Source organism: Ranitomeya variabilis, chromosome 1 (assembly GCF_051348905.1).
Source record: "Ranitomeya variabilis isolate aRanVar5 chromosome 1, aRanVar5.hap1, whole genome shotgun sequence".
Lineage (NCBI taxonomy): Eukaryota > Metazoa > Chordata > Amphibia > Anura > Dendrobatidae > Ranitomeya > Ranitomeya variabilis.
Window position 1 is genome coordinate 880,025,436 of NC_135232.1, and position 144,179 is coordinate 880,169,614.

At 43.8% G+C, this 144,179-nt stretch overlaps 1 protein-coding gene across 1 annotated transcript; it reads right to left on the bottom strand.

Annotated features, from left to right (window-relative positions):
• Window positions 1-724: 724 nt before the first annotated feature.
• On the bottom strand, window positions 725-87,825 carry SLC39A8 (solute carrier family 39 member 8). Its single transcript, XM_077277981.1, has 8 exons — window positions 87,367-87,825; window positions 64,195-64,345; window positions 52,268-52,437; window positions 50,928-51,050; window positions 50,673-50,837; window positions 27,622-27,817; window positions 12,047-12,231; window positions 725-1,473 (listed from the first exon to the last, which is right to left on the bottom strand). Exons 1-8 carry the CDS (start codon window positions 87,598-87,600, stop codon window positions 1,324-1,326), a joined length of 1,374 nt encoding a protein of 457 aa, XP_077134096.1. The 5' UTR covers window positions 87,601-87,825; the 3' UTR covers window positions 725-1,323.
• Between the last annotated feature and the right edge of the window lie 56,354 nt (window positions 87,826-144,179).

The following is a 144,179-nucleotide window of genomic DNA, read 5'->3' on the forward strand; positions in this document are numbered from 1 at the left end:
AAAGGCTGCTTTCACACATCCGTTTTTTGTCGTTAGGCACAATCCGTCGAATGTTGAAAAAAAAGGATCCATCGCAGATTGTGAAAAACTGATGCGACGGATCTGTTTTTTCGACGGATCCGACTAGCTGATCCAGCTAATTGAATTCTAAAAAAATTGGAGCATGCTCAGTTAAAAAAAAATGGAATCCGTAGCCGGATTCCATCATTTGACGGATCCAGCACCATAGGGTTCCATTCTAGCAAATGACGGACGGCGACGGATCCGTCGCTGTCCGTTTTTTCAACTGACACAAAAAACATTACTATGTCCGTTTTCTCCGGCCGCTGGAAAAACAATTTTCGAAGGATTCTGCGAAAAACGGATGAAACGTGAGGCCATCCATTGCAATCCGTCACTAATACATGTCTATGAGAAAAAAATGGATCCGGCTGCAACTTTTGCAAGATCCGTTTTTTCAACATTCGACGGATTGTGCCTGATGGCAAAAAACTGATGTGTGAAAGCAGCCTTAATTATGATTGACAGACAGCTTCCCCTTCTTTTCAAAGCAATTGAAATAATTTGTGGTGAATTTATTTGCCGCATATCTGAATTTTGGGAAAAATTCACCAAAGCGGTAAACTACAAGTTGTATATTAGTCCATCATCTTTGCTCACAATATATTCATGTCATTCTAAGAAAAAAAGGTAAAATTAAAAACTACAGGTATTGATATATTTTCAACAATTTAATTAGTTTCCTAGCATATAAACATATATAAAAAATATTCTTTGATGTATTACCTACTTTTTCATTTTACACATTGAGATAGTGATATCCCATAGTTCCTCAATAGTCTTAGTGCAACCAGGAAAAAAAATACAAAAAGTCGGTAACAAAAGACAGAAATATAAGTATTGATCAAGATACAAAAACATATTTTTAAAGTAAAAAAATATTCTTTTGATGTGATTTGGACATGAGCTCATTCTTGATTGTTTCATTTTCCAAAATCACATGCCATGAAGGGGCATAAGCTGCCTGTACTGCATATGTGTCATATATTGTAACACCGTGGCTCACTATAACACTGTACAGGTAATGCCTGGTGCATTCAATAAATATACATATAAATATTCGCTTCTCTTAAAGTAGCAGCAGTTTGTTATTCACTCAAAGTTTTTTGGATTTTTTTCTTTGTGTTTTTGTAATCCAAGGGTGCATAAAAATTGATCATTCATTGTCACGTCTTGAGGTTTAAAGAAAGAGAAGTTAAAGCCCATTATAGCATCGTTGTATTAAATCTTCCTTAGAATTTTCAGCCATTACAGCGATCAACATTACGCCAGTTTGATTTCGCCTGCGTAAAGGGTTATCAATAGAATGATGGCAAATCCGGAGAGCAGACCTGCATTCTGAATGATAAAATAGATCATGTCCGTTTTCCGCCCTTTAATCTTGTCTTTGAACATATCATTCATTTCTGGAAACTATAAAACAAAAGAAATAGGTAAATTAAGTATATTTTTCTAAAAAACGACTAACCTTAATACACTGTTCAAAAAAATAAATGGAACGCTATAATCCCACATCCTAGATATCACTGAATTAAATATTCCAGTTGTAAATCTTTATTCATTACATAGTGGAATGTGTTGAGAACAATAAAGCCTAAAAATTATCAACGTAAATCACAAGTATTATCCCACCGAGGTCTGGAGTTGGAATGATGCTCAAAATCAAAGTGGAAATGTTACAGGCTGATCTAACTTCAGTGGAAGACAAGGAAATGATGCTCAGTAGTGTGTGTGGCCTCCACGTGCCTGTATGACCTCCCTACAATGTCGGGGCATGTTCTTGATAAGGCATCATATCAAGAGGGGACCCGCCCTGGAATGCCGAGCTGTATAAACGGTTAAAACACACCAATATTGAAGATAAGAGCTAAGTAACCCTTAACAATAACAATAACAAATTGTTGCTTCTGATGAACCTCATACAATTTGTGAGGGGAAAACGCGTCGGAGTGTTTAAGGGATATACTTATGGGTACATAATGTGAATGGAGGCTATAAGGGATATACCTATAGGTGTATAATGTGAATGATACCATTGTGTCCAAAGGATTTTTTCGGTATCTCAAAACAGCGGGTACACTAAGGGATTATGGACTAGACGTACTAGTGCACCAGGGTGATCTGGCTGTGCACTAGATTAGATATTTGAAAGTGTGCAACATCAAACTGTAGCAGTGCACCACAGTGATCTGGCGATGTGCTAGATCTGATATTTGAAAGTGGTAAACATCAAGCTGTTTTTGTGTCTGGTATACATGCGCTGTGAATGTTGTTATTAAGGGGATCCGGATTTACATTTATAATCCTGAGGAGTGTTTTGGGACATCTTTAAAGCACTACAGCACTTTAATGAAAAACTACTTTTTCCCTCAACCGTCTGATAGGGGACAGGATAGAGGCTAGCCGTCGAGGAGTGGGGGCGCCACTGTCGTATCATAATAGGGTGCCAACCCCCGCAGTTAGGCAAGGGCAGGATAGTTGCAGATAGAAGCCTGCCACTTTATCAATATTTCTAATAATTTGAACATTGATGATGGGTGATCTGCTATGATTGGCATTAATTCTCTATCCTGTCCTATCAGGGCCCAACAGGGGTAGGAGGGATAGCCGACGAGGAGCGGGGGCGCCAATTGCGCAGGAATATAGGGTGCCAACCTCCGCAGGCAGGTAGTGTGCAAGTAGTGGAGTACAGGGATAGGCACCACCCTGGTCTTTCCTATTGTATGTTGCTGTTATGGTGATGGTTTTTGTTAAAAAAAAAGGTATTTTATCCAACCAACACAGGGGACTTTTTTCTGTGAATATGTTCTTGATAAGGCAGCGGATGGTCTCCTGAGGGATCTCCTCCCAGACCTGGACCAAAGCATCCACCAACTCCTGGACAGTCTGTGGTGCAACGTGACATTGGTGGATGGTGCGAGATATGATGTCCCAGATGTATTCAATCAGATTCAGGTCTGGGGAACGGGCGGGCCAGTCCATAGCTTCAATGCCTTCATCTTGCAGGAACTGCTTACACACTCCAGCCACATGAGGTCTGGCATTGTCCACCATTAGGAGGAACCCAGGGCCAACCGCACCAGCAATTGGTCTCAAAAGGGATCTGAGGATCCCATCTCGGTACCTAATGGCAGTCAGGCTACCTCTGGCAAGCACATGGAGGGCTGTGGGTCCCTCCAAAGAAATGCCACCCCACACCATTACTGACCCACTGCCAAACCGGTCATGTTGAAGGATGTTGCAGGCAGCAGATCGCTCTCCACGGCGTCTTCAGACTCTGTCACATCTGTCCCAGGTGCTCAGTGTGAACATGCTTTCATCCACCCCTATGGGAGGTGGAGCCGCATATTCATCACTGTAATGAGCAGTACCACGTGACCACTCACACAGGACAAGCTGCCGGTGCTGAGAGGAGGCATCGCAGGAGCTGGGTAAGTATTTTAATGCAAGCGGGTGGGCGCACAGGGGGTGGAAGGCTGGAGGTGACCACGAACTTTATTTTAAACATAATAAAAATTAAAAAACCTTGATTTTTCATTCCTTCTCTCCAGCGAAAGCTGCTGGGGAGAAGGAATGAATGCCGGCATCAGCACCAAAAGCAGGGGACAGCGCTTAACTCTAGCGCTGTTTCTCCTGCGGCGGTACATGCACACAGAGGAGAGTGCACACTGTTCTCCGTGTGCACGTGTGCGGGACGCTTTGCGGACCCTGCTGCCGGAGAAACGTAGACATGTCTCCGTGTTTTGCACACGGACACACGGTCCGCGAAAAAATCACTGACATGTGCAGAGACACATTGATTTTAATGTGTCTACGTGTGTCACTGTCTCCGGTACGTGAGGAAACTGTCACCACATGTACCGGAGCCACTGACGTGTGCAACAGGCCTTATGGGGAATCAATTTATAACTATTCACAAATTTTTTTTATGCTTCACATAGGTTGTGTGTCATTAGCATAGTGCCAAAAGCACACGTACCAGGGTGCCAAATGCCAGAATGCTAAGCAAAGCACATTTCCTCTAAATTGATATTAAGAGTAATTTAAAACTCTGAGCCTCCTGACTTTCTTTAAGTGCACCTGTCCCAATTTGCTACGCCATTCCTAAGATCTAAAATGGTTTTCCAAGTATAATTGTTTTATTTCTTACTCCCAAAGCCTGCCAAGGTTAAAAATAAGAACCTGAACATTGCTCACCTAGCACTGCTGCAAGAGCTAACTCTCCGCTGCTGCTATGGTCTTTGTTGACAGGCTGCAGCGCTTCTGCCGAGGTAGACCGCATGAGACCAAAGGGGCAACAGCAGGTAGTTTGCGCTGCAGTGGCAATGGATAAGTAATAGTTTGTTTTTTCAACCTTGGACTTAGGTAGTACAAAAAAATTATTATTGGACAAGTTAAAAAAAAATAGCCACCACAGGCTGATGACATGCCGCAAGAACAGACACCAAAGTGGACACTTCAGGAAAATACTACCTACTTTTTTTGTGTTACAAGTAGTGTTGAGCGATACCGTCCGATACTTGAAAGTATCGGTATCGGAAAGTATCGGCCGATACCGGCAAAGTATCGGATCCAATCCGATACCGATACCCGATACCAATACAAGTCAATGGGACTCAAGTATCGGACGGTATTCCTGATGGTTCCCAGGGTCTGAAGGAGAGGAAACTCTCCTTCAGGCCCTGGGAACCATATAAATGTGTAAAAGAAAGAATTAAAATAAAAAATATCGCTATACTCACCTGTCCGACGCAGCCGGGACCTCAGCGAGGGAACCGGCAGCGTTGTTTGTTTAAAATTCGCGCTTTTACTTGGTTACGTGAATTCCCGGCTTGTGATTGGTCAGGGCGGCCATGTTGCCGGGACGCGGACCAATCACAGCAAGCCGTGACGAAATTACGTCACGGCTTGCTGTGATTGGTCCGCGTCCCGGCAACATGGCCGCCATTAACCAATCACAAGCCGTGACGTCACGGGAGGCTGGACTTGCGCACTTTTTAAAAAACGCGCGTGTCCAGCCTCCCGTGACGTCACGGCTTGTGATTGGTTAATGGCGTCCATGTTGCCGGGACGCGGACCAATCACAGCAAGCCGTGACGTAATTTCGTCACGGCTTACTGTGATTGGTCCGCGTCCCGGCAACATGGCGCCGTGACCAATCATAAGCCGGGACGTCACTGGAGGCTGGACACGCGCGTTTTTTAAAAAGTGCGCAAGTCCAGCCTCCCGTGACGTCACGGCTTGTGATTGGTTAATGGCGGCCATGTTGCCGGGACGCGGACCAATCACAGCAAGCCGTGACGTAATTTCGTCACGGCTTGCTGTGATTGGTCCGCGTCCCGGCAACATGGCCGCCCTGACCAATCACAAGCCGGGAATTCACGTAACCAAGTAAAAGCGCGAATTTTAAACAAACAACGCTGCCGGTTCCCTCGCTGAGGTCCCGGCTGCGTCGGACAGGTGAGTATAGCGATATTTTTTATTTTAATTCTTTCTTTTACACATTTTTACATTAATGTTGTTTCGATACCGATACCCGATATCACAAAAATATCGGATCTCGGTATCGGAAATTCCGATACAGCAAGTATCGGCCGATACCCGATACTTGCAGCATCGGAATGCTCAACACTAGTTACAAGCTGTAGATTTGATTGGTTTCATTTTGGGTATAGTTGACTTTTTGATTGCTTTGAATTGCATTTTATATGTGAGGTGCGTTGAATACAAAATGGCAATCCTGTCATAATGATTCTATTTATTTAACTACATTATGGGTTAATTTTATATTTCGATGACATATTTTTTAGTTCCCTTCAGCCTGTTTTCATTAACAGTCTCTTATGGAGGGTTGTTCACTACTTTTATATTAATGACGAGCTATCATTAGGATGGGTCATTAACATCAGATCGGTGGCGGTATAACATCTGGCAACTGCACTGATGAGTTGTTCCTGCTGCGGGCCAGATGTTATCAGTAGAGATGAGCGAACATTTCAATGTTTGGTTGGTTTCTATTCGCCGAACAGACCACCGTTCACTGAACAGTTCACCGAACGGTTAGATAAATATACCCAAAACCCATTAGATTCAATAGGAAGCAAAACAAAATGCAGAGACAACACCTTAAGAGGTGACAAAAAAAATTCCCAAGCAGCTAAAATCAGGGGCAGACACCATGGAAAGTGGCACCAATTGACCAGAGTAGATATTTGCAAATGGCACAGCAGCATTCAGCCATGGGCCATGGATGAGGTATCAAGGCCTGGCCCAGCATTTAGAACTTGGAATTGAAGTATCAATGAGGACCTGGTGGTTAAGAGAGCCATGTAAGCCTTCTTAGCTGGGAGAACTCACACCTCATGCAATGCCTCCAATTTTTTTTTTATTCCAGCCACATTCAGATGGCACAAACATCAGTTTCATAGACTACTATTGATAGAAAAATGTAAAAGTAGTAACACATGTAGTTGACGAAAAGTAACTGCAGGCCTGCCTGTCTGGGAGCTCTACTTCCACGAGCAACCCAGCAGATGGAGACCCAACTTTGAGTCTCCACATTTCAAAAAATAATTGTCACACAGCATTAAAGTGGTATCAATTTCCACAAAGTAGAAACAGAATAATAGGCCTCTGACACATCTTCTACCACAGGCAACACACCTGATGGAAACCCAACTTAGAATCCCCGCATTTCAAAAACATTTTTGTAACAGCAGAAGCAGTAGCAACAGAAGACACCACAAAGACGGCACAGACTGCAATAACACGGTCACGCTCGTGCCCAGACTGGTTGGCGTGGGGGTGTGGCCCCACTGTGCCACAGACCAGACTACCCTGGAAGGGGTATAACTAAGTAGCTTCCTTGATCTTCGCTGGAGCCTCTGATGGTGAGGTCTGGCTGGTGCAGCAGGAAGCTACCAGGTACCACTCCAGGGTAGTGTCTGGCTGTGGCTGCTGATCCCACCGGAGGAACGGAACATAGAAAGGCAGGCGGGCACGGCTGGCACTCTGGCAGACAGGTGGGCATGGCTGAGACACAGGCAGACGAGTACAACAGAGACACTTGCAGGAAGGCGGGTATGGCTGGCTCTCTGGTAGGCAGGCAGGTATGGCTGGCTCTCTGGTAGGACAGGTGGACAAGGCTGGTACACTTGAAGAACCGGTAGGGACTGGTCTGCAGGCAGGTATGTAAAACAGGTAAGAACCTGTTCAGACAGGAGGACTTATGAATAGGTAAAGAAAGACCGCATGAGCGGATGCAAAGCGGAAAAACAGGAGTTAGAGCCAAGCACAGAAATGCAGGAGGCGGAGCCAAGAGCAGGAGGTGAAGCCAAGTGCGGAAACGCAGGAGGCAGAGCCAAGAGCAGGAGGCAGAGCCAAGTGCAGAAATGCAGGAGGCAGAGCCATGAGCAGGAGGCAGAGTCAAGTGCAGAAACGCAGGAGGCGGAGCCAAGAGCAGGAGGCGGAGCCAAGTGCAGAGACGCAGGAGACAGAGCCAAGTGCAGAGACACAGGAGGCAGAACAGAGAAGAACCACAAGAAGCGGAGCAATGTAGAACCGCAAGGAGCAGAGCCACAGAGCAAAGCCACAGAGTGCAGAGCTGAGACCAGAGCAAAGTCAGAATGCAGAGCTGAGCAAAGCTAGATAGAGTGCAGAGCAGAAAGCAGAGCAAAGCCACAGAGTGCAGAGCAAGGAGCAAAGCAAGGTCACACAGAGCAGAGCCGAAAGCAGAGCCAAGCAAGACACAGAGTGCAGAGCAGAGCAAAGCTAGATAGAGTGCAGAGCAAAGCAAGACACAGTACGCACAGCAGAGAAAGCAAACCAAGACAGGGATATAAACAAACAAAGGAACAGGACAAGACTAAGACGGAGTCAGGAATGGGACAAGGCACAGAAACATGGACACAAGCCAGGGTACGACACCCCTCTGGGTGGCGGACATAGGCCAGGGTACAAAGCCCCACTGGGTGGCTACACAAGGACACAAGCCAGGGTACTAAGCCCCACTGGGTGGCAAACACAGGACAGAGACCAGGGTACAACGCCCCACTGGATGGCGGACACAAGAGTAACAGAGACAGGGCCAGGCACCTCAGCAGCTAAGAACTGATTGAGGGAGTAAGTTGCACAGGCCCCCACCAATGAGTGGGGATCTCTTAAATACAGGAAGCCTCATGGCAAGGTGCACACAGACTCAATAAGACACAGGAGTTGCTAGCGCCGCCCCCCTATGCACACAGACAGAGCATGCACAGAGCAAACAGCAGACATGAGGCACACAGCATGGAGCTGGCAGCAAAGAGAAGTCACAACAAGGCCCAGAGAAGTAAGTGAGTTTGAGTGTAATGCAGGTGGGGAATGGGAGGCCATGCAGTGATGCCAGCAGGGTTGTTACAAATGCAAGATCAAACCCCCCCTGATGGCATAGATATTGAGCTCCAGACACCATCCACTCCAGTCAATTACAAAGAGTCAGACTTGTACTCTGTTCTACAGGTGCAAGGGCTGGTCTAAATATGTGTTAAATGACTCACAGAAATTGCTTATTCCACTTAGACTGCTGCTGCTTTTGCTTCTGCTAATGTTTTGGCGATGATGTCTTGACGTTCCTGGGTTGGACATTTCAACCTGGGATGCACACTGTGTGCCTCAATGCTGTCTTGGTGAAAACCACTCTTAAGATTGTCTACAAGCGTATTTTGAAACTCCACCATAAGTGCATCCCTTTCCAGGGGGAAGCATCTGACTAAATTTACTGTGTATCTAACATAGTGGCAACCCAGTAGTCAGCACTGTTTCTAACCCTAAAAATACAGGCATCATGTTGAAGATAGTACAGCAAGAAGGTGCACTTGTGTCGAGCACTTCCATGAGGTCCAAGTCCATGCTGTGTTGGTGGCGGGGTAAAACTCAAGGTTGCTTCCTCCATTCCCTCCCGCCAACCACGGAAAACAGAGAGCGCATCATTATCCTCTTCATCTCCTGACTGTTGCGCATCTGTCATCTCATCCTCCTCAATTTGTTCATTGGCTCCTACATCTTCACTAATAGTTTGACTGGTACCATGAGTCCCCCTTGATTGCTGTAAGCCACCCTCCCACCAGTGCGACGACAGTCCGGAAATTTGAGATTTTGTTATCACTTCCGCATTCTGCTCTGCTTCCAACTCATCCTCTGGGACCATGACCTCCTCACGCAGACTATTCAAAGTGTGCTCCAGCATGTACATGACCGGAGTAGTGATGGTGATGATGGCATTGTCAGCGCTAACTATCTTAGTACCATTTCAAAACTGTGCAGAAGGGTGCAGCGGTCCTTCACCTGTGACCACTCTGCAAGTGTGATTTGCACCAGATCCAGACTGCGTTGGCCCAGGCTGTGCAAAAGGGCATACTGCACCAGGGCTCATTGCTGTTGCCAGAGCCTCTGCAACATGTGCAGAGAGGAATTACACCATGTCAGAACATCACTAATAAAATGGTTAACCGGTAGGCCTATAGATCTCTGTAGCGATACAAGTTGATGATCTGCAGGGTGCGATTGTTAGAAGTGAGTGCACAGTGACTGTGCTCTCTGCAGCAGCACATTCAGGCCAGGATAGTGGCAGGGAAATTGCTGTACCATCAGGTTGAGGACATGAGCCATGCAAGGCACGTGTGTGAGGTTGCCACAGCATAGGGCTGCCACCAGGTTTGCACCGTTATCGCACATGGCCTTCCCTGGGTCCAGGTTTAGTGGAGACAGCCATTGCTCTAACTCGACCTGGATACCTGTCCACAACTCTTGAGCTGTGTGACTGTGATCTCTAAGGCATATTAATTTAAACACTGCTTTATTGTGGTGAGCCATGGCTGCACAGTACGGAGGTGGGGGAGATTCTATCTGCACTGTTAGAATGCGTGTCTGATTAAGGGAGAGGTTGAGGGCACAGGTGGAGGCCCTAGAAGAGGTGGAGGAGGCAGTATCAGGGGACGAACTGTTAGATACAGAGGTTTGTCCAGCAAGACTTGGGGATTCACAGACTTGTGGAGCAGCCCCTTGACCACCTGCCCCCACAGCCACCAGAGTCACCCAGTGCCCTGTTGATGAGATGAAGAAACCGGAAAGAGGGTGTGACTCATGCCCTGCTGATGAAAACCTATATTTTTGTCCTGATGAAGAGGTCCAGCATGACCTCAAAACATGTTGACTCTATAAACCTGTACATGAAAGCTTTTAATATGCTCCATTTGATACATTGTCGACCCATCAGCAGCAGCGCATGAGTGACACCCTCTTCTCGGTTTCTTCATTCTGTTCAGTCCATCCAGCTACTGGTGTCCTTGCAGCAGCTGATTTATATTTGCCAGTTACACGTTGCTACCAGGTGAGTGGATCCACTTCCATTGACACTCCATTGTTATGGGATAACACCCTATTGCGCTTATTTCATTCTCAGTCTCTTATATTCAGTGAGCGAGATGTAATGCCCTGCCCATGTTTACTCGTCCAGGTGTCAGTGATGAAGTGCAACCTGGCAGACATAGATTTTTTCAGGGAACGGGTGATGTTATCGGCGTTGGGCGTTTTGGAAATTTTTGACGCAGGGGGAAACAAGGGTGATTTGAGTGCCACCTCTGAGGACTGTGCTGCGTGTGATGCTAAGGTGGAGGAAGAGGAGGAGAGGCCACTTTATGCATCACTTGCTTGCCATCCACTGGAGCACATGCTCTTTCTGAGCCTCATCTACAAGGCATACCGATGTGCGGTTGCCAAAGAAAGGGAGTCAAGTAGGCCGGGCAGTAACAGATGTTGTCAGTGGTCTTTGGATAGGACAAGACAGTGGTTGTTCAGTTGAACTTTCATTCACATTAACACCTAACCCACATACACATCAAACACCAAGCCTATTCCCCCTTATACCACGACCTCGCTTTTTCCCACTTTTGCTGTAAGTAGCCTTCCCCTCTTGTACCCTGCTGTTTCACAACCTTAGGCCCACAGCTGTTAGTCACCTGTCACTAAATGAACAATCACTATTTATTTTCCTATATAGTGTGCCTGAACAACAATGTTATGCCTAACAATTTTTAAGTGGATCTTCTGGCCTTCTGATTTGCCACTGAAACACAGTTTTAGCTCAAACAATTTGGAGTATCACAATCTACTTTGATGCTGGAAGATCGATTTCTGGACAAGTTCACTTGTTCACTCAGCAACAGCACTGGTGCCGGATCGACCTCTCTGCACTGTAACAAGGAGCAAATGGCGCCAGCAAAACAAGATGTCCGCTTTTTATATGTTCAGGGACATGTGGCTTCAGTAACCAATCACAGAAGACCTTGTAGTTGGTTTCTATGCCCTGATTGGTTGCTGAAATCAACACACATATAATTAAGAGAAGTAAAAAAAAAAGCGAACGCCGCTCCGTAATCTCTTCAGACGCTCCTTTAACCTCTTCGCACACCCTCTCCTCAAACACTTCCCCCTGTCACCCACGCTTATTATTCAGCACTACTATACTAGCCAAAGTCATACAAAAGCATTATTGGAAATGTGATGATTTACCAAATTGTGACTGACTTTTGCCAATTTTGAGTATAAATCCTCGTGAAAGCAAACAGGAATCCAAATGTGCTACGTTCGTGCTGAATTTGAGATTGGCGAGCGTTTTCCAAACACATTTGCTCATCTCTAGTTATCAGTTACGGAGCTGCACAGCTCCCTCAACTATATGGTGGCTGCGGCTAGGTACTGCACATCCGTCCCTATTGAGATAAATAGGATAGGATCTTCAGTATCCCACTGCTGCCAGTATACAGTTGACGGAGATGTGCTGTTCTGATCACATCCGGCAGCCACTGACACCTTAAACAACTGATTATGGGAGTGCTGGACGTCACACCCTCACCAATCTGATATCAATTACCTATCCCAGGGATAGGTTCTCAATTTTAAAATAATGGACAACCCCTTTAAACTTTTAAAACGCTTTACATCTTACCATATCTGCCAGTCCTATGTACAGAAACATTCCTCCAGCAATTCCAAATATAACATTAGGTTCAAAGTTGTTTCCTACTAGAATCCCAACTATCAATCCAAGATAACATGAACATGCTGAAGCAAAGTTGAAGAATAATGCCTGGGGAATACTCATTCCGGAACTTATCAAGATCGCAAAATCACCTGAAAATAAGAACATGTAACAGGTAAGATATAATACATACATATTATGTATTATGTATTGTTTATGTTTTTAGACTTTTTTTTACCTTTGCATGATGAGTATTCATGTGTGTAAACATTATTAATTAATTATTAACATTATTATTAATAGCTTCCTGGAAAATGCAGTAATTCGTATTAACTAAAAGTTTACATGCCATCCTGCTCTACTGTAAAAATCCCACCTTTAGGCCTCTTTCACACATCCGTGTCTCTGGTACGTGTGTTGACAGTTTTCACACGTAAGGGAGACACTGACACATGTTGACCCATTCAAAAGAATGGGCCTGTGCACATGTCAGTGTGTTTCCATGGACCGTGTGTCTGTGTGCCCCACATGTAGACATGTCTGTTTTTTCCCATCAGCATGGGCCGCAAAATGTCCCTCACATGTGCACACAGCAAGCACACATGGATGTCATCTGTTTGACACGCATCGGCGCTGGGGAAGAAGTGGTACAGTAAGCGCTGTTCACCGGCGTCGGGTGCTGAAGATGGCTCTCATTATTCTCCCCTGCTCTGCCGGCAATGATGATAGTTATATTCATGTCAGAACAATGACAGCAGGTGGGGGTTTTTGGGACTATTATTCCCATCAACCTACACCTGCTACCACTAATATCAGTGACAGCAGGAGCGGATGATGGGGGTATTCCTCACCTGCTGCCTGCGCTATCTAATATATAAAGCTGAATGTGTGTGTATGTATATATGTGTGTATGTCCGGGATTGGTATCTGCATTGTCGCAGCTACAGCCACATGCCACATGTCTGGACCCCGAGAGCGTCATAGGCTATGTTGTGAGGCGAAATTTTAACCCCGCGTATTCCAATTCACCAAACAATTTTGCCCCTATCTACATAATGGGGAAAAAGTGAAAGGAAAAGTGTTGGAGGCAAATTGACAGCTGCCAGATGTGAACAAGGGGGACTTAAAGAATGAGAGCGATGGTGCCAAAGAGTATATACCATGCAGTTGTTAAGGTGGGGCCCCGATATCGGATACTCACCACACATGGGGATATGAACACACACACAAAATGCGCCACACACTATCCCATGCTTGAACATATATACCACTGTCATGAATCCCCAATGGCTAGGGATAGCACAGGACAAGCAAAGTATAACAAATATCGGACGAGCTCTAGGGTGATGGAAACTGGGCTGACCGCTGCCCTACGCCTGACAAACGCAACTAGAGATAGCCAGGGAGCGTGCCTACGTTGGTTCTAGACGCCACGCACCAGCCTAAGAGCTAACTAGTTCTGCAGAGAAAACAAAGACCTCACTTGCCTCCAGAGGAATTAACCCCAAAAGGTATAGTTGCCCCCCACATGTATTGACGGTGAAATGAGAGGAAGGCACACACATAGAGATGATGTATATAGCTTTAGCAAATTGAGGCCCGCTGAAAACTAGAAAGCAGAGTGATACAAAAGGGGACTGAGCGGTCAGCAAAAAACCCTAATCGAAAAAACCATCCTGAGATTACAAGAACCCATGTGCCAACTCATGGCACATGGGGAGAACCTCAGTCCACTAGAGCAACCAGCTAGCATAGAGACATTCTAAGCAAGCTGGACCAAAAACCAAACAACTGAAAATCAGCACTTAGCTTATCCTGAAAGATCTGGGAGCAGGTAGGCAGGAACCAAACAGAGCACATCTGAACACATTGATAGCCGGCAAGGGAAATGACAGAAAGGCCAGGTAAAATAGGAAACACCCAGCTTCTGATGGACAGGTGGAAACCAAAGGCCGCAACCCACCAAAGTCACCCAGTACCAGCAGTAACCACCAGAGGGAGCCCACAAACAGAATCCACAACAGTACCCCCCCCTTGAGGAGGGGTCACCGAACCCTCACGAGAACCCCCAGGGCGATCAGGGTGAGCTCTATGGAAGGCGCGGACCAAATCAGTCGCATGAACATCGGAGGCGACCACCCAGGAATTATCCTCCTGACCATAACCCTTCCACTTAACCAAATACTGGAGTTTGCGTCTGGAAACACGAGAATCCAAGATCTTTTCAACAACATACTCCAATTCTCCCTCCACCAGCACCGGAGCAGGAGGCTCGACCGAAGGAACAACAGGCACCTCATACCTCCGCAACAACGACCGATGGAACACATTATGAATAGCGAACGATGCTGGGAGATCCAAACGGAAAGATACAGGGTTAAGAATCTCCGAGATCCTATAAGGACCGATGAACCGAGGCTTGAACTTAGGAGAAGAGACCTTCATAGGGACAAAACGAGAAGACAACCACACCAAGTCCCCAACAAGAAGTCGGGGACCCACGCGGCGACGGCGATTAGCAAACTGCTGAGTCTTCTCCTGAGATAACTTCAAATTGTCCACCACCTGATTCCAAATCTGATGTAGCCTGTCCACCACCACGTCCACTCCAGGACAATCCGAAGATTCCCCCTGACCAGAGGAAAAACGAGGATGAAACCCCGAATTACAAAAAAAAGGAGAGACCAACGTGGCAGAACTAGCCCGATTATTAAGAGCAAATTCGGCCAGTGGCAAAAAAGCAACCCAGTCATCCTGATCAGCAGAAACAAAACACCTCAAATAAGTTTCCAAGGTCTGATTAGTTCGCTCCGTCTGGCCATTCGTCTGAGGATGGAATGCAGACGAAAAAGACAACTCAATGCCCATCTTGGCACAAAACGTCCGCCAAAATCTAGACACAAACTGGGATCCCCTATCAGAAACGATATTCTCCGGAATCCCATGCAAACGAACCACGTTCTGAAAAAACAAAGGAACCAACTCAGAGGAGGAGGGCAACTTAGGTAAGGGCACCAAATGAACCATCTTAGAAAAGCGGTCACACACAACCCAGATAACGGACATTTTCTGTGAAACCGGGAGATCAGAAATAAAATCCATGGAAATGTGCGTCCAAGGCCTCTTCGGGATGGGCAATGATAACAACAACCCACTAGCCCGTGAACAGCAAGGCTTAGCTCGAGCACACACTTCACAAGACTGCACAAAGGCACGCACATCCCTAGACAAAGAAGGCCACCAAAAAGACCTGGCCACCAAGTCTCTTGTACCAAATATTCCAGGATGACCAGCCAACACAGAAGAATGGACCTCGGAGATGACTCTACTGGTCCAATCATCCGGAACAAACAGTCTTTCTGGTGGACATCGATCCGGTTTATCCACCTGAAACTCCTGCAATGCGCGTCGCAAGTCTGGGGATACGGCGGACAATATTACCCCATCCCTAAGAATACCAGCAGGCCCAGTGTCTCCAGGAGAGTCAGGCACAAAACTCCTGGAAAGAGCATCTGCCTTCACATTCTTTGAACCTGGCAGGTATGAAACCACGAAATTGAAACGAGAAAAAAATAACGACCAACGAGCCTGTCTAGGATTCAAACGCCTGGCAGACTCAAGGTAAATGAGATTCTTGTGATCAGTCAAGACCACCACGCGATGTTTAGCACCCTCAAGCCAATGACGCCACTCCTCAAATGCCCACTTCATGGCCAAAAGCTCCCGATTACCCACATCATAATTGCGCTCGGCGGGCGAGAATTTTCTAGAGAAGAAAGCACATGGCTTCATCACCGAGCCATTAGAACTTCTCTGTGACAAAACCGCCCCCGCTCCAATCTCGGAAGCATCAACCTCCACCTGAAAAGGAAGTGAAACATCTGGTTGACACAACACAGGAGCAGAAGAAAACCGGCGCTTAAGTTCCCGAAAGGCCTCCACGGCCGCAGGAGACCAATCAGCAACATCAGCACCCTTTTTAGTCAAATCAGTCAAAGGTTTAACAATACTGGAAAAATTAGCAATGAACCGACGATAAAAATTAGCAAACCCCAAGAACTTCTGAAGGCTCTTAACAGATGTAGGTTGTGTCCAGTCACAAATAGCCTGAACCTTAACGGGATCCATCTCAATAGTAGAAGGAGAAAAAATGTACCCCAAAAAAGAAATCTTCTGGACTCCGAAGAGACACTTTGAGCCCTTCACAAACAGAGAATTGGCCCGCAAAACCTGAAACACCTTCCTGACCTGTAGAACATGAGACTCCCAGTCATCAGAAAACACCAAAATATCATCCAAATACACAATCATAAACTTATCCAGATATTCACGGAAAATATTGTGCATAAAGGACTGAAAGACTGACGGAGCATTGGAGAGTCCAAAAGGCATTACCAAATACTCAAAATGGCCCTCAGGCGTATTAAATGCGGTTTTCCACTCATCACCCTGTTTTATCCGCACCAGATTATACGCACCACGAAGATCTATTTTAGTGAACCACCTAGCCCCCTTAATGCGAGCAAACAAATCAGTAAATAATGGCAATGGATACTGGTATTTGACTGTAATCTTATTCAGAAGGCGATAATCTATACAAGGCCTCAGGGAACCATCTTTTTTTGCCACGAAAAAAAAACCTGCTCCCAGAGGGGACGAAGATGGACGAATATGTCCCTTTTCCAAGGACTCCTTAACATAATTCCGCATAGCAGTATGCTCTGGCAGTGACAGATTAAATAAACGACCCTTAGGGAACTTACTGCCAGGAATCAATTCTATAGCACAGTCACACTCTCTATGCGGAGGAAGCGAATTGAGCTTAGGCTCCTCAAAAACATCTCTATAATCCGACAAAAACGCAGGGATCTCAGAAGGAGTAGATGAAGCGATAGAAATCGGAGGTGCATCATCATGAACCCCCTGACATCCCCAGCTTAGCACAGACATTGTTTTCCAGTCCAGGACAGGATTATGAGTTTGTAACCATGGCAGACCAAGCACCAGTACATCATGTAAATTATACAGTACAAGGAAGCGAATCACCTCCTGATGAACGGGAGTCATGCGCATGGTCACTTGTGTCCAATACTGCGGTTTATTCATAGCCAATGGTGTAGAATCAATTCCCTTCAGAGGAATAGGAACTTCCAGAGGCTCTAGACTAAAACCGCAGCGTTTAGCAAATGACCAATCCATAAGACTCAGGGAGGCGCCTGAATCCACATAGGCATCGACGGAAATGGAAGACAGTGAAAAAATCAGAGTCACAGACAAAATGAACTTAGACTGCAGAGTATCAATGGCAAAAGATTTATCAACCCTTTTTGTGCGTTTAGAGCATGCTGATATAACATGAGCTGAATCACCACAATAAAAACACAAACCATTTTTCCGCCTATAATTTTGCCGTTCACTTCTGGACTGAATTCTATCACATTGCATAGTCTCAGGTGCCTGTTCAGAAGACACCGCCAACTGGTGCACGGGTTTGCGCTCCCGTAAACGCCGATCAATCTGAATGGCCATAGCCATAGACTCATTCAGACCTGTAGGCGCAGGGAACCCCACCATAATATCCTTAATGGCCTCAGAAAGACCATTTCTGAAGTTTGCAGCCAGGGCGCACTCATTCCACTGAGTAAGCACCGACCATTTCCGAAATTTCTGACAATATATTTCCGCTTCATCATGCCCCTGAGAGAGGGCTAATAAAGCCTTTTCAGCCTGAATCTCTAGGTTAGGTTCCTCATAGAGCAATCCCAATGCCAGAAAAAACGCATCCACACTGAGCAATGCAGGATCCCCTGGTGCCAATGCAAATGCCCAATTCTGAGGGTCGCCCCGCAGGAACGATATAACAATCTTGACCTGTTGAGCAGGGTCTCCAGAGGAGCGAGATTTCAAAGAGAGAAACAATTTACAATTGTTCCTGAAATTCAGGAAGGTAGATCTATCTCCAGAAAAAAACTCTGGAATAGGAATTCTAGGTTCAGACATGGGAGTGTGAACAACGAAATCCTGTATGTTTTGAACCTTCGCCGCGAGATTACTCAGGCTGGAAGCCAAACTCTGGACATCCATGATAAACAGCTAAGATCAGAGCCATTCAAGGGTTAAGAGGAGGTAAGAAGCAGCTAGACAGCAATTAAGGGCTAGGCAGCAAAACTCTGAAGGAAAAAAAAAAAAAAATTTTCCTTGAACACTTCTTTTTCTCCTGCTTCAGCCCAAACAATTAACACTTTGTGGGCCGGCTATACTGTCATGAATCCCCAATGGCTAGGGATAGCACAGGACAAGCAAAGTATAACAAATATCGGACGAGCTCTAGGGTGATGGAAACTGGGCTGACCGCTGCCCTACGCCTGACAAACGCAACTAGAGATAGCCAGGGAGCGTGCCTACGTTGGTTCTAGACGCCACGCACCAGCCTAAGAGCTAACTAGTTCTGCAGAGAAAACAAAGACCTCACTTGCCTCCAGAGGAATTAACCCCAAAAGGTATAGTTGCCCCCCACATGTATTGACGGTGAAATGAGAGGAAGGCACACACATAGAGATGATGTATATAGCTTTAGCAAATTGAGGCCCGCTGAAAACTAGAAAGCAGAGTGATACAAAAGGGGACTGAGCGGTCAGCAAAAAACCCTAATCGAAAAAACCATCCTGAGATTACAAGAACCCATGTGCCAACTCATGGCACATGGGGAGAACCTCAGTCCACTAGAGCAACCAGCTAGCATAGAGACATTCTAAGCAAGCTGGACCAAAAACCAAACAACTGAAAATCAGCACTTAGCTTATCCTGAAAGATCTGGGAGCAGGTAGGCAGGAACCAAACAGAGCACATCTGAACACATTGATAGCCGGCAAGGGAAATGACAGAAAGGCCAGGTAAAATAGGAAACACCCAGCTTCTGATGGACAGGTGGAAACCAAAGGCCGCAACCCACCAAAGTCACCCAGTACCAGCAGTAACCACCAGAGGGAGCCCACAAACAGAATCCACAACATACCACCCTCAGCACACATTTCATCACCCATACACCGACCTCGCCACATAAAAGTCGAAACACAAAAGTCACCACTCAAAACTCACCACGCGCAAAATTCGCCACATGCAAAACTCGCCACATGCAAAACTAGGCTCACGCAAAACTCGCCACACATGCAAAACTCACCTCATGGAAAACTCGCCACACGCAAAACTTGCACACGCGGAAAAATTGCCTCATGCACAAAAGTTGCAACACATGCAAAAGTTGCCTCACACACAACTTGCACATACTCAAAACGCACCACACAAAACTCGCGATGCGCAAAACTCGCCATGCGCAAAACTTGTTGCACACAACTTGCTACACTAACCTGTCACATGCAACTCGACACACAAAAAGTTGCTACACGCATGTCGCCACACAAAACTCATCTCACAAAAGTCGCTACATGCATGTCGCCACATGCATGTCGCCACACGCAACTCAACACACACAACTTGACACATGAAACTCGCCCTAAAACACACACAAGTCTGGTATTATCCTTCAAAAAAAAATCTGATTAATAAGCAAACTACAAGAGCAACAAATGTACCATATAGGAAATACGGCAGCTGTCAGTCACATGACCTGTCTATTATGTCAGCTGATGCGAAAAGAAGAGCTGCATTACGGGCCAATGAAAAATGTGAATGGAAAGGTTGATGTCAGTCACATTACCTCTATGTAAGAGGATATAGAAACTGCCAGTTACAGACTATTTTTACCACAATAATGCCTCATAAGAAAAGGAATTCTATGGCATGAATGTCAGCTGATGCGAAAAGAAAAGCTGCATTACAGGCCAATGAAAAATGTGAAGACCGAGAAACAAGGCTGACACACATGAGAACAGCAGCTGCTTCCTCAAGAGCCAATGAACTTTCTGAGGAGAGGGAAGCGAGGCTTGCAGACATGAAAACAAGAGCTGCTTCCTCAAGAGCCAATTAACTTTCTGAGGAGATGGAAGTGAGGCTTGCAGACATGAAAACAAGAGCTGCTTCCTCAAGGGCCAATGAACTTTCTGAGGAGAGGGAAGCGAGGCTTGCAGACAAGAGAAAAAGAGCTGCTTCCTCAAGGGTCAATGAGTCATCTCAGCAGAGAGAAAGCTGACTTGCCACTAAGAGAATTGCTATTTCTTCCACCAGGGCACAGGAAATTGTTGGAGATTTGAAACATGCTGTCTTTTGTTACCAGTCAGACATAAACTATCAAGATAATCCTCAAGTTCAGATAGGAAAAATGGATGTGGTCTGCATATACTGCAGTGCCCTGAAATAGAAAGATGAACCGCCAGGTTAATGCTGTGCAAATGGCAAGATAAAACTTCCACCTCTCCTGTCACCACCAGAACCCCAAAGGCTCTGATGACAGGTACCAGCACAATATCAAAGCATTTCTTGGACAACATTAGGAAGTACAACTCCTGCTTCCAAATTATATCATTTGGTGCAACAAAATAAATGTTCACAACAGGATTTATGCCGACATTTAAAGTTCAAGGACAGGTTTACCACTCAATTGGCTCACTGCTTCCATTACAAGGAGAATAACCTCAATTTCTTCAACTTTTCTTCATGGGAAATGCAGAAGCAGAGGCTCAGCGGAGATACTCTTTAATTCCTAACACTCGCCTTGATATTGTCACTATTTTGCAGCAGTTCCTTCGCTCCAACAATCCATATGTTCAACTTTTCAAGTCTGCACTTGAATGCATGCCAAATGACGAAGAAACTCACAGGTTCTATGATGATCTGCAATATCCAATCATCTTTTGGCAGGGACAGGATGGCTATCACTTTGGAATACCTCAGACAGATCCTACAACAGGCAACCCTTCAGGAATACAAGTGTCTGCCATGGACTTCTATGCATATAGGATCATGACAAGATTTGCAGAGGAGAATCACATCTAGAAAAGCAAGCATCTCTTCCACCAATTTATTGTTGACATGTATGCAGAGATTGAGAGTGAATGTCTTTTATACAGTATATCCGACTAAATCAAAAGAAGCTCAGGGCAGGGGAATATATTCACCTTAGAGATGCTGTTGCAAATGATACTGATCCAAAAGAGTTGGGGAAAATGGTTATTCTTCCATCAACTGTCACTGGGAGCCCACAACACATGCATGAATACACACAGGATGCAATGACTTATGTCAGAAAGTATGGCCGTCCAGATCTTTTCATCATCTTTACTTGCAATCCTGCCTGGGAGGAAATTGGAGGGTACCTGATGCCGGGCCATAAAACAGTGAATCGCCATGAACTTATTGCTCGGGTTTTCAAACAGAAACTTTCAAAAATGACTAATCTCATCACAAAATCACATATTTATGGTGAGACGCAGTGCTGGATGTATTCAGTTGAATGGCAAAAAAGAGGCCTTCCTCACGCCCACATCTTGATCTGGCTGAAGCAAAAAATACAGCCTACCGAAATTGACAATATCATCAGTGCCGAATTGCCAGACCTTCAGATTGACCCATTGCTGTTTGACACCATTACAAAAAACAGGATCCATGGTCCATGTGGGAGGCTCAACAAAAATTCTCCCTGTATGATTGATGGCAGGTGTTCAAAGCATTACCCACAATCCCTGGTCCAAGAAACCCAAACAGGACAAGATGGATATCCAGTCTACCGAAGAAGAAAGCCAGGGGATGGTGGTTTCACAGCAAAGCTCAAAATGCATGTTGGATCATCACTCCAAGAGATAAAAATTGATAACAGGCCCACATAAATATCGAATCTTGCCACTCTGTGAAAATCAAGTTTATCTGCCAATATGTCCACAAAGGAAGTGATCAAGCAGTTTTTGAACTCCAGAAAAATGGACCTATTACACTGGTCAACAGCATTTTTGGTGCCAAAGATATTTCATCGAATTTAGGGTATTTTTGGGGTGCTGATTCTGAATATGTCATCAGTTTTGCCAGATTGGCTCAAGTTTTTGAGATTTTTGGTATCTTATTTATAGCACTTGTTGGTAAATGCGACGCATCATCTCATTAATTTCTTTGGATTAGTACTTGAACTGAGCAGTTCTCAATATAGTTTTGTGTTAATTAGTGTTCTAAAAGTTTGTTCATAGCTTGATTTTTGCACTAACTTTATGTTGTTGTCTGTTTTCCAGTGAAAAGCATGAACTCATCAAGAAGAAGTTGTCTTAACGATCCAGACTCATTCTGTTACATTTGTGGTGAATACACACTGCCAAAACATAGAAGAAACATAACAGACTTCGTAAAAAAAGTGTATTTTGCCTATTTTGGGGTTATGCTTGGGGACCAAGACAAGTTTTGGGCACCACACATAGTGTGCAAAGCATGTATCGAATTATTACGAAAATGGAGCAAAGGACAAAGAAAAAGCTTCAAATTTGGTGTTCCAATGGTGTGGAGAGAGCCAAAAAATCATCATGATGACTGTTATTTATGGTAAACACAGGTACAGGCACATCTTCACAATGAGGGACAGGCCTTCTTGCAGATTCCATGTTACTCCCATTTTCGTTTCTTATGCTTATTGAATCCTTGCACTTGCACTGCACAGAAATAACAAACTTTTAGAACACTAATTAACGCAAAACTATATTGAGAACTGCTCAGTTCAAGTACTAATCCAAAGAAATTAATGAGATGATGCGTCGCATTTACCAACAAGTGCTATAAATAAGATACCAAAAATCTCAAAAACTTGAGCCAATCTGGCAAAACTGATAGCATATTCAGAATCAGCACCCCAAAAATACCCCAAATTCATTAAAATATTTTGGACACCAGAAAAAAAATTTTTTTTTGTTGACCTGTGTTATTGATGAAGTGGAGGCATTCCAGATGGGCAGGTACATAAGCAGCAATTAAGCTGTTTGGAGAATACTAGGATTCTCCATTCATGAGCGCTACCCACCAGTTGTGCACTTGGAAAATGGACAGAGAATTTACTTTAACCCAGCAAACTTGCAGCAGCAGCTCCACACCACCTAAGACCACCCTATTGGCATTTATTGAGCTGTGTCAACAAGACCCTTTTGCAAAAACAATTCTCTACTGTGATCTACCAAAGTACTACACTTGGAATGCCTCCAGAAAAACACTGGAACGGAGGAAACGGGGGCTTGATATTGAAGGCTATCCAGGGGTGAAAGCAACTGATACTCTTGGTCGCGTCTACACTGTTCATCCATCAAATGCAGAGTGCTTCTACCTGCACATGTTACTTCATGTTGTCAAAGGCCCTACATCATTTTCTGACCTGAAGACCGTTTGAGGCCATGTGCGTGAAACATTCAGGGAAGCTTGCCAAAGAAAAGGACTTCTGGAAAATGATGGACACTGGGACATGACCCTCAGTGAAGCAGCAGCCACACAAACCCCAAAGCAACTAAGACACCTCTTTACTAATATTCTAACAACCTGTAGCATTTCAAATCCTCTTGAGATTTGGACAAAGTACAAAACTGATCTCAGTGAGGACATCCTCATGCAGATTAGAAGGGAAAATCCTCAGCAACTCATCAACTTCACTGAGGAAATGTTCAGTGAAACTTTAATGCTCCTTGAAGATCAGTGCATAGCAATGTCTGGAAAAGCCTTACAGTTGCTTGGTTTGCCTGCTCAGATAAGATATCCTGAAGGCATCCAAATGTGTAGGGAGATTTTCATAGAAACAAACTACAATATTGATGAACTGACAGCATTTGTGTCTCAGAACGAGCCAATATTGGTACCAGATCAAAGGGACGCCTATAACTACATTTTAAGTTTCAGTGAAACCAACAAAGGTGGGATTGTCTTCCTTGATGCTCCAGGTGGAACAGGAAAGACATTTGTAATCAACTTGCTCCTGGCAAAATTTCGACAACAAAAAAAGATTGCACTTGCAGTGGCATCTTCTGGAATTGCAGATACGCTTTTAAAATGTGGCAGGACGACACATTCGACATTCAAACTACCACTTAACCTGTCTCATAGTGACAGCCCCGTGTGTGATATTGCCAAGGGATCAGGACTGGCCAAATTGCTTAAAAAATGCAGTGCCATCATTTGGGATGAATGCACCATGTCACAAAAAAGGGCTCTGGAAGCAGTGGACAGACTTCTGCAAGACCTGCATAGCAACAAATATATCATGGGAGGAGTAGTTGTTGTTTTGGCAGGTGACTTCTGCCAAACACTAGCTGTTATTCCAAGATCAACCCCTCAACAAACTCAATGCCTGTCTCAAAGCATCGTACCTTTGGAGAAAAGTAAAGAAAATGTCACTGAACACAAACATGAGGGTCTACATGACAGGCGATGTTTCTGCTGGACCGTTTTCGAGCCAGCTGTTGACTATTGGAGATGGCAAGGCACCAGTAAACTCAACCACAGGACAGATCACCTTCCCAAGCAACTTTTGTTGCATTGTGACTTCCATTGAGGAGTTGAAAGCAAAGGTTTCACCAAACATTCAACTGCACTTCAAAAATTCTGGCTGGCTGTGTGAAAGGGCTATTCTAGCTCCCAAAAATGACAGCGTCAACAAGATCACTCTTCAAATTCTAAATCTCCTTCCAGGTGTGTACACAAGTCAGTGGATACAGTAATAGACCATGCTCAAGCATTATTTTATCTAACTGAGTTCCTCAATTCATTGGAGCCACAAGGACTTCCTCCTCACAACCTCTTTCTAAAACCTGGAGCACCTATTCTGCTATTGAGAAATTTGGATCCACCAAAGCTGAGTAATGGAACAAGACTCTTGATTAAGAACTTGTTTCCACATGTAATTGAGGCAACCATTTTGACAGGATGTGCCACAGGAGAAGATGTTTTCATTCCAACAATTCCTCTCATTCCATCTGATTTGCCTTTTGATTTTAAACGCCTCCAGTTTCCTGTTTGACTGGCATTTGCTATGTCCATCAACAAGGCTCAGGGACAGTCCCCTTGAAAGTAGTTGGAATTGATTTACAATCTCCATGCTTTTCTCATGGTCAACTTTATGTAGCCTGTTCAAGAGTTGGAACAGCCAAAATTCTGTTCGTCTTTGCACCTGAAGGAAAAACTAAGAATGTCGTTTATCAAAAGGCTCTCGAATAAGTAGTAGAAGATTACTTCACATTACTTGGCCAATTTAGTTAAAGACCAGGAAAAAACACCAGGACAAAACACCAGGACATGTGAAGAAATAAAACGGTACTAAAAGGGCAAAATATTATAAAATGCCTTTATTAGAGTGAATGGCAGATTAATATAAAGTGCAAGAGTGTTCGCACTAAGATAAAATCTAATCAATAAGAAAAACACCATGCACAATTCAAAGAGTCAAAGAAATAAAAAAAAGAGAAAACTGGGACCTCCTCAAAAAATCATGAAATAATAGCAGGAAAATATATGTAAAAGTAAATAAAGCATTAATTTTAGATTATAGATTGATTGGAAAAATATAAAATATGTAAAAATATAAATAGATCACAACAATAAATCCAATACATTGGTAATGTACCACAAATCAATCACCATATACAGATATAAGAAATTAAAAACAAATCCAAATATGAAATATAGAATTACATGTATGGTCTATCAACCAAATAGGAAAAATGTAATATTAAATACCCCTATTCAGGAGATTATAACAAACAAATACTGCCCACAGCAAACTGCATGTATGAAAACACAGCCCACAACCATGAGGGAGGTAGTGTAGGAGATTGAAGGAAATGATACCTGGTGGTGGTAGAATGGCGGCTCCCAATGCACGGTGTAGTGTGGAGCACACCCCGAGGCTCGTTTCGGCACTGCGTCCTTCATCAGGGTGCTTCATCACTGGCCTTTTCCCACGGTCCTGAGATCACCACCGTTCAGCCCGGCTGGGAATGCAGCCTCAGTGACACCACAGCGCTCACAGCATCTCATTCACCAGTGGTTCTCAGCCTGGACGGTCGCATCTTGGCACCATCCAGGATGAAAACGTATTATCCCCCAGACATGGATTACAGCGTGGGACAGAACGACTGACAGGTATGTTATATTTTTTTTTATTTTTGTATTATTACAGAAGATCGAGGGCTTCGGTGGAATTAGGTGTTAGGTGAGTATAACCGTGTTGGTAATTTTAAATGAAAAAGGAAAAGTTTGTTTTGTTTTATTTCTAATAAAAGACTTTATTCTGGCTGTGTCTTTATTTACCATATAACTGTAGGATTAATAATGGATAGGTGTCTTATAGACTCCTCTCCATTACTAAGCTGTGGGCTTGATGTCACCTGACAATACAAAGGTGACATCAACCCCACAAATATGAACCCCACTTGCCGCCGCTACAGGGCAAGTGGGAAGGGCCGGGCAAAGCACCAGAATTGGTGCATCTAATAGAAGCGCCTTTTCCGGGCAGCTGCGGGCTGATATTTTTAAGATGGGGGGCCTATATCAATGGCCCCTTACCAGCCTGAGAATGCCAGCCCCCAGGTGTGAGCTTTCGCAAGGCTGGTTGTCAAAAATGGGGATGATCCCACAATGTTTTTTATTATTATTTATTTAAATAATAATTAAAAAAAACAGCTTGGGGACCCCTCTATTCTTGATAATTAGCCTTGCTGAAGCTGAGAGCTGAGGGTTGCAGCCCCCAGCTGTGAGTTTTGCCTGGCTTTTTATGAAAAATAGGGGGAACCCACACAGGGTTTTTCATTCATTTATTTAGTTATAGCGCAGGCGGCAGGTGAGGAATACCCCCATCATCTGCTCCTGCTGTCACTGTTATTAGCGGCAGCAGGTGTAAGTTGATGGGAGTAATAGTCCCAAAAGCCCCCACCTGCTGTCATTGTTCTGACTTGAATATAACTCTCATCAATCGGCGCGAGCAGAGGAGAATGATGAGAGCCATTTTCAGCACCCTGCAACGGGGAAGAGTGCTTACTGTAGCTCTTCTTCCCCGGCGGCTGTCCGTGTGGTACTGATGCGGCTTAAGGGCGGCACACAGATGCCACATGTGTGCCGCAAGTATTACACACACGGGCACATGGACACGGATATCTCCGGCACCAGTTTTTCCGGTACTGGAAATAAACGGACGTGTGAAACCGGCCTTAAATGCAAGGACCAGTCACAGAGCTCTCGACCTAAACTTAACCGCATGGGAATATATGTATGGGACACAAATTCTGTCCTCCCCCATCGTTAAAATAATCGATGAACTACCAAGATAGCGTCCTTTAAAATCCACAAAAAATAATTGTAAAAAATAATTATAAAAAATATGAAAAAAATATATAAAATAATGTACTTGCATTGTCTCTTGTACTCCCTTTCATATTCAGGACTTAAACTGAATCAGCGAGTTATTCTGGCTTCGAATTAAGGAAAGCTATTCAATTAGAATTTTAAAATAATAATTAAAATATAGTTATTTTCTCCTTGCATTAACTTGCTAGCAATGTTTGCCGCAATGTGCGATAAGCCATAGAGATTTTATATTATTATTATTGTAATATTGACTATAACATTACACTTCTTACCAAATTCATGGGGAAACTCTTCACACAGAATTGCAATAGATGTGCTCAGCCCCTGCAATGTGGACAGGGTAAATGAAGCTCCAATAGCAAGCCCATCAATGAAGTTATGTAGGCCATCACTCAATGTGATCATCCATGCCAGTGTGCCTATATCCCTTAGTGGTGTCCATCTGCAACAGCGAGCCTCTTCTGAATCCTGTAACATATGGTAATGTGAAAGAGAAGGTAAGTGATAGCAGACATGTTTCATTCTGTAGCTTCTTTGTCAGAACAGTTAACCAGAAAGACCTCCAATATAAGCCACCCGTAACATTAAGGGTCACTCTGGGTAAATCCTAACACTATTTTCTCCATGTTGCTGGTGTGGAGTGGTGCAGGATACAGGTATTCCCTTGATATACCTTGTTGTATGAGTGAGATGATGTCATAAAATCCAGAGGTGTAGCTGGAGAATTGTTTAATTTGTAGAAGAAGGTACCAAGTCCTCGTTGCAATGGCTATCAGTCAACACCTAATATCTCATTCAGATGTCCGTTTTACAAATTCTATCCTACTATAGTCTAAAGGGCTTCTTACATGTCAAAATCACTGAGACATATCCGACATTGATCCAAGTGTCCAATCAAAATAACCAATGCAAGTTTGTGAGTTTTCTCCTGGGTTCGTGAACAAATTGGACAGCATTTGGCTGCTATCCGGGTACTGTCTATTTTTCAGGGACTTCTAGGTATGGGAAGGTAGATAATTTTTTTTTTCTCATCCGAGAAAACTGATGAAGATCTGACCAAACTCAAATGTTGAAGTTTCGCTGTTGAAAATCTGATGAAACTCTGAACAAAATTACTGATGAAACTCAGTCCATTTTACTTGGACATGAATAAAAATACAGACGTCTGAATGAGTCCTTATAGCTGCACTCCTGATACAATACCATTAACAGGAATGTAATATAAGACATCTAAGGTGTTTAACCACTGGAACTAAGAGCAGCTAAGAACCACTGGACCCACTCTAAGTTCTTTTTTTTCCAAGGACAGAAAGTTGTTGGAAATGCAATCCAATCTATTACCAGAAACAAAGTAGACCTCCCAAGGACAAAGATGTGAAAGGGCAATGAGTATATATAAAAATTTATGAAGAAATGTTTACAAGTAGAAAGTCAAGGAACTGCCATCTCAGAGCATGAGGACCTTTCACTGCTGGGAATTACCAGGTTTGTACTGCAATGTCTTTTGTAAGAGTTACTTTATTTGAGCGATTTAGCTGCACCAGCAGATTATGAAACTGTAATTAAGCCACTTTACTTACATATTTGGTAACACATGTGTAAAGCTGTCAAATTATAGGTGTTATAAAGAGAATTCTAACCCCAATAAGCATTTTCTCAGTTTAGCAAAGTCTACTGGAAATCTTTAATTATAATGGCTCCAGGAGGCTTATCTCTCGTATTACTTGTCTAAATGCCAACCCTATAAGAAACCCTAAGCAAAGAAATACAAAAATGCTGATCGTACTAATTCAGCCCATGTTGGTACCCACTGACTCATTAACAACAATTATGGATCTCACCAAAGGTGAATGTTAGCTAGCCAAGAGTGTTTATCAATGTAAAGCTGGAGACAACTCAGGCTGGAGTTGCCATTCACTTGAGGAGGAGTGGAGATTCAGTGTGAAAATTTGTGCTTACCAAGGTGAAGGTACGTCTTCTATGGGACTGCTGTGGTTTTGTCCACCAACAGTGTAAGAGAAATCATTAAACACCTTAGGTTTCTATATCATCCCCATGAATGATGTCAGCTGGCATTCCTCTTTTTTCCTTTTTAGCTGAACTTTAAAGGGAACCTGTCACCAATTTTGGCCGATATCAGATACGGCCATCACCTTTCAGGGCTTATTTACAGCATTCTATAATGCTGTATATAAGCCCCCAACCCAACCTGAAAGAGAAGAAAAATAACTTTTATTATACTCGCCTGCGGGGCGGTCCGGGCCAAGGGGTCGCGCTCTTCTTGGTCAGGCGCCTCCCATCCTCTTATGATCGCCGCCCTCCTGCTTGCTTCGTGTGGATGACGCGTCCCTGCATCGTCCACACAGTTGGCTCGACATCGCGCTCCTGTGCAGGTGTACTTATCTGTCCTGTGGAGGGCAGAGCAAAGTACTGCAGTGCGCAAGCTCTGGGAAAGGTCAGAGAGGCCAAGCGCCTGCGCACTGCAGTACTTTTCTCTGCCCTCAACAAGGCAGATAAGTACGCCTGTTCAGGAGCGTGGAGCTGAGGAGACTGTGTGGATGATGCAGGGATGCGTCATCCACATGAAGCAAGTGCAGCGCCCCAGAGTCCTGGTCGTTGCAGTACTGTGGCTCCGCCACTATGGGGAGCCATGGTGCGTCCGATGGCACTGAAGGAGTTCATCTGATCAGGTATCACAGACACCAATACATTTCACAGCCGGGCCTCCGGGGGGAGCTAAGGGTTCTATTCATTAGGCCACTCCCCACCATAGTGGGTAAACTGGGGGTCAGGCAGGAAGTTAGATGAGAAAGCTGACTGGATTGAACGAAGCAACACCTTGTGGCAGAAGGTGTTGTGGAGGAAGAGACAGTAGGGTCTCTGCCAGGGGTGGGATCCTGGCAGAGGCTTGGCATTGGAAAGAACGTAACGGGTCCGCGCCAGCTCCGGGAAGCGGCGGGATTCAAGAAAGGACTAGAAGCGAGATAGATTGTGCTGAGTGAGAAACGAGATCAAGCAATAGGAGAATTCCAGTAGGGGTCGTGCTGTAAGACCGAAGCAACACCCTACTGAGGCGCACTACCGGTGGCCGGAACGCCGAGGGAGTATTATAACATTCAGCTTCAAGCAATACTCTAAACAGCGGCAGGACAGTCAGTTTAAGGCGGGCTGTCTAACACATATCACCTATGAAGTCTTGGGAGGCAATTGCGGGAGAGGGGCGTCTCTAGGGTCCCGGAAGAACTCCAGGCCTACCCGACAAACGGGTGCCGTTCTAACCGTAACATCAGGGAGGGACGGACGATTAGAAGAACATCATTTAATCGAGTTGTGAGGGAACTTAAGAAACAGACACAACAGTTGTGGGGTACTTTCCGTAAGCACAGCAGGGGAGGACTACAACACATAGCGCTAAGAAGGAAGGCACCGATTTCCACCTGTGAAGTGAACTCTGGAGGTGTCATTGGACCGGCCGGACTTGCGCAGCCTGGTGAACCGTATTCCGGACTGAGGACCCAGAGATCTCCAGTAAAGAGGTAAAGAGACTGCAACCTGGTGTCCTCGTTATTTACCGCGACCTGCACCCCACAACTGCACCGTTACAACACCACTTATTGCACCGGACGTCCCCCACTGACAGACAGGGCCACGGACCGGGTCTAGCCACCGTGACAACCCCAGGACTGAGACCCAGAGGCCCGGCTCCGGGTACCCCTCGGCCCTGCGGCGGTGTGGGGGCGCTCCACAACTTGGCGTCACGAACAGGATCTACTTAAGCCTGAAGAATCAGGTCATGTGTGCCTTGGAACTGTGATTTATTGTGCTTGAACTGTACTTTATTGAGAGGACTGTGTGTTGTGCCATTTGCCGCCAAAATCCGCCGCCATTGCAGCGCTGAGGAGAGCGCGGGAAGAGAAGAGGGGCGTGAAGTGGGCGTAGGCAAGCTGGAGAGCGCGAACAGCAATGGCCGCCCAGTCTAAGTATTTCTGTGTCCTGAGGACGTGCCCGTCAACAGCCGAGGTATGCCTCCTGATCTTGGTCGGAGGGTGGAGACCATGGGGACGGGGCCGCCCACGGAAGAGACCGCGGGATGAAGACGCGGAAAAGGAGGCAAAGATGGCGGCACCAGGAGCACCACGCGGGGCTGACCCGGTCCGGCCTGAGGCTGCGCAACCTGAGATAGCCCCAGAAACGCCAGCGTTGCGGGATCTGACCCTCACAGAGTCACCGATGGGCCGACCCCCTTTGCCGCTGGCTGAAGAATGTGTGGCTGCAGCCGAGGCCCGACAGCTAGCTCGCCGGCTGAAGACCGATGCCCTCGTACTTACCCGGCTAGGCCAGCCCACAGAGATCAGGTTGTCTCCTGTTGCTTCTCACCTGGCCGCGGCTGAAGGTACGCTACCAGCGCCGGGCCTGAAGATCATGCCGGACGCCGAACATTTACGGCGTCTGATGGCAGCATGGCGGAGCCGGCCCCAGCCTACAGAACCGGTTGACCTAGTTAATGCTCCGGAGATCCCGCCATCACACTGGGGTGTGGTGGTGGCCTTTAATCCCCAGTGCGGAAGGGGAGTAATCCAAGAGATCGGGGAGCCGATACAGGTCCGCGTAGACCGGGAGGAGGTGGAGCCTTGCAGCGGGAGGATCGCTCGCGATCTGGAGCCAGGTGATGCCGTCACCTACACTCGTTGGAGGAGGGCTACGGGAGAGGCTGGCTGGATGGCGCGAGGCGTGCAGCGATGCATTGCCCTCCAGGCTGCTGCCGGGACACCAGAAGGAGATGATTCAGTGGGGAAAGCAGCAGAGCCCGGCCCCGCGGAACCCCGAGAAGCCCAGCCTTGCCGTGCCCCGGAGGGACGTGTGCGTCTGCCAGTAAGGAGGACCTCCCGGCGAGGGATATTATCACTGCTGGGACCGGAGCGGCGTCCTGGCTCACCCGTGCGATCTGTTGGCCTGGTGAGACCGGATAAGAGGCCACCTTCCGCTTCACCACAGTAAGATTCTACTGTACTTTCTTATTTGTAAAATAGTTACTGTTTTATTGCCTTTTATGATTGCTGCTAAACCCGTCCAGGGTTAACTCTTTATGGATCCCTTAGTTGACCCGGGATCCTTATTGTTTGTTTTTCCACAAGTTTGCACAAGTTTTACAAACTGAGAAATCATGAACAGTGCGTGATACAAACTTTCTTGTAAATAGTTTGCACCTTATTAAAGGCGCTTCCTACTGGTTTTATTTAAAAAATCTTTGCGAAGATACCGTTCTGGAACCTTTGCTGAACAAAGACTGGTAGGCTGAGAAGACGAGCTACCTCAGAAAGACTTGATCCTCTTTTAAAGGGGATGTCCAACAGCGTACTTACGAGAGATACTGTTTTAGAACAGTAATGCCATGGTAATGTTGGAATGAGAAAAGTTATATGTGTTTTACTGGTTAAATGTGAAGAAATACTGATGATGATGCTCTGGAAGAAATGTAACTGTTTTGCATATAGGAAAGTGATGTGCGTTCAACTTGTTTAAGATGTGAAACCTAGATAATGTTCTTTAAAAGGAAAGATGCAGAAAGCCCGTAGGGGTAGATTTAGAGTTCTGCTTAAGTGAAAGTAAGAAAGTAATAATGAAGGTGAGGATAGAAGGTAAACCCTGAGTCCCCATAGAAAGTTAGAAATGTGTTACTAAGGACAGAAAGTGGACCCGTAGGGGTTAGTGAGTGAGTCCTAATAGGAGCCAAGTAGAGCCGGCTCCATGTTCTCTAATTGAAAGGAATGTTATGTCTATACCATGTATAGTAGAGAAAGGCAGTAGGCCCTGGCTGAACGGGGCGGTCCTGTAAAAGAAAGGAGAGGCAGTAGGTCTGGTGCCATAGGGACAGGCGGTCCTGCAGGTTCGAAGTAGGAGAATGAAAAGTTAAAATACCTTATAATGTGATTATAGGAAGGTCTTTAGCGGATTAAGAGTGTATATCCTTAAAGGCAAAGTTAAATTATTGGTCAATAATGTTTGCACTTAGTAGAATACCCGGTTGGGTAAGAAAAGCTAATTATAGCATGTTGCTATGATATTTAATTATGTTTGTAACGTTAAAGTGTCCTCACCTCCCATAAAGGGAAGCCTGTTCAAGTATACTTATTGTTTTGCACTCAACAAAATTGTATGTCTTTTTGCTAACTTGTATTGTTGTTTTCTTCCCAGTCCCGGAGTACTGTGTTTAACCAGGGGGGAGTGCAGCGCCCCAGAGTCCTGGTCGTTGCAGTACTGTGGCTCCGCCACTATGGGGAGCCATGGTGCGTCCGATGGCACTGAAGGAGTTCATCTGATCAGGTATCACAGACACCAATACATTTCACAGCCGGGCCTCCGAGGGGAGCTAAGGGTTCTATTCATTAGGCCACTCCCCACCATAGTGGGTAAACTGGGGGTCAGGCAGGAAGTTAGATGAGAAAGCTGACTGGATTGAACGAAGCAACACCTTGTGGCAGAGGGTGTTGTGGAGGAAGAGACAGTAGGGTCTCTGCCAGGGGTGGGATCCTGGCAGAGGCTTGGCATTGGAAAGAACGTAACGGGTCCGCGCCAGCTCCGGGAAGCGGCGGGATTCAAGAAAGGACTAGAAGCGAGATAGATTGTGCTGAGTGAGAAACGAGATCAAGCAATAGGAGAATTCCAGTAGGGGTCGTGCTGTAAGACCGAAGCAACACCCTACTGAGGCGCACTACCGGTGGCCGGAACGCCGAGGGAGTATTATAACATTCAGCTTCAAGCAATACTCTAAACAGCGGCAGGACAGTCAGTTTAAGGCGGGCTGTCTAACACATATCACCTATGAAGTCTTGGGAGGCAATTGCGGGAGAGGGGCGTCTCTAGGGTCCCGGAAGAACTCCAGGCCTACCCGACAAACGGGTGTCGTTCTAACCGTAACATCAGGGAGGGACGGACGATTAGAAGAACATCATTTAATCGAGTTGTGAGGGAACTTAAGAAACAGACACAACAGTTGTGGGGTACTTTCCGTAAGCACAGCAGGGGAGGACTACAACACATAGCGCTAAGAAGGAAGGCACCGATTTCCACCTGTGAAGTGAACTCTGGAGGTGTCATTGGACCGGCCGGACTTGCGCAGCCTGGTGAACCGTATTCCGGACTGAGGACCCAGAGATCTCCAGTAAAGAGGTAAAGAGACTGCAACCTGGTGTCCTCGTTATTTACCGCGACCTGCACCCCACAACTGCACCGTTACAACACCACTTATTGCACCGGACGTCCCCCACTGACAGACAGGGCCACGGACCGGGTCTAGCCACCGTGACAACCCCAGGACTGAGACCCAGAGGCCCGGCTCCGGGTACCCCTCGGCCCTGCGGCAGTGTGGGGGCGCTCCACACAAGCATGATGGTGGTGATCGTAAGAATGCGGGAGGCCACGGACTAAGAAGAGTGACACCACTCAGACCGGACCGCCCGCAGGTGAGTATAATTAAAGTTATTTTTCTTCTCTTACAGGTTGGGTTGGGGGCTTATAAACAGCATTATAGAACACTGTATATCAGCCCTGAAAGGTGATGGCCGTAACTTATATTGGCCAAAACTTGTGACAGGATCACTTTAAAAAGAACCTGTCATGTAAAATAATGCTATAAACCTGCGATATGGGGTAAATCTGCAGGTTACTTGCATTCTGAAGCTGCCAGGCATCCACACTGAGAGCTCCGCTGCTGGGTAGAAATTAGCTTTATACTGTCTTGAAGGTTGCCCTGAAAAGTCCATGAGGAGAACCTGTAATACTTATATATTGATAGTTGTCTACCTTCAAGATTCACATATGAAGTGATAGATAATTTTCAAATCCTAACAAGAGGCACAATCATATAATAAAATAAATAATACACAATATAGACACATGTTTTAAGGCACATCCCTCAATTATTCATTCCTATTCCCACAGGTGTACTGTATAATATCCAGCCCCTAACCATGCAGTTTGCCATTACTAAATATTTGAACAATGGGTTATTCTACAGAGGTCACTGAATTTGAGTGTGCTACTATAATAGTATTCCACCATTGTAACAATCCAGTTTGTAAAATGTATTTCCTCTCAAACATTCCAAGAGTAATTTTGAGAAGTATTACTGAAAAGTGGATGCCTTTAAGAACCTCAGCAACAAGATGGTAGCTGCATATCACATAAATGTCGCCAATACTATGCTGACTCTAATTGGCATTGCTTCGCCTTGTGAAGAAAGCCAATATTTCTTAAGGAGACATAGCCCATGCAATGCTCCTCTAGAAACATAGAGCCTTCCAAAGAAGCTATTTGCATATCTGCTGACTCAATATCTTCAGACTTTCAAAATTTATCAGGCATTAATGAGGAGAACCTATCAGAAGGCTTTTGCTAAGTAAAGTACAGACATATTGGTACTGTGATACTGATTAAAACGACACCCGTGGTGAAGAAATCTGTTTAGTGGATTTTGTGTAATCAGGGTTTGAGGTTTTCGTATAATCTAGCTTCTTGCATTGGGGCAGGACTGTGGGTAGCTTCTTCGGTTCTGACCCTTCACTGCCCTGATGCCTTTATTATCTACTAGGTTTGAACTTTGCACTGGCACCGTGCTCGCTGTGGGCGACGCTTGTACACATTGATCTCATGGCAGCCTTTACAAAAATGGTGCTGCTGGCAGCACATGTGCAAATTGACCTCCAGGCGGTCATCAGTAAAATGTTGCTGGTGGCGGTGCATGCGCAAATTGACCTCTAGGCGGTCATCAGTAAAATGGTGCCAGTGACAGTGGAAGCGCTCAATGATGAGTAGAGATCTAAATCTACGCAAGCCTCATCACCAGCGTCATGTTCCTGAAGAATGTCAGGAGATCAATGTGCTAAAACACCGCCCATGACTAGGATGGCGACGGCACAAAGTTTAAACTAGGAAGGGGAAGGGAAGCTTAATATTTTAGCAGACCAACATATTTTGGACAATTGTACACTTCCAACTTTGTGGTAATAGTTTGGCAAGGGCCTTTTCTGTTCCAGCCTGACCAAGCGTCAGTGCATGAAGCAAGATTTATTAAGGCATGTTTTTGTGAGATTGGGGTGTAAGAACTTGAGTGTTCACACAGAGCCCTGACCTCAATCTCATCCAACACCTTTGGGATGAACTGGAACAGAAAATGTGAGCCAAGCTCTTTCATCATATCTGATCTCAAAAATGGCTTTAATGGACCAAAAAAATCCCACAGGCAGACTCCAATATCTTGTAGAAAGTCTTCCTAGAACAATAGAAGCTGTTATGAGGGAACCAACTCCATATACAGTAAATGTCTATGAATTTAGAATGGGAGGTCATAAAAGCTCACATACTGTAGGTGTCACAATACTTTCCTCCACATAGCGTATGTAAATGCTTTTTGTGATCATAAACTATTTCCAAGCAAGCCAGTAGCATGTAATTATAGGGAAGAATGCAAAAATGCAGACCTCACTTAATCATAATCACTGTAAATGATAACTTCAGAGCATGGAAAAACTAATTGTTGAAATTATGTTGTGCTGTTTCTAATACACCAGGATTATGCACAAACTAATCATAGCACACTGGTAATAAAGATAGAGCAGTCACAGTATGGAGCTAATACAGTCACTAATGTCACAGTAAAGAGCTAATTAATTTAATGAAGTTACAGAACAAGGATAAAGCACACAGTGATGTCAGAGCGCAGGACATATTCACACTGTGCCACAGTGCATGGATAATCTATAATTGAGCACAGGACTCACGTGGATATCACAGTAGTGGGATACTAATGCATGGTGTTCTCACAATACATGGATAATGCACAGTAATAAAGCACATAAATTTCCACAAATATGTCCTAGTTTGCTATGGAGCTCCATTGAAGCTTGTTACATCACTGTTGTGTACATTATTTCATTACTGCCATGTAATCATATGAATTATTCCATTACTGAGGCATCATTTTATGCATATAAATTCACATGACATTATTATTTATTTTGTTTTAATCCTTGTAATGGGGCGCAGTCAGTGCCTGGTAGCTCTAAAATGGCTACCATGGACAGCCTTCGTGCTAGCCACTCCGTTGTCCTGGATTCACCTTTTAACCCACATACAGGTATCTTAACTTACACATGGGTCCCAAGGTTAGGGCTCTGTAGCAGACTGCTGGCCGCTGATTTAGGCTGTCAGGAGTGGTCAGATCGCTTGGTCAGAACCAGGTTGGCAGACAGGGTACAAAATCAGAAGACAGAAGAATAGTCAATAAATGAGCAGAGATTACAGCGAAAACCCTATACACTAAACCAGGTCTCAAACTCGGCTGTGTATAGGGGCCGCATATAAAAAAAAGTGTGAATTTGGGGGGCTGCATTCTTTGAAGGACAAAGTGACATTTTTGGTGATACCATTTTTTTTTCTGTACACCTTTTGAACATTTTTGCCGTGTTTATTTTATTGTTTTAGGGCTTGGGTCGTTATGGATGTGGTGATAACAAATGTGCACTCGTATTGTAGTTATGTCCCCATATTGTAATTATCTGCCCATCCAGGTCCCCATATTGTTATTATGTCTCCATCCAGGTCTCCATATTGTGCATATGTCCCCATCCAGCTTCCAATATTGTAGTTATGTCCCCATCCAGGTTCTTATATTGTAGTCATGTCTCTACGTCCCCATATCCAGGTCCCCATATTGTAGTTATGTCCCCATATTGTAGTTATGTCCCCATCTAGGTCCCCATATTGTAGTCATGTCCCCATATCCAGGTCTCCATATTGTAGCTATGTCTACATCTACAGTAGGTTCCCATATTATGGTTTTGTCTCCATCCAGGTCCCCATATTTTAGTCATGTCCCCATATCCAGGTCCCCATAGTGTATTCATGTCCCCATATCCATATCCCCATACTGTAGTCATGTCCCCATATCCAAGTTCCCATATTGTAGTTATGTCCCCTTCCAGGTCCCCATATTGTAGATCTATCTCCATCCAGGTTCTCATATTGTAGTCATGTCCCAATAACCATGTCCCCATATCTTCATATTATAGATATGTTCTCATCCAGGTTCTCATATTGTACTTATGCCCCCATATTGTAATTATGTTCCCATCCAGGTCCCAATATTGTAGTCATGTTCCCATATCCACTTCCCCATATTGTTGTCATGTCCCCATATCCAGGCCCTCATATTGTTGTCATGTCCCCATATCCAGGCCCCCATATTGTATTTATGTCACCACCCAAGTCCCCATATTGTAGTTATGTCTACATCCAGGCCCCATATTGTATTTATGTCCCCATCCAGGTCCCTATATTGAAGTTATGTCCCCATCCAAGTACTCACATTGTAGTCATGTCCCCATCGAGGTCCACATATTGTAGTCATGTCCCCATATCAATGTCCCTATGTCCCCATACCCAGGTCCTCATATCATAGTTATGTCCCCATATTGTAATTATGTCCCTATTCAGGTCCCCATACTGTAGATACAGTGGCTGCGGAAAGTATTCAGAACCCTTTAATTTGTTCACTCTTTGTTTCATTGTAGCCATTTGGTAAATTCTAAAAAGTTCTTTTTTTTTCATTAATGTACACTGTGCACCCCATCTTGACAGAAACAAAAATTTTGTAATTTTTGCAAATTTACTAAAAAAAGAAAAAACTAAAATATCCCCAGGGATCACCAAGGGGTCTATAGTTACTGCGAGCCGCATGAAGCATTCTCAAGGGCCGCATGAGGCCCACAGGCCGCGTGTTTGAGACCACTACAAGGCACTACTACAAGGTACTTACTGACCTTGGATTATTGAATACGCCCTGGCGATTTTGTGCACACAGAGGCTGTGCACGTGCGATCGCCACCAGGTGTCTGCTGATTCTGACAGCTGACACCCAGCACTTTCCTTCCTAATGCTAGCGACCACAGCATTTAGAAGGCAGGCCTTCCGAAAGGCGACCATGTGACATTATGGAGGGGCCCAATCGTTGCCATGGTGACTCGATGTCGTCATGATGACATCCGGATCACCAGAGTCTAGCAGACTTGTTAGATCATGCTCAGTGGATGATCTAACAAAGTTTGTGTGAGAGCAGATTGTCAGTTCTAATGCATTGCAATGCTGATGCATTGAAATGCATTAAAATGGCAATCAGACTGCAGAAAGTGAAAGTGCCATAGAGGGACTAAATAAAAACGTAAAACAAAAGTAAAAAAAAAAATTAGCTGAAATATATTTTTTAAAACTTCACAAAATAATAAAGAATATATATATATATATATATATATATATATATATATATATATATATATATATATATATATATATATATATATATATATATATATATATATATATATATATATATATATATATATAGTACCTGTAAATAAATATTTTTATGAAAAAAGTACACATATCCAAATATCGACCGACCCGACCTATATTACTGTCCCACCATTTTACCCCTTCAGTGAACACCATAAAAAAAGAAATTAAAAAAAGGCAATAGGTTAAGCTTTTTCTTCATACCGTCGAGCAAAAAGTGGAATGAAACGCAGTCAAAAAGATAAATGTAAATAAAAATTGTATCTCTGAAAACATCATTTTGTCCCACAAAAAAAAAAGCCAAAACTCAGCTCTATCAGCTGAAATATAAAAAAAGGTAAAGCTCTCAGAGTAAAGCAATGCAAAAATAATTATTTTTTCAATAAAATAGTTGCGCAAAAGTGCCAAAACACAAAAAGGATATCAATGTGGTATCTCTGTAAGGCTAGGTTCACATCGCATTACTTCCACCCATTTAACGTGTCAATTAAACGGATGCGCTAACGCTGATGCCCAAATTCACTTTTTTCTATGATTGCGCTAATGCATGCGCTAACGTATGGTAGCATTGCGTCGACATGCGTTAGTAATAGAGGTCTTTGCACAGTGAACGCATCAGTTCGCTGGGCATTAGACCTAACGTACCCGAAACGTGGTAGACCGAGTTCGAGGGTGCGTCACAAAGTAGCGCATCATCGCTAATGCATGCTGATTTTGACATGCGTAAGGATGCGTTACGATAATGGATGGCAATAGGTGCGTTAACAGATCCATTACATTGCATTAGTGCTGCTTAGTAATGGGTCCATTAAACGGATGGCACATAACACGATGTAAACCTAGCCTAATCGTACTGACACGAAGAAAAAAGCTGCCCTATCAATTTTACTACAAGCAAAATGGCATAAAAAAATCTGAATTGTTGGTTTTTGTTCATTCAGCCTCCTAGTAATCAAAATAGAAAGTGATCAAAAAATGTCATACTGTATGTCCGAAAATGGCACCAATAAAAACAATCAACTCTTCCCGCAAAAAACATGCCCTAACATGACTCTGTCGGCAGAAATATGGAAAGATTGCAACTCTCAAAATATGGCGATGTAAATAACTAGTTTTTGCTTTAAAAAAATGTGTCTTTTAGTGTGTGACAGCAGCCAAACATAAAAAAAACCTATTGCACCGAACCAATGAATTAAGTCATCGAATGACTACCAAAAGAGAAACGGCGTAAAAAATTAATAAAACCAATTCTTCACGCAATTGATTTGTTCATTCTGCCTCCCAAAGATCGCAGTAAAGCTCGGTGCACATTTATCCTCTGCTCTATGCTGAACGCTTACACGGGTTTCTGTGTAAATCTTTACTCAGGTTAATCATCTGTTAATGGAAGTATAAAGGGGATTTTATGTTACTGATATAACACAAAGGCTCTGGAAAAGCTAAATGGCTCTTCAACCCCCGAAAGAAATCCAGCGCTCCCAAATCCAAATGTCCCCTTCATTCTGAGCCCCAGTATGCCTAAACCACAATTAATGTCCACGTGTTTGGCATTTCTGTAGTGATGAGAACATAATTTATGGGGGCGTGTCTCCAAAAACATGAGCTGGGCACAATGTACGGGCACTGCAACGTATTTGTCACTACAACATACTAGTCATTACAATGGCAGTTTGCAATTTTCACTCAGGAACATCCACTGCTGCTTGTTTCTGGAAAACATTCATGAAGTCAAAATCATCACTACACCTGTAGGTAAATTCCCAAAGGGGTATAATTTCCAAAATATGGTCACTTGAAGAGGGATTCTGGTTCTCCATCATTTATTGTAGGTGCTCTGCATATGGTATTCTCCAACTACACTACAAAATCTGCACTCCAAGAGGCAAATAGCGCTCCTTCCCTCCGAGTTTCGCCATATGGCTAACCATACATACATATACAGCCAGTATTTCTACATTCAGAAGAAATTATGGGCCAAATTTTGGTGCCAATTTTAGCCATTTCGCAGTGTGAAATGTAAAATCTTAGCCTAAAACAAAATTTTGGTGGTAAAAATGTAATCATTTTTTCTTCACTGCCCAATTGCATAAAATTCTGTGACCCGCCTTGTGTCAATATGATCACTGCCCCCTAGATGAATTCAATGAGAGGTGTAGTTTGTAAAATGTGGTCTCTTATGGGGGGATTCCACTGTTCTGGCACCTCAGGGGTTCTGCCAATGTGACATGGCAATCTCAAACCAGTGCAGCAAAATCTGAACTCCAATATGGAGCTTCTTCCCTTCTCAGCTTTGTAATGGGCCTACAAAGTCGTTTTCGACCACATATGACATATTGACATATTCGGGAGAAATTGCACAACAAATTTTGGGGTTCATTTTCTCCTGCTATCCTTGTGAAAATGAAAAATGTTTTGGCTAAAACAACATTTTTGTGGGAAAAATATTTTTTTTTCATTTTCACAGATTAACGTTGTAAAATTCTGTGAAGCACCTGTGGGTTCAATGTGTTCAACACACATCTAGATAAATTCATTGTGGGGTCTAGTTTCCAAAATGGGGTCACATGTGGTATCTCTTTTCCACTGTTTGGGCACATCAGGGGCTCTCCAAACGTGACATGACACCAGCAGACTTTCATCAAAGTCTGCGTTCCAAATCATCACTATTTCTTTTCTGAGCCTTGGAGTGCGCCCAAACAGTATTACCCCCCCCCCACATATGGAATTTCAGAGTACTCAGGAGAGATTGCACAGCAAGTTTTGAACACGATAAAACAAAGTAATAAAAAAAGGCAATAGTTTAAGCTTTTTCTTCATACCGTCGGGCAAAAAGTGGAATGAAACGCGGTCAAAAAGATAAATGTAAACAAAAATTGTATCTCTTAAAACATCATTTTGTCCCACAAAAAACAAGCCAAAAATCAGCTCTATCAGCTGAAATAAAAAAAAGTTATAGCTCTTGGAGTCAAGTAATGCAAAAATAAATATTTTTTAAATAAAATAGTTGCTCAAAAGTGCCAAAACACAAAAAAGATATCAATGGGGTATCTCTTTTCCACTGTATAGGCACATCAGGGGCTCTCCAAACGTAACATGACACCCGCAGACCATTTCATCAAAGTCCGCGTTCCAAATCATCACTATTTCTTTTCTGAGCCTTGGAGTGCGCCCAAACAGTATTACCCCCTCACATAAGGAATTTCGGTGTACTCAGGAGAAATTGCACAGCAAGTTTTGCGTTCCATTTTCTACTGTTACCCTTGTGAAAATAAAAATGTTGGGGCTAGAGGAACATTTTTATGGGAAAAATTAGATTTTATTATTTTTACGGATCTACTTTATAGAAGTCTGTGAAGCACCTTGGAGTTCAAGATGCATCTAGATAGGTTCCCTGAGGGGTCTAGGTTTCAAAATGTGGTCACTTGTGGGCAGTTTCCACTGTTTAGGTACTTCAGTGGCTCTCCAAATGCGACATGGCGTCCGCAAATTATTCCAGCAAATTTTACATTCAAAAAGTCAAATGGCGCTCCTTCCCTTCTGAGCCCTGCTGTGCGCTGAAACAGTATTTTTCCCCCACATCATTGTACTTAGGAGAAATCGCACAACAAATTGTATGGTGCAATTTCTCCTGCTACCCTTTTGAAAATGCTCAATTTGGGGCTGAAAAATATTTTTGTGGGAAAAATGTGATTTTATTTTCACGGCTTTATGTGATACACTTCCGTGAAGCAGCTTTGGGTTTAAGGTGTTCACCACACATCTATGTAAGTTCCCTGAGGAGTCTGGTTTCCAAAATGGTGTAGCTTATGGGCAGTTTCCACTGTTTAAGCACATCGAGGGCTCTCCAAATGCAACATAGCATCCACTAATTATTCCAGCAAATTTTACATTTAAAAACTCAAATGGCACTCCTTCCCTTCTGAGCCCTGCCCATGTGCCCAAACAGTAGTTTTCCCCCACATATGCAATGCTCAGAAAAAACTGCACAACAAATTTTGTGGTCCATTATTTTTGGTTACCCCTGCAAAAATAAAAAAATTTAGTCTAAAGTAAATTTTTTGTGAAAAAAAGTTAAATATTCCATTTTTTCCTGAAGGGTTAATAAACTTCTTGAATATGGTTTTGAACACCTTGAGGGGTGCAGTTTTTGGAATGTTGTCACGTTTGGTTATTTTCTGTCATATAGACCCCTCAAATACATTTCAATTGTGATGTGGTCCCTAGGGCTGGTTTCACACTTGCGTTTTGATCTGCAGCGTTTTTAAAAAAAACGCATGTGGTGAAAAAACGCATGTAAACGCGGCAAAACGCTGTGTTTTTTAGATGCATGCGTTTTTGCATGCAGAAAAAAAAACGCAGCGTTTTGCCGTGTTTACATGCGTTTTTTCCTGCGTTTGCGTTTTTTAAATGCATGCTGAGAAGTGTGTGACAGCTGCCAATCATCAAAATCAACTAGAAAACCCACTATAAACAGAAATAGCTAGGGTTAGGGTTAGGGTTAGGGTTAGGATCCCTAGTAACCCTAGGGATCCTAACCCTAACCCTAACCCTAAGGGTTAGGATCCTAACCCTAAGGGTTAGGGTTAGGATCCCTAGGGTTAGGGTTATGGTTAGGATCCCTAGTAACCCTAGGGATCCTAACCCTAACCCTAACCCTAGGGATCCTATCCCTAACCCTAACCCTAAGGGTTAGGATCCTAACCATAACCCTAAGGGTTAGGGTTAGGATCCCTAGGGTTATGGTTATGGTTAGGATCCCTAGTAACCCTAGGGATCCTAACCCTAACCCTAACCCTAGGGATCCTAACCCTAACCCTAACCCTAACTCTAACCCTAACCCTAACCCTAGGGATCCTAACCCTAACCCTAACCTGAACCCTAGGGATCCTAACCCTAACCCTAACCCTAAGGGTTAGGATCCTAACCCTAACCCTAAGGGTTAGGGTTAGGATCCCTAGGGTTAGGGTTAGGGTTAGGATCCCTAGGGTTACTAGGGATCCTAACCTTAGGGTTAGGGTTAGGGTTAGGGTTAGGATCCCTAGTAACCCTAGGGTTAGGGTTAGGGTTAGGGTTTTCTTGTTTTTTCTTGTGTTTAGGGCTAGAAATTACTACAGGTTGCATTTCTGCAACTAAACGCATGCGTCAAAAAATGCATGCGTTGCCGAAAACGCGTCAAAACGCATGCTAAAAAACGCATGCTAAAAAACGCATGCGTTTTTTAATGTTAAGTATAGGGAAAAAACGCATGCGTTTTTTAGCGCTAAAACGCTGCAGATCAAAATGCAAGTGTGAAACCAGCCTAAGAAAATGATTTTGTACATTTTGTTGGAAAAATGAGAACTTGTTGGTCAACTTTTAACCCTTATAATTTCCTAACAAAAACATGATGTTTCAAAAATTGTGCTGATGTAAAGTAGACATGTGGGGAATCTTAAGTAGATTAGGACACCGCGCTAACTAGATATAGAGACACATAATGGGTATGTGTAATAAAAAGAACGGGTGAACGTCTAGCAAGACGTGTAGCACAATAAGAGTGTAACAAACATTAATAAACAAATGACCAATTGCTAAAAAGAGCCAGCAAAATTGCTTACCCTTCTGTTTTTGGTGACGTCACCCAGACCACGCCCCCCTTTCTCACCGCTCTTTGCAGCGGCTTTTTTCCAGCCCACGTGTGCCGGTCAGCACGTGTGCCAACAGCGCTGGCTGTGCACCCACCAGGGAGGACGCTCCCCATACCATCAGGTGTTTTTGCCACCCCACCCTGCCGTTTTGGACTCTATATTTCCAGACACCCGGGACGCTGGTGATCCCGCTCCTACATCCCTTAGGACGGCGCCAGCATCTCTTGGGACAACGCCAGCACCTCCACAGCAGTCACATCATAACTAAGTAAGTGTGCGGCTTTTATAATATACATCTGCCACACACTTTTCTAATTACTTTTCCTCTATATTGCGGTCATAATAAGCAATTTTGCTGGCTCTTTTTAGCAATTGGTCATTTGTTTATTAACCCCTTCACCCCCAAGGGTGGTTTGCACGTTAATGACCAGGCCAATTTTTACAATTCTGACCACTGTCCCTTTATGAGGTTATAACTCTGGAACTCTTCAACGGATCATGGTGATTCTGACAATGTTTTCTCGTGACATATTGTACTTCATGATAGTGATAAAATTTATTCGATATAATTTGCGTTTATTTGTGAAAAAAACGAATATTTGGCGAAAATTTTGAAAATTTCGCAATTTTCCAACTTTGAATTTTTATGCTCTTAAATCACAGACATATGTCACGCAAAATACTTAATAAGTAACATTTCCCACATGTCTACTTTACATCAGCACAATTTTGGAACCAACATTTTTTTTTGTGACGGAGTTATAAGGGTTAAAAGTTGACCAGCAATTTCTCATTTTTACAACACCATTTTTTTTTAGGGACCATCTCATTTGAAGTCATTTTGAGGGGTCTATATGATAGAAAATACCCAAGTGTGACACCATTCTAAAAACTGCACCCCTCAAGGTACTCAAAACCACTTTCAAGAAGTTTATTAACCCTTCAGGTGTTTCACAGAAATTTTTGGAATGTTTAAATAAAAATGAACATTTAACTTTTTTTCACAAAAAAATTATTTCAGCTCCAATTTGTTTTATTTTACCAAGGGTAACAGGAGAAAATAGACCCCAAAATTTGTTGTACAATTTGTTCTGAGTACGCTGATACCCAATATGTGGGGGTAAACCACTGTTTGGGTGCATGGCAGAGCTCGGAAGGAAAGGAGCGCCATTTGACTTTTCAATGCAAAATTGACCGGAATTGAGATGGGACGCCATGTTGCATTTGGAGAGCCCCTGATGTGCCTAAACATTGAAACCCCCCACAAGTGACACCATTTTGGAAAGTAGACCCCCTAAGGATCTTATCTAGATGTGTGGTGAGCACTTTGACCTAACAAGTGCTTCACAGAAGTTTATAATGCAGAGCCGTAAAAATAAAAAATCATATTTTTTCACAAACATGATCTTTTCGCCCCCATTTTTTTATTTCCCCAAGGGTAAGAGAAGAAATTAGACCACAAAAGTTGTTGTGCAATTTGTCCTGAGTACGACGATACCCCATATGTGGGGGAAAACCACTGTTTGGGCGCATAGCAGAGCTCGGAAGGGAAGGAGCGCTATTTTACTTTTCAATGCAAAATTGACTGGAATTAAGATGGGATGCCATGTTGCGTTTGGAGAGCCCCTGATGTGCCTAAACATTAAAAAAACCCCACAAGTGACACCATTTTGGAAAGTAGACCCCCTAAGGAACTTAACTAGATGTGTTTTGAGAGCTTTGAACCCCAAAGTGTTTCACTACAGTTTATAACGCAGAGCCGTGAAAATAAAAATTCTTTTTTTGTTCACAAAAATGATTTTTTAGCCCCCAGTTTTGTATTTTCACAAGGGTATCAGGATAAATTGGACCTCAAACGTTGTTGTCCAATTTGTCCTGAGTACGCTGATACCCCATATGTGGGGGGGAACCACTGTTTGGGCGCATGACAGAGCTCGGAAGGGAAGGAGCGCCATTTGGAATGCAGACTTAAATGGATTGGTCTGCAGGCATCACGTTGCATTTGCAGAGCCCCTGATGTACCCAAACAGTACAAACCCCCCACAAGTGACCCCATATTGGAAACTAGACCCCCCAAGGAACTTATCTAGATGTGTTGTGAGAACTTTGAACCCCCAAGTGTTTCACTACAGTTTATAACGCAGAGCCGTGAAAATAAAATTTCTTTTTTTTTTTCACAGAAATGATTTTTTAGCCCCCAGTTTTGTATTTTCACAAGGGTATCAGGATAAATTGGACCCCAAAAGTTGTTGTCCAATTTGTCCTGAGTACGCTGATACCCCATATGTGGGGGGGAACCACTGTTTGGGCGCATGACAGAGCTCGGAAGGGAAGGAGCGCCATTTGGAATGCAGACTTAAATGGATTGGTCTGCAGGCGTCACGTTGCATTTGCAGAGCCCCTGATGTACCCAAACAGTACAAACCCCCCACAAGTGACCCCATATTGGAAACTAGACCCCCCCAAGGAACTTATCTAGATGTGTTGTGAGAACTTTGAACCCCCAAGTGTTTCACTACAGTTTACAACGCAGAGCCGTGAAAATAAAAAATCCTTTTTTTTCCCACAAAACTTATATTTTGCCCCCCAGTTTTGTATTTTCCCAAGGGTAGCAGGAGAAATTGGACCCCAAAAGATGATGTCCAATTTGTCCTGAGTACGCTGATACCCCATATGTTGGGGTAAACCCCTGTTTGGGCACACGGGAGAGCTCTGAAGGGAAGGAGCACTGTTTTCCTTTTTCAACGCAGAATTGGCTGGAATTCAGATCGGATGCCATGTCCCGTTTGGAGAGCCCCTGATGTGCCTAAACAGTGGAAACCCCCCAATTATAACTGAAACCCTAATCCAAACACACCCCTTACCCTAATCCCAACAGTAACCCTAACCTCTCCTCTAACCCAGACACACCAACCCTATTCCCAACCATAAATGTAATCCAAACCCTAACCCTATCTTTAGCCCCAACCCTAACTGTAGCCCCAAACCTAGCCCCAACCCTAGCCCTAACCCTAGCAATAACCCTAGCCCTATCACTAGCCCTAACACTAGCCCTAACCCTAGCCCCAACCCTAGCCCCAACCCTAGCCCCAACCCTAGCCCTAACCCTAGCCCTAACCCTAGCCCCAACCCTAACCCTAGCCCTAACCCTAGCCCTAACCCTTGCCCTAGCCCTAACCCTAGCCCTAACTCTAGTCCTAACTCTAGCCCTAACCCTAACCCTAATGGGAAAATGGAAATAAATACAATTTTTTATTTTTTATTTTTTCCCTAAGGGGGTGATGAAGGGGGGTTTGATTTACTTTTATAGCGGGTTTTTTAGCGGATTTTTATGATTGGCAGCCGTCACACACTGAAAGACGCTTTTCATTGCAAAAAATATTTTTTGCGTTACCACATTTTGAGAGCTGTAATTTTTCCATATTTGAGTCCACAGAGTCATGTGAGATCTTGTTTTTTGCGGGACGAGTTGACGTTTTTATTGGTTACATTTTCGGACACGTGACATTTTTTGATCGCTTTTTATTCCGATTTTTGTGAGGTAGAGTGATCAAAAACCAGCTATTCATGAATTTCTTTTGGGGGAGGCGTTTATACCGTTCCGCGTTTGGTAAAATTGATAAAGCAGTTTTATTCGTCGGGTCAGTACGATTACAACGATATCTCATTTATATCATTTTTTTATGTTTTGGCACTTTTATACGATCAAAACTATTTTATAGAAAAAATAATTATTTTGGTATCACTTTATTCTCAGGACTATAACTTTTTTATTTTTTTGCTGATGATGCTGTATGGCGGCTCATTTTTTGCGGGACAAGATGACGTTTTCAGCGGTACCATGGTTATTTATATCAGTCTTTTTGATCGCGTGTTATTCCACTTTTTGTTCGGCGGCATGATAATAAAGCGTTGTTTTTTGCCTCGTTTTTTTTTTTTTTTTTCTTACGGTGTTTACTGAAGGGGTTAACTAGTGGGGCAGTTTTATAGGTTGGGTCGTTACGGACGCCGCGATACTAAATATGTGTACTTTTATTGTTTTTTTATTTTATTTAGCTAAAGAAATGTATTTATGGGAATAATATTTTTTTTTTCTTTATTTAGGATTTTTTTTTATTTTTTTTTTACACACATGTGGGGAATTTTTTTTTAACTTTTTTACTTTGTCCCAGGGGGGGACATCACAGATCATTGATCTGACAGAGTGCACAGCACTCTGTCAGATCGACGATCTGCTGTGCAGGGCTGCAGGCTTACCAAGTGTCTGCTCTGAGCAGGCACTCGGTAAGCCACCTCCCTCCCTGCAGGACCCGGATGCCGCGGCCATCTTGGATCCGAGACCTGCGGCGAGGAGGGAGGTAGGAGACCCTCAGAGCAACGCGATCACATCGCGTTGCTCCGGGGGTCTCAGGGAAGCCCGCAGGGAGCCCCCTCCCTGCGCGATGCTTCCCTATACCGCCGGTACACCGCGATCATGTTTGATCGCGGTGTGCCGGGGGTTAATGTGCCGGGGGTGGTCCGTGACCGCTCCTGGCACATAGTGCCGGATGTCAGCTGCGATAGTCAGCTGACACCCGGCCGCGATCGGCCGCGCTCCCCCCGTGAGCGCGGCCGATCGGCTATGACGTACTATCCCGTCGAGGGTCAGATAGGCCCAGGTCACCTCGACGGGATAGTACGTCTAAGGTCACAGAGGGGTTAATATTTGTTACACTCTTATTGTGCTACACGTCTTGCTAGACGTTCACCCACTCTTTTTATGACACATACCCATTATGTGTTTCTATATCTAGTTAGCGCGGTGTCCTAATCTACTTACACTTCCTCTTTTTGCCATATGACAGAGTCAGCACAGTAGCTGTCTAGGCACCTGCGGCTTTCTAGTATATCCCCCTGGGAGCGCCGGTGTGTTTCTATTCCTTTATGTGGGGAATCTTATTTTTTAAGTATTTTGTGTTAGATAACTCTATGATTTAAGGACATAAAAATTAAAAGTTTTAAAATTGCAAAATTTTCTAAATTTTTGCCAAATTTCTGTTCTTTTTTTCATAAGTAAACACAAGTCATATTGAAGAAATTATACCACTATCATGAAGTGCAATATGTCACGAAAAACAGTTTCAGGATCAGTGGGATCCGTTGAAGCGTTCCAGAGTTATTACCTCATAAAATAGCACTGATGAGAATTGCAAACTTTGGCCTGGTCCTTAAGGTGAAAACAGGCTTTGCTGTTAAAGGGGTTAAAAACTGTAAAAAAAAATATCTCCACTCTCAATACTCTATAGCCCCACCTCACCAAATGCAACGAGCATAAATTAAAAGTTAGTATGAAAGAGAATGTATCATACTTTTGAGGAAACCACGCTGACTTGATCCAGGTTGACAGTACCATTTACTTCTGTTATATCAGAATTTACAAACATGGTGGCTCCATTTGTATTTTTGCCCTTTTGTTGATTTTTGTTCATTTCCTGGTGAGGAGGATGGTCAAGTTCTAAGTGGGTGTGGACACCCTAAAAGAAAAAAAACAATACAAGTAGTACAAGTTGAAGTGATGGATTCAAGTGAGTCTGAACAAAAATACTCTAAAGCAATAATATTACCTCTCCATAGATGTTTAGAACCATTTTCAATATTCTCTCAACAAACATTAGGAGGTAGAAGCCTCCAAAAACAGCCACTGCTTTTTCAACGTAATTATCATGTTTAGGATCAAATCCAAATGCCTGCAACAAGATACACAAGTGTTAGCCTCAGCCTCTTATTGTCCTGGAGTTGCTTTCAAACTAAAACAAAGACAGTCTGTCCAGTCTGCCTTGGCATCCTCTACTAAATGTTACAATGAGTTCTTGTCAGTATTATTTGTACATATTTTAAAACATGAGATGTCAATTAAAACAAATAAATATCAATGACACCTGCAATTTCCATGGAGGGAGGAGATGAAAGATCCCAAAAATCAGGCTACAGGTAAAAGATGAAAATATTCAGATAAATAAAACTGCTTTTCCGTTGCCAATATGTACAGTAAGTGGTATATACTGTGGTGCCTTAAAGGAATATTCTCAAGTTGTCTCTTGAGCAGCTTGGAGCTATACCATCTCCTCACAATATCTTTACTTACTGGTTTCTGGCAGGACGGGTACTCTTTCTTGAGTCCTAGTTCTGGTGAGTAGCAGAACTGTAGTATTAGTAGAACTAAAACGCTCAGCACAAGTTCTGCTGTAACACATTCAGCTATCAATGTTTTTTTAGTCTACACTGTTATAACTATATTTGCACATAGATATGACAGGGCATTTGAACAAGCACACAGTTCAGGACAGCAAGAGTGAGCGTGATTAGGAGACCTCATCTAGGAGAACACAATGCTGCATGCAGGTGATTTTGCAAAATTTATAACAGCTATTCGGTAGGTGAGAGGGAAGGAGGTGAACAGCTAACTACTGCATAGAACTCAATGGGTTGGAGAGAGGTGGCTGGGATGTTAGGAGTTAACCTCACAGGATTTGGTGGCCAAACGCCATGGAAACAAGCTGTAGACTACTGAAGATAAAAGCTCCCCATTGCAGGAGAGTGAAAAAGTCAGTCAATTGCAAACGTGTTCATTTTCATGCTAACTAAAGAAATGTAATAACTTGCATAAACCCCTTTAATAAAATCACCAATTTAAATGACTTAAGGAAATAGGTAAAAGTAGAGCTATATGTGTAACAGAAACAGTCCTGTTCTTTGAACCATAAAAATTCTTTAATAACTTAGCCATACATTATTAAAGACTTTGGAAATTATCCCTCAGAATATTAATTCAATTCTTTAGATTTTATTTATTATTTCATGGTATAATTTAATATTTTATTATCATGAAAAATATATACATTTTGCCTTTATATTAGTTTTATTATCAAAAAGTGTTTAACTTTAAAGCACCAGAGCCACTTACCTCTGGAATAAGCTGAAATATAGCATTAGAAAACAAGCTTCCAATGGCCAATCCCACAAAGTAAGTTAATATTTTTGGAAAATAAGGCTTCTTTATCAAGGGGCTAATAAACAGTCCAAGCAGTGATGTCAAGTTTATGATGGTTACTGTGAGAAAGCCAAATCCCCAAACTGCATAAGAAAAGAAAGTCCACATGTCAATTACATTACAATGATATCATCAGTTGTTATAATATGGAATAAACTGTTACGAAGACTCAACTGAAGGGTATGGATACTAAGGTATTGTAGAAGTAATGTTTTCTCCTTACGAAGGAGAGCTGTAACTAAATCTGGAGCAACCTATACTAGCATAATCTGGGAGACTACTACACCTTAACTTTGCATTCCACCTATAAGATTTAAATGAAAAGGATTCTGATTAGTCCAAATAATGTGTTAGTATCAGAATAAGCCACCTGACGATATAAGGGAAGTGTAAGATTGTAACAGGAGTAAACACCAGACTACATGGACGTGTCACGTTAAGCGAAAACAAGTAGCCGTAACGGCAAAGAAAAAGTAACTTCTGTAGATCCTGTGCTACTCTATCTGAAAAGCTGATACTTCAAATTCTTGGAATACAAAGATACATAAAAAGAGGAATGGGCGCACTAAGCTTAAATGGTCCTGTCTTGGCAAATGCCATTTATTGCACCTGCAAGAAAGTATTGTACCTGAGAGACCTCTGACACATTAAAGGAAGCCAGACATGTCTTAGAACTCAGCTCATTACCATTTAACTAGCTGTGTCTATTCTTTACCTAACACACACAAGATCATGGAAGTTTTAGAAAACTTGAGTTGTCATGAAGTGTACCAACGAGGGTTCATTCATTTATGTTTCAAAAGAAAATGCGGTAACGTCATGGCATTCCCTATACATCGCAGCTTCATGATTGGCTACGTGTACAACCAGTTTCATATTGAACCCGGTCTGGTACTTTTCCTCAGCCAGCCTTTAAATACAGTGTGGTTCTTCAGATAACTTTCCTAATCTCGGAGACTTTTTATGGCACAGTAGAGTTCTGCTGACTTGGCACTACCATTTTACAGAATCATTTTTTATGTCTTGAGTTATTGTTAACCTTTCAGCATGTATTCTGCGCACATGAAGTTGTCATGTCAGGAAGAAACATGGTGTGTCCAATAAAACATATGCTCCATGTTGGCTCTTTACCAGTACTTAGAACTTTGTGATTTTAAGACATTTTTTATGGATCCAATTATCCTTCACAATACACTGTAACAGCGAGAGCTGTAAGTGACTACATGATCTCTTGCACATAAACAATTTGTATTGTTCAAATACAATGAACACAAGAACTTCACACCAAAAAAGAGTCAATTGGGTAAAGCAAGATGTGCCGAATTTAAGATCATGCCTCAATAAAACTCAGCAAATCTCCAGACATCTGTGCAACAGAAAGTCATCTCTATAGGAATTATAATCGGTTGGATTTGATGGACTCTCAAAGTCTCCACCCCATCACTATCCCATTCCTTCACTGTCCCATTCCTTCACTATCCCATTCCAAATTGTGTAACAGTGTTTAAAAATATAAAAATGATTCATGTGGGAATATTTATAATTGACAGCCGTCAATTTCTGAAAGCATCATTTAAATGGCGAGATCACTTGACACTATATTTCTGGCAGCAATGGCCCCTTTTACCCTCCCATGAGATCACAACGGGCTGATGACTTGCTTTCGTAACTGTGGATCTACTGAAGACCCCGTCAGTGTCAGCATTGAATTTTCATGATGCCCAATATAGGCTAGACTGTATAAGGGATCGTCATTTCTAATATATACTACAATACTGTAGAATAGTACAACATGCAAATGATCAAAAGTTACTCCATTATTCTCTATTCAAAAATTAAGAAATAAAAAAAATGATTTAGTATGGCCCCATTTGTAAAAGTCTGATCTATGAAAGTATAGAATGGATTAACCCATAAGTTATATACTGTAAAGAGAAAAAATAGAAATGCCAGAATTTTCATTTTTTGACACCACAACTTCTACAAAAAATGCAATAAAAAGCAATCAAATTGTATGTACGCCAAAATAACATTAAAGTGTTGGATGAAGGGAAGGGAGAAACAAAAGCAGAACACTGAAAAGTGTTGAAAAGGGTACATCAGCTGCTATGATTTATTATCTACCAAATAAATGAATGATAAATGATACATCAGTGGAAATTGACTGTGAACAGTTACATGCAGCACTTATGTTTGCTTTGTCAGTAAATTGGTCGTTTTGGAATTAAATGGCACCAGGAAATCATTCTCCTATGATTGCATTTAGAAGCGTGCAAAGCATATAAGATATTCAACCTTCTACAGCTTTAAGTACTAGTAGAGGAGTTCTTCCATCTTGTGCACTTGCAGCATATTGATAAGATATGACATAAATGTATGGTACAGTGGGGCAAAAAAGTATTTAGTCATTCAGCAATAGTGCAAGTTCCACCACTTAAAAAGATGCGAGGCGTCTGTAATTTACATCATAGGTAGACCTCAACTATGGGAGACAAACTGAGAAAAAAAAATCCAGAAAATCACATTGTCTGTTTTTTTTTTCATTTTATTTGCATATTATGGTGGAAAATAAGTATTTGGTCAGAAACAAAATTTCATCTCAATACTTTGTAATATATCCTTTGTTTTCTGTAAGTCTTCACAAGGTTGCCACACACTGTTGTTGGTATGTTGGCCCATTCCTCCATGCAGATCTCCTCTAGAGCAGTGATGTTTTTGGCTTTTCGCTTGGCAACACGGACTTTCAACTCCCTCCAAAGGTTTTCTAAAGGGTTGAGATCTGGAGACTGGCTAGGCCACTCCAGGACCTTGAAATGCTTCTTACGAAGCCACTCCTTCGTTGCCCTGGCGGTGTGCTTTGGATCATTGTCATGTTGAAAGACCCAGCCACGTTTCATCTTCAATGCCCTTGCTGATGGAAGGAGGTTTGCACTCAAAATCTCACGATACATGGCCCCATTCATTCTTTCATGTACCCGGATCAGTCGTCCTGGCCCCTTTGCAGAGAAACAGCCCCAAAGCATGATGTTTCCACCACCATGCTTTACAGTAGGTATGGTGTTTGATGGATGCAACTCAGTATTCTTTTTCCTCCAAACACGACAAGTTGTGTTTCTACCAAACAGTTCCAGTTTGGTTTCATCAGACCATAGGACATTGTTATGGTTTCCAATGGCAAGGAAACATCAGAAGCATAGAATAAACGGACAAGCTCTCGGGTGATGGAAACTAGAGCTGACCGCGATGCTAAACCTACACACCACACTAGAAGTAGCCAGGGGGCATTCCTGCGTTGTCTCTAGATGCCGCGCGCCAGCCGGAGAACTAACTACCCCTGGTAGAAGAAAACACAGTCCTGGCTTGCCTCCAGAGAATGTCCCCACAGGAGATAGCAGCCCCCCACATATAATAACGGTGAGAGCAGATGAAAAGACACACATAGTATGAAAGCAGATTTAGCACAGAGAGGCCCGCTAACTAAATAGCAGAAAGATACAACAGAGGACTTCGCGGTCAGCTGAAAAACCCTTCAAAACACCATCCTGAAATTACCTTAACTCATGTGACAACTCATGCCATTGGAGTGGTAATTTCAGCCCAACAAGAGCTTCCAGCTGCAGAGATTCACATAAGTGCAAACTGGACAAAACATACAAAAATAGACTTAAGGACTAAAGTGTCCAACTTAGCTGAGCAGAAAACTGGGAGCAGGAACATGCAACAGAATCACTCTGGATACATTGATGGCCAGCATTAGAATGACTGAGGAGCAAGGTTAAATAGGATACTCCCACATCCTGATAGGAACAGGTGAACTGAGAAGGCAAAGCTTGCAGGACACCAGTACCACAAGAGACCACCGGGGGAGCCCACGAACCGAATCACAACAGGACATTCTCCCAAAACTCCTCTGGATCATCCAAATGCTCTCTAGCAAACTTCAGACGGGCCCGGACATGTACTGGCTTAAGCAGTGGGACATGTCTGGCACTGCAGGATCTGTCCATGGTGGCGTAGTGTGTTACTTATGTTAGGCCTTGTTACATTGGCCCCAGCTCTCTGCAGTTCATTCACTAGGTCCCCCCGCGTGGTTCTGGGATTTTTGCTCACCGTTCTTGTGATCATTCTGACCCCACGGGGTGGGATTTTGCGTGGAGCCCCAGATCTAGGGAGATTATCAGTGGTCTTGAATGTCTTCCATTTTCTAATTATTGCTTCCACTGTTGATTTCTTCACTCCAAGCTGGTTGGCTATTGCAGATTCAGTCTTCCCAGCCTGGTGCAGGGCTACAATTTTGTTTCTGGTGTCCTTTGACAGCTCTTTGGTCTTCACCATAGTGGAGTTTGGAGTCAGACTGTTTGAGGGTGTGCACAGGTGTCTTTTTATACTGATAACAAGTTTAAACAGGTGCAATTACTACAGGTAATGAGTGGAGGAAAGAGGAGACTCTTAAAGAAGAAGTTACAGGTCTGTGAGAGCCAGAAATCTTGATTGTTTGTTTCTGACCAAATACTTATTTTCCACCATAATATGCAAATAAAATGATAAAAAAACAGACAATGTGATTTTCTGGATTTTAATTTCTCAGTTTGTCTCCCATAGTTGAGGTCAACCTATGATGTAAATTACAGACGCCTCTCATCTTTTTAAGTGGTGGAACTTGCACTATTGCTGAATGACTAAATACTTTTTTGCCCCACTGTATATGTAGCCCTTGTAGCTGGGTACCACTTGCGTAGTGTCACTTGTGCCAGGGGGACAGTTATCCCAGGTGCCACAGTCTATGGGGGTGCAAAATATCATCCCTGGCTCTTCCCCACACCACTAAACACTTGTGAAGTGATCGCCACCTGCAAGCACACAGTGAGGGTCTTCCTCAAGCTGCTCACGATTGCAACAGGTAAGATGAATTTACCAATGCTTACTGCACTCTACATAGGCAGCAAACAAAGAGACAAAGCTCAATATACTGAAGTGCCCTTTGTCACCTCAGTTACTGCCTATGCAGAGCACAGCGGCTGAAAGCTAAATCATCGTTATTACTGCACTCCCCATATGCAGTGATGGACACGATAGAAGAATAGCATGTAATGAATGAAGACTGTATTGAATCAAGTGCTTGCTGTCTGATCTCCTGCAATAGACTCTAATGGTACAACTTCCCACCTCTGCTTGCTGTCTGCTGTCTGTCATCTGCTGCTTTACCATCTAGAAACATATATTAATGTGCCTGCTACTTCATTGGTATAATTCATTTGGTGCATTGTACTTAATACTCACTGTTGCATATCCATGACTGGGATCAGTGTAGATCTAAGGCTAGTTTCACGTTTGGGTTCGAATCCACAGCGTTTAATCCGCAACCGCAAGTGCAGGAAAAAACGCATAGAAACACGTGCAAAGGCAGCGTTTTTTAGACGCATGTGGAAACGCATGCGGTTTATAAAACGCCACGTTTTCACTCTTTTCCATGCGTTTTTTCATGTAACCAGACACCGCCAATGGGACTATAGAGGGCGTATATTATGGGATCTCTATATATAGACCCTAGGACTGCTGAAATCTTAACAGTGTGCTACTGTATCCTGTGTCATGATGGATCTTCACATGGATAGCTTTTATTTCAACCTGGATTTAAGCATCAAGCTGTTTCTTGCCTGTGTGTTTGCTTGGGAGCAACACAGAAATCGCAAAAGACAGAGAAGGACATGGCGTCGGCATTTTTGGCGACATCCCGTTATCGAACTCCGTGAGAGCCGTGGAGCCTATCACACGCTATATGGCGAGCTTAATGCCAACCCGGACAAATTCCCGGAATATACAAGGATGTCGCAAGACTCTTTTTGTGATTTGTTTGGTCGTGTCCAAGGAGCCATCCGGAGACAGGAAACCCAGCTCTGTAGAGCGATTCCAGCAGAGGAACGTCTGCTGGTTACATTAAGGTACGTAACAATTCTAAACAAATGCCAGTCATAATTATTGTTGGTCTGACATATATTCTTTGTATTTTCCTTTATGTCTTTAGCAGAACAACACCATAAATAGAATTGATAGTAATTTATTTTTTATTTATTTTATTACAGATTTCTGGCAACCGGAGAGAGCTTATCATCCCTCCACTTCCAATACCGGCTTGGAATTTCCACCCTGTCCGGAATAGTTGCGGACACCTGTCAGGCTTTGTGGAACGTTCTCTGGGATGAATTTATACCCCTACCCACCGAGGACATGTGGATGGGAATTGCAGAGAAATTCTGGAGTGTGTGTGATTTCCCCAACTGTTTGGGTGCGGTGGATGGAAAGCACATTCGCATTATCAAACCAGCCAGAACAGGATTGCAGTACTTCAACTGCAAAAAATATTTTTCTGTTGTGCTCATGGCAATAGCAGATGCGGACTGTCGCTTCCTCGCCATGGACATTGGAGCTTTTGGCCGTGGCAACGATTCCCAGACTTTACAGAACTCGGATATGGGCCGCCTGTGTGTATGGCAAAAATTTTAATTTTCCACCGGCACGACCTCTCCCCAACACTGAAGGCCCACCGATGCCATTTGTTATGGTTGGGGATGAGGCCTTTCAGATGTGTGAAAACCTACTGAAGCCATATTCTAGTCGGGACTTGAACCACACTAAAAGGATCTTTAACTACAGACTGACCAGGGCCCGAAGAACAGTAGAGTGTACCTTTGGGATTCTAGTCTCAAAATGGCGCATTCTTGCAACAGCCATTAATCTAAAAATGGAGACAGTCGATGAGGTGGTCAAAGCCTGTGTGGTTCTCCACAATTACATAATGGCTAAGGAGTGACCCAAAATTGAACTGGATGAACCAGTTGCAAACCCATTGCCAGTTTACCAGCATCACCCGCTGCGGTCAACTGCTGAAGTTGGCCACATGCAAGACCAATTTGCTGCCTTTTTTGATTCTGATATTTGTTATTAATAAACTACGTGTTTTGTTATCTTGACTGTGTCTCCTATGTATTTCCTCTACAAACCACTTAGGTTGTTAGTGGTAAGGTTGTTGACGTCATTGCAATCTGATTCTGTTCTGCAGTATCTCTTGGACGCAGACTGAAGAGACGATGGCTGTTTAATACAAAACAGATCTATACTCATCAAGTCAGATGTCAGAAATAATGAATTCATGATGCACATATAACAGTCTCATGAATTCACTATTTCTGACACATGTCCAGGTGAGTATAGATATGCCTTGTATGACCTCCATTGTCCCTTCACTTTGTGTAAAATAGATGACGTACGCAGAAGAGAAAATGGAGGTTATACAAGGCAGTTCTCTACTCACCAGGTTAGGTGTCCTAACTAATGAGTTTTTGGACACATAACCTGTTGAGTATAGTTCTGCTTTGTATTGCCGCCATTTTCTCTTCAGTCTGCAACACTAGTCACAGAGTAAGCAGAAGGAAGAGATTTTGGAGAAAATGCAAGTATAAAGTTTTTTGGCCACCTCATATCTCTATACCAAACACACACACAAAGCTGCAGTGTTGTACTTGCTAACTACTGGAGCTATGAGGTGGCAAAAATATAAAGTGTGCGGTGCAGTGTTTTATTTGGCGCACGGTGTGTGTTGCCGGCGGCTAAATACACAATTAACCAAACATTTTTGGGGGCAAAAAACATTATTATTTATTTTTACACCAAAAAAAAAATTAACTGCGCCTGTTTGGGGTAGAGTGCCGGAAACGGGGGGTATGTAGCTGTGAAGCTTGACTCACTGTGAACGATGTAGGGGTGGCAGGAGAAGGGGCAATTAAATTACTGGGGTCTGGCAGGCCGGGGATGGAGCTCGACGAATGAGAGAGCAGAGACACACTGGAAGGGTGATACAAACCAGACATTACAGATACATTGGGATGTGAGGGGGGAGGGACAGCAATAGTCTTCTGTTTCTTTTTGCCTTTCCCTTTTTGGGATCGGCGCTGCTGTATGGGGAGCCTCGTTGGGCTCATTTCTAGCAGCCTGGCCATGGTGGGTGACCTGTCAGGGTCCGTGTGCCGCTGCATTGTTGTGGTGATGGGGAAGGCCATGCCAGGGTCCGTGTGCCACTGCTACTGCATGGTTGTGGTGGTGGGGAAGGCCATGCCAGGGTCTGTGTGCCGCTGCTACTGCATGGTCATGGTGGTGGGGAAGGCCATGCCAGGGTCTGGCTGCTGCTGTTGCTGCTGCTGCATGGTGGTGGCAGTGGACGAGGTCCAAGCAGGAGCACCAGTTGTCAAGGTGGTGGCGGTGGGCTGTCCAACAGCACTTGGCATGGTGGTGGTCCTTTAGTGGTGTCCGGCAGTGCTTGGAATGGAGGTGGCCATGCAGTGGTATGCAGCAGAGGTCGGCATTGAGGTCAAGCGTGACAGTGTAGGCACAGGTGGATATGCCGCCACTGTCTGCTGAAAATACCAACTCTGCTGCATAGCCTGCACGTAGGCAGCATTGCAGGCCTGCATGGCACTAAGCTGGAGGTCAGGAGTAAGGTGTTCCAACATGCCCTGTTCAATTTGACTAAAAAAATGATGTGCTGGCATCTGGAGGTCGGCTTTTACTTGGTCAAGGCTTTTGGTGACCTCCTGGATACGTGTATTCATATGGCTAATGGCTGTATCCAAGCGGTCACCCATTGCCTTGCGTCCATCGTGAAAAACCGAGCTCAAGTGCAAAAACTCGGGTATGAGTGACCTGTCCGAGGCCCTCTGCCACTGCCGGGAAAAGCCAAAAAAAAGGGCAGAGGCAGAGGACTGGGAAAGGGGAACACCTGATGGACCAGCTTCCTGGTCTCCAGTTAGTGTGGCAGGCCCACTTGCTGCAGCGCTGCTGGATTGCTGGGACGGGTCCGTGGCTGTCTGTTGAAGGACCGCTCCAGAACCAGGGCCAAGAGTGCTGCTCCAGTGCCCTTATGCAGTTGCTGATTGAAATGAATACTACCAAAATAAATGAGCTTGATTGCTTGATTGATAGTTTACAAACTGAAGTTCGTACTGCTTGTCCAGCAGACAAAATTAATAAATTTGAAGCTAGTCTGGATAAATCTATGGATTTAATGGTGAAAAAAATCCAGGAGACACAAATGTTGAAATATACCAGAGATGTAAAGGACTACCAAAATAAAAGGGTCTATCTCTGGCGTGGTAAAAATACTATTAATCTAGAGAAAAGTACATCATGTACATCTATTTCCTCTGTGAGTGGTGGTTCTGATGTGTCCACCGCTTCTACTTCTACTGCGGGATTCCTGGAGAGTAACAGGCTTCGTGACCATTCGTATCATCCGTACAAGAGGAATATCCCATAATCTAAAAACAATAGGGATAACAAGGTGATTAATTTGAGTCACCACTCTCTTTCTGATGTGGATTTGGGGCTTCTTGGTAAGGGTCTCTCCTTTGCACCTACATCTGGATTTGACTTGTTTGCCACTATTAAAGATTTGCATATGTTTGCAAGATCATTGCTCTTTAAAAAATATTTTAGTACAAACGATATTCAATCTATTTTCCCGACAGAGGAGGAACAGGAGGCTCTGAGAATTTTGGAGGAATTGGCAATTGAACACACTGGAGGTGGAGGTAAGATCCCTCCCACAATCCGCCCATGCTCCAATAGGTTTCCCCCGCTATCTACATGCTCTAATGTTGATCTGTTTGTCAAGGTGGTGGTGGATGAACTCTATAAAATTCCTAAATTCTTGATTAATGACAACCTTTCACGGGAAGAGAGGGGTCGGTTGAGATGTCTTCAGGAACTGCCGGATATTGTAATCAAACCAGCTGACAAGGGTGGCAATGTCGTCCTCTGGCCCATTAATATGTACGAGAGAGAAGCCTTCCGTCAGCTCAATAACAACACTTGCTACCTGAGGCTTACTTATAATCCTCTCTCGGCCTATTCGGCTCAACTGGATAGTATTCTGAAACGTGCGCTAGAGGATGGCATTATCACCAGGGATCTTAAATCTGCCCTGACAGTTCCTGAACCCACTATCCCTACCTTTTATCTTCTCCCGAAGATACATAAAAATGTATCCTCACCACCTGGCAGACCAATAATCTCTGGTAGGGGTAACTTTTTGGAGAACATCAACAAGTGGATTGATTATCATCTACAACACCTAGTCTCGGGCTTCCCCTCCTTTCTTAGGGATACGGGTGATCTGCTGGGCAGGATCGATGGACTGCAAATTGAGGGTGATACTCTACTAGTTTCGGCAGATGTGGAATCCCTATATACTAATATCAAACATAAGGATGGTTTATCTGCGGTTCAGTTTTTTCTTAGTACCTTATCCTTATCAATTGGATTTAGGGACCTTCTGCTGGAGCTTCTAGAGTTTACCCTCACACATAACTTTTTTGTGTTTAAGGGTCACTTCTACCTGCAGCTCCAGGGGACCGCCATGGGGGTGGCCTTTGCGCCCGCCTATGCCGGTCTTTTCCTGGGGCTCTGGGATAGGGAACCCTTCCGATGAATTGGGGTCTATGGACTGAGTCCCTTTTTGGACAAGGTACATCGACGATATCTTCTTCATGTGGCAGGGCACTCCAGTCGACGTTGAGCGGCTGATCCATACCCTAAATGATAATGATCTCAATATCCATCTTACATTCGTATATAGTGGCAAATCTTTGGATTTTCTTGATGTGACAATAAAAAGGGACCCTACCGGTACCCTACAAACAGATATCTACAGGAAGGAAACATCCACAAATACACAAATTGCACGCTTCCTCTGGCCATCCACGTCACATGATTAGATCTGTGCATGTGGGGCAATTTCTCCGCCTCCGTCGAATATGTTCCTCGGAGGCGGACTTCCTCACTCGGGCGGATGACCTGAGGGAGCGTTTTAAAACCCGCAGATTTAGTAATAGGTCCATCAAGCAGGCATTCAACCGTGCCAAACATGCCACTCGGCACAACCTCCTTTATGGTAATGACTACCGATCCAACTCTGATACTCCCTCTAAATTAAGATTCATTACTACTTTCAGTTCCCAATCGGATAGGATTAGGTCTATCCTTCAAAGTGCTTGGCTGATTCTAAGGGTGGATCCGACTATTGCAAAACTGCTACCTGAGAAACCATCCCTGGCGGGCTAAAAACCTTAGGGACCATCTCGTCTCCAGTCACTATCCAGGTGGTAGGGTGGCTACATTTCTTGCTAAGGTTAGGCTTAGCATTAGATTTAGGGATAGATTTAGGGAGGAGTTAGGTTAGTGCTAAGGTGAAGCTTAGAGTTAGATTTAGGGATAGGGTTAGGGTGATAAAACTACTAGTTATCTAAAAAATGTAAAAAAAAACAAAAAACCAACAACTTATAACTTTTGTTTTTCAATTTAAGCAAAAAGCTTAAAAAAACTAGGAGGTGAAAGTGTAAACTCTAATTCCATCAGTAATTTCCTCAAATTACAGTTTGTGTACTTGGGAAATAATGGATTCATAGAAAAAACTCCCAAAGCACTAGGGGTTCATGGCCTTTCAGGGTTCATGTTTGGGTTGTTAGCCTTACCGTGGGTGCTGACAATCCAAACTAGGCCACTACTGGGACCTTTATGTATCTAGGGAACTCAGCCCAGGTGTTTGCCCGCATAGAATGGAGAGACCAATATCTATAAGACATTTATGCCATATGATATTGACATGCCAGAAATGTTCCAAATGGGATTACCACATTAATATAAAAAGTTCTCATGAGAATATGTTTTGAAGACTCTGCTAGTATTAAATATATTAAACTTCTAGAAGTATAGGTGTGAAGTGTAGGGAGGATTTATACTGCATTTCAATAACACATTTTGCGGTTGAGAATGTAAGTGGATTGTACCTTGTGCAGGCGTAGGCTTCTCACTTGGTTCTTCTTCATATGTACATGAGTGAGTAAACATTAGATATAAAAGAGAAGGGCAGGCTTCTCTGAAGTTTACTTCTGAAATTTGGTTTCCATAATAAGCAAGAATTTCTTCATTGGTATAACACTGAAAGAGAAAAAATACCATTATTATATGAAAACCTACTGAATAGCTTCCATTTCTCTTCTGAGTCTGAGTATCTAGAATCATAGAATATTAGAGTTGGAAGGGACCTCAAGGGTCAACGAGTCCCACTCCCTGCTCAATGCAGGATTTATTAAGTATTCTAAAAGTCTTTTGATTTTATTTCTTGTTCAATTTTTTTTTCTTGCTCCTTAACCCCTACAAAGACCACCAGTGATGCACTGTAACAGATGAGTGTTCCTCTCACTTTTGTAGTCCAACCAAGTAAAAATAAGGCAGTAGGCACCATAAAGTGCTTTGTAAACCAGATACCAAAGCAGATAATTTTCAGAGTATATAAATGTATAATGAAATCCAAAAATGCCTGTTTGTTTTTTTCCATGTGCTTGATATCTCCTGCTGCCAATGCATATTTCTTCACACTACACGATCACATGCATTTTACTATGTGTTCATCATGACTGTTATCATTATATTTTTACAGGAGAGTGTTTCATGAATGTTGGATTCTCCGGGAATATAGAAAGGCACGTGGAGTCTAGTAAGGCTCCAAATACATTATGTCAATTTAAGGCAGATTCAAAAGAAAACATTGAAATGAGTAAACTGTGTTTTGGATGAGATGGCAGGCTGTAAGTAACCGCTTACTGACATCAAATTACGTAGAAGGGAGTTACGTAGAAGGGAGTGACATTAGAAAGTGTGAAAAGTGATGACTGAGACCAGTTTGAAGATAACGTTTGTTTCACTGTGTCTGTGAACAGAGTTAAACAGATAAGAAATGCATTTCATTGATCTTTTTCCTTTTAACAAACAAACCTTTAGCTTCTTAGAAAGTGCTGAATATTTGTAGACAACATTGTCCTGTTAGTAGAAGCTACAATATGACACATCGGTTCTAAAAGGTTTCTGTACAGTTAATTAAATAGAAGTTCTTTGAGTTGCCTCTTAAATCACATTGCAAAAACATTTATTGAAAATAATAGTTCTAAATGACAATATGTGTATTTTGGGTCGTTGTCCTACTACAGAATACATTTGGAACTACAGTAATCAATTCCAGTTCCAATGCTGTATAAGCACTGAGGACACCATTAATTCTGACCATATCCCCAACCCTTTTGCTGAAATTGAGCCCCAAACTTACAATGAACCTCCACAATGCAATTCATTGTTGTCTGCAGACCCTTATTATTGTAGAGTTTTCCAGCCCTTCAGGAAACAAACTGCCTTCTGTTAAGACTAAGTCACACTAAACGACTTACCAACGATCACGACCAGCGATACGACCTGGCCGTGATCGTTGGTAAGTCGTTGTGTGGTCGCTGGGGAGCTGTCACACAGACAGCTCTCTCCAGCGACCAATGATCAGGGGAACGACTTCGGCATCGTTGAAACTGTCTTCAACGATGCCGAAGTCCCCCTGCAGCACCCGGGTAACCAGGGTAAACATCGGGTTACTAAGTGCAGGGCCGCGCTTAGTAGCCCAATGTTTACCCTGGTTACCCGGGTGCTAATGCACGCGCTGCTGCCGAGAGCTTCCCTGCACTGAATGTGTCAGCGCCGGCAGTAACGGCGGTGATGTCACCGCTGTGCTCTGCTTTACGGCCGGCGCTGACACAGTCAGTGCAGGGAAGCTCTCGGCCGGAGCGCGTGCATTAGCAGCGCTCCTGCCGAAAGCAGTTTTAACCCTGTGGACGCCGGGGGACGTGACAGACATCAGAATGTGAGTATGTACTGTTTTTTTTTTACTTTTACAATGGTAACCAGGGTGAATATCGGGTTACTAAGCGCGGCCCTGCGCTTTGTAACCCGATATTTACCCTGGTTACAAGTGAACACATCGCTGGATCGGCGTCACACACGCCGATCCAGCGATGACAGCGGGTGATCAGCAACCAAAAAATGGTCCTGATCATTCCCCAACGACCAACGATCTCCCAGCAGGGGCCTGATCGTTGGTCGCTGTCACACATAACGAGATCATTAGCGGGATCGTTGCTACGTCACCAAAAGCGTGACGTTGCAACGATATCGTTAACGATATCGTTATGTGTGACTCAGCCTTTACAGAGAAATATTTGGCTCATCACGCAGAGGCGTAGCTAGGTTTTTGACTCAGGGAGGGCGAAGCTTCAGAGTGGGCCCCTAACCAGGTAACCTTGATTACAACTCGGTGACGCACCCTAATAGTGGAGGAGAACCTCAGCAGATGACCACGCTGTTACTGAAGAAAATCTCTATATAACGACCAACATGGATATTACCGCCATATGGTCAGTGGCAGATACCAGCTCTTCAGAACATAGATCACAGCACAGTTACAGATAATGTCTTACCGCTGACGTCCTTTATGATGGAATCATCACTTTTCCCGTCTTTTCCATCTGGCCCAGACCGACATGACAACTTCTTCCAGCAACAACTCGACTGCAGAGAATACAACAAAGACACATTTCACTTCTCATATTCCAGCTATCACCATCCCAACCTGCACAAATTCCTCATCCTGCTGATACCCCAATACTGAGCCGCTGCTGCCATATGTGTCCCTATTACTGTCCCTGATACCCCAATACTGAGCCGCTGCTGCCGTATGTGTCCCTATTACTGCACCTGATACCCCAATACTGAGCCGCTGCTGCAGTATGTTTCCCTATTACTGCACCTGATACCCCAATACTGAGCCGCTGCTGCCGTATGTGTCCCTATTACTGCACCTGGTACCCCAATACTGAGCCGCTGCTGCCATATGTGTCCCTATTACTGCACCTGGTACCCCAATACTGAGCTGCTGCTGCCGTATGTGTCCCTATTACTGCACCTGATACCCCAATACTGAGCCGCTGCTGCCGTATGTGCCCCTATTACTGCACCTGATACCCCAATACTGAGCCGCTGCTGCTGTATGTGTCCCTATTACTGCACCTGATACCCCAATACTGAGCCGCTGCTGCCGTATGTGTCCCTATTACTGCACACCTGATACCCCATTACTGAGCTGCTGCTGCCGTATGTGTCCCTATTACTGCACACCTGATACCCCATTACTGAGCCGCTGCTGCCGTATATGTCCCTATTACTGCACCTGCTGTGTGGTTCTCTGTGCCTTCTAAATTCTAACTCACACCTCTATAATATAGTAATGCCGGGTGCAAGTGCCGTAGAAAACAGTGCCCATATTTTGCCCACAGAAAGTAATATTACCCTGTGTGCCCCTTTGACAGTCACAGTAACCTGAGTTCACCTATAACAATAAGTGTCCACTTTACATTTAATAATGTCCCGAGTCTGCCCCTGTACAGCTCCCCTGTACACAGCATGATGTTCTCTTATATACAGTATACTGACCCCTTAGTAGCCTGCAAACTGTTTGATGGCTCCAACACTGTAATCCCCACACTGTATGATGCCCTTATAGATGGCCTCCATATAGTATAATGCACCACATAGTCCTCAATATAGTATAATGCACCAGATAGTCCTCAATATAGTATAATGCACCAGATAGTCCTCAATATAGTATAATGCATTCCCCATAGGCAGACTCAAGGCAGCACCCCATAGGCAGACCCTGTAGTATAAGGTAGCACCCTGCAGGCAGACCCTGTAGTATAAAGCAGCACCCCTATAGGCAGACTCTGTAGTATAAGACAGCACCCCTATAGGCAGACCCTGTACTATAAGTCAGCACCCCCATAGGCAGACCCTGTACTATAAGGCAGCACCCCCATAGGCAGACCCTGTACTATAAGGCAGCACCCCTATAGGCAGACTGTACTATAAGGCAGCACCTCCATAGGCAGACCCCGTAGTATAAGGCAGCACCCCCATAGGCAGACCCTGTACTATAAGGCAGCACCCCTATAGGCAGACCCTGTAGTGTAAAACAGTACCCCCATAGGAAGATCCTGTAGCATAAGACAGCAACCCCCATAGGCAGACCCTGTAGTATAATGCAAACCCCCCATAGGCAGCCCCTGTAGTATAAGGCAGACCCCCCATAGGCAGACCCTGTAGCATTAGGCAGACCCCCATAGGCAGTAACTGTAGTATTAGGCAGACCCCCCATAGGCAGACCCGGTAGTATAAGGCATAACCCCCATAGGCAGACCCTGTAGCATTAGGCAGACCCCCATAGGCAGTACCTGTAGTATTAGGCAGACCCCCCATAGGCAGACCCTGTAGTATAAGGCATATCCCCCATAGGCAGACCCTGTAGTATAAGGCAGACCCCCCACAGGCAGAACCTGTAGTATTAGGCAGACCCCCCATAGGCAGACACTGTAGTATTAGGCAGACCCCCCATAGGCAGACCCTGTAGTATTAGGCAGTCCCCCCATAGGGAGACCCTGTAGTATAAGACAGCACTCCCCCATAAGCAGATTCTGTAGTATAAGGCAGCCCCCTTAAAAAAAAAATAAGTACAGGGGGATGATGGGGGAAGGAGTGCAGCGCTGCTTCCCTCATCATTGCGGTCAGCTGTATCGGCTAAATGCCGGTACAGCTGACCCTGCGATGACAGGCAGGGGGCCCACTGCTGGCACCGGGCCCCCCTCCTGCTAGGGGCCCCATAGCAGCCGGCGGCAGAGCAGGGAGATCGATTCTCCCTGCTCTGCCACAAAAGGTAATTGTATCGGCGAGCTGCGCGCTCCGATACTGTTGCTATAGCGTAGCTCCGGGTGAGCCCCCTGAGAGCACAGGGCCCGGGGCGCCCACACCCTCTGCCCCCTGGTAGCTATGCTACCCAGTCTAGAGCACCTGCTGACATTTTTCTGCAACCCAGTTTGTATGTTTTTGTGCATCGTTTAATTGCTTGTTTCTATGTCAAAGGTATGGCTTTTTGGTCTCACAATTCTTCCATGAAAAACACTTCTGAACAGAATTCTTAGCACAGGAAATGGGTACACATGGGTCCTCGTCACTGCCAGTTCTGAGCTGATGTCGCTGCTGGACGTCTTCGGATTTGAATGTAAGCATGATATGTCTTTCATCTGCTGCAGTTTCCTTGGCTATCTAGTGCATCTACAGTACACAACATTCCCCATGTCTTTGTACTTCTTCAAAACAACTTGAGCTGCATATCTTGAAGCCCCAGTCTGCTTTGAAATCTTTATCTGGGAGAGACTTGGGTCATGCAGCATAACTATCTTGCTGCTGTGCTCAGTCTTAATATGGTGTATGTCATGTGACATCAGGTCCTCCATCAGGGCATTACTGCCCTTACTGGTGTATGGGGCCCGGTGAACCACAGAACACAGAGGGGCCCGCAGGTCCAAGGCCCCGCTTATGTACTACTGTTCATCGGGCCCCATCATGCAGCAAAGTTGTGAGCGCTGCGGCACATATGTCGGTGCTGGGGCCCAGGAGCTTTACCAAAGCTGTAAACGGCCATCTTACCTTGACAGCTGCGCAGCTCCTGCTCCATCCATCTTCTGTATACTTCCTGTCAGATGATGGCGCTTATGTGATGACGTCATCGCGTATGCGCTGTCCAACATGTACCGGATGCTGGAGGCAGAGCTGCGCTGCTGGGGAGTGACTGTGAGGTAAGTATACAAAACTTTTTTGTTTTCTGTACAAAATGAATTAAATGGGTGAGGGGAGGAGGAGGAATTGCACATGATGATGGGGAAGGCGTAAGGGGGACTGCCCATGATGATGTGGGGAGGGGAGTTAAAGGGAACTACACATGATGATGTGGAGAGGGGGGGTTAAAGGTGGACTGCATATGATGATGTCGGGAGGGGAGTTAAAGGGTGACTGCACATGATGATGTGGAGAGGGGGTTAAAGGGGGACTGCACATGATGTGGGGGGTTAAAGGGGGACTACACATGATGATGTGGGGAGGGGGTTAAAGCGGGACTGCACATGATGATGTGGGGGTTACAGGGGACTGCACATAAAGCGGGGGGGTAAAAGGAACTGCAAAGGATGGCATGAGGGTAAAAGGGACTGCACATGATAAAGTGGGGGTTAAAGGAGGACTGCACATGATTATGTGGGGATGGGGTTTAAAGGGGGACTGCACATGATGATGTGGGGAGGGGGATTAAAGGGGGACTGCATATAACGATGTGGGGGTTAAAGGGGGACTGCACATGATGTTGGAAGGGGGGTTAAAGGTGGACTGCATTTGATGATGTGGGAAGGGGGGTTAAAGGAGGACTGCACATGATGATGTGGGGAGGGTGTTAAAGGGGGAATGCACATGATGCGGGGAGGGGTTTAAAGGGGGACTGCACATGATGTGGGGAGGAGGTTAAAGGGGACATCACATGAAGTGGGGGGTTAAAAGGAACTGCAAAGGATGACATGAGAGTAAAAGGGACTGCACATGATGATGTAGGGGTTTAAAGGGGGACTGCACATGATGATGTGGGGAGGGGGGTTAAAGGGGGACTGCACATGATGATGTGGGGAGGGGGGTTACATGATGAAGTGGGGGAGGTGATGGAAGACTTGAAATGATTATTTCAGAGTGAGGGAAAAGGGACAGAAATTGAAATGAAGGTGGCAGTGGGGAGAGCAAATGATGATCAGGAGAGAGCAAATATTAATGAATTTTGAGAGTGGGGGAGTAAATAATGCATTAAATGTGGGGGTAGAGCTGTTGATAATGAAAAGAGGGTGGGAGAGAGAAGACATGACAATGAATTGGGGCAGAAGGGGCATGTAAATATAATGAGTCGGGGGAGTGGGAGGTACATAGTAGGGGGCATTGAGTATGCAGTGACTGGTAATGAATTGGGGGAAAGAGTACAGGTGCTAATTAATTTATATATTTATTAGGTGGCTATTAGTGGTGAGCGAATATACTCGTTACTCAAGATTTCTCGAGCATGCTCGGGGGTCCTCCGAGTAATTTTTAGTGCTCGGAGATTTAGTTTTTCTTGCCGCAACTGAATGATTTACATCTGTTAGCCAGCATAAGTACATGTAGGGGTTGCCTGGTTGCTAGGGAATCCCCACATGTACTTACAGTATGCTGGCTAACAGATGTAAATCATTCAACTGCGGCAACAAAAACTAAATCTTCGAGCACTAAAAAATACTCGGAGGACCCCGAGCATGCTCGAGAAATCTATTCGCTCATCACTAGTGGCTATGTATAGCCAGAAGGGGCTCAGTGGCGTATGATAATTTATATTTGGAATTGTGGGTTGTAGAATAACCAATTATGTATTAATGGTGGGTGCATATCGATATTCAGATGTGTTGTGTAGAAGAAAGGGAAAAAGAGGGGACTGTAGTCTGGAAGCCGTGCTCAAGGTAACTGTGCTATTTTATGCAGACCTGAGTCCTGGCTGGAAGAAGTGATCGTGGTCTGCGCTGCATGAAAAAGAAAAGCAAAGATGAAGGACTTCAGCAAGAGACCTCACTGGTGAGCCAGTGTGTTACCTGTACAGTGACATAATGTATAATGTCACCAGTGATCACTATATTATATGTACACTGACACTATATACAGAGGTCCTGTGTATAATGTTACTGGTGATCACTATATTACCTGTGCACCAGCTCTTCTGCTTCCGGACTGCTCTGTTAACAAGGGGTGACTGATGATCACGCTGACTGACAGCCTGCTGCCTGCGGTCAATTAGCATGATGTTGCCAGTCACGCCCATTAACAGAACCGAGTGAAAGAGAAGCCACTGCTCTGTTGACATGAACATCTCTCCCTCTCTACACAGGTATGTACTGTATATATACAGCTCTGGCAAAAATTAAGAGACCACTGCACAGTTTTATAAAAAAAATCAGCTTCTCTACATGTCTGACACCCATTCCATTCCAGTGTCAGTTGAATTCCAACCAGAGGACACTTCATGCTACCTAATGTGCTACTGATTAGGTGATCACCTGAACCAAATCTTATTTAATGAAGGAAAGTATAAAAAAATCCTGCTGTGGTGTTCACAATCCTCTTGCAATAGGACAAGCTGGATGGCAAAACAAGTGCTAGTAATATCCCAAAAGTAATAGGAATGAAAAAATAACTTTTAACCATGCCAAAGGAGTTGAAAAGTCTTGAGTGAGGAAAAGAAGGGCTCAATTCTGGCTTTGCTAGCAGAGAGTTACAGTGAGCATCATGTTGCTTCCATCCTTAAAATTTCTAAGACGGCAGTAAATTACAACAAGGTCAAGCAGCAGAAATTGGGGACAACAAAGCTACAGACTGGCAGAGGGCGAAAACAACTCTCCACTGATCGGGATAACCGTCATCTTATTCGAATATCACTCAGCAACCACAGGATGACATCAAGTAACCTACAATAGGAATGGCAAATGGCAGCTTGGGTAAAGTGCATGGCAAGAACAGTTCGTAACAGGCTCCTAGAGGCAGGGCTCAAGTCATGAAAAGGTAGAAAAAAGCCTTTCATTAATGAGAAGCAAAGGAGAGCCAGGCTAAAGTTTGCCAAAGACCATAAGGATTGGACCATAGAGGACTGGAGTAAGATAATGCTCTCTCATGAGTCTAATTTTCAGCTTTGCCCAACACCTGGTCGTCTAATGGTTAGCCGGAGATCTGGAGAGGCGTACAAGCCACAGTGTCTTGCACCCACTGGGAAATTTGGTGGAGCATCGGAGATGATCTGGAGATGCTTCAGCAAGGCTGGAATTTGGTAGGTTAATCTTTGCGAAGGACGTATGACTCAAGCCGCATACAAGGTTATCCTGGAAAAGCAGTTGATTCCTTCTGCTCAGGCCATTCTTTTGTGAATGCATTACACTATAGAGGCTTATCGGGAGTGCATTATACTATATAGAATCTGCTTATAGCGAGTGTATTTTAGTATATAGATTCTGCCTATGGGGAGAGCATTACACTATGTAGAGTCTTTGGTTCCGGTGGTTGCTTGTTTTCTACACATGTGAGTGGTCTCCACTCTTTCTCCTTTGTTGCACTGGGGTTCATTGAAAGATTTCACAGAAATATAATTGTTTTACTATAGAAGTTATCAGCCCTATAAGGTGTTAACAATTTTCCTCTACTTACTATATAGAGTCTGCCTATGGGGACTGCATTATGAGTACCTATTTTTTTTATTTTTATGGGGGCATATTAAACTGTATGGAGGCCTTTTGGGAATGCATTGCACTATAGAGAATTATGGGGAGTGCATTATACTATATAGAGTCTTCCTATAGAGAGTGCATTTAAGTATACAGAGGCTGCCTATGGAGAGTGCATTATACTACATAGAGTCTGCCTATAGAGAGTGCATTTTAGTATATAGCGTCTGCCTATGGGGAGAGAATTATACTATGTAGAGTCTGCATATGGGGAGTGCATTATACTATATAGAGGTGTTTGAGGAGTGCATTATATTATATGGAATCTGCATATGGGGAGTGCATTATACTATATAGAGTCTTCCTATAGAGTGTTTATTTTAGTATATAGAGTCTGCCTATGGGGAGAGAATTATATTATATAGAGTCTGCCTATGGGGAGTGCATTATATAATATAGAGTCTGCCTATTAGGGATGCACTAACCCCTTTCTGCCATTGGACGTACTATCCTGTCCATGTGACCTGGGACTTAATTCCAATGGATAGGATTATACGTCATACATGATCAGCCACCCTCATGGGGGAGCGCGGCCGATCGTGGCCAGGTATCATCTGATGACACCCTGCACTATGTGCCAGGAGCGGTCCCGGCAATTTAAACCCCCGGAACAAGATCGCAGCCTTCCAGTGGCATAGGGAAGCATCCCTGCATGCTTCCCTGAGAGCCTCAGAACAACGCAATGCGATCACATTGTTCTGAGGGTCTCCTCCCTGCAGGCTCCCGGATCCAAGATGGCCACAGGGTCCTTCCGGGTCCTGCAGGGAGGTGGCTTGTCAGTGCCTGCAAAGTGTCAGATCAGCGATCTGACTTTATACAGTGATGTCCCACCCTGGGACAATGTAAAAAAAAAATTAAAATGTGTAAAAATATTTTTTTTAAAATGACTAAATAAAAAATAATAAATAAATATTTTCCAAAAAAATACATTTCTTTATGTAAATAAAAAAACAATAAAAGTACACATATTTAGTATCATAACGACCCGACTCATAAAACTGTCCCGCTAGTTAACCCCTTCATTGAACACTGTAAAAAGATAAATAAAAAACGAGGCAAAAAACAATGCTTTATCATCATACTGCCAATCAAAAAGTGGAATAACACGCAACCAAAAAGACAGATATAAATAAACATGGTACCGTTGAAAATGTCATCTTTTCTTGCAAAAACGAGCTGCCATACAGGGTCATCAGCAAAAAAATAAAAAAGTTATATCCCTCAGAATAAAGCGATACAAAAATAATTATTTTTATATAAAATAGTTTTTATTGTATAAAAGCACCAAAACATAAAAAATATATAAATGAGGTGTCACTGTAATCATTCTAAGCCGAAAAGTAAAACTGGTTTATCAATTTTACTACACGCGGATGGGTATAAACGCTCCACCCAAAAGAAATTCATGAGTTGCTGGTTTTTGTTCATTCTGTCTCACAAAAATCATAATTAATTAATAATTATTAATAATAATTAATTAATAAGCGATCAAAAAATGTCATGTGCCTGATAATGGTACCAATAAAAACCTCAACTCGTCCAGCAATAAACAAGACCTCACATGACTCTGTGGGCCAAAATATGGAAAAATTATAGCTCTCAAACTGTGGTGATGCAAAAACTGTTTTTTTGCAATAAAAAGCGTCTTTTAGTGTGCGACAGCTGTCAAACAAAAACCCACTATAAAAACCAACTATAAATAGTAAATCAAACCCCCCTTCATCATCCTCTTAGTTAGGGAAAAATAATAAAATAAAAAAAGTATTTATTTCTATTTTCTTTTCCCATGAGGGTTGGGGTTAAAATTAGAGTTGGGGCTTGAGATGGGGTTAGGGTTTGGATTACGTTTACGGTTGGGATTAGGGCTGAGATTAGGGTTAGGGATGTGTTGGGGTTAGGGGTGTGGTTATGATTAGGGTTGGGATTAGTGTTAGAGGTATGTTTGGGTTAGGGTTGGAGTTAAAATTGGGGGGTTCACTGTTTGGCATATCAGGGGCTCTCCAAACGCGACATGGTGTCCGATCTCAATTCCAGCCAATTCTGCATTGAAAAAGTAAAATAGTGCTCCTTCCCTTCCGAGCTCTGCCATGCACGCAAACAGTGGTTTACCCCCACATATGGGGTATCAGCGTACTCAGGACAAATTGGACAACAACTTTTGCAGTCCAATTTCTACTGTTACACTTGTGAAAATAAAAATTTGAGGGCTAAAAATTATTTTTGTGGGAAAAAAATGATTTTTTATTTTCACGATTCTGAGTTATAAACTTTAGTGAAACACTTGGGAGTTCACAGATCTCACAACACATCTAGATAAGTTCCGTGGGGGTCTAGTTTCCAATATGTGGTCATTTGTGGGGTTTTTTAACTGTTTAGGTACATCAGGGGCTCTGCATATGCAACGTGATGCCTGCAGACCATTCCATCTAAGTCTGTATTTCAAAACGGCGCTCCTTCCCTTCCAAGCTCTGCCATGCACCCAAACGGTGGTTCCTCCCACATATGGGGTATCAGCGTACTCAGAAAAAATTGGACAACTTTTGGGGCGAAAAGATAATTTTTGTGAAAAAAATATGATTTTTTATTTTTACGGCTCTACATTATAAAATTCTATGAAGCACTTGGGGGGATCAAAGTGCTCACCACACATCTAGATAAGTTCCTTAGGAGGTCTAATTTCCAAAATGGTGTAACTTGTGGGGGGGTTCCACTGTTTAGGCACATTAGGGGCTCTCCAAACGCGACATGGCGTCCTATCTCCATTCCAGCCAAATTTGAAAGACTCATGGCTGGGTACAAAAAGCATTTACAAGCTGTCATTTTTTTAAAAAGGGGATGCTACTAACCATGCAGGATGCCCAAACTTTTAGATTGGTCCATTTTCCTTTGTGTAATTTGTGTAATTTGTACCTCCAATTAGAACTGTAGTATAGTTTTTCTGATTTCACATTTCTAATTGAAGGTAGATTTTTACATGCCACTGTATCTACAGGCACCTACTCTAATATACCATAATATGTGGTTTGCATGTTAATGACCGGGCCAATTTTTACAATTCTGACCACTGTCCCTTTATCAGGTAATAACTCTGGAACGCTTCCAAGGATCCTGGTGATTCTGACAATCTTTTCTCGTGACATATTGTACTTCATGTTAGTGCTAAAATTTATTTGATATGACTTGCGTTTATTTGTTAAAAAGACAGAAATTTGGCAAAAAAAGTTACAATTTTGCAATTTCCCAACTTTGAATTTTCATGCCTTTAAATCACAGAGATATGAAACACAAAATACTTAATATGTAACATTTCCCACAAGCATACTTTACATCAGCACAATTTTGGAACCAAAATTTCTTTTTGCTAGAAAGTTATAAGGGTTAAAAGTTGACCAGCGATTTCTAATTTTTACAACACCATTTTTTTAGGGACCACATCACATTTGAAGTCACTTTGAGGGGTCTATATGATAGAAAATACCCAAAAGTGACACCATTCTAAAAACTGCACCCCTGAAGGTGCTCAAAACCACATTCAAGAAGTTTATTAACCCTTCAGGTGCTTCACAGGAATTTTTGGAATGTTTAAAAAAAAATGAACATTTAACTTTTTTTCACAAAAATTTAATTCAGATCCAATTTTTTTATTTTACCAAGAGTAAAACGAGAAATTGGACCCCAAAAGTTGTTGTGCAATATGCCCTGACTATGCTAATTACCTATATGTGAGGAGGAACCACTGTTTGGGCGCACGGCAGCGCTCGGAAGGGAAGGAGCGCCGTTTGACTTTTTCAACGCAAAATTGGCTGGAAATAAGATCAGACACCATGTCGCGTTTGGAGAGGCCCTGACGTGCCTAAACAGTAGAAACCCCCACAAGTTGAAACCATTTGGAAACTATTCCCCCCTAAGGAACTTATCTAGATGTGTGGTGAGCACTTTGAATCCCCAAGTGCTTCACAGACGTTTATAACGTGGAGCCATAAAAATAAATAATCATAAAAATGATCTTTTCGCCCCCAATTTTTTATTTTTCCAAGGATAACAGGACAAATTGGACCACAAGAGCTGTTGTGCGATTTGTCCTGAGTACGCTGATATCCCATATGTGGGGGTAAACCACTGTTTGGGCGCATGGCAGAGCTTCGAAGGGAAGGAGCGCCGTTTTACCTTTTCAAGGCAAAATTGGCTGGAATTAAGATCGGAAGCCATGTCGCATTCGGAGAGCCCCTGATGGGCCTAAACAGTGGAAACCCCTCACAAGTGACACAATTTGGAAACTAGACCCCCTAAGGAACTTATCTAGACGTGAACCCCCAAGTGCTTCACAGACGTTTATAACGTAGAGCCGTAAAAATAAAAAATCATATTTTCTGAACAAAAATGATATTTTCGCCCCCAATTTTTAATTTTCCCAAGGGAAACAGAAGAAATTGGACCATAAGAGTTATTGTGCAATTTGTCCTGAGTACACTGATACCCCATATTTGGGGGTAAACCACTGTTTGGGCAAATGGCTGCACTCAGAAGGGAAAGAGCACCAGATTTTACTGTTTTGGTTTGCAGGTACCATGACGCACTGGGAGAGCCCATGAGGTGCCAAAACTGCAGAACCCCCATAAGTGACCCGGTTTTATGGACTAGACCTCTCAATGAATTTATCTAGGGGTGCAGTGATCATGTTGACACCATAGGTGTGTCACAGAATTTTAGACCATTGGGCAGCTATGCTGAGAGACTCGGGAGGGACGAAGTGCTATTTGCTTGTGAGTGCTATTTGCTTGTGAGTGCTATTCACAAGCAGAATGATTCTCCCCTGCTTGTGCCGATCGCACGAGAACCGTGTTCAGCACCGGGTGCCAAGGAACAGCGCTTACTGTAACGCTTTTTCCCTGGCACCCTTCCTTGTGGTACTGATGCGGCACATGCATGCCACACGTGTGCCGCAAATATTACACACACGGACACTGACATCTCCAGTACCGGAAATATCAGGACGTGTGAAAGAGGCATTCTAGAGGGTTTCTATAGTGGGTTTTTATGTTTGGCACCTGTCACGCACTAAAAGACGCTTTTATTACAAAAAATCGTTTTTTGCATCACCACATTTTGAGAGCTATAATTTTTACATATTTTGTCCCACAGAGTCATATGAGGTCTCGTTTTTTGCGGAACAAGTTGACGTTTTTACTAGTACCATGTTCGGGCACATGACATTTTTTGATCGCTTTTTTTTCTGATTTTTGGGAGACAGAATGAACAAAAACCATCAATTCATGAATTTCTTGGGGGGGGGGCTTATACCGTTACGTGTGTGGTAAAATTGATAAAGTTTTATTATTTGGGTTAGTAAGATTATAGTGATACCTCATTTATATCTTTTTTTATGTTTTGGCGCTGTTATACAATAAAAACTATTTTATATAAAAAATAATTAATTATTTTGGCATCACTTTATTCTGAGAGCTAGAACTTTTTTATTTTTCTGCTGATGGAGCTCTATGGGGGCTTGTTGTTTATGGGACAAGATGACGTTTTCAGCAGTACCATGTTTATTTATATCCATCTTTTTGATCGCATATCATTCCACTTTTTGTTCGGGGATATTATGATAAAGGATTTTTTTTTGCCTTGGTTTTTTTTATGGGGTTCACAAAAATTTCTAGGTTAGCTAGTGGGACAGTTTTATAGGTCGGGTCATTACAGACACGGGGATGCCAAATGTGTGGACTTTTATTGTTTAAATTTTTCTTTATTCAAATATTTATTTAGTGACAAAATAAATATTTATTTTTTTCTTCTTATTTTTTTTATATTTTTACAATTTTTTATTTTACTTCATTCTATCTTTTACACTTTGTGCCACTATGGGACACTCATTTTGTGCAGGCTGATCGCTTCTATAGCATACACATGAAGCAGCATCTGCATGCTATAGAAGCTGTCAGCGCTGCAATCCCTGCATACTGACCGGAGAGACTTCCTGACATGCACTGCACATGACAGGAAGTTTCTCAGATCTGGTAACCCAGATGTCGTCATGACAACATCGGGTTGCCATAGCAGAGATGGTTAAAGTGCCGTGAGCGGTCTGTGACTGCTTCTGGCACTTAGTGTCGGGTGTCAGCTGTGAGAATCAGCTGACACTCGGCTGCGATCGGCCACACACCACCCGTGTGCGAGGCCGATCGCTATGACGTACTATTCCATCCATGGGAAGTAAAGCCCAGGTCACATGGATTGAATAGTACGTCGTTTGGCAGAGAGGGGCTAATCCAAATTTATAAAATGGATGAGCGGACCTACAGTAATGCAATATAATGCAGTAAATCTACATCTATGTAAAAAGATTTCTTTACACTTTATAATAAATTTGGCAAATCATGCCACCTACAGTCTCCAGTCTGAGTGGTGTAAAATACAGCCCCCTATTCTTACTAAATGTGAGCACACATGTAAGTCAGGCTCTTAAGGCCCCGTCTCACACAGCGACGCTACAGCGATACAGACAACGATGCTGATCGCTGCAGCGTCGCTGTGTGGTCGCTGTGTGGTCGCTGGGGAGCTGTCACACAGACAGCTCTCTCCAGCGACCAACGATCAGGGGAACGACTTCGGCATCGTTGAAACTGTCTTCAACGATGCCGAAGTCCCCCTGCAGCACCCGGGTAACCAGGGTAAACATCGGGTTACTAAGCGCAGGGCCGCGCTTAGTAACCCGATGTTTACCCTGGTTACCAAAAAAACCAAACACTACATACTCACCATCTGTTGCCCGTCAGGTCCCTTGGCGTCTGCTTCCTGCTCTGACTGAGCCGCCGTACAGTGAGAGCAGAGCGCAGCGGTGACGTCACTGCTGTGCTCTCACTTTACGGCGGCACTCAGAGCAGGAAGCAGACGCCAAGGGACCTGACGGGCAACAGATGGTGAGTATGTACTGTTTGTTTTTTTTTACATTTACGCTGGTAACCAGGGTAAACATCGGGTTACTAAGCACGGCCCTGCGCTTAGTAACCCGATGTTTACCCTGGTTACCAGTGAAGACATCGCTGGATCGGTGTCACACACACCGATTCAGCGATGTCAGCGGGACCTCAACGACCAAAAAAAGGTCCAGGCCATTCCGACACGACCAGCGATCTCACAGCAGGGGCCTGGTCGCTGGTACGTGTCACACATAGCGAGATCGCTACTGAGGTCGCTGTTGCGTCACAAAACTAGTGACTCAGCAGCGATCTCGCTAGCGATCTCGCTATGTGAGACGGGGCCTTTACTCTCCCACAGGTTTGCTGAGACTGGATGCAGTAAAATCCCCGTTCTCAGTTGTAAGCTGGACTTGATATGTACAGAATCCCAGGCAGTTGAATGTCTCATATATTTCGCAGAGTTGTGTCCTGAGAAAGTATTTGTGATTCATCCTAAGAACACAGAGATAACCCCCGCCCTATGGCGTAAACTCTTGAAAGGTAGAAAGGTGGAAAGATAAACTAGAGAATATCTTCTTACTGGAAAGCTCAATTCACATTTTTCAGCCTTAATTACCCAAAATTTCGTGAAATATCAATTTCTTCTGCCAATTTATGCAATTCACACAAACATATTTTCAGGGTGAATCAATTAAATGTGATATCAGTCTGAAACTTTAAGTTCTTGTTTCATAACTTTGTCAGTCCGTTATAAAATGATGACCTAGTAAATTATAAATGTACATTTCACATTCTCATAATTAACATTTTACTCTGACTTCAAAGCACATGTAAATGTATAGTATATAACACCATTCTTGAGGATACAAGAGATGTAACATGAAGCCCCTGGCCTCCAATGTAAGATGCCCCACACCTATCATGAGCCATTTATGATACGTAGTGCCAGGAGCATCCACGTCTGCAACCCATGGCGTTCCAATATTTTACTGCCCCTAGCCAGCTATACACCAATACTCTACCACTGTTTATCATGATATTATATAGAGACATATAGAATCTCCGAGAAAACATAACTAATCATGTTCCATCACATGCCACGTATGCCATGCATCTAGGTGATAGGATATGGCCTTCATATGATCTATTAACTAAATTTTTCAGCAAACTTCATTCATTCTTTGACTTTTCATTTGTGGGTTGTCTTCAAACCAGAAGAACAATTTAGGCCAGGTCAGTGAAACATGGGCCGCTTTCATAAGGAATACCTGGATAGATCGCAGGGTCTCCCTACCTTAGCTAACTACTTCATGGGCTTAGATGAATCAGTTAGGTCAACTAGGGAATGCCGGTGGTTGGGCAACGTAGGCCCACGTTTCAGAGATATATGAAACCGGCCTAAAGCTGCTAACTTCATCCACATGTATTACAGGAAATCACTAAAATACATGATAGACATCAAATCCTGGCTCCATTTACTATCATAACACAATTTATCATTGTTTTTTTTTTACTCACTTATATACTGCCATTCATTCCACAGCACTTTACAGACATTATCATCACTGTCTCCATATCTTGATTCCCTATCAGTATGTCTTTTTTGTGCAGGAGGAAATCGGAGAACCTGGAGGAATGCCATGCAAACACTGGGAGACATATAGACTCCACAGATGTTGTCCTTGGTGGCATTTGAACCCAGGACCCGAGAGCTGCAAATCAACATTGCTACCATGCTGCCCATTATACCACTAACCCGCCAACAGGTTACTATATATTCTCTTTGCATCAGTCGTGTTTCATAAAGAGCAATTTGTATATTGCTTAAAGCAGATATGTAACCAGATAGTGCAATACAAACTACATGCCTTTTTAAATAGATCTCATGAGGCTGGTATACTTACCATTTAAAGCCTTTCAGAAAGGCAGAATAAGGGTATGTGCTCCCAATGGGTTTTTTTCAGGCGGATTTCAAGCAGAAGCTGCCTGAAAAGTGCCACAAAACCGCAGCTAAAAATTAACATGATGCCCAGCTATTAAAAAACAACATGCTGTGCACATGTCCAGGCTTTTGTTACTTCTTTCATCAGCTTAAGGCCACGTTCACACGTTCAGTATTTAGTCAGTATTTTACAACAGTATTTATGAGCCAAAATCAGGAGTGAAACAATCAGAGGAAAAGTATAATAGAAACACGTCACCACTTCTGTATTTTTCATCTACTCCTGATTTTGGCTTACAAATACTGAGGTAAAATACTGACCAAACACTCATTGTGTGAACGTGTTCCTGAATTTGGGTGGATTGGCCTGGTTTTGGATTACAAATACTGAGGTAAAATACTGACCAAACACTCATTGTGTGAACGTGTTCCTGAATTTGGGTGGATTGGCCTGGTTTTGGATTGCAAATACTGAGGTAAAATACTGACCAAACACTCATTGTGTGAGCGTGGCCTGAATGTTCTGAAACTGTGAAGAGGTTAAAAGAAGTAACATGTCCATTCTTCTTCTTTGCTGTTCTTTCAAATTATAGAAAAAAAGATGCCACCACAAAGACGACGTCATAGCTGACAGCAAAAACCACAAACTTTTTATTGAAGCAGCCTCCCCAAGGAAAACTTTGGCTGGTGAATCGGCGCCTTAAAGATGTAATGTGCACATAAACTATTCCTGATATTAAAATGAGCATTAAAAGGAGCTATAGAATGAAAGTAAAGTGTATTTATTTTCTGCCCACCCAGCCTCACAGCGGCAGCTACTAGCTAGTACTGAGCAGTGTGAGACCTCAGCAGCTGCAGAGAGTAGGGACACTGGGCAGCTGCCAATAAAGATAGCTGGATGAAGATTAAGTTTACTTTTTCTCAATGGAAGTTCAGACAACAGCCTCATTATATCAGAGAGATTAACCCCTTTCAGAATGGGTGATATTTTTCGATTCTTCGTTTTGGTTTCTCCTCTTTTTTTATATTTTTCGTCGACAAAGCCATAATTGAGCAATTTTCTTGCAAGACAAGTTTTTTTTTATTGATACCCTTCATTTTAACCATACAATGTATTGAAAAACAGGAAAAAAATTACAAGTGCGATGAATATTTAAAAGGAAAGTGGTAGAATGGTGAAAAAGATGCAATTCCACCATTTTTTGGGGGGAGGCGTGTCTGTACCTTGTTTTTTGTGGGGTAAGAATGACATGGCTGCATGATTTTCTGGTTCAGCAATACACAACTTATATAGTTTGGTCTTTGTTTTGTTTTTTAAATGATGAAAAAATACAGATACTTGTAAAAAAAAAAAAAAAAAAAAAAAAACCATTTGGTTTGTGTCAAATTTTTTGAGATGTGAAACTTTTCAATTTTTCTGATACTGGAGCAGTGTGAGGGCTTGTTTTTGTATGGTGAGATGGTATTTTCATTTATACCATATTGTGATTGCTTCTTAATGTATGTTTTTAGGGGAATGAGGAGACAACAAAGAAAAACCACAATTTTTGCTTTCCAGTTTTTTTTTCTCTTCACATTTATCGTACTGTTGGTAATTAATTTTATAGTTTCATTCATTAGACGTGACAATTACATTGCTTCTTCTATATACTGTAATACTACTAAAATGATGTTCTCCAATGAAGCCCAGCCATTGGCACATTGGAGCACTAATATGGCAGATAAGGGGCCTTCAGACATGACAAGCCATTGGCAAAGTATGAGCACCAGCCAGTGTCAGGCATTTGAATAGTCAAAACAGCAGCGATTGGAGCATGCTCAAGTTGCTACTGTTACAAGAAGATGCCAGCTATGGAATATATCCAGTATATGAAATATATCGTGTGGGCTCAGCTCACTTGTACATCACATATTGGGACGAATAGCAGACTGTCAGACATTACATGTCTCACACTGGTAACGACCCCTTTCGTTTATGGCTCGCTCACACCACCGTGTTAATCAGACAAGTGCTGTCCGATTTTTTTTTTTAATAGCACTCGGACCAATGATATGTAATGAGGCAGCGCTGATGAGCATATCGGCTGATCGGCAATACCAATTTGGCAAGAGAAATAAAATTGCACCATGCTGCAATTTAACATGTCAATCGGACGAGACTTGCCCAGTCTATAGGTGAGTGGTAATCAGCGGATTGCACTCGATTTCTGAGGACTCGCAGAATGGAGAAGATGAAGAAATTTTGTTCTCCATCTTCTCAGTATTCTCCGATTCTCAATAGTCTAAGGGTATGTGCACACGTCCGGATTTCTTGCAGAAATTTCCTGAAGAAAACCGGAAATTTTCTGCAAGAAATCCGCATTTTTTTTTTTTGCGTTTTTTTTCTGTTTTTTTCGCGGTTTTTTTAGCATTCTGCAAGCGTAATTAGCTTGCAGAATGCTAAAGTTTTCCAAGCGATCTGTAGCATCGCTTGGAAAACTGACTGACAGGTTGGTCACACTTGTCAAACATAGCGTTTGACAAGTGTGACCAACTTTTTACTATAGATGCTGCTTTTGCAGCATCTATAGTAAAAGATAGAATGTTTAAAAATAATAAAAAAAATAAAAAAAATGCTTATACTCACCCGCAGACAGCTGATCTCCTCACCGGCGTCCGTTCCGTATAGATGGTGTGTGCGCGCAGGACCTTCCATGACGTCGCGGTCACGTGAGCGGTCACATGACCGGTCTCGACCAATCACAAGACAGCGACGTCATCGGCAGGTCCTTCACCGCACACCAGCTACAGGAACCGAAGCGACAGCGTGCAGTGGAGGCGGGAAGACATCGAAGGTGAGTATAGGACTATTTTTTATTTTAATTCTTTTTTTTTGACCAATTATATGGTGCCCAGTCCGTGGAGGAGAGTCTCCTCTCCTCCACCCTGGGTACCAACCGCACATAATCTGCTTACTTCCTGCATGGTGTGCACAGCCCCGTGCGGGAAGTAAGCAGATCAATGGACTCCCAGGTGTGCGGAATCCCCTGCAATTCCGCATTTTAATGAACATGTTGCTTTTTTTCCCGCGATGCGATTTTTTCGCGGAAAAAAAGGCTACATTTGCACAAAAAATGCGGAATACACTGAAAATAATGGGAGGCATATGTAAGCGTTTTTTTCTCGTTTTTATCACGTTTTTATAGCAAAAAAAGCTAAAAAAACGCGAAAAATACTGAACGTGTGCACATGGCCTAATAGTCATAATGAGTATATGTATGCTGATTGCCAATTATTATTCTACTATCTGTAAATGAACTTTTTCTCTGGCATCCCTGCTTAATCAAGCGCAGCTTTGGGTCAATTGTTTTAGTGTTTATCTTGATTTTCACTGTTGTGTGTCTTACATTAGTTATTTTAAAAAAAGTTATATATTAACTGTAGGTTTACTAAGCTTAGCCTACCGGCTTTTCGGTTATCTACAGTGGTTTGCAAACATAATGTGTCTTTTGCATACAAGGAAGGGTATCAATGGGAATAGATTGATTCTTCTTTTTTATTGAAATACCAGTCTCCCACCACTGCTTCTTATCTGTTTATCACTATAGTGGTCTCACAGCCAATGTCCCACAGTATGCTACAGGTATTGTGGCCAAGTTGAATGTACCTCTAGATTGATACCAAGAGGCTATTTAATGCTATGGAAAAACAATTAAAACCAGTATGTTTCTGTTCACATGTCCAGCAATCATTCGTTAGAACAGATCTTGCAGAAATCCATTGATAAAAAGTTGTGCAGGCACAATCTGATTTCAACTGGATCTGTTTTTTTAACAGTGAAGTCTATGGAAAACGGATCCGTTAAAAAGCCATCCAATTTTCTTTCATTTGAAAAGGATCCGTTTTTTGCTTTCTGGATCAGTTTCAAATGAAAGAATATGGATAGTGATTTAACACTTCCGTTTTCCATAGACTTCAATGTTAAAAAAAATTGATCCAATTGAAATCAATGTTTTCAGACAGACAACAAAGTTGTGTATGCACCTCATTTTTGTTAGTGGATTGCTGCTGGATCTGTTCTAAGGCCGGTGTCACACTTGTAAGCGCAATGCGAGAAGCTCGCGCGAGTCTCTCGCATCAATTCCCAGCACTGCCGCCGACACTCGGGACCGGAGCGTTCAGCTGCATGTATTTCTATGAAGCTGAATGCTCCAGTCCGAACCGTCGACAGCAGAGTTTCTCACATTGCACTCGCAAGTGTGACACCGGCCTAAAGGATGATTACTGAACATGTGAACATAGCCTAAGATTGTTGGGGTCTGACACCCGGCAATCCCACTGACCTGCTGAAAACTGCTCTTTCAGTTGCCGATTGTAAGCAACGTACAGAGGTGGAACAGAGCAGCTCCATACTTGTTTTGTGGCTGCTGCTGGGTACTATTCTTTATCTCCTAGAACCCCTATTGCTATAGGCATAAAGCTAGTAAATGGTGAAACTGTATAATTGGTTATGAATTATAACCTTTATTTGCTCCATTATTTAGTATCTAATGATGTTTGGCAATAAATGATGTTTCCGGCATCTCCATACATTGCCTTGTCCTTGGTGCGGGGCACTGTACCTAATTTCTTACAGCCTATTCCTAGATGATACTTAGTATCTAATGATGTTGGCAATAAAACGCATTAAACAGAACTCCTTCATTATATCTAGCAGTGCATGACAGCCCAGGAAGCAGCAGACAATGCTAACTGTCAGTCAGCATTTACATAACTCGCTTATGATAATTAATTAGCCCAAAATATTCCTTTACTAAAAGGCACTGAAAATTGATAAAAGTCAAGTCAGAATCTCAATTTGCAGATACAGTGTTTCGGGGTACTGCCCCTTGTCAGTGCAAAGTATGAGGACTGATTTTTATTTTTCTATGCTTTTGTATTATATGTCGTCTATGTGAAGCCTCTTTTGTTAAGACTTCCTAGTTTTGCCATGGCATTCTTCTTTCCTTTCCTTAACGCTTGTAATGCCAATTCCTGTAATAAAATTAGAAGTACCAAAGTATCTGAAAAGGGTCTTACCTTGTTGAAACTTGAGTGCATCTCCTCAGCTTTTCCGCAGCCATCCAGCATCCTGTCCACATGACTGACACTGAGGTTTCCATTCTCTCCATAAGTGTCTAGTATAGCTTCAATGAATTTCCCCTCTGTATCCAAGCCATAGTCTGTTCCATGCGAAAAAGCCTTTGGCAGCCATATACTCACTGTAAGTGCTACGTAGACCCATATAGTTCCACAGTGCCCCCCGGTACCCATGTTACACCAGTTCCCTGGTTTATTCTATGAAAACAAGGAAATTATGTCTAACTAATATCTACACAAAACTTGCAGAACTGGTTGGTTCAAAGAGCATATAGAGAGTAACAGCCAGTTGTGAGTGATGTTAGCGTTGGCTGTGTATACCTCACACGTCTATAGGCTCCTGCGGAGAAGGCTAAGTCTGTATCTGTCCTCTTCCACTGTGATAACTCAGCTAGTATTGTGGACAGGAACTGCCCTCTGATACCAGATGGTCTAAGCTCTTCCCAGCCTTAGCAGATAAGGAAACACTGTCTCCGTGTCTATGAGACCTGCATGTTAAAAGAAAAAACATAATAATCAATGTAAATATTACAACGCAGTCTGTGATAACACCATTCACGCTGAATTTATATACCGGTATTTCCTTTATAGCACTCACTGTACTGCGGGTGTACTTTTCCTCTATTCCTTTTCTTTGTCAATGAGGATTTTCTTTCTTTTAACTACTTCAGATATTGCCTGGCATCATGTAACCAGTAAATAGAAGCAAGCCAAGTTCTTCCATTAAATGGGTTATTGTGGAGCTCAGAACTGTACGGATACTGTTTGCTCTTTTTTTCTTTTGCCTTGTTTAACACTGAAACATTGTAGTAAATAGTACTTTTGGCTTGTTACTGCCTTGCTAGTAATATTTGATTATGAGCAATCGGTTGCTCATCTTCTAAGGAATAGCATATGTATTAATTCATATTTAGGAATGGATATGAATCCTGAGGGAAAATAGGTTTTCTTATTAAACACTTTTTTTGCAAATAGAGTTGCATGAAAGTTGCAGGAAGAAAAAGTCACACCCAAGATGTGCCCACGATCAGGAACTGCTGCGGGTTTGACGCTGTGTATTTATGCAGCATCAAACCTGCAGCAGCCAGCTGTTACAGCATAGTGGATGGATTTCTGGAAATCCCATGTCCACTATGCGCCCATAGTTTCCTGTGGACACTGACAAGCGGCGCGTCTATCAAGACCGCAGCATGTCAATTTCTCTTGCGGAGACGCTAGTCTCTGCAAGAGAAATTACATCAATAAAAATGTATTGAATGTGGTAAATCCACATGGTTCAGTGATCACATGCGGATTTACTTGTGTTCAAAAGAATGCTGCAATTTGGATTCAGCGAACTGGCGCTGCTAGTTCCGGATTGTGGGCACCCGGCCTAAGGCCCCATACACATTAGCAGGGTTGCCAATTTGATTTTTTAATTTTGTTCTGAAAAAGGTTAACCAAAAATCACTGTCAGTCAACATTATTTATGGAGGCATTGGAATAACAAAATACATCATTATGATTTTAAGTGATATGTTTGCAGCCCAGGGGTGTAACTACAACAGGTGCTGGGGTTGCAATCGCACCTGGACCCTGGAGCCTAGGGGGCCCTAAAAGTCCCTTTGGCCTATAGAAAAAACTATTGCTATTAAAGATTTAAAATATTTGGGGGCCCCGTTGGAGCTTTCGCATCGAGGCCCATGAGTTTCAAGTTGCGTCACTGCTGCAGCCCATAATCCTGAAACTCACTATGAACTATGAAATGATGATAATTAAAAGCTTAAGAACCAGTACAAATTTCTCTAAAATTTACTATAAATTTTTTTTATAGACAGGGGAAAAAGCTGTCCTACTTTTTACAGACTGTCCAAGGAATTTCTGGATGGTTGCCCACCCTGGACGTTAGACTAATGTTGGCCAAACCCACCAATATCAACAGGTTCGTCTGACAGTCTAATGTGTATGGGGTCCCGGGAAAATTCATTTCAAAGGAAATATCAATCTGGCGTGTCTGGTTTCGGACAGAGGGTCGTATTGCATCCTCTGGGATAAGCCTGGTGACTACTCTCTCATAGAGAACACAGAAGCACTTGCCCAATTGAGTTGTCCGGTGTATGGGAGAACCAGCCAAAATGCCTTTAGGATGAATGACAGCCATCTAATGTAGATGACTTGCTTAAAGTCCTTTTTCATTGTGTGTTAACAATTGAAATTAGTGAGTTATTTTAGCTGGCAGGTAAGATCCCCAATGATACAAAATGGCTGAACTACATTATAAAAAAAATCAGCAATATAAATGAAAACTTAGTCGATCTAATTTCTAAGAGCAGTTTGTAAAGGTATTTAAAAACACACCTTAATTGACTAGAACATAAGTGATAACCACTAATAAATGTCAATTACAGCTGAAAAAGGTCAGCCCGGTGCACACAGTGGATATAGGGATGTCTACAGTAATCCCATTCCGTACAAAATTGGGTATTACCTATTCATGCAAAGCACTGACACTTCTAGTCCCAGCTACCAACAAGATGAAGATGGTGACCAGTGACCACAACTACAGTAAGTCCACTAAGGCTACTTTCACACTAGCGTCGTGCACTGCACGTCGCTATGTGTCGTTTTGTAGAAAAAACGCATCCTGCAAAAGTGCTTGCAGGATGCGTTTTTTCTCCATTGACTTGCATTAGCGACGCAGTGCGACGCATTGCCACACGTCGCAACAGTCGTGCCACGGGTGCGTCGTGTTGCGTCGGGCCGTCGCCACCAAAAAACGTTGCATGTAACGTTTTTTGGTGCGCCGTGGCCAGCATTTCCGAGTGCGCATGCGCGGCCAGAACTCCGCCCCCTCCTCCCCGCACCTCACAATGGGGCAGCAGATGCGTTGAAAAACAGCATCCGCTGCCCCCATTGTGCGGCGCTTCCAAAGTATGCGTCAGTGCGCCGCAACGTCGCATTGCGACGTGCAGTGCACGACGCTAATGTGAAAGTAGCCTTAGGGAAAAAAATATCACTAAAAGGTATCAAGGACTTTTTCAAGTTGTATCTTTTTTATTCTATTTAGCACACTTCTATTAGTGTAAATACTACACGCTAAACAAAAATATCTAAAAGACCAATAGTCACACAATTAATGTATGTTTATGTCTATTTCATTCATTTGCATTCTGCCAGAAACCATTTTAATATTTTACATAATAAACCAGGCTATATTTATTGGGAAGCAAAAAAAATTAAAAAAAACCTTGAAAAACAATGTCCCATTCATGAACCAATTAACTATTAACACATAATCATTAACTCATGACATTCGACCTGTCAGAATTTCACAATCATCAAGTGTGAAAACGAAAACATGATTGAAAAATATACCCAACAATTCATGGAATTTCTACAGATCTTATCCAGACATTTTCATGTTAAACATATAATATCATTGTTTTCGTGCATAGTATTTATGAAATGAAGATGTCTATGGTGAGCATCTGTCAACCATGCCAAAAAACCATATTGTTTCTATACAAACATCAATCTGGAACAGAAAAGATCTTAGTAATAGAAATGAATTTCTATGGTAGATCCTCATGCACCGGTTGTATCAGTAATACCTAGTGATACTCTCAGCATGTCTCACCTGTTCCTTTTCTTGCCCTTTACTCTTTCTGATTTTGGTCAGGTTAATAAAGACATTGGACACGTCACGTGGTTTGTCATGATCCCCATTAGCAACCATAATAACTACCTTGTAAAAAAAACTGCAGAGCTATGTAAATTGCCACTGACGTGATGAACACGCTGTGTTTCATACTCCTCCTCCCTTACCTTTAGAAGATAGTTGAAAACCAGCCAAAAACCTGCCAGAAATCACATTGTCTCAGCACATTCTTGTGGACGGCAAAATGGTAAATCTTTTGTTTCTGTAGTTAAAGTCTAACCATAAAGATCCAATTAGGGCAAATGTTAACAAGAAGTCAAGTACTTTGCATTATTAGCACCTCTGACGTCTGTGAGGACATCTCGGAGGGAATCACACCAGTAATCCAAGATATCCATACAAAACCAATGTGGCTTAGTGGAGCTTTAACATTGATGGCAGAATAATTAAATGTGCATCTAAAGACTGGCTGGTGGGGTATGACTACTGATACCTGGTACCAAGCACAATGGAAAAAAAGGTAAACTTGCTTTTTTCTTTAGCAGATGTCAGCATTGCAATATTCCTCTACTTCCTTTAGTTTTTCTCTCTGTGGAAAGTAAAGCCGCAAGAGCTGCAGCAAATAAAAAAAATAGAATGCAGCCAGACAACTAAATAAAGAGGGTAGTAACAAGGCTTTAAAAAATTACAGAGAGAAAAATAAATTATGTCAAAAGGGCAACAAAAGGGATGCGCACTGTATTTACAGCAGAAAACTCAAATGCACATACTGGAGTGTTGGCCGGAAAAATGCTGCATTAGGCTGGTTTCCCACATCCTGATATTTCCGGTACCAGAAAAAAACAGTACCGGAGATATCAGTGTCCGTGTATCCGTGTGCATACTACTTGCGGCACATGTGTGGCAACCATGTGCCGCCCGTGTGCTGCATCAGTACCACACGGATGGCCGCCAGGGAAGTAGTGCTACTGTAAGCACTGTTCCACGGCGGCTGGTGCTGAAGCCAGCTATCATCCATTCTCCCCTGCTCTGCCAGTGAGAAGCGGAAGCTGGGGAGAATGAATAAATGAGAAGCAGCGGGCACAGGCTCAGTAACTAGCGGTGAAGTCACTGAATCTGTGCTCGCTGCTGGCATTAACTCCTGTGACCTCAGGACCATGGGAGAATGCAAGTGATGAGGTCATGGCAGTTCAAGCTCTGTCACAGTGACCTCATCACTTGCATTCCCCCACGGTCCTGAGGTCACAGGAGTTCATGCTGGCAGCGAGCACAGACTCAGTGACGTCACCGCTAGTTACTGAGCCTGTGCCCGCTGCTTCTCATTCATTCCCCAGTGGTTTACAGTCGTATTAGCACCACTCCCAGTTGTAAACTGTACATTCCCCAGATATGGATAACGGCATGGGACTGACTGAACGACGGACAGGTTTGGTATATTGTTGGTTTATTATTTTAATTTTTTTACAGGAGATTGAGGGCGTCCATTGGATTAACAGAAACAATAAAGATGGCAAAACAGTGTGGTGTATAAAATACCTATAGGATTAGTAATGGAGAGGTGTCTTATTAGGTGTCAATTAGCAGAAGGCACAGGATTTAGCTGCAGCCGCCGTCTCCTGCCTCCTGTGAGGGTACTTGTGAAAAATAAAGCCAGGAATTTTTTTTTCATAAGCATAATCTATTCAATATGAGAAAGAGTGACGTTAAGGGATGTCGATGTGGTGCTGCCCGCCAAGGCCGTGTTACAAATCAGAAGGTGACTGGATCTCGTTCTGGATCCTATCAAAATTTGGTCACCACTGATGAACCCAGACAAGTGCGAGGATGTTGTGGGTTGGATGGAAGACAAATGCTACAGTGTGTTGACAAGCAGCAACACAAAGTTTTCCACACGGTCCAGTATCAGTAGCCAAAAGGCTGGGCCTCTGAATCCTCAACCTGGTCCTCCTTCCTCCCAACATCCAGTGTCCCAGGAGACTTATGACCCCAATGCTTAATGCTGGCCACTCTAAGGCACCATTTACGTTCCCTTGTAATTTGTCAGGCCTCTCAACATGCATCATTAAAGAGGGTCATGAGGAGGTGGATTGCAGTGATGCTCAAATATTTGAGCACTCACGGCAATGGAAAAGCCATGTTGTGGAAGGTCAATTCATGTCTGAAGAGGTGGAGGATAATCATGATGCAGAGTTCTCATCAGTCTAAAACCACAACTCAGAAGGAGGATCAGATTGATGAATTGGAAGCCGACTTGGTAAATGATGAGACCACTGATTCAACCTGGCTCAGTGGCACGCCTAGTGAGCACAGCAGTGCAGAGAGGGATGAATCCGTAGCACGAAAACAGGCAAGAAGAGGTAGTTGTTTGACTAGAGGAAGAACTCTGTCAACTGTCCCACAGAGCCCCCCCCCCCCCCCACTCAGCTAGATGACAGTTCAAGGGCGCGTTGTTCCCCTGTGTGGCAGTTTTTTTGGCAAATTCCTTCAAGCAAAAAACTGTAATTTGTAGCATCTTCCAAACCAAGCTAAGAAGAGGCAAGAACATTGCCAACTTGAGCACCACCAGCATGCAAAAGCACATGGCAGCCAAGCACCCCAGTAGATGGGCAGAACACCTGGGTACGAAATATGTGTCTGATGGTGAAACCACTGCCCCTTCCCCTGTGTTTCAGCCTTCCCAATCTGCTGTCCATGAAGCAGGCACTGATGCCTCCTGCTCACAACCTGCAGCTGCACAGACACAACAGTCAGCAACCAGGTCCAGTTTGTTGTCCCAGCGCAACGTTCAGTTGTCCCTGCCCCAGATGTTTAACAGAAAGCAGAAATATCCATCCACCCACAGGCCCAAACACTAACCAACCACATTGCCAGATTGCTAACCCTGGAAATGTTGCCATTTTGATTTGTGGGAACTGAGTCTTTCCATGACCTCTTGGCGGTGGCAGCCTCACAGTACTCAATTCGCAGCCACCATTGTCTTTCCCAGTATGCCATCCCCGCGTTACATAAGAACGAGCTACACAATATCAGCCATGCTGTGGCCAACGCAGTCACAGGCAAGGTCCACCTAACCACAGACATGTGGACAAGTTCTTGTGACAGGGATGCTTCATTTGCCTGATGGCACACCGGGTTAACCTGGTGGAGTCTGGGACAGAGTCAGACGCTGGGACATCACACATCTTACCCACACCAAGAATAGTGGGCCCAACTTCTAGCAGGGTTTCAGTCTCCTCATAGTTCCGGTTCCTGTCACTCCTCCACATCATCTTCAGCGGACCTTGCCTCCCCATCACTCCCCAGCTGGGAAGTCTGCAGCACTGAATTGGTGACCAACAAGAAAAAGCCTACTGCCAAAGTATGCACACCAATGATACTACATGAGGTTATAAAAATACAAAGCTGATTTTATTGAACAATCCAAAACATCACAAACAATTAAAACATAATTAAAAGATACACACCATCCATAATACACAGGAATAGAGATCAAAAACAATATGCAATACAGCCCCCCCACACACAATTAGCCCCAACCCCAGACTAATGGCTCATGGGGAAATAAGTTTCACTGAATTGGTGATGCGGCAGCACGCTCTGCTAAAGCTCACCTGTTTAAGTGATAAAGCTCACAACGCAGTCAAGCTGTTGAAAGGGATAAAAGACCAGACTGATCAGTGGCTCTCCCAGCTGAACCTCCAACCAAGCCTGGTTGTGTGCGATAATGGGTGTAACTTGGTGGGAGCTTTAAAGCTTGGCAATCTGGTACACATTCCATGCATGGCCCACCTGCTGAACTTGGTTGCACAGCGGTTTTTTAAAACATACCCTGACTTTCCAGACCTTGCCAAGGTACGCTGTGTCGGCGCACATTTCCGAAAGTCATCTCAGGCTTTCGCTGCAGCAGCGCTTTAATTTGCCTCATCATCGACTTAATTGTGACCTGCCCACATGCTTGAATTCAACATTTCAAATGTTGGCAAGGCATAATGAGCAGCATAGGGCAGTGTCTGAATTCCAGCTTCTCAGTGTAACACTCAGCCCCCCGCACATAACAACTGTCAACTGGGTGTGGATCACTGACATATGTGAGGTTCTTCAAAACTTAGAGTTCTGCACCAAGATGGTGAGCACTGATGATTCTATTAACAGCTTAACCATCCCGCTGCTCTTACTATTAAAGCATTTGCTGCAGAATCTCAAAGAAGAAGCTTTGAATGCTGAGCAGGTGGCTATGAGCCTAGCCTCACACAATATTCTTAGGCCACATTGGGTGATGCCAAGGAACAGGAGGAGAAGGAGGAGAAACAGGAGTTTTTGCTCTGCTCTACAGAGGGGACACCCAATCTCAGCTTCATGCCTGTCAAGCATGGATTACATGAAGAGGAAGAGGAGGCTATGCATCGTGAGGAGGAGAGGATGGTTAGTGTTCTTCCTGGTGAGGTCACTGAACGTTTTACTCTTTGTAGTCTGCCACACATGGCAGAGTTCATGTCCAGATGCCTTTCCAAAGACCCTCGCATGAAACATATTTTGTCTATGTGAAATACTGGAATACTGTATGTGCACCTTTCTTGACCCATGGTACAAGCAGAAATTTGCTTCTCTCATGTCGGAAACAGATGTGCCATTTTCAGTGCAAGCATGCAAGCATGCCAGAGGGCTGTTGTGGAAGATTTGCTGAAAAGATTACCTTCAGACAACGCTACTGGCAGAGGTACCAGCTCTTTTCACCCACAAGGATTACAGGGGAGGGCCACGCACACCAGGCAACTCAGGGGGGAAATGTCCATGAACTGGGCCATTTTCATGAAACCATCACATCAGCAAGGGCTATAAGATGGTGAAGGACTACTTAAGTGACCATACCAGCATCCTTCCTGATTCTTCTTCTTTAACTATTGGTTGTTCAAGCTGCACACTTGGCCGGACCTCGCCTTGTACGCCTTGGAGGTGCTGTCATGCACTGCCGCAAGTATTTTGTCTGAGCAGTTTTTTAGTTCAGCAGGTGCAATAATAATTAGTGATGAGCGAGTGTACTCATTGCTCGGGTTTCATCGAGCACGCTCAGGTGACCTCCAAGTATTTGTTAGCGTTTGGAGATTAAGTTTTCATCGCGGTAGCTGAATGATTTACAGCTACTAGACAGCTTGATTACATGTGAGGATTCCCTAGCAACCAGGCAACCCCCACATGTACTCAGCCTGGCTAATATCTGTAAATCATTCAGCTGAGGCGATGAAAACTTAATCTCCGAACACTAACAAATACACGGAGATCACCCGAGCGTGCTCAGGAAATCCCGAGCAACGAGTACACTCGCTCATCACTAATAATAATGGATAGGCGCATACTGCTATTAATGTGAAATGCAGACAGGCTGACTCTTCTAAAATTGAACAAGTGCTGAATTTCCTCCGACCTTGTAAGCCCTATGGATGACAGCAACGTCTTGTAAAGGCAGCCCAAATATTTTTTGGGGAAGTTGTCTTAACGTACATCCCTTACCATCCAAACCCATTTTGTTCAGGAAATCACCTCCTCCTTCTCCTCCTTCTCCTCCTCCTCCTTCTGCAGCAAGTACTTAGCGGTCATCTATGTATACTCCACGTGGGTAATGTTTCATTTTAACTTTTTGAAAACTGTGCACATTGTGCAATGGTGAAATTTGTACTCCCTATCTTTACCTCTTGTAATAACTTCAAAGTGTATTGTGATGTCCCCATCATGGTGTCTTTCAGCTGCTCTGATAGAGAGCCCTTGGCTCATTTTTTGAAAACTTTGCACACTGTTCAATGGTGAAACTTGTACTCCTTATCTCTACCTATTCTAATGACTGCAAAATGTATTGTGAGGTTCCCATCACGGCCTCTTTCAGCATGTATGATACAGAACCCTTGGGGCAATTTTGGGAAAACATTGTACATTCTGCAATGATCACATTTTTACTCTCAATTTCTGTATATTCTATTATTATAATTTTTTTATTGTGTTGACCTTCTCACGGTCTCTTTAAGCGTGTATCTGGTAGCCTGATGTGTATTTTTGGGTCTGCACTTGGACATTTTGGAACATCAATGCATTAATATGCTCCACACAATTCTTCAGGTTTCAGCCTTACACAGAATAATAATATGAGTAATAAAACATGCTCTATATATGCTGATATTTCTAAAATCTTACCCACACATCCCTTTAAAAAGGGAAATTCTACATAATACCTCTGTTACCCTGTTAGCATACGCAATATACTTCTCATATATGCAGCACCTCAGTAGGTAGGCTGAACGCCTAGGTACAAAATCTGTGTCTGACGGTGAAACCACTGGCCCTTCCCCTGTGTTACGTCCATCCCAATCTGCTGTCCACGAAGGAAGCACTGATGCCTCCTGTCCACAACCTGCAGTTGCACAGACACAGTCAACAGCCACGTCTAGTTTGTTGTCCCAGCGCATAGTGCAATTGTCCCTTGTCAGCATATATGTCTGTTCACAAATTGATAGCTAGATAGTGAATACTTATTCATTAGCACTTTACATTGTCTGGTGCTGGACAAAGACCATTGCTGATGTTTCCAGGCTCCTAAATGAGGCTTGTATATGTTTATTAAACTGTCGCTTCTCTTACATTTTCTAATTTGTGTCCTTACAAAAAATGGTGGTGGGGTATTGGTCAGTTTCTGTACATTTAAGCAGGTCTAAGAGACTGGGTTAATAGACTCCACAGACCTATTCAGGCTGCAGCCTTACACATGTTGGAACATGGTCATTGCCACACTAAAGGTACCGTCACATTAAGCGACGCTGCAGCGATAGCGACAACGATGCCGATCGCTGCAGCGTCGCTGTTTGATCGCTGGAGAGCTGTCACACAGACCGCTCTCCAGCGACCAACGATGCCGAGGTCCCCGGGTAACCAGGGTAAACATCGGGTTGCTAAGCGCAGGGCCGCGCTTAGTAACCCGATGTTTACCCTGGTTACCAGCGTAACAGTAAAAAAAACAAACAGTACATGCTCACCTGCGCGTCCCCCAGCGTCTGCTTCCTGACACTGACTGAGCTCCGGCCCTAACAGCAGAGCGGTGACGTCACCGCTATGCTTTCACTTTCACTTTAGGGCCGGATCTCAGTCAGAGCAGGAAGCAGACGCTGGGGGACGCGCATGTAAGTATGTACTGTTTGTTTTTTTTACTTTTACGCTGGTAACCAGGGTAAACATCGGGTTACTAAGCGCGGCCCTGCGCTTGGTAACCCGATGTTTACCCTGGTTACCAGTGTAAAATATCGCTGGTATCGTTGCTTTTGGTGTCAAACACAACGATACACGGCGATCGGACGACCAAATAAAGTTCTGGACTTTATTCAGCGACCAGCGACATCACAGCAGGATCCTGATCGCTGCTGCGTGTCAAACTAAACGATATCGCTAGCGAGGACGCTGCAACGTCACGGATCGCTAGCGATATCGTTTAGTGTGACGGTACCTTAAGTCCTTTACCTGAGCTTTGAAGCGCAGCCTGTCACCTGAGTAATACACTCCACAGACCTCGACACTCTCTGGGACATGTCATATCATTATGCCATTGTTGCTCAAAACTATGCAAAAGATATATTCTGCCTGGTTGAGTAGTTTCCAGAAGAAGTGTGTAGGCTTGTGCAGATTGGTCGCTCCTGTCTCTTTCCCTTGAGGAAGCTGCTTCAAAGTAAAATGAGGCTTGTACATCTTGCTGGCATGGGTTTCAGGCCTTACAGACTGGCACAATACTGGTCCTCGATTGCATACACTGTATTGAGAATTTAATTTTATTTCTTTTCATGTCTGGTAGAATCCAGCTTACTGAAATGAATCATAAAGCTCCCCAACTCCTGTATTGTATTCACCTTACCCTTACCTATGACAGTGGCTCACTTAGGATCCGGTAGCCAAAATGAACTGTGAAGCTCACAAAACTCAGGTTTCACGGCAACTGCTGGCCCTCTGAAAATGTGAAGCGAGGGCCGCATAATAACATGGCGGTGGACATGGTGATGGTGGTGGTGGTGGCGGGCAAAGCCCAAAATTAAAATGGGCACAATTTAGCTGGCATTGTAAATTGATGGGGAATATATATTCCACTTTCTAGCTAACAATGTTGAATGTGGGAGGGACTTCCCAAATGTATAATAAAATAATAATCTTTATTTTTATATAGCGCTAACATATTCCTCAGCGCTTTACAGTTTGCACACATTGTCATCGCTGTCCCCGATGGGGCTCACAATCTAAATTCCCTATCAGTATGTCTTTGGAATGTGGGAGGAAACCGGAGTACCCAGAGGAAACCCACGCAAAAACGGAGAGAACATGCAAACTCTTTGCAGATGTTGTCCTTAGTGGGGTTTGAACCCAGGACTCCAGCGCTACAAGGCTGCAGTTCTAATCACTGCATCACCGTGCTGCCCAAATGTATGATACAGGGCCACCTGAGGGCACTTCACAAACTCAAGTTTCACTGCACCTGCTGGCACTCTGAAAATGTGAAGCAAGGGCCACATAATGACATGGCGGAGGACAGGTTGTTGGTGGTGGTGGGCGAAGCCCAAAATTAAAATGGGCATGTTTTAAACAGCATTTAAAATTGATGGGGAATATGTATTCCACTTTCTAGCTAACAATGTTGAAATGCCATTTTGCTAAAAGGAATGCAACAGTATTCTGTAGCGACCAAAATATATGCGTACATAAAATCTATCATAATTGCTGAGCAAACTGTAATAAAAAGTGCAAAAACATTTTTTTTAAATTACTTACAAAAGTGAAAGTTCTTAGTGCATAAATTGGCCAATATTGGTCTCTACAGAATACTGCGGTGTTTCTCCTTTTTGTAAGTTATTTATTCATTGCATATAATCTAAAATATACTATCCGCGCTGGATGTAGATTTTTAAACCCCCTGTGAGGACCAAAAATTGGGGAGATGTCAAATAAAATGCCAGAAGGCCACAATGTATAGAAAATTCAATAAAAATCAAGCACTTATTGAGCGTTTATAATATGTACTTAGCTACTGATGTGGTGGCGATCAGCAGAGTGCTGACCCGCAGCCTTAGGATAGTGCAGCCGATGTTGAGGGAATAAAAGGGGGTACATTCAAAAGAAATTACCTGGTGCAGATGCAGTGATGGTGAAAAGTCATTAGTTACTCAGTCCGTCTCTATTGCACATGAATAGTGCCAGGGTGAATCTTGAGTAATGCCTTCTGAGGAGTGAGCTATGGGCACTGCCAGCAGGTGCAGTGAAACTTGAGTTTGTGAAGTGCCCTCAGGTGGCCCTGTATCATACATTTGGGCAGCACGGTGATGCCGTGATTAGAACTGCAGCCTTGTAGCGCTGGAGTCCTGGGTTCCAATCCCACCCAGGACAACATCTGCAAAGAGTTTGTATGTTCTCTCCGTGTTTGCATGGGTTTCCTCTGGGTACTCCGGTTTCCTCCTACATTCCAAAGACATACTGATAGGGAATTTAGATTGTGAGCCCCATCGGGGACAGTGATGATAATGTGTGCAAAGCGCTGCAGAATATGTTAGCGCTATATAAAAATAAAGATTATTATTATTATGGAGGTGCTGGTCAGGTTTTTTTGTTCTATGAAATACCATTCGTAAAAAATAGGAAAAAATCCAGTGTGTTGAATAAAATTAAGAAGTTTTTATTAAAGAATGAAAAAAGTTGCACAAGTAGGCATGGTTAGGAAAAAATGTTCAAATCTAGTAAATACGTTTCAAAATTCAATCCTTATTCATTGCTTATTCATTGCATTATGTAATGAATAAGGATTGAATTCCGAAATACGTTTGCTAGATTTGCACAATTTTTCCTATCCATGCACACTTTTTTAATTCTTTAATTAAGATTTCTTAATTTTATTCAATACGCTGGATTTTTTCCTATTTTCTACAAATGGTCTTCTAACTGCGGCACTGCAGGTCTCCTTGCGTGGAATCCATTGAAAAGGTGAGCTGATATATTTCTCTCTTTTTTGCAGACATGAAATACTCCTAATTTTTTGAAAACTCTGATAGCACCCGACGAACAAACCTTGAGATTCGCCCCTTACATGTAAGGTCAGCAAGAGGTTTAGGAATCTGAGAAAAGCCCTTGATAAATGTCCTATAACAGTTTGTGAATCCCAGGAAATGTTGCAAAACCTTAAGATCACAAGGGTGAACCCAAGCAATTATGGCCTACAACTTCCCATGGTCCATCTTAAACCCTTCTGCTGACAAGATAAACCCCAAGAATGAAATTTCCTGAATGGAAAATACACATTTCTCTAATTTAGCAAAGCGTTCTCCCTAAACCTTTGTAATATAACACGGACATGTTCCTGGTGAGAGTCCAAATCGGGCGCGAAAAGTAGAATATCATCCAGGTAAACCACTACATATCTTCCAATGAAATCAGAGAAAATACTCATAACATTTAGAAAAACAGCAGGTGCATTGTATAACCCAAATTGCATCACAGGATTTTCAAATAGACCCTCAGACCTTAACCCTCCGTCAGGCGCAGCTGATCTGACAGGCACAGCTCAATTAGTTTTGTTCCACGCCCCTCTCCAAATTATGATAAAAGTTCCCCTCCCAGTTATTTCCTGTCTTTCCATGCTCTTTGAAACCTGATCTCACAGTGTTACAGCAGACCTTCTGGAGAGCAGATCTGACCTTTGTAGCTTATCAGGCTCACTGCGCCTAAACTCGTCTCACATTTGAAGGTTGCTATTTTCTCTTTTTATTCATCACAATTGTTTATTTAGCTTGTTTTCTGAATTAACAATGCAAAGTTTGTAGAAATAAGTGGGGTTTTCTCAGAAAAAAGATGGTGGTACACTGCGTCCTAACACATACTCTCTCTCTCTCTTGCTTCTAATTCTCTGATGAAAAGGCCAGTAAAATGTATGATTTTTGTAACCCCTTCATGTTGAAAAAATGAAGAACCTGCTGTTAAATGATGATGAGGAAGACCCAACAATGAGTGACGATTTCGGAGAAGAGAGTGACATTTTATCTCAAGATGAGATGGAAGAATGTAAAAGTGATGCAGAATGGTGAGGAGACTGATACAGATCAACAAGATACAGATAACATGTATCATTTTGGCAAACATAAAAAGACCAAGTAGCCACTTACGGCGTTAGCCAAAACACTAACTGCAGTGCACTAGGCTGCAGTTCTTCCCTCTGAGCTATTCAGCTTGAAGGACAGGTCCTTGCTAACCCAGATACTAGTAGCTGTGTTGTTCCTGATTGTCTCCACCCTGAGTTCCTGAGTGTCTCCACTCTGAGTTCCTAAGCGCTGGCTGATGGTCATGTCAAGACAACTCAAACCCAGCAGATCTTGTGCACCAGGCAGCAGTTGTTGCCATTAAATGTCCTAATAAAAGGACTATATCCTTCAAGAATTTCAAAATTACAAGCAATTTAGACCTTTTTGAATGGCCAGATCCAGTTCTGCAGACCAGCTCATCTGTAATGCAGGGTAAAGGTAAAGAGCAATCACCATCATCTCATTTTGTCGTTCCCATACAGGTCATAATCGGGAGCCAAGGAATACAATGCTTTTGCCATGTTATATACTGGAGCAGGAGGGAATTTAATGAACTTACAATTTACACTTTATAATAACAGTGCAAGGACTAAATCCATACCAATCGATATGGAAATGGTGGATCATCTTTATCCTCTGGACTTGTTAGGCACAAGACAATTGAATTTGAAATCTGTATTGAACCAATTCATCATGAAGCTGTTAGTTTTCTTCTTATTTCCTCTCCAAAGTTCCCAGTTATTCTAGCAATTCCCCGGTTTTCAATCCATAACCCTTCAATCAACTAGGCGTTGAGGACCCTTACCTTTTCCTCTGAGTACTGTAAGAACAATTGCCATGCTAGTTTATCTGTTCTCAAACAAATTCAAGTATCCGAGATTTCTCATCAGAATTATGATAAACTATCACCTCAGTATCAGCAGTTAAGTGAGATTTGCAATAAGAAGAAAGTCAATCAACTGCCTCATCATCGTTCTTACGACTGTCCCATTGAATTGATTCCTGGAGCATCCATTTTGTTTGGGTGAATTTACAATCTTTCTAAACCACAATAATGACCTCAATGAAGATGGCGGCAGGAGTGTCTGCCCAAGATACATTTACAGATGGTTATATAGTTACACTGACATAAGCAATTAAAATATAGTATCAGTTATTTTTCCAAAGTATATAATATAGAAACTAGGGTAGGAAGATATATGAGGAAGTATGCCCATCTTCGGATTTTTATTACTGTTTTGGTAATCAACTGATTTGGTAATCAGCTTCATCTTTGGTTATGTACTTCAGTTGAACCTTTTTTCAGTGAATATAAGGAAAGCCTTATCATCTAAAGACTATATAATCAAAGCTAAATTATTATAACAGGAGTGACCAGTGACCTGTGGTAACCTCGATGACGTCACCGCTAGCCACTAATGCTGCGTTTGCAGCAGCTCTTTCTCCCATGGTTTTCAGCCTCGATGGTGGTATTTTCATCATCCAGGTTTGAAATTAATTATCGCAGACATGGATTATGGCATGGGAACAGTATGTGGGACAGGTGAGGGATATTGTTGTTTTTTTGTGTTTTTTTTACAGGAGACCATGACTTCAATGGAATGGGTGTTAGGTGAGTTTTTTTGTTGTTTATTATTTTCAGGGTTTTTTTATGGGGAACCAGGGCTTCAATGGAATGGTGCATTTTATTTCAAATACAGTACTTTATTTGGGGTGTTTTTTATTGACTATGGCTATGGGGTTAGTAATGGTTAACTAGATGGACTTAAAGTCTTCCTTCAACCTTAATAACTATGTAAGCTGTCAAAAAAGGCACCAACAGAACACCCTTCTGGGGTTTGTGGGGACAAGGAAAATGCCCAGGTCTAAGAAAATGCCCCCTCGCAGTAGGGAAATGATTATTCCTACCCACTGGAACTCATTCCCATGATGACCGGGGACACAGGGTAAAAAATAATCTACAGCTATTCCTGTATACCCTAAACTGGTCTTCCACTCCCAAAAATGTATCAGGAGACTAACTATACATCGGTGTAATAATTATAGGGGATAACTCAGGAGACTCTTTGCATGGAACAAGACAACTACAGGACACAGTTTTATAAGTGGTAAAGTCTATATTATCACACGGTGATTCAAACAGGTGCAGAGATAAACTCAAGTCCACAACACTTGGTGCAAATATCAAATGCAGCTCAGCAGTTCAAATAATATCTTAGCTCAACCAGGGAGGTCTGGGTAATAGTCTCAGGTTCTTGCAGAGCAGAAACAGCTTACATGTCCAGCAAATGCAGATGGAAGCAGATATGAGCAGCAGATGAAGGAGGATTACTGGAACTGGTGTATGCAGCAGGAACTCAGAGCAGAGTAGCAGGATAACCCCACAGGATTCCTTAAGAACCTCCAGATTTTGCCTCATCGCAGTCAGCCTTTCCTCCACTGCCGGAACCGGAGAATTAATTGGAGACCTAGGTAAGATACACGGATGATAACCCAGATTGGCAAAGAAAGGTGTAAATTTAGTGGAGGCGCTCTGAGAATTGTTATATGAAAATTCGGCTAACGGCAGCAACTCCAACCAATCATCCTGGAGATGGCTGACATAGCATCTTAGATATTGTTTCAGCGTCTGGTTGGTACGCTCAGTCTGACCATTTGTCTGGGGATGGTAAGCGGAAGAGACAGACATTAATATTGAGTGCCGAGCAAAACCCCTTCCAGAATCTTGAAGTGAACTGCACTCCACGGTCAGAGATGATCTCATCCGGAACCCCATGCAACCGAAAGACATTCTGTATAACCAAGTTCACTGTATCTTTAACTGAGGGGAGGCCGATGCACGGAACAAAATGAGCAGCTTTAGTCAGGCGATCAACTACCACCATGATTGTATTCATGCCCCCCGATGTAGGCAGCTCCACAATAAAGTCCATTGATATAGACCCCCAAGGGTGAGACGGAACAGGTAACGGTTGTAGAAGACCCGTAGGTGTCACATGAGGAGTCTGGTAACAAGCACATACCTCGCAAGAGAGAACATAGTCCTTGGTATCCTTCAGGCAAGTTGGCCACCAGAACAATCGGCTCAGGAACTCTTGTGTCTTCTGTACCCCCCTGTGACCAGCCAACTTGGAGTCATGTACCAACTTGAGGATCTGCAGACGGATGACCTCAGGGATGTAGATATGTCGATCTCTGAACCAAATGCCACCCTTAAAGACAAGATTAATATCCACAGGTGGGTTGGCCAGAAATACATCACCGTCATAGGCCTCCCTGCACTCCTTCCACAAGTCCTGATCGTGGATAACTCCGATGAAATTGGCATAAGATAGAATGGTCTTGGACGGGGCTCCAGGTATGGAATCTGCAGCATGGATTCGGGATAAAGCATCAGTCTTCCCATTACGAGAACCTGGACGGTACGAGATAACAAAGTTAAATTGATTTAAAAATAAGTTCCAATGAGCCTGACGAGGAGAAAGACATCTAGCGGATCTAAGGAACTCTAAATTACGATGGTCAGTTAGCACTATGATCTGTTGCCACAGGCATGTCACAGAATTTTATACCATTAAGCAGTGAAGAAAAAATAACTACAGATGCTCTAAAAGGCATTTGAATGTTTTTGTGTTATTGAATTTGCTGTTCTATAGGGTCGATGGGTGGATAAACAGCTCTGGCAAAAATTAAGAGACCACTGCAAAATTTTCAGTTTGTCTGATTTTTCTCTTTATATGTATATTTTTGAGTAAAATGTAAATTGTTCTTTTATTCTATAAACTTCTGACAACATGTCTCCGAATTTTCAAGCAATAAATTTTGTATTTTTTTACTGAAAAGGAGAAATGGACAAAATAAAAAAAACAGTGCTTTCAGACTAAATGCAAAGAAAAAAATAATGCAAAGAAAACAAGTTGATAATCATTTAGAAACAACAATACAATCAGCGATATTAGCACAGGATTTGAACCACGCTTCGTTGATTGGACGCGCCCGGCTGACCGTGACCAATCAGCGGCAGGTGCAGTCCGGCTGCTAATTGGCGCGGGATTTGAAGCATGCTTTGCTGATTGGTTGCGCCCAGCCGGCCGCGACCAATCAGTGATATTGGCGCGGGATTTAAACACAGCTTCACTGATTGGTCGCGGCCGGCCGGGCCCGACCAATCAGCGACAGGCTCCGTCCGGCCGCGAATTGGCACGGGATTTGAACCATGCTTTGCTGATTGGTTGCGCCCGTGTGGCTAGACCAATCAGCAATATTGGCGGTGGATTTAAACACCACTGATTGGTCGCGGCCGGCCGGCCGTGACCAATCAGCGACAGGCGCAGTCCGGCCGCGAATTGGCGCGGGATTTGAACCATGCTTTGCTGATTGGTTGTGCCCAGCCGGCTGTGACCAATCAGCGATATTGGCATGGGATTTAAACACAGCTTCACTGATTGGTCACGGCTGGCCGGGCCCGACCAATCAGCGAAAGGCACAGTTCGGCTGCGAATTGGCACGGGATTTGAACCATGCTTTGCTGATTGATTGCGCCCATGTGGTCGCGACCAATCAGCGATATTGGCGGTGGATTTAAACACCACTTCACTGATTGGTCGCGCCCGGCCGGCCGTGACCAATCAGCGACAGGCGCAGTCCGGCTGCGAATTCGCGCGGGATTTGAACCATGCTTCGCTGATTCGTTCAGTTGTATGAAGTTCTATGAGCAATAAAATTTAAATATAATGTATATATTTTACCCGGAAAATCCTGTGTATTCATTGCATTATTCTTAAATCTTCATAAATAAACTACATACATATTCTAGAATACCCGATGCGTTTGAATCAGGTCACCATCTAGTCATTAATAAAGAAGTTAAAAAGAATCGGTCCTAGCACAGATCCCTGCGGTACCCCACTGCTGACTATATCCCAGTACAATTTATGACAACTCTTTGTTTCCTGTCATTTAGCCAATTCCTTACCATCTGCATATAGTTTCCCCCCAGTCCTTGCTTCTGTAGCTTAAGTATAAGGCTATTATTTATGTGGAACTGTATCAAATGCCTTTGCAAAGTCCAGATAAATCACATCAGCTGCATTACCAATATCCTGATTTGCACTCACCCCCTCATAGAAACCCAGTATGTTAGTTAGACACGACTTGTTCTTCATGAATCCATGCTGGTTTTCAGTTATTATATTATCATCTACAATATATTTCTGCAGGTCATCTCTTATAATGCCTTCAAAAATTTTGCACACTACTGATGTCAGCCTTACCGGACAGTAGTTGCCTGGATCCACCATCTTACCTTTCTTAAATATTGGTACCACATCAGCCATCCTCCAATCTCCGTAGCACCACCCCTGTTACAAGAGAGTCTAAGAATATGAGATACAGTAGTCTGTCAATTATTGAGCTCAATTCCTTCAGTATCTGTGGATGAGTGACATCTGGGCAGGGAGATTTGTCAATTTTTAAATTGCTTACTTTTTTGTGTTAAACTAGTTATATCAGGTTGGTAGTTTAGATTTTTGACTTGTTGAATGATCCCTGTAACAGACAGTTCATTGGTGAAAACAGATGAAAAGTGTCTGTTTATTATATCAGCCTTTTCTTTATCCTCTGAGATTATCTTCTTATTGTCATCTTTTAAGGGACCGATACCATCTATTTTTTTGCTTTTTGGCATTGATATATTTATAAAAAAAAATTGGAATTTCTTTTAATGTCATTGACGATTTGTTTCTCTGTAGATAACTTTGCTTGCTTGATTTTTTTTTTACATTTCCTATTTAGATCTTTATACTCCTGAAATGCTATTTCAGTATTCTTGGCTTTCAAGATTTTGAATGCCCTTTGTTTTTGTCTTATTAAACTTTGTACTGTCCTGTTCATCCATAATGGTTTATTCTTATTCCTTAACATTTTATTACCAGAGGGTATAAGTTTTCTGCAGGATTCTAGCAGTATTTCCTTAATGCCCCATTTATGTTCAGCATCTCCAGTTACCATGATGTTCTCCCAGTCTATGCGATTAAGCTCCTCCCTTAGTTTGTTGAAATCACTTTTCTTAAAGTTCCAGGTTTTGGCATTTTCCTTTTTGAATGTTTGATTGAAAATTACATTGAAATTTACCATGTTATGGTCACTGCTTCCCATCAGGAAAGACCAAAATGGAAACATGGGGTTAAATGCATTGTCCACTACTAAGTGACAGCTGCTTTAATGGCTTCTAAAACAGAATATGGCATATGTCCTACATACAAATATCAAATGGTTAATTGTATGTCTGTTGCACATGCATATACTCTAACAGAGATGTGGCCTAAGGGTATGTGCCCACGGGCCGGATTACATCCGGATTAGCTGCAGATTGAACGCTGCGTACAACCGCAGCGTTCAACCCACAGCGTCCAGATGTTACAGCATAGTGGAGGGGATTTTATGAAATCCGATCTCGAACACGCATCCTGCAGCCCTGCGTTTATGGACATGTAGCGCGTCTTTTTAGAATGCAGCATGTCTGTTTACCTTGCGGCGACGCTCCATCACCCCAAGGTAAATAAAAGGGCCCTATGTATAAGGTGTGGGGATTCTGGATGTGTGCAATGAACACATCTGGAATCACCGCGCATACAGAAGGGGGCGGCGCTTTAGGCGGAGCGAGTTTTCCGCTCCATCCAAAGCGCCGTGAACCCGGACAGTGGACATGCACCCTAATAGTTCCCGGTCAGTTTTTTCAAAATGCCGCTTTGGGAATAATTTCTCAGTATTCCAATAACTGTGTTTAAAATCCAATACATTTTTTACAAACCCTAATCCTCAAATTGAATTTCCTGAAATTCACAGTTTCCAGTGAATTAAATTATTAAAATATTATCAGATTTGATTTGTGGTTTGCCCCACATAGGCCTCCCCATAATACCCTGTGGCTATGATACTTTACAGATTATCATACCTTGTACATTGGTGGTTAGTATCTGTGCCGTCACAGATCAGCAGTTCCCAGTGGACTACAGTTTGTATGGCAGAGTTATTTTCCATATCCATTGTTACTGGGTATGTTTCCGTCTTTTGTAGAGTATAAGCTCTTATGATCAGTGGGGTCTATTCTCTCTCATGTGGAGTGTGAGCTCTTATGGTCAGCAGGATCATCTTGCTCCTGTAGAGTGTAAGCTTTTATGATCAGCGGGGTCATCTTTCTCCTGTAGAGTGTAAGCTCTTATGGTCAGTGGAGTTCTTCCTCTCTATTCCTGTAGAGTGTAAGGTCTTATGGTCAGTGGAGTCCTTCCTCTCTATTCCTGTAGAGTGTAAGCTCTTATGATCGACGGGGTCCTCTTTCTCGCCTGTAAAGTGTAAGTTTTATCTTCTGCTAAGTTTTCTCTCTTTCCTCTCCCCTACTTGTATTTTACAAGCAATTACAAGCTTTCCTGAATTGAAAGTAATTAATTTTTTCTTTTGAGAAAATTGGCGGTGAGTGAATTCGAATTACAAAAGCTTCGCTCATCTTTGATGGCTGCCAATCAGAGTAGTTGTGACTGTGCAAAGATCCTGACATAACATTCAATTTTTCCCACACTTTAAGTGTTTCCTGAAGATCAGCTCACTATAGCAAATTTGTCAGCTAAAATCTGTCATAATTTGCCGTTATCACCAAGGAAAGCTACAAATATAATCCACCAATCTTCAGAAGGGGTACTGCACTTTTTTGTAGCTCTGCAGTTTATTGCCTTCTCATGAGTTTGTGGAATCAGAATGTTTTGCGATTCAAGGTGTCCATATATATTAGAGCAAAGTCTATTGATCTATTTTATATGTATGAGGTCCTCCTGTTTCTTCCTTGACAGATGTTGTCGTTGAGGGGGAAATACATGTTAGATTCCAGTGTCCAATTTTTTTGCTCTGAAGGGAGATAAAAGGCCATCAGAAATGCCTGGCAGAACCTTGCTCCCCCTCTATCCATTCCGAACATATGAATGCCTGGCTAAGCTGAACATGCAAAATGTTTTATTGAAGATGCAGTACATGAGCTCCTTTGGAAGCCTCTTTGTCTAAGATATTATCTACACGCAAAGGTAAGGCCATAATTGAGTGAAAAAACAAACATTAAAACACACGCAAACATTTTTATGGTTGTAGCTGTGAAATTCTACTTGTAAATCAAAACTGCTGACAGCAACTCTTCAAATTCCTTTTTATAATATGATGTAAAGTTTATGTAAAAGTGTCAAAAGTAAAACTATTTGATACATCAGCCGAAATGATAAACTGCATTAACTTTGCCCAAGTAGGATACAAAATATAATGTTATAGGCATCATAAGTGGGTTTGGGAGCACTGAGTCCCTCTGGCTACATAATACAATGCCTTTGGTATTTTCTCCAACTCACCATTGCAGGGGTGAGATATTTTTATCTGGAGGGCACAATAATAATATTCATTGTTAAGGGCACTGTGGATGTGTGTCAGAGGGCTGGAGAAGCGAGAAGTCTACAGAGACAAGCTGCAGTTGTGAAACGTCATCATAGCAAGAAAAGAAAGAATGTTTCTAATCATTGAAGAAGACGTGACTTATAAGGTTTCTGGACGTAAAAATCATACCAAGAAGGGGTATGTGCACAAGTATTTACAGCTGAAATTTCTGCACCAAAAGCCTCTTGTGAGGAAAAGCACTGTATAAAAATACACGTTTTTTTTTTGTTATGCATTGTTGATGCTGTTTTCCCATTCATTTGAATGGGTGAAAAATGCAGTAAAAACATTAAAATAATTGATGCTGCGGATTGCAAACTGCTTCAAATCGGAAAGTAAAAAATAAGTAACATGCATGAGATATCAGAAATCCTATTCATTTTGCTGGTGCTGTAAACTCCAGCCTCTGGTTCAGCAGTTTTAGTGCAAACATTTCTGCTGCAAATACTGGATATATGTAAGTAACTTAACAAGAAAAATTTCAGAACTTTTCTACCTTTAGGCTAAGTGCACACGTTACAGAATTGCCATGGAAATTCCCGTGGCAATTCCGCAACTCCTGCCGCGGGTATATCGCATGCGGAATTGGCATGCGTATTCCCGCTACGCACTAGCGATTTGCAAGCGTAATTAGCTTGCAGAATGCTAGCATTTTCCGGTCTCGCGAGACCACTACATAATCATAGGTCATTGCCGCAAGGCATTATTGGGAACGGGAGCATCGCGAGGAGCGGAAGACTGCCGGGGATGCCGGAAGGTGAGAATATATCGATTTTTTATTTGAATTCTTTTTTTTTACAATTATATGGTTCCCAAGGCCTGGAGGACAGTCTCCTCTCTTCCACCCTGGGTACCAACCGCACATGATCCGCTTACTTCCCGCATGGTGGGCATAGCCCCATGCGGAAAGTAAGCAGATCAATGCACTCCTATGTGTGCAGAATCCCCGCGATTCCGCACAAAGAATGAACATGCTGCATTTTTTTCCGGAATGTGATTCTGCCACGAAAAAAAATGCAGCATGTGCTCAAAAATTGCGGATTGCATTCTAATAATAGGATGCTTAATGTATACTGAACATGTGCACACAGCCTTAGGGCTTGCTCACACCATGATACAAATTGGATGAGTGCTATTATTTTTTCTATTGGATAGCACACTGACCAATGTTATTCAATGGGGCAGTGCAGATGATTTATATCACTGACAGAATCTGACAAAATCAAATGGATGCGAGAAAAAAATCACAGTATGGCATTCGATTTCTACATATTATATTGCAATTTTGTAGCATACTAAATTGTCCTGTAAATGATTAATATCTGCTGAGTAAAAGAACGGATTGCACGCTGACAGCACACGAATGACAAATGAGAAAAAATGCGTCCAAATTTCTGGATCACAATTGGACCGATTTTTTTATACTGCCATGTGACCCTAGACTTCAGTAGCTTAGCTACTGGGGTGCAGAGGGGACATTCGCCCAGGCCCTGTCACATGAAGGGGCCCACCGAGAGTCATTGCCACTTTTAGATGAGGCAGAACACCGCACAGGAGGAGAGCAGGAAAATGCCGGCTGCCCTGCCTGACGGATATTCTACAGGCTGCTAGCGCAGTCTCCCTCCTGCAGTTTAAAATGCAGGCTTTACTGACCTGAGGAGCTTCTTCCGGGTTGCAGTTTGATGCATGCTGTGATTGGCTCAGGCACGCTGGGTACTAGTGCCCACCCTGCATTTCTCTCAGATACATCCTGGTCCTGCGTCTCTGACTGCAGATTTGGTAAGTGGCATGTCATGGTCACTGGGCGGGTGAATGTGAGAGGATGGGGGTATTGTGAGGTCTCAAGTGGGGTAGAGGGGACAGAGCACTGAAGGGTGAATGTGAAAGGATGGGAGTATTGTGAGGGAGGGGGACAGGGCACTGTTGGCTGAATGTAAGAGAATGGGGATATTGTGGGGGGATAGGGCACTGGGGGTGAATTTGAGAGGATGGGGGTATTGTGAGGACTGAGGTGGGTGAGGGGCAACAGGGCACTGATTATTATACTGTTTTGTTAGGAGATTATATGCACACTATTTCATGTAATAGTTGCTCTCTGGGAGGCTGGAGATGGGGAGGTTGGAGGCTTTTGATACTTATCAGCTAGGTCTTTTATGAGTATTAGTATAACAAGCCTCCATATAGTAACCATGAGCTACATCACATTTAAAGGGATTCTGCTCCCCCCAGGACATATATGACCTATTAATATGGGCATACAGGTAATAGAAATGTTACACTAGTCCTACCTGTCTGCCGCATATTAATGGTCTTGTTGCTGAAAAATATTATATTCTGTCTTTTGCTAATGATTTCTTCCAGGCTTCGGTGCATGTGGTGCTGTAAGAAATCCCTGCCCCCTGCCCTCATTACAATACTATCCCCTCCATGTATCTCAGTTATGGCACCAGGAGTCCTGCAGTCCCTGAGAAATCCATACCTCATCCTCCCTTCTGTGGGCACTGCATTCAGCAATCTTCCGTGCAGGCGCCGGTGACCTCCGCTCCAGTGACCTCTGGTATGCGCGCCAATAAGGTGCCCTCCCCACGTCCTTCCTGCACAGTCATCACCATGTACACATGGTTCCTAGAGATGACTGTGCAGGGAGGAAGTGGGGAGAACATATTATCGGCACATATGCCAGAGGTCACAGTGACTCGCCGGTGCAGGAGATCCCTGAATGAAGTCCATAGAAGGAAGGAAAGAAGAGGTAGAGATTGTGGTGACTCGCACGGCGCAGGCGCAGGATTCCGGCGCCTTAACTGACATACATAGGAGGAGGGTAGTATTACAATGAAGACAGGAGGCAAGGATTTCTTACAAGCACCGCACGCCCTGGAGCCTGGAGCAAAATCATTAGCATAAGGAAAGAATATAACATTTCTCAGCAACAAGACCATTAATATGAGGCAGACAGGTAGGACTAGTGTGACATATCTATAACATGTATGCCCATATTAATAGGTCATATATATCTCGGGGGGGGGGTGACAGATTCACTTTAAACCACCACCACTGCACTTTTTTTTATTTCACTGCTGGAGTGGCTCCTTAAAATCCAAGACCTCTACCGACTGTATGATACTCACCTTCCAGCCTTTTAATCTGTTTTCACCTCCACTCGGCTCCATCTCCTGCAGTTTGTGACCTGTCCGCTGCCCCAGTGTTTCATGGAGTGGCACAGAGGTCTCTAATCAATGAAAGCCTATGAGAGCCGGGTTCTGGCCTCGTTCTCCCCTCTTTCTGGTATCGTTCTGGCCTTCATAGACTTACATTGAGCGATTGTGACGTAGCTTCCAACTTCTGGCCAATCAGAAGCTGTGTTCACAAAGTTAAGCTGTGGGACTAGAGCGGTGCCAAAAAACGGTGAATACGCTGGAGGATGAATATATGACCGGGGCAGGGGACTTGCACCACTCCAGCTGTGAGAAAAAACCCTGCTAGAGTGGTGCTTTAATAATATGCAATTTATTATTATAAAGTTAATAAAGGCTTGGAAAAAATGACTGCAGTCACTTTATGTGACTGCAGATTGCCAAATCATAACAGGGAGCGCCTGCTGCATGAGCCCCCAATACCACTGGCGTTATCAAGCGGTCATGTGACTACATGTTTGCTATGTGTATGTGTCGACTAGAAAGGTTTGGTTTCTCTCAATAGAAGAGAATTGCAAGAAGCCGAAAGAATCATCACATGACCGTCTGGTGTCACAGCGATGCTGGGGCCATTGTTACTGTACATGGGGGGACTCCGGATACATTATTAAATGCAAAGTGGGCACTTAAGCTTTATTGTTATAGGTGCACTCAGAGTATTGTGACCATCAAAGTTGCATATGGGGTATTATTACTTTTTAGGGACAAAATGTGGAGGGCACTAGCACAGGGCATTAATATTTCTTAGGGCGGAATTTTACCATCTAGAGAGCAGAAATGCAACATTTTTACTATGTAAGGGGCACAGTGGTGGCAGTATTATGTGGGGCGGTAAGAGGAGCCATTATTGTACCACACAGCAGGTGCTGGAGGACACATATGGCAGCAGCGGCTCAGTATTGGGGTATCAGGTGTTGTACAACACATATGGCAGCAGGGGCTCAGTATTGGGGTATCAGATGCTGTAGGACACATATGGCAGCAGCGGTTCAGTGTTGGGGTATCAGGTGCTGTAGGGCACATGTGGCAGCAGCGGCTCAGTATTGGGTATCAGGTGCTGTAGGACACATATGACAGCAGCAGCTCAGTATTGGGGTATCAGCAGAATGAATAGTTTGCATAGGCTGGGCATAGATATGGATGGTGCAGGAAATGTGAGAAGTCAAATGTGTTGCTGTAATCTCTGCAGACGAGTCCTGGCTGAGGAAGTCAACATGTTGGTCTGGGCCAGATGGAAAAGATCGGAAAAGTGAAGACTCCATAAGAAGGAACATCAGCTGTAAGTCACCATCTATAACTGTACAGTGATCACGTATATGGTCTGCAGGACTGGTATCTACTAATATATATTATCTACACACTTGACCTTGGTCAACTCATAAAGTCCCATGGATTCCAGTACCACCTTTATGCTGATGACACTCAGATCTACCTTTCTGGCCCCCCGGAGTGTCTATCAGCCATATCCTCCTTCTTCTCCTCTCGCTTCCTCAAACTCAATGTGGACAAATCTGAACTCATCATCTTTCCTCCATCTCATAGATCTTCCATACCTGACCTATCTATCGCAATTAACAACATCACGCTTTCCCCCTTACCGGAAGTCCGCTGCCTCGGAGTAACCCTTGACTCTGCCCTGTCCTTCAAACCGCACATCCAAGCTCTTTCCACCTCCTGTCGCCTCCAGCTCAAAAATATCTCCAGAATCCGTCCTTTCCTCAACCGTCAATCTACTAAAATGCTTGTGCATGCCCTCATCATCTCCCGCCTTGACTACTGCAACATCCTTTTCTGTGGCCTCCCTGCTAACCCCCTTACACCTCTCCAGTCCATCCTTAACTCTGCTGCCCGACTAATTCATTTCTCTCCTCACTACTTCACTTCCCCTCTCTGCAAATCTCTTCACTGGCTCCCATTCCCTCAGAGTATACAGTTCAAATTACTAATACTGACCTACAAAGCCATCCATAACCTGTCTCCTCCATATATCTCTGAACTAATCTCCCGATATCTTTCCTCACATAATCAGTCCTCCCAAGACCTCCTTCTCTCCTCCACACTTATCCCCACCTCACCCAACCGCCTCCAAGACTTCTCCAGAATATCCCCCATCCCCTGGAATTCTTTGCCCCAACACATCCGACTATCAATCACATTCGGATCCTTCAGACCGAACCTGAAAACTCACCTCTTCAGGAAAGCCTACAGCCTGCACTGACCCCGCTGCCTCCTCACCACTACTGAAGCTACCACCTCACCAACACCGGAGCTCCTACAACCCTCAACCTATTGTCTCCATCCCCACCATCCTGTAGAATGTAAGCCCGCAAGGGCAGGGTCGTCACCCTTCTGTATCAGTCTGTAATTGTTAGTTTGCTTATTGTAAGTAATATCCGTAATTTTTATGTATCCCCTTCTCATGTACAGCACCATGGAATCAATGGTGCTATATAAATAAATAATAATAATATATGGTCCTCATATAGTAACATCAGTGTTCGTTTTTGTATATAGATGTAATTTGAGTCACAGTGCTGTCATCTGCTGATGTTCCTCTATGCTCACAGTTAGGTTGCACCACATAGTTGTAGTCAGCATTACCTGGTTAGGGGCCCACTTATATTTTTTGCCCCCACCTAGGCTGAAACCCTAGCTATGTCTCTGCTAGACTTATAATTTGTTGAAGTACCCTTTGAATTTTTAGGACCAGGTGCTACACCAGGACTGACCTTGGGTGAATGACAGTTAACCCTCAAGGGACTGGAGGCAGGGATGGCGGACTGAGCAAGTACAGTGACTGACACATATGCTGGTACAGATAAACTGGTGGGTTATTGCAGGTGGGCACAGATGATAGACAGGCAGGTGTACACGGCTGATGGACAGGTAGATGGGAACGGCTGATAGACAGACTGGCTGGCGGGCACAACTGCAGTATAGGACTGGTATACTAGATGAGTACTGGGACCTGAGAACTAGCAAGCATGTTGGACCCCCTGGCCAGTCGTGAATTAAGGCGTTGGGCAGACTGTAGACAGGCTAGATTCTTATGGTCTGTATTCCAAAGGAAAACACCAGGAGCGTTGTTTTTTTAAAAAGATAAATGTACAAAGTTTATTGAAAAAATCACTAAAGAAATACACACATATAAAAGTACACCAAATGAGGACACCATTAGCTGACATCCAGTACCATATCCATAACAATAGCAGTGACGTTCACATGAACATTTGATATAAAAATGAGGAAAGAAGGATCTGCCACATGCAAAAACCCCAGAACCACCAAGCCAGTTAATTACACCCACTGTCAATGAATCTTGACTAGTCTATTTGTTCCATAGTGTCTGACTTGTGATAAGCCCAAGGTTAACGCTGGCCTATGGGAAATCCCTTAGTAAACATCCATAAAAAGCCAACTGGCATAAAATCTCACATAGGGATAACGCATAGCGGACCTCTTACCAGGTACTGGAGTCCCCTGAATTGAGTGCCACCCCGACGCGCGTTTTGCTGCAATAATGCACGTGTGCATCACATGACCGGGTTGCTGAACTGGCTGTGTATAAACAGCGCATGCGCCCGCGGCCGACCCCCCGCAACCACCCGGTCCGGCCAGGATCCGAAGCCGGGCGAGTGGGGGCCCAGCGTTGCCATGACTCTCTGTCGCCGGCCACAGACGCCAGACGGCCGGACACAGGAGGAGTGAAGAGGGAAGCGAGCGGGTGCATGCGTACCACAGCCAGGACCAGCTGCAAACAGGGATCACCCATTATGAACAGCACTAAATATAAACACCATTAAGGACACAATATTGTACAATTCAGATACATAAAGTCTTCTTCAATCATAAACATATCAGTGTCATTGTTGTATCAACTGTCCATAATAGTTGCGATTATTGGCATCTTCTTCCAATATCCATGTTATTGTTTGTAGCTTCATAAATTGCAGGATAAGAATCCTGTTTCGTACAAAAACTCTAGATCTAATAACAATAAAATACAAGTTAAAAATGATGAATAAACACCACTTAGGAGGAGAAAAACAATAAATAATAATGTCAATCAAATATTTTACAGAAACGGGGCGAAGTTCAAGGCTTCATTAAGACCATAAGGTCTAACCGTACCCAGATTAACTATCCATTTAAGCTCACATTGAGCGAGGAGTTGCTTAATGTTCCCTCCTCTAATTCCGGTGTAGATCAAATCTATCCCCCTCACTCTAAAGCTCTTTGGATCGCAGTTATGGAAGATCCTGAAGTGCCTAGGGATAGTCTTTAATTCAGACATATCTTCCACTGTCCTAGCCGCGCCAATGTCCTGCACATGTTCCCTCACTCTTACTCTTAGCTCCCTAGAAGATAAACCCACATATATCAATGGGCAACTGCAAGTAGCATAATATATAACATTTCGACTGCTGCAAGAGATATAATCTCTTATTTGAAATTTTCTTTTACCATCTGCAGAGCAAAAGGAGGTACTGCGCAGGACATTGGCGCAGGCAAGACAGTGGCCACAGGTATAACATCCCCTAACAGATCGTGTTGAGCCAAAAAGACTAATAGATGGTGCCGTATAATGGCTCCTTACCAGGAGATCCTTTAAATTTTTAACCCTACGTGGGGTCATCGAAGGACAATCGGACAAAAATGGACCCAGGGAGGGTTCCGTACTCAAAATACGCCAATGTTTGTTCAAGATGGTTCTAATACTTTCCCATTCATGATTGTATTCAGATAATAAATCTAATTGTTCCATCAATTCTGTCCTTAGTTTTCTTGTTATACAGAAGTTGGTTTCGTGGAGTCCTCTTAGCCCTATTGTACCCATATCAAATACACCGCTTACTATATCCTCTCTGTTCAAAGCGCTCTCTCAGATCCTCTGCCTGTCGTTCAAATCTTTGATCAGTTGAGCAAATCCGCCTCATCTGGAGGAACTGTCCAACCGGGACAGCCCTCACCGTGGGTTGGCTGTGCCCAGAAGATGCATGCAACAAGGAGTTTACCGCCGTTGTTTTGTGGAATACATCTGTCTCAACAGATAAATCCGAACTCACCTTTAGACAAATATCCAAAAAGTCAATTGTATAGGGATCATATTTATAGGTCAATTTGATGTTAAACGGATTTGTATTGAGCACAGCCATAAAATCCCCGAGCTGCTGTTCCGTTCTGCGCCAAAAAAACAAAACATTATCGATATAGCAAAACCAGCACAGCACATGGTCAGCCGTCCCCGCTCCCGCGTCTCCGATTACCAACCTCTCCCAGTATCCTAGAAAGAGGTTGGCATACGAGGGCGCACATGGTCTGTATAGATAACCACCGGATGATGCATAGCCCACTCCAGCCTGAAATGCCACTTTTCTTGCGTCAGTTGGACTTCTGGGTAAAAATGCCTCCAAATCCCCGAGGATGAAGCATCCACCTCCACAAATAACTGCTTATTATTGTCTGTATGATGAAGCACAGGAGCGGAGGAGAAGGCCTGCTTTAAAAGTACAAAAGGCACTTTCGGCCTCTTGGGTCCATATTTTAGGAATGGCCCCTTGCAGGTCAGGGCTGAGATAGGAGCAGTCTGAGAAGAGAAATTGGGGATGAACTGGCGGTAGTAGTTTGTGAAACTGCTGGATATCTTTCAGACCATCTGGCTGGGGTCACTTCAAAATAGCAGACCGTTTTTTGGGATCCATTTTTAGACAGAAATGGAAGAGAAATCTGTGCAAAAACACATTTTTCATATTTGGCATACGGACGATTTTTCCTAAGGCTCTGCAGAACCTGGTGAACATCTCTTGAGTGTGAAGGTAGGTCCCGGGAGAACACCAAGATATTGTCCAAGTACAATACTACACACGGAAGATGTCATTCACCAGTTCTTGAAATAATGCCAGTGTGTTGCAGAGTCCAAATGACATAACACAATACTCTTAGTGGCCAGTGCAGCGCCCCATAGTCCTGGTTGCTGCAGTAATGTTATTCTTCCACCAGGAGGAGTGATATTACGTCTGATGGCACTAAAGGAGTTCATCTTTCCAGGTATCACGGTATCACAACACGCTTCACACTCCAGACCACTAGGGGGAGCCATGCTCCTATCTAGTAGGGCACTCCTCACAGAAGGGTAAAACTGGTGGTTTGAATAGAAAGTTAGGAAGAAGCTGGCTGGGCTTTGCCCAGGCAACACCTGTCAGGCAGACAGGGGGAAAGGAGGAACATCTGAGCTGCAGACAGAGGGTCCCTGTCAGGGGTGGGATCCTGACAGAGGTCTAGCACGAGACAGAAAGACATGGAGCTGCGCCTGCCCCACGTGCGGCAGTATCATAAGAAAGGACATGAAGAGAAGTGTATTGTAGAGAGTGAGAAATGAAGTCACAGCACAAGGAGAAAACACCGGGAGGAGTTCTGCCCCGAGACAGGCAGCCTCCTTCTGAGGCGCGTAGCCAGTGGCTGGAACACCGAGGGAGTAATTGACTCTACGCATTACTTCAGAGACCGGCAGGACAGTCAATTTCAAGTTGGCTGCCCGACCTTAATACCTAAGAAGACACGGTGGCAAATTGTGGGGGTCGGGGCATCTCTAGGGTCTCTATAAACAAGCCTCAGGCCATCAGTCATACGGGTATGTCCTATCCATACCATCTGGGGGACAGAGAGGAAGAAATAACATCTAGAAGATCTACAAAGGTTGTGAGGACTATCCCGTGGTGCTCAGCAGGGAAGTACTACAACACACAGGCGCTAGTAGGAAGGCTACTGATTTCCACCTGGTTAAGAGAACTCTGGATTTGCCTTCGGACCGGCTGGACTCTGCCTGCCCTGTGAACGGTACTCTGGACTGTTTACGCTGAAGTCTTCAGTAAAAGGTAAAGAGACTGCAACTTTTGTGTCCTCGTTATTTATTGCGCCTTACATCATCCACCATCACCACCTACACATCTGGGAAGCCCTGGGGAAATACTTCACCTGTGGGAAGGTATACCATCTAGCTGCCATAACATCACCCCAGCGGACCCCTAAGCAGCGTCGGTCAACCTGACCGAACACCACAGGTGGCGTCACGAACACTAGACAAACTACACCTTTAATTGGACGCCCTTCAAAAGGGCCACGGACCGGGTCAGGCCACCGTGACATCCCCAGAACCGAGAGGGACCCGGTACCGAGTACCCCATTGCCCTTAACGTGGAGGCGCTCCACCATCACGGGTACTAAAGGCCGTTCTCCATTCATATACCCTGGTGAAGTCAGATCAGGTTGTATGCCCCACAAGTTTGAGTTTTGTGAAGTCTCTGAAACCTTTAAGGTGATTGAACAGCTTGGAGATGAGAGACAGAGCATTTTTTTTAATCGTAAGTCAGAAGCTCCCTGTCCACTCCAACAGCTACAGGAACCTTTCATTGCAATCAGAAAAAATGTAAAACATGTCCATTCATAATGACCACGGACAAGATAAAGATCCCCAACTCACATCAGGACTACAAGATCCCAGGTACTTTCAGCTGCATCACATCTATTGTGGTGTACCTAAATATATGTACCAAATGTCTAGTTGGGGGGTCTATATGTAGGGGAGACAGGTGAAAAACTGAGAACAAGGATGAATTCTCATTGTCACACAATAAGAGAAAAAAGAATGGATCTACCTGTGGCTAAACATTTTTGTCTCCCTAATCACAGCACCATGGACATGAAATTACTTGTATTTAAAGGTAACTTCAAATCTCAGAGAGACAGAAGGTCTGGGAGTATAAACTCATGACAACCTTTGGCATACTCAGTGCAGGAATCAATGTGTTGCATGGATTTATGTCTTTTTACATCAATTAAGGAATTTGCTCCTCAGACATTGTGGGGGCATCACAACACAGAACCAAACCCTAATCAGAGGACAAAAAAACTTTCACACTCCTTATCTATGAACTGTTCCAATATTTATGGACACAACTGTCTCCCATAATGATAGTTCTGCTTCATGTCACTTGTCTTATCTATTGCATTATTTCTGTGCTATGTTGTGCTTAAATATGTGATTCTTCAGATTTTGTATTAGTCTATGCCTGATGAAGAGACCTGAGTAGTCTCAAAAGCTTGCAATTTGTTACCATCTTTTCAGTTAGTCAATAAAAGCTATCAACCACTGAGGACTCTCAATCCTAAATATTTTTCTGGTATAGATCAGAAATGGAGGAAGCCTAAAAGCCAGCGGATTCCATGGCCTGAGAAATCTGTAATGGGCTGAGTGGTGGAACCACTGTGCTGAGGCCCAAGGAAAGCCTGGAGGAGCATAACTAGGTGCCTCACCAAGTCCGACCTTAGGTGTATGGCTGCTGACAATACTGCGATCCGACGAGAGACAAAGGAGGTGGGACCAGGTGCTACACAAGGACTGACCTCGGGTGGATGGCAGCTGGCCCACAAGGGACTGGAGGCATTGATGGAGGACTGGGCAAGTAATGACAGGCATGGCTGGTACAGTACAGTAACTGACACAGAGACTGGTACTAGTGGACACAACAGATATGCTGGTGAGCAAGTGCAGGCAGGTACGACTGATGGACAATTAGGACTAAAATCAACTTTAGTTTGAGACAACCACTTATAGGGTATGTGCACAAGATCAGGAATGGCTCCGTGTTTGCTCAGGATTTGACGCAGGTGAAATCTGGATCAAATCTGCATCTGAGGTCACTGGCAGGTCACCTGTGATTTGATGCAGTTTTTACATGCGTTTTTTATGCGGTTTTTCCACGTGCGTATTTGATGCGTTTTTTCATTGCATGCATTTTTTAGTCACTTGAAATAAAGCTAATTGAAAGTTGGCTTCTGGGAAGGAAAAAAAAGTGATTTCCTGTTTGCATATATATTGGAGTATGTTCCCATGGTCAGTAAACGCTGCATACATCTGTAGCATCCAACACGCAGCGTTCAGATGTTACAGCATAGTGGATGGGATTTCAAGAAATTCCATGCTCACTATGTGTGCCCCAATGCCCGCGGCTCACCCACAGAGACGGACATGCGACATATCTTTCCAGACCGCAGCATGTCAATTTATGTAGTGGAGGAAAAATGGGGGTCCCCCTATATTTGTTAACCAGCCAGAGTAAAGCAGACTACTGGGACTGGTATTTCAGGCTGGTAAGGATCCAATATCCATGAACCTTACCAGTCTGATAATACCAGGCCGCAGCGTTATGCTTACCTTGGATGGCTAGCAAAAATAGAGGGATCCCCTAAAAAAAATAGCGTGGGGTCCCCTGTTTTTGTTAGCCAGCTATGAAAAAAGCAGACAACTGCGGCCTTGTATTCTCAGGCTGGTGAGGCCCATGGATTTTGGCCCTCACCAGCCTAAAAATAGCAGCCCGCAGCCGCCCCACAATTGGCACATCCAATGATGAGCCAATTGTGGCACTTTACCAGGCTCTTCCCACTTGCCCTGTAGCGGTGGCAAGTGGGGTAATATTTGTGGGGTTGATGTCACCTTTGTATTGTCTGGTGATATCAAGCCCACGGCTTAGTAATGGAGAAGCGTCTATAAGACACCTATCTATTACTAACCCTATAGTTATATAATAGATAAAACCACAGCCACAATAAAGTCCTTTAAAGGGAACCTGTCACCCCCAAAATGGCTGGTGAGGTAAGCTCACCGGCATCAGGGGCTTATCTACAGCATTCTGAAATGCTGTAGATAAGCCCCCGATGTTACCTGAAAGAGGAGAAAAAGACGTTAGATTATACTCACCCAGGGGCGGTCCCGGTGCGGTCTGGTCAAATGGGTGTCTCCGGTCTGCTCCGGCGCCTCCCATCTTCATTCCATGACGTCCTCTTCGGGTCTTTACGCCGCGGCTCTGGTGCAGGCCTACTTTGTCTGCCCTGTTGAGGGCAGAGCAAAGTACTGCAGTGCGCAGGCGACGGAAAGGTCAGAGAGGCCCGGCGCCTGCGCCCTGCAGTACTTTGCTCTGCCCTGAACAGGGCAGACAAAGTACGCCTGCGCCGGAGCCGCGGCGTAAAGACCCGAAGAGGACGTCATGGAATGAAGATGGGAGGCGCCGGAGCGGACCGGAGACACCCATTTGACCAGACCGCAACGGGACCACCCCTGGGTGAGTATAATCTAACGTCTTTTTCTCCTCTTTCAGGTAACATCGGGGGCTTATCTACAGCATTACAGAATGCTGTAGATAAGCCCCTGATGCCGGTGAGCTTACCTCACCAGCCATTTTGGGGGTGACAGGTTCCCTTTAATTGAAATAATAACAGACTCCTTTAATATTCTTAATTATACCATACTTAGGACCTCGCCTATTTCTGCAAAAGCCCTCGATCTCCTTTAAGAGATATAAAATAAAAAAGCAATAATATCCTTACCTGTCCGCCAAGAAGATATACATACCTTCCCACGACGAGTCCAACTCTGCTACATCTGGATATCAGGCTGAACAGTGGCATTATGCCACCACTCAGCCTGACATCCAGATACAGTGTAGTTTGTACAAGACCACCAGAGATAACACGGTCCCAGGAGGCCACGTGCACTGTCGTTCTCTCGATCAGCTGACCATGAGAACTTGGCAAGTGACCGGAGATAACACTGTCCCCGGTGGTCACGTGCACGGTAGTTCTCGCGGTCAGCTCAGCTCATCACGAGAACTGAAGTGGACACGAACTTCCAGCTGTGGCACAAGGTACACCTTTATTTAAATTAGTTCACATGCGTAGTAAGCTGCGTTCCCGCACTTAATACGCATGTGACTATAAAGGTTAGTGAAGAGCGAATATTCTCGGTACTCGAGATTTCCCGAACACGCTAGGGTGTCCTCCGAGTATTTGTAAGTACTCGGAGATTTAGTTTTCAGCGCCGCAGCTGAATGATTTACATCTGTTAGCCAGCTTGATTACATGTGGGGATTCCCTAGCAACCAGGCAACCCCCACATGTACTTATGCTGGCTAACAGATGTAAATCATTTAGCTGCAGGGCTGAAAACTAAATCTCTGAGTACTTACAAATACACAGAGGACACCCGAGCATGCTCGGGAAATCTCGAGTACCGAGTATATTCGCTCATCACTAATAAAGATAATGCGGTTTTACCGCATCTAATTAAATCCTATAGGAAATTTACGCTGCAGAGACTGAGCATCTCCGCAACATAAATAGACATGGTGAGGTCTGGAAAGACGCGCCGCATGTCCGTTTACGCAAGTGCAGCGCCCCAGAGTCCTGGTCGTTGCAGTATTGTCGCTCTTCCACAAGGGGGAGTGATGGTACGTCTGATGGCACTAAAGGAGTTCACCTGACCAGGTATCACAGTCACACACTACACTTCACCATCCGGCCACCAGGGGGAGCAAAGGGTTCTATCTATTAGGCCACTCCTCACACTCTGGTAAAACTGGGAGTCGGATAGGAAGTTAGAGAGAAGCTGACTGGGCTCGGCCCCGGTAACATCGAGTCAGGGAGAAAGCTGACTGGGGAAACCCAGGGAGGACCTGTCATGGGTGGGATCCTGACAGCGGCCTAGCACGAGATAGAGCGTTACGGAGCTGCGCCTGCACTTCATTGTGGCAGCATCCTAAGAAAGGACAAGAAGCGAAGTATATTGTGGAGAAGTGAGAAACGAGATCACAGCACTAGGAGATAACACCAGGAGGAGTCCTGCCTTAAGATCGGCAACATCCTTCTGAGGCGCGTAGCCGGCGGCCGGAACGCCGAGGGAGTGATTGGCTCTACGCATTAGTCTGAACTATGGCAGGGCAGTTAATTCCAAGTTGGCTGTCCAACCTTTACACCTAATGAAGACAACGGAGGCAAATTGTGGGAGAGGGGCGTCTCTAGGGTCCCTATAAAATAGCTCCAGGCCTACCCCGTCATACGGGTGCGTCCTATCCATATCATCTGGGGGACGTAGAGAGAGAAACCGAAACATACACGACAGTTGTGAGGACTATCCCGTGGTGCTCAGCAGGGAGGTACTACAACACACAGGCGCTAGTAGGAAGGCTACTGATTTCCACCTGCAAAGGGAACTCTGGATGTGCCTTCGGACCGGCTGGTCTCAGCCAACCCGGTTAGCAGTGCTCTGGATTGTGGATGCCGAAGTCTTCAGTAAAAAGGTAAAGAGACTGCAACCCGGTGTCCTCGTCATTTACTGCGACGTACACCATTACTATCTACTCATCAAGGGAAGCCCTGGGGACATACTTCACCTGTGGGAAGGTATACCATCTAGCTGCCATTCCATCACCCCAATGGACCCCTAGCAGCGTCGGTCACCCTGACCGAATACCACAGGTGGCGTCACGAACACTTGACAAACTTTCATCACCTTTAATTGGGCGCCCCTTAGCAGGGCCACGGACCGGGTCGGGCCAACGTGACATCCCCAGAACCGAGACCGAGGGACCCGGTACCGAGTACCCCACTGCCCTGCGTCTGGGGGCGCTCCACAGGGATGCAGCGGGCGTCTCTGAACACATAGTGGAGATGGGATTTCTTGAAATCTCATCCACTGTGATGTAAGATCTGGCCACTGTGGGTTGGACGCTGCGGATGTACGCAGCATCCAACCCGCAGTGTTTACTGACTGTGGGAACAGACCCTAAGAGTCATTCAGATGTCACTGAAATGCAGTCCAAGGGTGAACTGTGATGCATGGACTGACAGCAGGTCTCCTGAATAGTGTTGAGCATTCCGATACCGCAAGTATCGGGTATCGGCCGATATTTGCTGTATCGGAATTCCGATACCGAGATCCGATACTTTTGTGGTATCGGGAATCGGTATCGGGATCGATATTAATGTGTAAAATAAAGAATAAAAATAAAAAATATTGATATACTCACCCTCTGACGCGCCCTGGTTGTAACCGCCAGCCTCCGTTCATAAGAATGAGCGCTTGAAAGTCCTTAGATGACGTCGCAGCCTGTGATTGGTCGCGGAGCGGTCACGTGACCGCAACGCGACCAATCACAAGCCGTGACGTCATCTAAGGTCTTTCAAGCGCTTGAAAGACCTTAGATGATGTCGCGGCTTGTGATTGGTCGCGTGGCGGTCACGTGACCGCTCCGCGACCAATCACAGGCCGCGACGTCATCTAAGGACTTTCAAGCGCTCATTCTTATGAACGGAGGCTGGCGGTTACAACCAGGGCGCGTCAGAGGGTGAGTATATCAATATTTTTTATTTTTATTCTATATTTTACACATTAATATGGATCCCAGGGCCTGAAGGGGAGTTTCCTCTCCTTCAGACCCTGGGAACCATCAGGATACCTTCCGATACTTGGTGTCCCATTGACTTGTATTGGTATCGGGTATCGGTATCGGCAATATCCGATACTTTTCGGGTATCGGCCGATACTATCCGATACCGATACTTTCAAGTATCGGACGGTATCGCTCAACACTACTCCTGAACTAAATTTAATAAGTTCACAGGCATAGATAAGGCTATCCAGCTTGAATCGTTTGGGTCAAGAGACCAATGGCCATTCAGTGCATCGCGGTCCATACTCTGACTGCATTTATTGGAAGTCCCAATGAAGCCACCTTAATTCATTAACAGGAAATATTTATAAAAAATTAGTTTAATCGAGTTAAAAATTGCATAATTATCAGAAAGCAATGTAAATTGTAGTGTTGCAGATAAACCTGAAGTACCATAGTTTATACAACATAAAACCATGTTTCAACCCTTTGTATTTACGCAGATGCTTGCCATCCCCTGGTTATTGAATGTTATTTTGCCCCAGGTTATTTGTTCGTAACACTGATAGTGACATGATATCAGCATCATACCGAAGATTCCTAACTGTGAGTTATTATTGTAGCAACAGGGCTTCACAGAGTTCTGAAATGATGACCACACTACATTGCTCCTTACAAATCATTTATGTTTTGTAACATCCTTACTGTAGATATTGTGCTTTTAAAGTACAGTGTGACAGTATCACTTTAAACCAAGTAAGATATGTTACTTCCAAAATCTTTCTCTACATATGAAAACTTTTAGTACAAAATTCCGATTGAAAGTATTAATCATATAATCCTTTAGTCGTTGCAATGAACTTAATAGACAAATCACATACGGTTGAAACCAGAAGTTTACATACACTATATAAAAAAACACATATGCATGTTTTTCTCAATATCTGACATGAAATCAGAATAAACCTTTCCTGTTTTAGGCCAATTAGGATTACCAAAATTATTAATATTTTCCAAATGCCAGAATAATGAGAGAGTGAATGTTTTAAAGCATTTTTATTACTTGCTGCAAAGTCAAAAGTTTACATACATTAATATTACTATGCCTGAACTACCCATATGATGATGTCATGTGTTTGGAAGATTGTGATATGTTTTTGGCAACATCTGAGTTAATTAGAGACACACCTGTGGATGTATTTTAATGCACACCTGAAACACACTGCTTCTTTCCTTGTGCAGCATCATGGGAAAGTCTAAAGAAATCAGCCAAGATATCAGGAAGAGAATTGCACAATTTTGGCTCATCCTTGGGTACAATTTCAAGATACCTGAAGGTGCCTCGTTCATCTGTACAAACAATTATATGCAAGTACAAACAAGATGGGAATGTCCAGGGGGCGTGGCTTGGGCATGGAGCTGTGAGCACACATCTCTCCTGAGCTCCAGCGTGCCTGAAGCCTCTGCAGCAATTATATAGCCACCATCAGCTCCACTCACCCACCGATGTCGAAGAGCAAGGTCGGGCTCCGCTCCCAGGCACCCAGGGAGCTCATATCGGGTTCCGCAGGCTCCAGTATCACCAGGTACATGTCGGTGTCTGGAAGCGCGGGAAGGAGAGCAGCTCCTTCAGCCATGGTGGGGGGGGGGAGGTGCCTCCTCCTCCATGCAGCAGCATGCACACAAGAGCTCCCCACCTGGGGCTGCAGGCACACAGAAGAATGGGGCCACAGCAGAGAAGGCACAGGAGAGAGGACGAGTGACTGCTTCACCAGGGGCCAGCCGCTCACCACAGAAGGTGACAGGAGGGAGCCGAGCACAGAGCAAGGGAGAGGTGAGAGCTGTGACCTGCCCCTCCCCCCTGGACAGACCGTGTCACAGGCTGAGCTGGCTGAGAACCTGTCTCCCCCTATACTGCACCCTTATCAGGCTCAGGAAACTGAAATGGGCCCCCCACTACTGCCACCAGGGAGACATGAGAGAGGGGCTTCTCCCAGCCTAGTGCCCCAGGACATTGTGCCTACCATCACTGCATCTCATGGCCTCCCCATACAGGCCCCTGTTAGGCCCCAGGGCTCTGATGACTATATAACTGCCTCTGAGCTGAGAGCGCAGCTGAGTGCCTTCCCTACAAAGGCTGACATGGAGGTCTATATACAGCGTCTGGAGGCAGTGTGCAGGAGTGAAGTGGGGTCCCTTAAGGAAGACGTGTCCCACCTTACCACCACTGTCTCTGCATTAGAAGCTAAAGTGGAGTCGCTTTCCTCACAATTGCAGGGTCAGCAGCAGCTTCTGGACCTGCACTCGGAGACTTTCAATGTGGTCCTAGATATGCTGGAGGACTCTGAGAACAGGAACCGGAGGAATAATATCAGGCTCCATGGGATCCCTGAGTCGTAGCCCCACGTGACCTCTCCTCGGCCCTCCATGGCATTTTCAATTCTCTCTTAGGGAGGTCATCCACTGAACACATTGAAATTGACAGAGCCCACCGCTCGCTAGGCCCAAAGAATCCCGATACATCTAAGCCAAGGGACGTCATCTGTAGGATTCACTACTTCCAAACTAAGGATGAGATCATGCGTAAAGCGAGGGACCACGATGCTATTGACTTTAATGGGCCTGATGTCCTTCTCTTGTCTGACCTCTCACGCTTCACTCTGGCTAAACGGAGGGCTCTGCGCCCCCTCCTGGAGGTGCTGCGGGAAAATAAGGTCCCCTACAGTTGGGGGTACCCATTTCAGTTACAAGTACGCAGTGATAAAGGATTGATAATTTTGAGATCCCCATCAGATCTGCAGAACTTCACCGCTGCACTGGGCTTACCCATGGTCACACTGGGAGACTGGCCTCGCCTTACTGCGTCTGACCTATGGGGCCCACGCCGTGCTGGTAGCCCCCCGCCGGGTCGCTGAGAAAGAGGAAACGGGGCTCCCACCATAGACGTGCCTCCGTTACTCATGCTGATGACACTTGATCACCTAATTCAGACCTTATGATCACTACCGCCCCTTTTCTCTTGTCTCTTTTTGCTTTATTGCAGCCTACATTGTCCCTCCATGTTGCCAGGCTCCCACGGGGGGCTCGGTCGTGAATTTGTTTTAGCCTGTTAATTGTGGATGGATTGGAGCCGCATGTTTTGTAGCCGTGATATTTCTATTTGATTCTACCTGGGACTCCTGAGCGGGGTTCCTAGCATGGTTCATTTTGCATTATTCATCTATGAATGTCCACCTACTTCAATTGACTCCTCATGTACTGTGCTCAACTGTTGCACTACCGCATTAATGTGCTAATGTTATTCTATGTTGGCTAACGCTGCTCTTTCTCCTGAAATGTGATTTTTGATGATACCCCTTCGGGGGCTTGTTATGACTCTGCTCATTTCGACAAATGTACTTGGCCCACGATCTGCTGTTCGTTAACAATGTTTATGTTACCAGGGTCATGGGCCTTCTGGGTAGAGTTGGATTTTTTATTTTCTTTTTTGCTGCGGGGGCTCGGCTGGTTGCTCTCTGCTCAATCACCTCCCCACTAGGGTGTGTCTCTGACACTATTTCTCAGAGTTTTCTCTGATATTGTCCTGTACCCTTGTACCTACGGGACCTCTCGGCCTTTGCAGAAGGCTATGTGATTATGGGAGGGGACTTCAATATGGTGCTGGACCGCGCTTTGGATTCCTCTTCGGGCAGGTTAGGTGGTGTCCCTCTCACAGCTGTAGAGACTACGGCGGGCCCTGACAGACTCAAGGTTGGTGGATGTATGGAGGTTGCTGCACCCCACTACCCGAGATTAAACCTACTTCTCCACAGTACATAATTCCTATAGTAGATTGGATTATTTTTTGATCAGCCACGGGCTCCTGTCTCTTGACCCAAAGTCTGACATTGACACGATGTTGTGGTCAGACCATGCCCCGGTTTTGCTCTCCCTCCGGCTGCCGAGCACTTCTCCGAGAGAATGGACCTGGTCCTTAAACCCTGGTCTCCTTGGAGATCTAACGTGTCTGGCGGCCATGCGAACAGCAATCTCGGACTTTCTAGATGTTCACAAGCATGACCCCACGGCCATCCCATATCAATGGGAGGCTTTGAAAGGAGTTATACGGGGAGTATTTATACAGCAGGGGGCCCGACTGAAGAAAGAGAGGGAGACTAACATTGTGGGTTTGTTGACTCGTATCCGAACTCTGGAGTTGGATCATAGACGGACTAGAGATGCTGGGGTGTTGGCTGATCTCCTTCGGGCATGCTGTGAGTTGAGTGCCTTGTTGGACACGACGTTAGCACAACAGAGGGACCGCTTTCATAAATTTCTGTACAAGTACTCTGATAAACCCGGGAGAGCTCTAGCGAGGTTTTTGCACCCCCGTGCCCCCACCACTTATATCCATACCATGAGGTCTGCTACGGGTGAACTGGTCTATTTTCCTGAGGAGATTGTGGACTCATTCAGAGCATATTACGACTCTCTCTATAATTTAAGCGGCCCGTTGTCTGATATGTCCCCTTCCGAGTTTCAAGCACGGGTGCATGACTACATCAGGGACACTGAGCTCCCGCCTATGTCGGTGGAGGAGTCTGAGGCCCTGGAGAGTCCTCTCTTGGAACAGGAGGTTTTAGACACGATAAAATCTTTGGCTAATGGTAAAAGCCCTGGTCCTGACGGATTCTCTGCTGCCTTCTATAAGTTATATGCGAATTCCCTGGTTCCCTTCATGACCAAACTGTTTAACTCCATCTTGGCTAGCTGCCCCTTTGCCCCCCAAACGCTGATGGCCACAATCACCGTGATTCCTAAACTCGGAAAAGATCCCCTATTGTGTGCAAGCTATAGGCCCATATCCCTCATTAATGTGGATGTGAAGGTGTTCGCGAAAGTGTTAGCTGGTAGATTGAACCCTATTCTCCCTGGGTCCATCCATAGTGATCAGGTGGGCTTTGTGCCGCACAGGGAGGCCAAGGATAACACGGTGAAGACGTAGCTTCTGACCTCATACATGCGCACAGGAAAGGTACCAGCATGTTTATTATCTATTGACGCTGAGAAGGCGTTTGATCGCCTAGGTTGGACCTTTCTACGTGCCTCCCTGAAGCAACTGGGAGTGGGACCTAACATGTTGGAGAGGATTTTTGCTCTGTATCATAGGCCTACGGCCCGTCTTAGAGTGAATGGCACCCTTTCCCCGCCCATTGACATAAGAAACGGGACCCGTCAGGGCTGCCCCCTTTCCCCCTTACTTTATATCCTTGCGATGGAGCATCTGGCAGTGGCATTACGGAAGACACCTGATATTGAGGGTCTGCGGATTGGTCAACATGAGTTTAAGATATCCCTGTATGTGGATGATTTATTGCTGTACATTACCAACCCGACCGTGGCTTTTCCTGTACCCCTCCGAGAGTTCCGTAGATTTGGGGAGGTTTCAAACTTTAAAGTCAACTACTCCAAGACAGAGGCGCTCAGTATCTCCCTGCCTGATGATCTAGTCTCTCAGCTTCAGGCGTCCTTCTCTTTTAAGTGGAAGACCGACGCCTTAAAATATTTAGGAGTCTTAATACCTGCTGACATTAACGCAAAATATGCTCTGAACTACGTCCCGCTCCTGCAGAAAACTCGGAATCTCGGACCTTAAACGGTATGGCAGACCTCAGCTATCTTGGTTCGGATGGGTGGGAGTGGTTAAAATGGATATTTTACCCCGATTCCTCTATCTCTTTCAGACTGCTCCAGTGCAGGTTCCGGATTGCTTTTTCAGGCGCCTGCAGTCGGCCATCAATAGCTTTATTTGGGGTACTAAGAAGCCGCGGACTCGATTCTCAGTGTTAGTGAGACCCAAGGCTAAAGGGGGGGTAGGCCTTCCTGATTTTAAACGTTATTACCAGGCAGTCTTGCTTTCTAGGATTGTCGACTGGAGGTTCAGTGATGCTCATAAACAGTGGGTGCTTCTGGAGAAACTTTTATCGCCCTCTTCTTTGCACTGGCTGCCTTGGCTGGGGGGGACCGGACGCCCACCTGTGTCGAGTTTTGCTCCACTCACACAGATTGTTTTGAGGTTTTGGGATAGATCCTATGTAAAATTACGCCCGGCCTCCCAATTGAGCAGACTGAGTCCCCTTTTTGACAATCTGGACTTTCCCCCAGCAATGAATAGATCTAGGTATCTGTGTTGGTCATGACTTGACGGGGTGGGACTGGGTCAGGTGAAGGATAAGCTTGTGGGGCTCTCCGGCGTGCGGGGGTTACGAGGTTCTGGTCTTACGACACCGCTTTCCTGGCTAGAGTTTCTGCAATTGCGGAGCTTTCTTTCCAGTGTGCCGATGGGGGCGCTGACGCCATTTGAGTCCCAGATGCTCCTTACCGAGGGTCCCTCCCACGTGGTTTCGGTGCTCTATGGCCTGGTCTTGAATTCACTTCCCCCTACTACGCTTGGATTTATGGAGGCTTGGGAGAGGGACCTGGGGATCACCTTTTCTGAGGCGGATAGTCTGAAAATCTTCACTCTTGCACATAAGATGACGATATCCAGTCAGGCGCAGGAGAGGAATTATAAATTACTGACACGCTGGTATAGGTGTCCCACCTTTCTCCACAGGATTAACCCGGAGATCTCGGACGCCTGCTGGAGATGTGGCTCCGCCACGGGCTCTATGCTTCATGTTTGGTGGTCCTGTGGTCCTCTGCAACTCTTCTGGAACTCAGTTTTCGATGCCTTTCACTTGATGACTGGGGTCCGCCACGAGCCCTCCCCCCAAATGGCCCTACTGTCCCTGATACCAAGTTCGATAGCTTCCGTTAAAAAGGGGATCCTGAGATTTTGCCTAATAGCTGCCAGGGCAGTTATTCCCCGACATTGGAGGTCCACTGAGGTCCCCTCCATGGAGGAATGGATAGCTGAAATGGATAGATTACATCGCCTGGAGTCGCTGGTGGCGGGTGATGGTGATGCTGCATATGACCAGGGACGCACCTGGTTCCTCTGGCAATCCTTCAAGGAGAGCACAGGGTTCCTGACTTGGCTGCGGACATACTCATAATTCTCAATACGTGGGCGTGTACATTGCTGGGTCCCCCTTAACCCCCCCTCCCCTCTCCCTCCTTACTCCCCTTCTCCCCCCCCCTTTTTTTTTTCTTTTCTTTTTTTTCTCTTTCTTTACTTTTCTCCTATTTCTACAATTGCTTTTCTTACAGGTTCTGTAATGATTCTTTTTATAGTTTTTCCTGTTTACAATTTCAATTAAAAATTTCAATGAATATATTTACTGAAAAAAAAAGATGGGAATGTCCAGCCATCATACCGCTCAGGAAGGAGACGAGTTCTGTGTCCCAGAGATGAGCGTTCTTTGGTCTGACATGAAAATGAAAAAGACCCGGCGCACAGCCATAGATCCAATACGAAAGCCGGGGTGCAATAGGTAGAGAACAACATCGGAAATGTATATAGAAAACAAGACACTACCATAGTATGCACACCACAGCAATAATAAAGTAAGAAAAAGTCCACTTTTATTGGATCACAATTAAAACATAATTAAAAATATACACACACAACTGTAGCCAACCCGGGTACATGTAATAGCCCTAAAATATACAACTTGGTACACAATAATGCATATATAAAACATCTATGTATTTATATATACCTATAAATTACACCTATCCCTCTCTGGCTCATGGGGTATACGGAATAGACCATCCACAAAAAGGATAAAGGAAGTAGTATTAGCATGAAAAAGGCTGCATGCAAAGAGCGCTAATAATGTGGCACGCACCAAGTATCTATAGCAGCCCAACTACCCACAACCCTAAAAAAGAGAGGAGTAACCCATGCATGAGGGATGGGTTTAATCTATAGGTATATATATAAATACATATATGTCTTATATATGCATTATTGTGTACCAAGTTGTATATTTTGGTGCTATTACATGTACCCAGGTTGGCTACAGTTGTGTGTGTATATTTTTAATTATGTTTTAATTGTGAACCAATAAAAGTGGACTTTTTCTTACTTTATTATTGCTGTGGTGTGCATACTATGGTAGTGTCTTGTTTTCTATATACATTTCCTTTGGTCTGACATGTGCATATCAACCCAAGGACAAAAGCAAAAGACCTTGTGGAGATGATGGCAGAAGCTGGTAAGATTGTGTCAATATCCACAGTGAAACGAGTACAGTATCAACATGGGCAGAAAGGCCACTCTGCCAGGAAGAAGCTATTACATTACCAAAGAAACATAAAAAAGCCAGATTAATGTTTGCAAATGCACACAGGAACAAAAACTGATCTGTTGTATAATTTAAATAGGAGTAGTTGTAAATTTTTGGATTATTATGGAATTCATCTGGGTTCAGTTTTGTGCCAATTTTTAGAACACAAGAAAAAGTTCAGTAGGCAGAACTTTTTCTTCCATTCTAAAAACTGACACAAACTGAATTTGAAACAGATGCTATAATAATGAAAAGCTTTCCCACCAATTGCGTCTGCATCAGTTATGCAATGGATCTTTTCCTTACATTATTCTGAAACATACCATATATACTCGAGTATAAGCCGAGGCACCTAATTTTGCCACAAAAAACTGGGAAAACTTAATGACTCGAGTATAAGCCTAGGGTGGGAAATGCAGCAGCTACTGATAAATTTAAAAAATAAAAATAGACACCAATAAAAGTAAAATTGATTGAGACATTAATAGGTTAAAGTTGTTTTTAAATATCCATATTGAATCAGGAACCCCATAAGATGCTTCATACAAAATACGCCCCATATAATGCTCCATAAAGTTCATGATGGGCCCCATAAGATACTCCATAAAGTTTATGATGGGCCCCATAAGATGCTACATACAAAAATATGCCCCATATAATGCTGCATAAAGGTTAATGATGGCCCCATAAGATGCTCCAAAGAAAAACATGCAACATATAATGCTCCATAAAGGTTAATGATGGCCCCATAAGATGTTCCATGTTAAAATATGCCCAATATAATGCTGCACAAAGGACAATGATGCTCCATAAGATGCTCCATAAAGGTGAATGATGGCCCCATAAGATGCTCCATACAAAAATATGCCCCATATAATGCTGCATAAAGGTTAATGATGGCCCCATAAGATGCTTCATATTAAAATATGCCCCATATAATGCTGCACAAAGGATAATGATTCCCCATAAAATGCTCCATACAAAAATATGCCCAATATAATGCTGCATAAAGGTTAATAATGGTCCCATAAGATGCTCCATATTAAAATATGCCCATATAATGCTGCACAAAGGATAATGATTCCCCATAAAATGCTCCATACAAAAATATGCCCAATATAATGCTGCATAAAGGTTAATGATGGCCCCATAAGATGCTCCATATTAAAATATGCCCATATAATGCTGCTGCGATAAGAAAAAATGACATACTCACCTCTCCTCAGCATCGCCGGCTCTCAGCAGTGACTGTTCAGGCAGAGGGCGCACACTAACCACATCATCGCGCCCTCTGCCCTGAAAGTCACAGCCAGAGGACCTGGAAGACACAGCACGGCGGTGGAACGGGGACAGGTGAATATCGCATGGCTCACCGTCCCACAGTCCTACTCACCCTCCTAGCACTGCATATCAGTCCCTGCATATCGGGAGCCGGCATCTCTCTTCCTGTCGTCCTTCCAGTGCTGATCGGTCAGTGATACCGCACATTAAAGTAATGAATATGCGCTCCACGCCTATGGGAGAGGAGAAGCATGCATATTCATTACTTTAATGAGCTGTGGTACCACATGACCACTCAGCACAGGAAGGAAGACAGGAAGAGAGATGCCAGCTCCCGAGATGCAGCGACTAATATGCAGCGATGACACCAGGAGGGTGAGTATGATGTCTTCTGCTCCCCCACCCATTACCTCCCCCGCTGGCAATGACTCTTGTATAAGCCGAGAGGGGTGTTTTCAGCACAAAAAAGTGTGCTGAAAATCTAGGCTTATACACTAGTATATACGGTAATTATTGCATTTGCGCCTTTTTTGTCTAGTGATTTTCAAGTGTTTTTAATTATCGCCTAAATCTTTTATTTTGCACTTTTTAATGTCTATATTATGTGTTCTCCTGTTTCTTTAGGTCTACTATTTTGGGTGGAGTTTGGGCTTTCCAGATGTTTCATTAAAGTTGCTGCACACATACTCCTATCCCAAGTTCACAAAACAGATTAAAGGGAATCTGTCACCTAATTTTTTGCATATAAGCTGCGGCCACCGCCATTAGGGGCTTATCTACAGCATTCCATAATACTGTAGATAAGCCTCCGATGTAACCGGAAAGATAAGAAAAACAAGTTAGATTTTGCTCTCTGACTCCTAGGTCACTGCTAAGAATAATGGTGTCACACTTTTACTCCACTTTAAGAACTGACAAAAAAAACATTCAAAATCGAAGAGAACTTGGAGTTTGCAATTAAAAAAACAAAACATTGTTTCCTGTAAACTGACTTGTATATAAGGATTTTAAAAAAATAATAATATAAGTAAATCAAAATTTAACTTTTTATTACAAATGTTTAAATTTCAGTGTAATTTATGAAGAAAGCAAGAAGTGCCAAAAATTAGGGACTCAGATACACCCTGTATTAGACATAAAGACTGGCCTATCACCTCAACATACCGTACAGACCAAAAGTTTGGACACACCTTCTCATTTAAAGATTTTTCTGTATTTTCATGACTATGAAAATTGTACATTCACACTGAAGGCATCAAAACTATGAATTAACACATGTGGAATTATATACTTAACAAAAAAGTGTGAAACAACTGAAATTATGTCTTATATTCTAGGTTCTTCAAAGTAGCCACCTTTTGCTTTGATGACTGCTTTGTACACTCTTGGCATTCTCTTGATGAGCTTCAAGAGATAGTCACCGGGAATGGTCTTCCAACAATTTTGAAGGAGTTCCCAGAGATGCTTAGCACTTGTTGGCCCTTTTGCCTTCACTCTGCAGTCCAGCTCACCCCAAACCATCTCGATTGGGTTCAGGTCTGGTGACTGTGGAGGCCAGGTCATCTGGTGTAGCACCTCATCACTCTTCTTCTTGCTCAAATAGCCCTTACACAGCCTGGAGGTGTGTTTGGGGTCATTGTCCTGTTGAAAAATAAATGATGGTCCAACTAAACGCAAACCGGATGGAATACCATGCCACTGCAAGATGCTGTGGTAGCCATGCTGGTTCAGTATGCCTTCAATTTTGAATAAATCCCCAAGAGTGTCACCAGTAAAGCACCCCCACACTATCACACCTCCTCTTCCATGCTTCACGGTGGGAACCAGGTATGTAGAGTCCAATCGTTCACCTTTTCTGCGTCGCACAAAGACACGGTGGTTGGAACCAAAGATCTCAAATTTGGACTCATCAGACCAAAGTACAGATTTCCACTGGTCTAATTTCCATTCCTTGTGTTCTTTAGCCCAAACAAGTCTCTTCTGCTTGTTGCCTGTCCTTAGCAGTGGTTTCCTATCAACTATTTTACCATAAAGGCTTGCTGCACAAAGGCTCCTCTTAACAGTTGTTGTAGAGATGTGTCTGCTGCTAGAGCTCTGTGTGGCATTGACCAGGTCTCTAATCTGAGCTGCGGTTAACCTGCGATTTCTGAGGCTGATGACTCGGATAAACTTATCCTCAGACGCAGAGGTGACTCTTGGTCTTCCTTACCTGGGGCAGTCCTCATGTGAGCCAGTTTCTTTGTAGCGCTTGATGGTTTTTGCCACTGCACTTGGGGACACTTTCAAAATTTTCCCAATTTTTCGGACTTACTGGCCTTCATTTCTTAAAGTAATGATGGCCACTCGTTTTTCTTTACTTAGCTGCTTTTTTCTTGCCATACTACAAATTCTAACAGTCTATTCAGTAGGACTATCAACTGTGTATCCACCAGACTTCTGCACAACATGACTGATGGTCCAACCCCATTTATAAGGCAAGAAATCCCACTTATTAAACCTGACAGGGCACACCTGTGAATTGAAAACCATTCCCGGTGACTACCTCTTGAAGCTCATCAAGAGAATGCCAAGAGTGTGCAAAGCAGTCATCAAAGCAAAAGGTGGCTACTTTGAAGAACCTAGAATATAAGACATCATTTCAGTTGATTCACACTTTTTTGTTAAGTTTATAATTCCACATGTGTTAATTCATAGTTTTGATGCCTTCAGTGTGAATGTACAATTTTCATAGTCATGAAAATACAGAAAAATCTTTAAATGAGAAGGTGTGTCCAAACTTTTGGTCTGTACTGTACTTATCTAACTATCTCTGTTTTGCCCAATTTTCTTCAAATCTAGGACCCTCATATCATCTGCTCACACACCCAACATGCACTTAATAACCATCTGTGTCGGTACACATACTAGTTGGTGATCGGTTCATGCTGCATTACATGAACACCCTGTTTATTATATTAATGGGCGGACAGTACAATGAAAGGAATTGTTACCATCCACCTTTCAGGTCTCCCTTATTTCCTCAAATATTGAAAGCTTGCAAACAGGGCCCTCATTTCTCTTGGTATCTGTTGATTTACGTGATTATTGATATTCTGTAACGTATTTTTTTATTGTCTGTACAAGTCCTCTCTAACATTTAAAGTGCTGCGGAATATGTGGGCACTATAGAAATAAAATTATTATTATTACAAATGAGGGCCTCATACACATTCTGTTCAAATTGTCATGCAGTGGTACTCATAGACTTATAAAGACTAGGCACTTAGAGCAAAGCCTACCAAAAATTCGTCATCCTTGAAGGCACCAACCATACTACCTCAGTCACATATTGTAAACAAAGTGTAGTTGTGGTACTTCTACACTTATAAAATCTCTACTCACAGTGCAAAGCCTGCCAAAAATTATGAACAGGGTTATCCATACACCCTTCAAGGCACCAACTGGTGTGCCTCATAAAAAATTAAGAAAGTAGTTGTGGCACTTCTATACTCATAAAAGCTTTGCACATGGTGCAACGTCAGGAAAAAAAATGATAAGGAAGGTCATCCAGCCATTCAAAGACCCTTGAAGGCAACAACTGGAGGGCCTCATTCAAATATTGAAAATTAAAAACACTTTATGTGCTGCTGTCTTCTGGTGGTGTGGAAAAGTAGAGGCTAATCCAAGCTTTCTTCATTTTTATCAGAGTGAGCCTGTCAGCACTCTCTGTTGACAGGTAAAAGCAACTGTTATGACCCCCCGGCGGCACTAATAACCCGGTAATCAGGGCGTGGATGCTGGAAGGGTGTCATGAAATTGGCTCAATCCTTTGACAGTGTATCCCTGCCTCTGCTGTACCTGGTGTGTGTCTCCCTCTCCTCTTCTCCTTGGCTGGGCAAGGAAGCTTGGCCCCTGCAGCTAGCATTGTCTGATGGAAATTTTTTTCACATATTTTCCACAGTGACCTTCTGGTACATCACCATTTTATTAGACCTCTCTGCCTCAGGAAGGAGAGGTGCAATGTTCTCCTTGTAACGTGGGTCTAGAAGGGGGAACAACCAGTACTCTTTTTTGGCCAAGATGAATGTAACTATCAGAGTGGCGGCAGCTGTAGCTGACTTGCGGAAATGGGCATTGATGCAGCGTGCCTTGACCAGAAGCTCTGACAAATCTGGGTAGGTTTCCAGAATCTACAAATTGAGCAAATGGGCCAAGCGCTGTACGTGTGTGAACTTGCCAAGCGTCACAACCGTTACCAGGTTACAGCCATTATCACACACAACAATGTATGGCTGTAGGTTTAGCGGCGAGAGCCACAGATCTGTCTGGTCTGTTATTCCTTTCAATAACTCTGTCTCTTAGACAAATGTGCTTCAGCAGAGCCTGTTGCCACATTGCTGAGGCAGTGTTGCAGAGTTTCCAGATTCCGGCTGATGTGGATGACGTGCTCTGAGTTAGCACATCAGAGATGGAGGATGAGGAGGAGCAGGAGGGGGTGCAGGAACTGGTGTAGTAGGTGGTGGAAACTTTGAAGTAGGGCTACCAATCCTTGGCTTTGGTAGCACATCTGCTGTGCCAGGGTGGGACTCTGCCCCGGCCTCCACAATGTTCACCCAGTGTGCCATCAGGGAAATGTAGTGTCTCTGGCCACAAGCATTTGTCCACATGTAGGTCGTTGAGTGGACAATCCCAGTATCCTCATTGGGTAAGGGAACAGGTGATGTTCCTGAACATGTGCTGGTACAAGATAGGGATGCCCCACTGAAAGCAATACTGGCGGCTGGGGACCGAGCATTGAGGGACCAAATTTGTACACCTGTAGCAGATCAATTTTTGTTTTTATTTCAAACCAACAAAATTTACCAAAAAACAAGTTCTGCCAATAGTCATTTTTTTGAACAACCAAATTTGCACACCTGTAGCAGGCCAATTTTGGATTTTATTTCAAACAAACAAAATTTCACACAAACCAAGTTCTAGAGTTTATATCACAATAGTTAATTTTTGTAACAAAAATATGTGCAAAACCAGGAAAAAATTATAAGGAGGGTCATCCATTGACCACTGAAAGGCAACAACTGGCGGACCTCATTCAAATATTTTGAAAGTGTAGTTGAAGTACTTCTACACTCATAAATGCTTTGCACTGAGCGCAAAGTGAGGAAAAAATTACAAGGATTGTAATACAGTAATCCTCTTCGGGTGTCCGCTTCTTCCTAGGGAGGTTGAGGGGACTGCCTCCACCTACTTCCTGGAGCCCAATTTCCAGGTGCCTTGGCTGTAAGTGACCCGGCTTCACATAGTGCCGGAGACCACTACATGTAGAAATGAGCGACAGCCATCTTTGTCACCTGCACCGTCACCTGCTCCCTCATAGAGGGTGAAGAACCCCAAGAACAGTCTGATCTCTCAGGGGTGGTAGCCCCATCTCAAGCCGCCTTGAGGAGCCTCTTCCAGGCCTGTTCTTTTTGCAAGAACGGTTCATCCTTCACGGATCACACCCACCGCATACCAGCGATGTTGCTCCTCCATTTTGAGGAACGTGACCCTGGTTCCAGCCTTCAGCTCTTGCAGCCTTCGAGGCAAGTGCTCAGTCTCTACTGTCCGCTTGCTGAACAAGATGAGATGACGGGTCCCAAGCTCTTCTATGGACCTCCATCTTCGCTGTCGGTCGTATATCCCCCTGGATGCCAACTCTTGATACCTTGCAGCTGGTTGGTCTACTAGCATGTCTCCAGTCCCGGTCCTGGCTCGCCTCCTTCTCTTTTTCTACTAGCCTAGGCCCCACAGTCTGCTCATTAGTTGCTGGATCTTGGCTTTCCCATATGCAGTCTGCAAGAACCCCAGTGGTGAAGGTGGCCTGGGTTCAGGCCTTGATGGTTCCAGGAAAGGGGCTGGTTATGAAACACAGTATCCTGCCAACTCTGCTGTCACACCAGCTTGATCTGGCTCTGATATTTCTCCGGTTTCTCTCTAGTCAACTGAATGGCCAAAAGTTCCCTATTGTCTACATCATAGTGAGACAATACAGCCTCAACCCACACCTCAGATGCATCAATCTCAACAATAAATTGTTGGGAAACATTGGGTTGAATGAGGACAGAAGCAGTGTAAAAGCATTTCTTCAAAGAAGAAAATGCCCGACTGGCGCAATCAGACCACCTTGAGATGTCTGTACCTTTCTTTGTCATGTCAGTGAGGGGTTTGTCAATTGCAGAGAAGTTTTTGATAAACTTAAGATAGTAGTTAGCAAACCCCAAAAAGCATTGCAACGCTTTCAGATTTTCTGGTATATCCCATTCCAGAACTGAATGGACCTTATCAGGGTCCATCCAGAAACCTGCCGCAGACACTAGGAAACCCAGGAACTGAACCTCTTGTACAGCGAATACACATTGTCCTCATTTGGCGTGCAGTTTATTATCCTGCGAAACCTGTAACAATTGCTGGACTTGTACCCGATGTGACTTGAGATCAGGTGAGTATATTAAAATGTCATCAAGAAACACCCCTACAAATCTAACAACAAGGTGACGAAAAATGTTATCAAAATGTTGGAAAATGGAGAGGGCATTAGTCAAACCAGAGGGCATGACAAGATTTTTTATAATGCCCTTCTGGAGTGTTAAAGGCCATCTTCCACTCATCCCCCTCTTTGATCCTAATCAGATTATAGGCTCCCCTGAGGTCCAGTTTATAGAACCATTTTGCCCCAACAATCTGATTAAATAAGGCGGGAATGAGTGGGTGTGGATAAGAGTCCCGGAAAGTAATCCAATATATCTCAAGAAAATCTAAACAGGGACGCAGGCCCCCATCTTTCTTTTTAACAAAGAAGATCCCCGCCACTAAGAGTGAAGAGGAAGTTCTAATATATTCCTTACCAAGACTCTCAGATATGTAATCCTTCATGGCCTGCCTTTCAGGGCCAGACAAATTGTGTAATCTGGGTATGGTTTTAGTGGAAACAGAAGATATGATGGTACCTTGGCAGAAATCACTCCATTTGACTATTTCTCTGGACTGCCAGTCAATAACCGGATTAAGCACAGTTAGCCAGGGAAGGCCTAACACAATAGGAGTAGAGACCTTGAAGACAAAAGAGCACAGTGAGGTCAAAAATACTCTGTTGTAAAGAAAAAAAAAATCACAGTAATCAGCAAGTGCTAGTCAAAAGATGTAAAGAAAACAGGGTATTTAGTTGATACGTTTTTTTGCAAAAAAATGTATACTAAGCTGCTCCACCAAATCGTCAAGGTATACCCTTATAGAGCAGTCCTAACTAATGTATAAAATCCCTATCTGATATATTTAAAACCTGATCATCTGTATAGTACCTGTATAAGCAGGGTTCAGAGAAGGACTATCCATGTGGACATGCAGGATGGAACAGCTTAAATGCAAATGACCCACAGAGGAGTGGTGGACTCCCCAGTCTTGTAGAAACAAGAGAACAATTAGAGAACCAGAAACACATGGGCCACTTGCACATTGAACAAGTCTATAGGAACCTGTTCACACCACCAGAAAACTTGAAGACAAAAGAGCACAGTGAGGTCAAAAATACTCTGTTGTAAAAAAAAAAAAAAACACAGTAATCAGCAAGTGCTAGTCAAAAGATGTAAAGAAAACAGGGTATTTAGTTGATACGTTTTTTTGCAAAAAAATGTATA

What these genes read in the sequence shown, in the direction of transcription:
- SLC39A8 (XM_077277981.1), bottom strand. Translation starts at nt 87,600, where the DNA reads ATGGGTACCGGGGGGCACTGTGGAACTATATGGGTCTACGTAGCACTT. An exon ending in GAAGCCTACGCCTGCACAAG is followed by an intron (nt 52,438 to 64,194) that starts GTACAATCCACT and finishes TTTCTTATGCAG; the next exon opens with TTTGGGGATTTGGCTTTCTC. An exon ending in TCAGCGTGGTTTCCTCAAAA is followed by an intron (nt 27,818 to 50,672) that starts GTATGATACATT and finishes CATATGTTACAG; the next exon opens with GATTCAGAAGAGGCTCGCTG.